This window comes from Diprion similis, chromosome 11 (assembly GCF_021155765.1).
Source record: "Diprion similis isolate iyDipSimi1 chromosome 11, iyDipSimi1.1, whole genome shotgun sequence".
Classification (NCBI taxonomy): Eukaryota; Metazoa; Arthropoda; class Insecta; order Hymenoptera; family Diprionidae; genus Diprion; species Diprion similis.
This window is the reverse complement of record NC_060115.1, coordinates 8,800,481-8,944,659: the sequence shown is the minus strand read 5'-3', so window position 1 is coordinate 8,944,659 and position 144,179 is coordinate 8,800,481. Positions and strand designations below refer to the sequence as shown.

At 37.5% G+C, this 144,179-nt stretch overlaps 6 protein-coding genes across 11 annotated transcripts; 3 read left to right on the top strand and 3 right to left on the bottom strand.

Moving 5' to 3' along the window:
* Positions 1-18,218: 18,218 nt before the first annotated feature.
* Positions 18,219-24,662, bottom strand: LOC124412548 (electron transfer flavoprotein-ubiquinone oxidoreductase, mitochondrial). Of its 2 annotated transcripts, none has more exons than XM_046892510.1 (8): positions 24,641-24,662; positions 22,468-22,575; positions 22,019-22,367; positions 21,604-21,910; positions 20,898-21,139; positions 20,355-20,749; positions 19,987-20,208; positions 18,219-19,814 (listed from the first exon to the last, which is right to left on the bottom strand). In XM_046892510.1, the coding sequence occupies exons 1-8, from the start codon at positions 24,645-24,647 to the stop codon at positions 19,651-19,653; spliced, it is 1,794 nt and encodes a 597-aa protein (XP_046748466.1). In that variant the 5' UTR covers positions 24,648-24,662; the 3' UTR covers positions 18,219-19,650. The 2 variants fall into 2 exon arrangements, with proteins under 2 accessions (XP_046748466.1, XP_046748465.1); XM_046892509.1 differs by lacking the exon at positions 24,641-24,662 and adding an exon at positions 23,611-24,049.
* On the top strand, positions 24,290-25,943 carry LOC124412549 (vacuolar ATPase assembly integral membrane protein VMA21 homolog). Of its 2 annotated transcripts, XR_006929803.1 has the most exons (4): positions 24,290-24,562; positions 24,661-24,766; positions 25,038-25,239; positions 25,494-25,943. XR_006929803.1 is itself a non-coding variant. In XM_046892512.1 (3 exons), the coding sequence occupies exons 1-3, from the start codon at positions 24,548-24,550 to the stop codon at positions 25,175-25,177; spliced, it is 261 nt and encodes an 86-aa protein (XP_046748468.1). In that variant the 5' UTR covers positions 24,291-24,547; the 3' UTR covers positions 25,178-25,450. The 2 variants fall into 2 exon arrangements, 1 of the variants encoding a protein (XP_046748468.1); XM_046892512.1 differs by lacking the exon at positions 25,494-25,943 and having other exon boundaries at positions 24,291-24,562; positions 25,038-25,450.
* Positions 25,944-26,307: 364 nt separating this feature from the next.
* On the bottom strand, positions 26,308-34,360 carry LOC124412545 (97 kDa heat shock protein). 2 transcript variants are annotated; one of them, XM_046892505.1, is made up of 12 exons: positions 34,053-34,360; positions 32,669-32,867; positions 32,035-32,391; positions 31,583-31,904; positions 31,198-31,453; positions 30,819-30,949; positions 30,428-30,699; positions 29,816-29,917; positions 28,547-28,675; positions 28,196-28,435; positions 27,771-28,076; positions 26,308-27,668 (listed from the first exon to the last, which is right to left on the bottom strand). In XM_046892505.1, the coding sequence occupies exons 1-12, from the start codon at positions 34,166-34,168 to the stop codon at positions 27,486-27,488; spliced, it is 2,613 nt and encodes an 870-aa protein (XP_046748461.1). In that variant the 5' UTR covers positions 34,169-34,360; the 3' UTR covers positions 26,308-27,485. The 2 variants fall into 2 exon arrangements, with proteins under 2 accessions (XP_046748461.1, XP_046748462.1); XM_046892506.1 differs by lacking the exon at positions 29,816-29,917 and having other exon boundaries at positions 34,053-34,359.
* A 789-nt stretch (positions 34,361-35,149) lies between these two features.
* Positions 35,150-39,006, top strand: LOC124412547 (caseinolytic peptidase B protein homolog). Of its 2 annotated transcripts, none has more exons than XM_046892508.1 (10): positions 35,150-35,738; positions 35,814-35,866; positions 36,044-36,233; positions 36,447-36,697; positions 37,021-37,111; positions 37,214-37,418; positions 37,763-37,895; positions 38,088-38,300; positions 38,386-38,683; positions 38,789-39,006. In XM_046892508.1, exons 1-10 carry the CDS (start codon positions 35,378-35,380, stop codon positions 38,938-38,940), a joined length of 1,947 nt encoding a protein of 648 aa, XP_046748464.1. In that variant the 5' UTR covers positions 35,150-35,377; the 3' UTR covers positions 38,941-39,006. The 2 variants fall into 2 exon arrangements, with proteins under 2 accessions (XP_046748464.1, XP_046748463.1); XM_046892507.1 differs by having other exon boundaries at positions 35,151-35,738; positions 35,802-35,866.
* A 5,884-nt stretch (positions 39,007-44,890) lies between these two features.
* Positions 44,891-98,287, bottom strand: LOC124412408 (synaptotagmin-5). Its single transcript, XM_046892258.1, has 11 exons — positions 98,221-98,287; positions 96,183-96,303; positions 69,831-70,102; positions 49,828-49,885; positions 48,995-49,214; positions 47,349-47,573; positions 46,789-46,884; positions 45,995-46,268; positions 45,664-45,897; positions 45,334-45,498; positions 44,891-45,269 (listed from the first exon to the last, which is right to left on the bottom strand). Exons 3-11 carry the CDS (start codon positions 70,071-70,073, stop codon positions 45,096-45,098), a joined length of 1,689 nt encoding a protein of 562 aa, XP_046748214.1. The 5' UTR covers positions 70,074-70,102; positions 96,183-96,303; positions 98,221-98,287; the 3' UTR covers positions 44,891-45,095.
* Positions 98,288-110,235: 11,948 nt separating this feature from the next.
* On the top strand, positions 110,236-137,495 carry LOC124412452. 2 transcript variants are annotated; one of them, XM_046892326.1, is made up of 14 exons: positions 110,236-110,315; positions 129,155-129,241; positions 129,405-129,504; positions 130,618-130,751; positions 132,669-133,886; positions 134,030-134,237; positions 134,360-134,467; positions 134,549-134,643; positions 134,768-134,834; positions 135,452-135,780; positions 136,494-136,626; positions 136,786-137,040; positions 137,114-137,233; positions 137,307-137,495. In XM_046892326.1, the coding sequence occupies exons 2-14, from the start codon at positions 129,162-129,164 to the stop codon at positions 137,472-137,474; spliced, it is 3,015 nt and encodes a 1,004-aa protein (XP_046748282.1). In that variant the 5' UTR covers positions 110,236-110,315; positions 129,155-129,161; the 3' UTR covers positions 137,475-137,495. The 2 variants fall into 2 exon arrangements, with proteins under 2 accessions (XP_046748282.1, XP_046748281.1); XM_046892325.1 differs by lacking the exon at positions 110,236-110,315 and adding an exon at positions 128,666-128,886.
* Positions 137,496-144,179: the final 6,684 nt, after the last annotated feature.

Genomic DNA, 144,179 nt, shown 5'->3' with positions numbered 1-144,179 from the left:
TTATTAGGTATAGATTAGGAAATAAGTACATGTGTAGATTTAAATAACAACTCGGAATGATTGATCTGCGTAATATAGTGAACTATCAGGTGCGAATGAGAATATCTCAAATGCAAGCACACAATCACGCAAAAAAAAAAAAAAAAAAAAAAAAAATTGTAATTTAGGAAATTAAGTGACAACTTGTCACTAAGTAGAAAAAAGCAACTCCAGCCACACAAGCATAATTAGATGCTCAGGCATGGAGAACTGAAAATTATATGTAAACACGAAAAATATGTTTGTCAATAAATCTAAATCTAAATCTAAATCTAAATCTAACCCCTTTGCATTTTTGGCGAAAATTTCGACGACTTTGAAAAGTGCTGCAATTAATTCTTTAGGGTACTATTCCGACGTGATTTTGCGAGAGGAATCGATTAATCGCAGTCCCGATACGCTGCGAGCAACACCTGCAAAGTTACAGCCGAAAAACTGCAGATTTTCATCGTCATTTCTCCGCTGCTGGTCCTAGGCTATTTTTCATGTGTTTTCTGAGTTCCTGGGCGTCAAATTAGTCTAAAAAGCGTCATACGGATCGATTCCCAGACAAAAGATTTTTCGGCCAAAAAAAATCCAAGGCTAACCCCTTTGCATTTTTGGCGAAAATTTCGACGCCTTCGAAAAGTGCTGCAAATAATTCTTCAGGGTACTATTCCGACGTGATTTTGCGAGAGGAATCGATTAATCGCAGTCCCGATACGCTGCGAGCAACACCTGCAAAGTTACAGCCGAAAAACTGCAGATTTTCATCGTCATTTCTCCGCTGCTGGTCCTAGGCTATTTTTCATGTGTTTTCTGAGTTCCTGGGCGTCGAATTAGTCTAAAAAGCGTCATACGGATCGATTCCCAGACAAAAGATTTTTCGGCCAAAAAAAATCCAAGGCTAACCCCTTTGCATTTTTGGCGAAAATTTCGACGACTTTGAAAAGTGCTGCAATTAATTCTTTAGGGTACTATTCCGACGTGATTTTGCGAGAGAAATCGATTAATCGCAGTCCCGATACGCTGCGAGCAACACCTGCAAAGTTACAGCCGAAAAACTGCAGATTTTCATCGTCATTTCTCCGCTGCTGGTCCTAGGCTATTTTTCATGTGTTTTCTGAGTTCCTGGGCGTCAAATTAGTCTAAAAAGCGTCATACGGATCGATTCCCAGACAAAAGATTTTTCGGCCAAAAAAAATCCAAGGCTAACCCCTTTGCATTTTTGGCGAAAATTTCGACGCCTTCGAAAAGTGCTGCAAATAATTCTTCAGGGTACTATTCCGACGTGATTTTGCGAGAGGAATCGATTAATCGCAGTCCCGATACGCTGCGAGCAACACCTGCAAAGTTACAGCCGAAAAACTGCAGATTTTCATCGTCATTTCTCCGCTGCTGGTCCTAGGCTATTTTTCATGTGTTTTCTGAGTTCCTGGGCGTCGAATTAGTCTAAAAAGCGTCATACGGATCGATTCCCAGACAAAAGATTTTTCGGCCAAAAAAAATCCAAGGCTAACCCCTTTGCATTTTTGGCGAAAATTATGACGACTTTGAAAAGTGCTGCAATTAATTCTTTAGGGTACTATTCCGACGTGATTTTGCGAGAGAAATCGATTAATCGCAGTCCCGATACGCTGCGAGCAACACCTGCAAAGTTACAGCCGAAAAACTGCAGATTTTCATCGTCATTTCTCCGCTGCTGGTCCTAGGCTATTTTTCATGTGTTTTCTGAGTTCCTGGGCGTCGAATTAGTCTAAAAAGCGTCATACGGATCGATTCCCAGACAAAAGATTTTTCGGCCAAAAAAAATCCAAGGCTAACCCCTTTGCATTTTGGGCGAAAATTTCGACGCCTTCGAAAAGTGCTGCAATTAATTCTTGAGGGTACTATACCGACGTGATTTTGCGAGAGGAATCGATTAATCGCAGTCCCGATACGCTGCGAGCAACACCTGCAAAGTTACAGCCGAAAAACTGCAGATTTTCATCGTCATTTCTCCGCTGCTGGTCCTAGGCTATTTTTCATGTGTTTTCTGAGTTCCTGGGCGTCGAATTAGTCTAAAAAGCGTCATACGGATCGATTCCCAGACAAAAGATTTTTCGGCCAAAAAAAATCCAAGGCTAACCCCTTTGCATTTTTGGCGAAAATTTCGACGACTTTGAAAAGTGCTGCAATTAATTCTTTAGGGTACTATTCCGACGTGATTTTGCGAGAGGAATCGATTAATCGCAGTCCCGATACGCTGCGAGCAACACCTGCAAAGTTACAGCCGAAAAACTGCAGATTTTCATCGTCATTTCTCCGCTGCTGGTCCTAGGCTATTTTTCATGTGTTTTCTGAGTTCCTGGGCGTCGAATTAGTCTAAAAAGCGTCATACGGATCGATTCCCAGACAAAAGATTTTTCGGCCAAAAAAAATCCAAGGCTAACCCCTTTGCATTTTTGGCGAAAATTTCGACGACTTTGAAAAGTGCTGCAATTAATTCTTTAGGGTACTATTCCGACGTGATTTTGCGAGAGGAATCGATTAATCGCAGTCCCGATACGCTGCGAGCAACACCTGCAAAGTTACAGCCGAAAAACTGCAGATTTTCATCGTCATTTCTCCGCTGCTGGTCCTAGGCTATTTTTCATGTGTTTTCTGAGTTCCTGGGCGTCAAATTAGTCTAAAAAGCGTCATACGGATCGATTCCCAGACAAAAGATTTTTCGGCCAAAAAAAATCCAAGGCTAACCCCTTTGCATTTTTGGCGAAAATTTCGACGACTTTGAAAAGTGCTGCAATTAATTCTTTAGGGTACTATTTCGACGTGATTTTGCGAGAGAAATCGATTAATCGCAGTCCCGATACGCTGCGAGCAACACCTGCAAAGTTACAGCCGAAAAACTGCAGATTTTCATCGTCATTTCTCCGCTGCTGGTCCTAGGCTATTTTTCATGTGTTTTCTGAGTTCCTGGGCGTCGAATTAGTCTAAAAAGCGTCATACGGATCGATTCCCAGACAAAAGATTTTTCGGCCAAAAAAAATCCAAGGCTAACCCCTTTGCATTTTGGGCGAAAATTTCGACGCCTTCGAAAAGTGCTGCAATTAATTCTTGAGGGTACTATTCCGACGTGATTTTGCGAGAGGAATCGATTAATCGCAGTCCCGATACGCTGCGAGCAACACCTGCAAAGTTACAGCCGAAAAACTGCAGATTTTCATCGTCATTTCTCCGCTGCTGGTCCTAGGCTATTTTTCATGTGTTTTCTGAGTTCCTGGGCGTCGAATTAGTCTAAAAAGCGTCATACGGATCGATTCCGAGACAAAAGATTTTTCCGCCAAAAAAAATCCAAGGCTAACCCCTTTGCATTTTTGGCGAAAATTTCGACGACTTTGAAAAGTGCTGCAATTAATTCTTTAGGGTACTATTCCGACGTGATTTTGCGAGAGGAATCGATTAATCGCAGTCCCGATACGCTGCGAGCAACACCTGCAAAGTTACAGCCGAAAAACTGCAGATTTTCATCGTCATTTCTCCGCTGCTGGTCCTAGTCTATTTTTCATGTGTTTTCTGAGTTCCTGGGCGTCGAATTAGTCTAAAAAGCGTCATACGGATCGATTCCCAGACAAAAGATTTTTCGGCCAAAAAAAATCCAAGGCTAACCCCTTTGCATTTTTGGCGAAAATTTCGACGACTTTGAAAAGTGCTGCAATTAATTCTTTAGGGTACTATTCCGACGTGATTTTGCGAGAGGAATCGATTAATCGCAGTCCCGATACGCTGCGAGCAACACCTGCAAAGTTACAGCCGAAAAACTGCAGATTTTCATCGTCATTTCTCCGCTGCTGGTCCTAGGCTATTTTTCATGTGTTTTCTGAGTTCCTGGGCGTCGAATTAGTCTAAAAAGCGTCATACGGATCGATTCCCAGACAAAAGATTTTTCGGCCAAAAAAAATCCAAGGCTAACCCCTTTGCATTTTTGGCGAAAATTTCGACGACTTTGAAAAGTGCTGCAATTAATTCTTTAGGGTACTATTCCGACGTGATTTTGCGAGAGGAATCGATTAATCGCAGTCCCGATACGCTGCGAGCAACACCTGCAAAGTTACAGCCGAAAAACTGCAGATTTTCATCGTCATTTCTCCGCTGCTGGTCCTAGGCTATTTTTCATGTGTTTTCTGAGTTCCTGGGCGTCGAATTAGTCTAAAAAGCGTCATACGGATCGATTCCCAGACAAAAGATTTTTCGGCCAAAAAAAATCCAAGGCCAACCCCTTTGCATTTTTGGCGAAAATTTTGACGCCTTCTAAAGGTGCTGCAATTATTTCTTTAGGGTACTATTCCGACGTGATTTTGCGAGAGGAATCGATTAATCGCAGTCCCGATACGCTGCGAGCAACACCTGCAAAGTTACAGCCGAAAAACTGCAGATTTTCATCGTCATTTCTCCGCTGCTGGTCCTAGGCTATTTTTCATGTGTTTTCTGAGTTCCTGGGCGTCGAATTAGTCTAAAAAGCGTCATACGGATCGATTCCCAGACAAAAGATTTTTCGGCCAAAAAAAATCCAAGGCTAACCCCTTTGCATTTTTGGCGAAAATTTCGACGACTTTGAAAAGTGCTGCAATTAATTCTTTAGGGTACTATTCCGACGTGATTTTGCGAGAGGAATCGATTAATCGCAGTCCCGATACGCTGCGAGCAACACCTGCAAAGTTACAGCCGAAAAACTGCAGATTTTCATCGTCATTTCTCCGCTGCTGGTCCTAGGCTATTTTTCATGTGTTTTCTGAGTTCCTGGGCGTCGAATTAGTCTAAAAAGCGTCATACGGATCGATTCCCAGACAAAAGATTTTTCGGCCAAAAAAAATCCAAGGCTAACCCAATCAATATCACCAACTTATTAGGTATAGATTAGGAAATAAGTACATGTGTAGATTTAAATAACAACTCGGAATGATTGATCTGCGTAATATAGTGAACTATCAGGTGCGAATGAGAATATCTCAAATGCAAGCACACAATCACGCAAAAAAAAAAAAAAAAAAAAAAAAAATTGTAATTTAGGAAATTAAGTGACAACTTGTCACTAAGTAGAAAAAAGCAACTCCAGCCACACAAGCATAATTAGATGCTCAGGCATGGAGAACTGAAAATTATATGTAAACACGAAAAATATGTTTGTCAATAAATCTAAATCTAAATCTAAATCTAAATCTAACCCCTTTGCATTTTTGGCGAAAATTTCGACGACTTTGAAAAGTGCTGCAATTAATTCTTTAGGGTACTATTCCGACGTGATTTTGCGAGAGGAATCGATTAATCGCAGTCCCGATACGCTGCGAGCAACACCTGCAAAGTTACAGCCGAAAAACTGCAGATTTTCATCGTCATTTCTCCGCTGCTGGTCCTAGGCTATTTTTCATGTGTTTTCTGAGTTCCTGGGCGTCAAATTAGTCTAAAAAGCGTCATACGGATCGATTCCCAGACAAAAGATTTTTCGGCCAAAAAAAATCCAAGGCTAACCCCTTTGCATTTTTGGCGAAAATTTCGACGCCTTCGAAAAGTGCTGCAAATAATTCTTCAGGGTACTATTCCGACGTGATTTTGCGAGAGGAATCGATTAATCGCAGTCCCGATACGCTGCGAGCAACACCTGCAAAGTTACAGCCGAAAAACTGCAGATTTTCATCGTCATTTCTCCGCTGCTGGTCCTAGGCTATTTTTCATGTGTTTTCTGAGTTCCTGGGCGTCGAATTAGTCTAAAAAGCGTCATACGGATCGATTCCCAGACAAAAGATTTTTCGGCCAAAAAAAATCCAAGGCTAACCCCTTTGCATTTTTGGCGAAAATTTCGACGACTTTGAAAAGTGCTGCAATTAATTCTTTAGGGTACTATTCCGACGTGATTTTGCGAGAGGAATCGATTAATCGCAGTCCCGATACGCTGCGAGCAACACCTGCAAAGTTACAGCCGAAAAACTGCAGATTTTCATCGTCATTTCTCCGCTGCTGGTCCTAGGCTATTTTTCATGTGTTTTCTGAGTTCCTGGGCGTCAAATTAGTCTAAAAAGCGTCATACGGATCGATTCCCAGACAAAAGATTTTTCGGCCAAAAAAAATCCAAGGCTAACCCCTTTGCATTTTTGGCGAAAATTTCGACGCCTTCGAAAAGTGCTGCAAATAATTCTTCAGGGTACTATTCCGACGTGATTTTGCGAGAGGAATCGATTAATCGCAGTCCCGATACGCTGCGAGCAACACCTGCAAAGTTACAGCCGAAAAACTGCAGATTTTCATCGTCATTTCTCCGCTGCTGGTCCTAGGCTATTTTTCATGTGTTTTCTGAGTTCCTGGGCGTCGAATTAGTCTAAAAAGCGTCATACGGATCGATTCCCAGACAAAAGATTTTTCGGCCAAAAAAAATCCAAGGCTAACCCCTTTGCATTTTTGGCGAAAATTATGACGACTTTGAAAAGTGCTGCAATTAATTCTTTAGGGTACTATTCCGACGTGATTTTGCGAGAGAAATCGATTAATCGCAGTCCCGATACGCTGCGAGCAACACCTGCAAAGTTACAGCCGAAAAACTGCAGATTTTCATCGTCATTTCTCCGCTGCTGGTCCTAGGCTATTTTTCATGTGTTTTCTGAGTTCCTGGGCGTCGAATTAGTCTAAAAAGCGTCATACGGATCGATTCCCAGACAAAAGATTTTTCGGCCAAAAAAAATCCAAGGCTAACCCCTTTGCATTTTGGGCGAAAATTTCGACGCCTTCGAAAAGTGCTGCAATTAATTCTTGAGGGTACTATACCGACGTGATTTTGCGAGAGGAATCGATTAATCGCAGTCCCGATACGCTGCGAGCAACACCTGCAAAGTTACAGCCGAAAAACTGCAGATTTTCATCGTCATTTCTCCGCTGCTGGTCCTAGGCTATTTTTCATGTGTTTTCTGAGTTCCTGGGCGTCGAATTAGTCTAAAAAGCGTCATACGGATCGATTCCCAGACAAAAGATTTTTCGGCCAAAAAAAATCCAAGGCTAACCCCTTTGCATTTTTGGCGAAAATTTCGACGACTTTGAAAAGTGCTGCAATTAATTCTTTAGGGTACTATTCCGACGTGATTTTGCGAGAGGAATCGATTAATCGCAGTCCCGATACGCTGCGAGCAACACCTGCAAAGTTACAGCCGAAAAACTGCAGATTTTCATCGTCATTTCTCCGCTGCTGGTCCTAGGCTATTTTTCATGTGTTTTCTGAGTTCCTGGGCGTCGAATTAGTCTAAAAAGCGTCATACGGATCGATTCCCAGACAAAAGATTTTTCGGCCAAAAAAAATCCAAGGCTAACCCCTTTGCATTTTTGGCGAAAATTTCGACGACTTTGAAAAGTGCTGCAATTAATTCTTTAGGGTACTATTCCGACGTGATTTTGCGAGAGGAATCGATTAATCGCAGTCCCGATACGCTGCGAGCAACACCTGCAAAGTTACAGCCGAAAAACTGCAGATTTTCATCGTCATTTCTCCGCTGCTGGTCCTAGGCTATTTTTCATGTGTTTTCTGAGTTCCTGGGCGTCAAATTAGTCTAAAAAGCGTCATACGGATCGATTCCCAGACAAAAGATTTTTCGGCCAAAAAAAATCCAAGGCTAACCCCTTTGCATTTTTGGCGAAAATTTCGACGACTTTGAAAAGTGCTGCAATTAATTCTTTAGGGTACTATTTCGACGTGATTTTGCGAGAGAAATCGATTAATCGCAGTCCCGATACGCTGCGAGCAACACCTGCAAAGTTACAGCCGAAAAACTGCAGATTTTCATCGTCATTTCTCCGCTGCTGGTCCTAGGCTATTTTTCATGTGTTTTCTGAGTTCCTGGGCGTCGAATTAGTCTAAAAAGCGTCATACGGATCGATTCCCAGACAAAAGATTTTTCGGCCAAAAAAAATCCAAGGCTAACCCCTTTGCATTTTGGGCGAAAATTTCGACGCCTTCGAAAAGTGCTGCAATTAATTCTTGAGGGTACTATTCCGACGTGATTTTGCGAGAGGAATCGATTAATCGCAGTCCCGATACGCTGCGAGCAACACCTGCAAAGTTACAGCCGAAAAACTGCAGATTTTCATCGTCATTTCTCCGCTGCTGGTCCTAGGCTATTTTTCATGTGTTTTCTGAGTTCCTGGGCGTCGAATTAGTCTAAAAAGCGTCATACGGATCGATTCCGAGACAAAAGATTTTTCCGCCAAAAAAAATCCAAGGCTAACCCCTTTGCATTTTTGGCGAAAATTTCGACGACTTTGAAAAGTGCTGCAATTAATTCTTTAGGGTACTATTCCGACGTGATTTTGCGAGAGGAATCGATTAATCGCAGTCCCGATACGCTGCGAGCAACACCTGCAAAGTTACAGCCGAAAAACTGCAGATTTTCATCGTCATTTCTCCGCTGCTGGTCCTAGTCTATTTTTCATGTGTTTTCTGAGTTCCTGGGCGTCGAATTAGTCTAAAAAGCGTCATACGGATCGATTCCCAGACAAAAGATTTTTCGGCCAAAAAAAATCCAAGGCTAACCCCTTTGCATTTTTGGCGAAAATTTCGACGACTTTGAAAAGTGCTGCAATTAATTCTTTAGGGTACTATTCCGACGTGATTTTGCGAGAGGAATCGATTAATCGCAGTCCCGATACGCTGCGAGCAACACCTGCAAAGTTACAGCCGAAAAACTGCAGATTTTCATCGTCATTTCTCCGCTGCTGGTCCTAGGCTATTTTTCATGTGTTTTCTGAGTTCCTAGGCGTCGAATTAGTCTAAAAAGCGTCATACGGATCGATTCCCAGACAAAAGATTTTTCGGCCGAAAAAAATCCAAGGCTAACCCCTTTGCATTTTTGGCGAAAATTTCGACGCCTTCTAAAGGTGCTGCAATTAATTCTTTAGGGTACTATTCCGACGTGATTTTGCGAGAGAAATCGATTAATCGCAGTCCCGATACGCTGCGAGCAACACCTGCAAAGTTACAGCCGAAAAACTGCAGATTTTCATCGTCATTTCTCCGCTGCTGGTCCTAGGCTATTTTTCATGTGTTTTCTGAGTTCCTGGGCGTCGAATTAGTCTAAAAAGCGTCATACGGATCGATTCCCAGACAAAAGATTTTTCGGCCAAAAAAAATCCAAGGCTAACCCCTTTGCATTTTTGGCGAAAATTTCGACGACTTTGAAAAGTGCTGCAATTAATTCTTTAGGGTACTATTCCGACGTGATTTTGCGAGAGGAATCGATTAATCGCAGTCCCGATACGCTGCGAGCAACACCTGCAAAGTTACAGCCGAAAAACTGCAGATTTTCATCGTCATTTCTCCGCTGCTGGTCCTAGGCTATTTTTCATGTGTTTTCTGAGTTCCTGGGCGTCGAATTAGTCTAAAAAGCGTCATACGGATCGATTCCCAGACAAAAGATTTTTCGGCCAAAAAAAATCCAAGGCTAACCCCTTTGCATTTTTGGCGAAAATTTCGACGACTTTGAAAAGTGCTGCAATTAATTCTTTAGGGTACTATTCCGACGTGATTTTGCGAGAGGAATCGATTAATCGCAGTCCCGATACGCTGCGAGCAACACCTGCAAAGTTACAGCCGAAAAACTGCAGATTTTCATCGTCATTTCTCCGCTGCTGGTCCTAGGCTATTTTTCATGTGTTTTCTGAGTTCCTGGGCGTCAAATTAGTCTAGAAAGCGTCATACGGATCGATTCCCAGACAAAAGATTTTTCGGCCAAAAAAAATCCAAGGCTAACCCCTTTGCATTTTTGGCGAAAATTTCGACGCCTTCGAAAAGTGCTGCAAATAATTCTTCAGGGTACTATTCCGACGTGATTTTGCGAGAGGAATCGATTAATCGCAGTCCCGATACGCTGCGAGCAACACCTGCAAAGTTACAGCCGAAAAACTGCAGATTTTCATCGTCATTTCTCCGCTGCTGGTCCTAGGCTATTTTTCATGTGTTTTCTGAGTTCCTGGGCGTCGAATTAGTCTGAAAAGCGTCATACGGATCGATTCCCAGACAAAAGATTTTTCGGCCAAAAAAAATCCAAGGCTAACCCCTTTGCATTTTTGGCGAAAATTTCGACGACTTTGAAAAGTGCTGCAATTAATTCTTTAGGGTACTATTCCGACGTGATTTTGCGAGAGGAATCGATTAATCGCAGTCCCGATACGCTGCGAGCAACACCTGCAAAGTTACAGCCGAAAAACTGCAGATTTTCATCGTCATTTCTCCGCTGCTGGTCCTAGGCTATTTTTCATGTGTTTTCTGAGTTCCTGGGCGTCGAATTAGTCTAAAAAGCGTCATACGGATCGATTCCCAGACAAAAGATTTTTCGGCCAAAAAAAATCCAAGGCTAACCCCTTTGCATTTTTGGCGAAAATTTCGACGCCTTCGAAAAGTGCTGCAATTAATTCTTGAGGGTACTATTCCGACGTGATTTTGCGAGAGGAATCGATTAATCGCAGTCCCGATACGCTGCGAGCAACACCTGCAAAGTTACAGCCGAAAAACTGCAGATTTTCATCGTCATTTCTCCGCTGCTGGTCCTAGGCTATTTTTCATGTGTTTTCTGAGTTCCTAGGCGTCGAATTAGTCTAAAAAGCGTCATACGGATCGATTCCCAGACAAAAGATTTTTCGGCCGAAAAAAATCCAAGGCTAACCCCTTTGCATTTTTGGCGAAAATTTCGACGCCTTCTAAAGGTGCTGCAATTAATTCTTTAGGGTACTATTCCGACGTGATTTTGCGAGAGGAATCGATTAATCGCAGTCCCGATACGCTGCGAGCAACACCTGCAAAGTTACAGCCGAAAAACTGCAGATTTTCATCGTCATTTCTCCGCTGCTGGTCCTAGGCTATTTTTCATGTGTTTTCTGAGTTCCTGGGCGTCGAATTAGTCTAAAAAGCGTCATACGGATCGATTCCCAGACAAAAGATTTTTCGGCCAAAAAAAATCCAAGGCTAACCCCTTTGCATTTTTGGCGAAAATTTCGACGACTTTGAAAAGTGCTGCAATTAATTCTTTAGGGTACTATTCCGACGTGATTTTGCGAGAGGAATCGATTAATCGCAGTCCCGATACGCTGCGAGCAACACCTACAAAGTTACAGCCGAAAAACTGCAGATTTTCATCGTCATTTCTCCGCTGCTGGTCCTAGGCTATTTTTCATGTGTTTTCTGAGTTCCTGGGCGTCGAATTAGTCTAAAAAGCGTCATACGGATCGATTCCCAGACAAAAGATTTTTCGGCCAAAAAAAATCCAAGGCTAACCCCTTTGCATTTTTGGCGAAAATTTCGACGACTTTGAAAAGTGCTGCAATTAATTCTTTAGGGTACTATTCCGACGTGATTTTGCGAGAGGAATTGATTAATCGCAGTCCCGATACGCTGCGAGCAACACCTGCAAAGTTACAGCCGAAAAACTGCAGATTTTCATCGTCATTTCTCCGCTGCTGGTCCTAGGCTATTTTTCATGTGTTTTCTGAGTTCCTGGGCGTCGAATTAGTCTAAAAAGCGTCATACGGATCGATTCCCAGACAAAAGATTTTTCGGCCAAAAAAAATCCAAGGCTAACCCCTTTGCATTTTTGGCGAAAATTTCGACGCCTTCTAAAGGTGCTGCAATTAATTCTTTAGGGTACTATTCCGACGTGATTTTGCGAGAGGAATCGATTAATCGCAGTCCCGATACGCTGCGAGCAACACCTGCAAAGTTACAGCCGAAAAACTGCAGATTTTCATCGTCATTTCTCCGCTGCTGGTCCTAGGCTATTTTTCATGTGTTTTCTGAGTTCCTGGGCGTCGAATTAGTCTAAAAAGCGTCATACGGATCGATTCCCAGACAAAAGATTTTTCGGCCAAAAAAAATCCAAGGCTAACCCCTTTGCATTTTTGGCGAAAATTTCGACGACTTTGAAAAGTGCTGCAATTAATTCTTTAGGGTACTATTCCGACGTTATTTTGCGAGAGGAATCGATTAATCGCAGTCCCGATACGCTGCGAGCAACACCTGCAAAGTTACAGCCGAAAAACTGCAGATTTTCATCGTCATTTCTCCGCTGCTGGTCCTAGGCTATTTTTCATGTGTTTTCTGAGTTCCTGGGCGTCGAATTAGTCTAAAATGCGTCATACGGATCGATTCCCAGACGAAAGATTTTTCGGCCAAAAAAAATCCAAGGCTAACCCCTTTGCATTTTTGGCGAAAATTTCGACGACTTTGAAAAGTGCTGCAATTAATTCTTTAGGGTACTATTCCGACGTGATTTTGCGAGAGGAATCGATTAATCGCAGTCCCGATACGCTGCGAGCAACACCTGCAAAGTTACAGCCGAAAAACTGCAGATTTTCATCGTCATTTCTCCGCTGCTGGTCCTAGGCTATTTTTCATGTGTTTTCTGAGTTCCTGGGCGTCGAATTAGTCTAAAAAGCGTCATACGGATCGATTCCCAGACAAAAGATTTTTCGGCCAAAAAAAATCCAAGGCTAACCCCTTTGCATTTTTGGCGAAAATTTCGACGACTTTGAAAAGTGCTGCAATTAATTCTTTAGGGTACTATTCCGACGTGATTTTGCGAGAGGAATCGATTAATCGCAGTCCCGATACGCTGCGAGCAACACCTGCAAAGTTACAGCCGAAAAACTGCAGATTTTCATCGTCATTTCTCCGCTGCTGGTCCTAGGCTATTTTTCATGTGTTTTCTGAGTTCCTGGGCGTCGAATTAGTCTAAAAAGCGTCATACGGATCGATTCCCAGACAAAAGATTTTTCGGCCAAAAAAAATCCAAGGCTAACCCCTTTGCATTTTTGGCGAAAATTTCGACGCCTTCTAAAGGTGCTGCAATTAATTCTTTAGGGTACTATTCCGACGTGATTTTGCGAGAGGCATCGATTAATCGCAGTCCCGATACGCTGCGAGCAACACCTGCAAAGTTACAGCCGAAAAACTGCAGATTTTCATCGTCATTTCTCCGCTGCTGGTCCTAGGCTATTTTTCATGTGTTTTCTGAGTTCCTGGGCGTCGAATTAGTCTAAAAAGCGTCATACGGATCGATTCCCAGACAAAAGATTTTTCGGCCAAAAAAAATCCAAGGCTAACCCCTTTGCATTTTTGGCGAAAATTTCGACGACTTTGAAAAGTGCTGCAATTAATTCTTTAGGGTACTATTCCGACGTGATTTTGCGAGAGGAATCGATTAATCGCAGTCCCGATACGCTGCGAGCAACACCTGCGAAGTTACAGCCGAAAAACTGCAGATTTTCATCGTCATTTCTCCGCTGCTGGTCCTAGGCTATTTTGCATGTGTTTCCTGAGTTCCTGGGCGTCGAATTAGTCTAAAAAGCGTCATACGGATCGATTCCCAGACAAAAGATTTTTCGGCCAAAAAAAATCCAAGGCTAACCCCTTTGCATTTTTGGCGAAAATTTCGACGACTTTGAAAAGTGCTGCAATTAATTCTTTAGGGTACTATTCCGACGTGATTTTGCGAGAGGAATCGATTAATCGCAGTCCCGATACGCTGCGAGCAACACCTGCAAAGTTACAGCCGAAAAACTGCAGATTTTCATCGTCATTTCTCCGCTGCTGGTCCTAGGCTATTTTTCATGTGTTTTCTGAGTTCCTGGACGTCGAATTAGTCTAAAAAGCGTCATACGGATCGATTCCCAGACAAAAGATTTTTCGGCCAAAAAAAATCCAAGGCTAACCCCTTTGCATTTTTGGCGAAAATTTCGACGACTTTGAAAAGTGCTGCAATTAATTCTTTAGGGTACTATTCCGACGTGATTTTGCGAGAGGAATCGATTAATCGCAGTCCCGATACGCTGCGAGCAACACCTGCAAAGTTACAGCCGAAAAACTGCAGATTTTCATCGTCATTTCTCCGCTGCTGGTCCTAGGCTATTTTTCATGTGTTTTCTGAGTTCCTGGGCGTCGAATTAGTCTAAAAAGCGTCATACGGATCGATTCCCAGACAAAAGATTTTTCGGCCAAAAAAAATCCAAGGCTAACCCCTTTGCATTTTTGGCGAAAATTTCGACGACTTTGAAAAGTGCTGCAATTAATTCTTTAGGGTACTATTCCGACGTGATTTTGCGAGAGGAATCGATTAATCGCAGTCCCGATACGCTGCGAGCAACACCTGCAAAGTTACAGCCGAAAAACTCATGATTTTCGTCGTCATTTCTCTGCTGCTGGTCCTTCGCTATTTTTGATGTGTTTTCTGAGTTCCTGGGCGTTGAATTAGTCTTGAAAACGTCATACGAATCGATTCCCAGACAAAAGATTTTTCGGCCAAAAAAAATCCAATGCTAACCCCTTTGCATTTTTGGCGAAAATTTCGACGACTTTGAAAAGTGCTGCAATTAATTCTTTAGGGTACTATTCCGACGTGATTTTGCGAGAGGAATCGATTAATCGCAGTCCCGATACGCTGCGAGCAACACCTGCAAAGTTACAGCCGAAAAACTCATGATTTTCGTCGTCATTTCTCTGCTGCTGGTCCTACGCTATTTTTGATGTGTTTTCTGAGTTCCTGGGCGTCGAATTAGTCTAGAAAACGTCATACGAATCGACTCCCAGACAAAAGATTTTTCGGCCAAAAAAAATCCAAGGCTAACCCCTTTGCATTTTTGGTGAAAATTTCGACGACTTTGAAAAGTGCTGCAATTAATTCTGTAGGGCACTATTCCGATGTAATTTTGCGAGAGAAATCGATTAAACGCAGTCCCAATACGCTGCGAGCAACACCTGTAAAGTTACAGCCGAAAAACTCATGATTTTCGTCGTCATTTCTCTGCTGCTGGTCCTTTGCTATTTTTGATGTGTATTCTGAGTTCCTGGGCGTCGAATTAGTCTAGAAAACGTCATACGAATCGATTCCCAGACAAAAGATTTTTCGGCCAAAAAAAATCCAAGGCTAACCCCTTTGCATTTTTCGTGAAAATTTCGACGACTTTGAAAAGTGCTGCAATCAATTCTGTAGGGCACTATTCCGACGTAATTTTGCGAGAGAAATCGATTAAACGCAGTTCCAATACGCTGCGAGCAACACCTGTAAAGTTACTGCCGAAAAACTCATGATTTTCGTCGTCATTTCTCTGCTGCTGGTCCTCTGCTATTTGTGATGTGTTTTCTGAGTTCCTTGGCGTCGAATTAGTCTAGAAAACGTCATACGAATCGATTCCCAGACAAAAGATTTTTCGGCCAAAAAAAATCCAAGGCTAACCCCTTTGCATTTTTGGTGAAAATTTCGACGACTTTGAAAAGTGCTGCAATTAATTCTGTAGGGCACTATTCCGACGGGATTTTGCGAGAGAAATCGATTGAGTGCAGTCTCAATACGCTGCGAGCACCAGATAAAAAGTTACAGCCAAAAAACTGCAGATTTTCATCGTCATTTCTCTGCTGTTGGTCCAACGCTTTTTTCAATGTGTTTTTCGAGTTTCTGGGGTTCCGTTCAGCCTAGGAACGGTCATACAAATCAATTCGGGGACCAGAAATTTTCAGCTCCAAAAATCGTAAAAAAAGTAAGGTTAACCCCATTGGATTTTTGGCGAAAATTTCGACGACTTTGAAAAGTACTGTAATTATTTCTTCAGGGCACTATTTCGACGTCATTTTGCGAGAGAAATCGATTCAGCGCAGTCCCAATACGCTGCGAGCAACAGATAAAAAGTTACAGCCAAAAGACTGCTGATTTTCATCGTAATTTCTCTGCTGTTGGTCCTACGCTGTTTTCAATGTGTTTTTTGAGTTCCTGGGGTTCCATTTGGCCTAGAAACGGTCATACAAATTAATTCGGAGACCATAAATTTTCGGCTCTAAAAATCGCCAAAAAAAGTAAGGTTAACCCCTTTGGATTTTTGGCGAAAATTTCGACGACTTTGAAAAGTACTGCAAATAATTCTTTTGAGCACTATTCCGACGTAATTTTGCGAGAGAAATCGATTGAGCGCAGTCTCAATACGCTGCGAGCAACAGATAAAAAGTTACAGCCAAAAAACTGCAGATTTTCATCGTAACTTCTCTGCTGTTGGTCCTACCCTTTTTTCAATGTGTTTTTCGAGTTCCAGGGGTTCCATTTAGCCCAGAAACGGTCATACAAATCAATTCGGAGACCAGAAATTTTCGGCTTCAAAAATCGCAAAAAAAGTAAGGTTAACCCCTTTGGATTTTTGGCGAAAATTTCGACGACTTTGAAAAGTACTGCAATTAAATCTTCAGGGCACTATTCCGACGAAATTTTGCGAGAGAAATCGTTTGAGCGCAGTCTCAATACGCTGCGAGCAACAGATAAAAAGTTACAGCCAAAAAACTGCAGATTTTCATCGTCATTTCTCTGCTGTTGGTCCTACGCTTTTTTCAATGTGTTTTTCGAGTTCCTGGGGTTCCATTCAGCCTAGAAACGGTCATACAAATCAATTCGGAGACCATAAATTTTCGGCTTCAAAAATCGCAAAAAAAGTAAGGTTAACCCCTTTGGATTTTTGGCGAAAATTTCGACGACTTTGAAAAGTACAGCAATTAATTCTTTAGGGCACTATTCCGAAGTAATTTTGCGAGAGAAATCGATTCAGCGCAGTCCCAATACGCTGCGAGCAACAGATAAAAAGTTACAGCCAAAAAACTGCAGATTTTCATCGTAATTTCTCTGCTGTTGGTCCTACGCTGTTTTCAATGTGTTTTCCGAGTTCCTGGGGTTCCATTTAGCCTAGAAACGGTCATACAAATCAATTCGGAGACCAGAAATTTTCGGCTCCAAAAATCGCAAAAAAGTAAGGTTAACCCCTTTGGATTTTTGGCGAAAATTTCGACGACTTTGAAAAGTACTGCAATTAATTCTTTAGGGCACTATTCCGACGTAATTTTGCGAGAGAAATCGATTGAGCGCAGTCTCAATACGCTGCGAGCAACAGATAAAAAGTTACAGCAAAAAAACCGCAGAGTTTCATCGTCATTTCTCTGCTGTTGGTCCTACGCTTTTTTCAATGTGTTTTTCGAGTTCCTGGGGTTCCATTTGGCCTAGAAACGGTCATACAAATGAATTCGGAGACCATAAATTTTCGGCTCCAAAAATCGCAAAAAAAGTAAGGTTAACCCCTTTGGATTTTTGGCGAAAATTTCGATGACTTTGAAAAGTACTGCAATTAATTCTTTAGGGCACTATTCCGACGTAATTTTGCGAGAGAAATCGATTGAGCGCAGTCTCAATACGCTGCGAGCAACAGATAAAAAGTTACAGCCAAAAAACTGCAGATTTTCATCGTAACTTCTCTGCTGTTGGTCCTACCCTTTTTTCAATGTGTTTTTCGAGTTCCAGGGGTTCCATTTGGCCCAGAAACGGTCATACAAATCAAGTCGGAGACCAGAAATTTTCGGCTTCAAAAATCGCAAAAAAAGTAAGGTTAACCCCTTTGGATTTTTGGCGAAAATTTCGACGACTTTGAAAAGTACTGCAATTAAATCTTCGGGGCACTATTCCGACGTAATTTTGCGAGAGAAATCGTTTGAGCGCAGTCTCAATACGCTGCGAGCAACAGATAAAAAGTTACAGCCAAAAAACCTAAGTTCTCTCGTGTTCCATTCCAATTTTCCCGAGCTTATGATTTCACAATGCCCACATTGTGTTCCGTAATATGTATAGAGATATGTTCACCGCTATTCAGTCTACATATACACGTAGCCGCAGTAATTCGAGAAGTGATTGTTTTCCGGCTCAGCCGATCATTTTAAAAAGTAGATTCTCTTCCTAATCTCCGCAATTTCATAACAGAATCCAAACAAAATTAAAGAGGGTCTTGGCCTGCCGGCGTCGGTGCTGCGAGCTGACACTATTCTTAGTCTATTGCCAACGCCATCGGCTTGATTGACAGACTAGCCCTTCTCGAATCATTGTACAAATTGGCCACCTATACACAAGGATCAAAAATGAGACAAAATTATCCCGACTACCTGACAAATGGAAATATCAACACAAAATTTCGTGGAAAGCTCAATGCAACCATTTATACAATAACGAAAAGAGCATACCATCCCTTGATAAATATCAGTCTACTGTCTTACAATTTTCTACAAAAATATTAGTTACACGCATCATACATGCAGGTTGTATTCACATGTACAGTTGAAATTGTAAAACTAAATTCATCATAGTCATGGAGGAATCATGAATTCATCTTGCATAGGCATGTATTTACGTTTATATTCAAAGCTACCTTCATACATTTGTATAAAAACTAATAATCATCCGTATGTTATGTAAATATATATACATATAATTGTGTATCTGTATGTATGTACAACTTTTTCAGCAACTCCAAATCACAACGTATCAGGTGATGAGACTTATAACAATCGGGGTCAAGGCTGCACTCTTGCATTGAATCGCTTGCAGAGTTTTTTTAGACACGAGTAAGGCGGTACCTGAACTTCAGAGTTTTCCAATATCAAGCGAAGCGCGTAGATTCGTCTCTAATCATTTTGAGTTTCCAAAATGCACATTCAGATAAATCATAGCACGGTCGCTTGGATGTTATTCTACATGACATTTTCAAGGCCACAAAAATTGTCCCATTCCCCACGTCTATTAGTCATTATTAAATGTATTCCTCAAGTTGTGCTATCATAAATTTGTGTTAGACCGACAATAAAGGTGGGTAATGTTAAGAAAATAGATTTATTGATTACAGGATACGATCAACAGAATGAAAATTTTCGTTACTTGAAATGGAAAGTCTGCACTGATCGAATCAGCAACTTACCCACATTCGGCTTTAGTATTTCAGAAAAATAAAATCACCTGCCAAGAATCGTGATATAAAGAGACTTCAGCGTACAGTAACCCGAGAAACAAGAATTGATAGCAATCAAGCCATTCTTGAACTAAAATTTATATATCAGCATATACTTATTAAATTCTCTAGTTTTTACAGTAACTTGACAATTGCTTGAGTTATTTTGACGTCGTTGGTCTTTGAGTTTTGTAATAACTCAGTGGATCTGTCCTGCACACGTCTGTATATGTTACTTTGAACAGATTCAACTTAAATGAAAAATACACCATATTTACACTTAAATAATAAATCTTTGATTTTAATCTGGAAAATCTCCGAAAGAATATGGTGACAATGACGTGCTAGTGATGTCAATTGTACGTATCTATGTCACACATTCCGAAAGTGTTAAAATTTCTGAACGTGATTTGTTTCTAATGTATAACGACTTCCTCATGAGATCTCCTCAATTTCTATGCAATATCAGTCCAGTTTGAATTTCATATTTTTGGGAATACACAGTACATTCCCTTCAAAATACTTTATATTAGAAAGATATTCCATAGTGTGATGCGATTCTTTTAACTACTTCAACAGCATTCTTGAAACTTATCACGTATCATGATGCCTATCGCAATTTAACTTGTGTTTTTGCGTTTTGCACAAAATCTCTTTTTGCACGTCAATTATAGATACTGTACTTCCTTTGTTCTGTTTGCTTATTACATTTTTATTTCATAATTTCTACACTCCCGGAATATTTTCGAGCTTTCTATCGATTCTTTAAACTAGATCTATCATCGAGATATGAGATAATAGAATTTCTTGTAGTCAGTTTCGGGTTCAACTTTACATCCCATTATATGCAGGACCGCCACCGCCCTCAGGAACCACCCAGTTGATGTTTTGTGTTGGATCCTTTATGTCACAAGTCTTACAGTGTATACAGTTTTGGGCATTGATCTGCAATCTCTGACCAGATCCATCTTCCAGAGGAACGTACTCGTATACACCTGATGAAGAAACACAGAGTCTAATTCTTTCCAAGCAACGAATCATTCACCAACTCTAGCACATCAGTTTCTCTCGCAATATTTAAATCATGTCCACACAAATTTTAAACTGCTCCATACATTTCATCAAGAGAAAAGAATGACAAAGAAAAACAAAGAGAAAGTCACTCACCAGCTGGACAAAATCTGCCTTCTGGACCATCGTAAACAGCTAAATTGTGCTTTACTGGTGTCGTATCGTCCTTTAATGTGAGATGTGCAGGTTGATCAGCCTCGTGATTTGTACCGGTAAGCGCGACTGATGACAACAGATCGAAGGAAACTTTATTGTCAGGTTTCGGATATTCAATCGGTGTACACTGCGCTGCAGGCTTCAGTCTTTTGTGATCTGGATCTGAAACAGATATGTCAAAGGGAAATATGGTTGAAGAATAATGTACCGTGAGAAATAAAAATGTTGTCTGATGTTTTAATGATGTTTGCAAAGATAACAATGTGCTCAAATAATTAGAAAGGTACAAAATTTCATTTAATCTTTACCTCCATGTGACAAAGTCCAAGGTTCCCTTCCACCAGTCAAAAATGAGAGCCCAGCATAAACTACGCCACCGTAAAGCCCTAACGGCGTATGAAAACTAGGTCTGATGTTTCGAGCAGCCTTTAATTCTTTGTATATCCAACTATTGTTAATTTTATCTGTATAATTCTTTGGTTCTAGCCCCTGTGACGTTGGAGTATTTGTTTCAGCATCTATAATCGCTTCTACAACACTTTCAGCTGCCAGCATACCACTCTTCATTGCGTTGTGAGTTCCCTTGATTTTTGGAAGATTTAAAAAGCCTGCTGTACAGCCAACTAAACAGCCGCCGGGAAATTGGAGTTTGGGAATCGACTGAAAACCACCTTCTACTAACGCCCGTGCTCCATATGCTATTCTGTAACAGCAGAACTAGTGATCATTTTTTTTCATCCACTTAAGTCATGAAAAAAAGTAATAAAATGCGGAAGTACTTATTAATTTTGGCTAAAAGCAAAGTAATCAGATGCCAGAAACAAATGGAATATTGACTTATTGTGATTTACCTGTTTCCACCTTCAAAGGTAGGTCTAATTGCTGGATGATGTTTGAATTTCTGAAATTCTCTAAACGGACTCAAGTATGGATTAGTGTAATCTAATCCGACTACAAAACCAACAGCAACCAATGGAGTATCTTCATTCAAATGGTACAAGAACGAACCTCCGTAAGTATTTTTATCTAATGGCCAGCCAATAGTATGTTCTACTGCCCCAGGTCGGTGTTTAGAAGGTTCAACTTCCCAAACCTGAAACAATTACATGCAAATCATTCAATTTATTTATCGAGCCCTGGTAGAATTCCCATTTTACATGAGATGCCTGTATAGGGAACAGGGAAAAATTAGTATGAACGCACAGTTTGTACTGATAAATCGCTAATGGATAGCGATTAGTTATTATATTAGTAGAATTTCAACTACTCTATGACGGGTAAACACAATGCGTTCATTTAATTTTCTGATGTCAAAAGACTTCTGATCACTACTAGGTTCCGAAATACACAACACGTTATCTTATCTTTGCGCAATAACTTTGCAACCGAAATAAAGGCAGTTAAAAATAACTTTTCATCACAAAAGTTCGAATAAACTTACCTCATCTGTGACGTCTATAAAAACAAATTCGAGATATCTGATTTCATTCTTATCTGACTTTTAACAATACATTATTTCAACTTTACTGAGTAGTTTTATTGAACAATGAGACGAACCTCTTTAAGTCCAATTCCATAAGTTTGTGGTTCACACTTTTCCCTGAGGTTGAACTGCTTGAATAATTGTTTGGCAAGATGACCGTGGCACCCTTCGGCAAATATTGTACACTTTGCATGAAGCTCCATACCCCTTTCGAACGTATCTTTTGGAGATCCATCTTTGGCAATACCAACATCATTGGTAGCAACTCCCTTCACAGAACCATCTTCGTGGTAGAGTATTTCAGCTGCAGCATAACCAGGATACAATTCGACCCCAGCTGCCTCAGCCTGCTCACCTAGCCACGCAACAACATGTCCCAATCTGTTTTATGGGGAAATAATAAGCCGCATTAAGCAATATAACCACTAACGAACTCTTTGTGATAAATACTGTTAAAGTAGTATTTGAATACTTGTTAGGATTTATTACCTGACTACGTAATTTCCATGATTGTACATCGGCATTCCTTTGAAAACTGGTACTGGTACCCTATACTTTTCGGTTAAAAATCCAAACTTGTCTTCAGTTACGGGAGTCTTCAATGGAGCGCCGAGTTCTTTCCAGTCAGGAAAGAGTTCGTTCAATGCGATTGGGTCTATACAAGCACCACTGAGAATGTGACCTCCAATGGTTGATGCTTTTTCAACCAAAGTTACACGCAATTCTTTCCCATGCTTTTCAGCCAACTTTCGAGCTTGAATTGCAGCAGACATCCCGGCTGGACCACCGCCGACTATCAAAATATCCGTTTCGTCGACGTACCTTTCCATGTTGACATCTGGAAAAATTCTCAGAATAATATAATCAAGAAGTTTATGAATCCTTGGATGTAACCGTCATCACTAACAGTTGCTGTTATCATAAAAACAATCATGTACCTTTCCATCGTGGATCGGTTTCTCTTGGTACGACAGTATAGTGAGTAGTTATTTTTGGGAACGACGCTTCAGAATATGCTCTGCGGCATGATCGCTGTAGCCGATGTACTGTAATGGAAGAGATTTAACAATCGTAAGCGGCAATCTGTGCTGGGTGGGTGGGTGGGTTTCTATTTCGAATTTTCGAATTATACCGATACCAAATACAAGAATAGATGTAGCATTTATTGTGTAATAAAATATTCTATTCTATTTTTGTATTGTCATGATATCTAGAAATAAATAAATACTTCTGAGAGTTACAAAAAGTTTCGACTAGGATTGATCCTAGAATTCATGGCTTAGCATTGCGCTATCAAAGTCTACTTACAGATAAGATTTTAAAACACATTCTATTATATTTAAAAGACCTTCAAAACTCAATTGAATTCAAGTTATTAAGTTAATTAAGAAAAGCATCAGAAAAGCAGACAATTTATTGGGATAAACTGTTAAGGAAGGATAATATAAAAAAAAGTTTAAAAACCTTCATTAACAGAGATCAAGATAACAATTTTTTCAAATATTTAACTTGAGCAGGAGTCAAGTAAAAACAACAATGAATCAATCCAGTGATAACCTGGATTATATAAGATATATACATTTTCATAATATTTGTGCAACATGTGGACTTTGTGATTAAAACAATTGGTGAAGAGGACAAAGTCCATACTGTATCAAAGGGTTACCTATAGATTGTTGATTGGTAACATACAACGTACATGACATATCATTTGTAAAAAAAAATAAACAACAAATTGTAAAAAATATTTGCATTTCTTTAATTACATCATAAATATGCCACACTATTGGGTAATTATGTGAGCCATTTGCTTTCATTAGTTATTCCAAGACTCAAAGAAGTTCCTAAACTAAACAGCCTGCCAATTTTGACAGAAAAGAGACAGGTGAAGCTTGAGATAATGAATTCCGTCAATCTAACAATAAATGTGCACTCAATTAGCACACAACGTCAAATTTAAGTTTGAAGCCTCTTGAGTGATGAACAATGATGTCAAGATAAATTGCGTAAAAATTTGAGGGTGAAAAACATTCGTTTGTTTATTCAAATAATGAGTATCAATGTACCAGAAAAAAACTTACAAATTTTTGATGTTTTACAAATCGTCGAGGCCATGATCATTCACTGATAATCCACAGACGCTCGATTGTTTCAAACAAAATAATGTAGAACTCTGTAATCTAGGTTATCCGTTATAATATGTTTCATGAACTTTTGGAGTGAAGTGAGTGGTTGGGATCGAGAGGTCGGTGGAGGACAACTAGTGGAAACACTACAGCTGTGGTGTCAGCTACAACTAATACAACTTTGCATCATCATTAACGTACGCCACGTTAGATCGCGCCATCGCGCTATTCGGCGGGACATTGAGAACGATTTTTAAACGATCGATTCAGAGAGTTAATGATGAATGATTTTGCGATTGAAATTGGACTGTTAATTTTACCCTACTCTTTCATTTTAAATTTGTAATGTGTTACTGACACAGAATATGGAAATGGCTTATATTAATACGTTCATGCTACGCGCACTCGAGGTTGACCGATTTAAAAGACACCCATTTCCAAATAGAATATTATTTACCGTAGCTAGCTGTTTCGACAATTAATTTATCATTTTGTATTAGTAATAAACATGTACCGTATGAACAAATCAATGATGAAAATAATTCTGCCCCACAATTTATCCCACCGGCTGTGGGGCACTGACTAGCCCATCAACAATGTTGAACAATCAATTGATTATTTCAAATTGTAGAAACTTCAGTATGGATGATGGATGAAAATAGGTTATGTTCATTTTTATTTAGGTTATGTGTACATTTTCTCGACATCGTACCGTCACGACTGAACTGTAATCGGAGGTAGAGATTGTAGAGAACATTCAGGGAAAGTGGTGGTATAATAAATTGACACACCTACACGATAGTCACGCGCAACTTCGTTGTTTTTCTTATAAATAATTGATAAATCGCGTTTCTCGTTTAAACAAGAGCTAAGAGTCATACTACAAGCTAAAATGTCGACTGCAGCTGTGAGTACAAATTACCAGTGCAAATCGTGGCACGATGTAAATAATTCTTCTGTCTGAACTATAAATATATCAACTTACCATTCATATTTTTTTCGCAGGAACCGTCTGAATTGCAGGTGTTTAAAACGGTGTTTTTTCACTGCATTGTTATAATCGTGATGCCGGTTCTTTCATTTTTCACTTCGAAAATATTCATTTTCGACGGTAAGCAATTTTTCACCATAGTACAAGTACTACAGTTTTGTTACACTTATTTATTATTACATTAACGTTCGATAAGATACATAACTGCATCTGAATTGGATTAAATAAATGATGCATGCTGGGTTTTATGAACTCTTAGCGAAATAATTTGTCAGTGAAATTAATATTAAACGAGATTAGACGTTGAAAATTGACATTGTCTTCAAATAAATTTTCTTGGAGTAGGAACATACTTTACTCAAAGTTTCTAATATCATTCTTGCATTCACAGGACTTCTAAATTTGAACACCGTTCCAAGCAATGTCTACGCAGCAGGGGTTTCAATCATCGTGCTCCACACTGCTTTAGGTGCTTTCATTTACAGAGCATACTTCGACTCTCAACCTAAAGTGCAAGTGAAGATAGATTAGTTAAGTTTGTATTTCAATTTTTGTCACAAGAATTCATCCCGCGGCAAGTACTATGTATAATAGTAATACAAAAAAAATTATGACGGCCGGGTGTGAACTGGAATTTGATTTAGACAGCCTTACAAATAACATGAGCATCTTTTGTGGCCATCTACAGAATCCGCTACTAATAAGACGAGCAGCAGTACGAATGTCCATTAATCAATTGAATAAGTAAGTTGAAATTCTGTGATGGAAACAAAATATGATCTCACTTTACTGTATTTACTTAAATAATGTTGAAAAAAACATGCATGTGCTGTAATCATTCCTACAGAAGTTTTCAGTATGCAACAGCAATACAGGGTAAATCTTTTCAAGTGTCGAATCGATTCGAGATAATCTGACAAGATTAACTAAACACGATGTGCCTTTGCATTAACACATCGACTCTGAGCTTCGACACTTGTATGGTTTCACTCTGTAACATTATTTAACAGAATCAGTTACTGTATTATTTGTTTACAACAGAGACTAGAATTCTCTAAATCTAATGACAAGGAATCACATGGATCAATATAACACCATACAGGGATTCTATTAGGCTTTTAAGGATCTACTTCTGTTAATACTGTGAATAGATTAGAAATTAAATTTCTTTTGTATTTACTAAAAAGAAATTACGGAAATTATATACCGATTCTACCAATCCTGGTACAGTGGTATCGACTTCTCTATTTTTAGAAACAAAAGACAGTATAGAAAATATTAATAATTGAAATTTAATACTATTAGGTATTATTGCTTATGTAGTTTTCTTTTAACACATGCTTGTAATTATGTAAAGAAATATTAAATATGCTTACCAATTATCATTGATGTCAACTACATAAAAGGGCAAATCAGCCGCTGTTTGTATTAAGCAAATCCATTGCTCATCATTAGCGAAAATATCGAATAGTAAGAGTACCAGAAAATTTTGTACCAGTAGTTACAAAGGAAGATCTACATGTTATGTTACTAATGTCGTGCTCATCGGGCTGATATTTAATATAATTTTTATAAAGTTTTTTTTGTATAGGTCAACTCTTTATTCAGTTACTTAGCATAAATAATCACATCAGGGATATAGTATGAAGAACGGTGCTTTCAATTTTATTTACTGTAAAAAAAAATGCGTACTCCAGGAAAGGCAAAAGGAAAGTGAGAAGTACAAAAACAAATGGTTAAAACTAGGATTTTTCACAAAACAAAACCTACTAAAGGATGTATGTACTTTCGACTGAAATAGTTTTCAATTCATTAGAAAAGAAAAAAATGAAATTAATGGGAACACATGTCGTCAATACTTAGCAATTATGTACAACCTTGCACACATGAGTATATCTAATTTGTTCTTGGGTCAATTTAATTTGTCTCTGTAACAGGTTACTTCTCACATGTTTCAAATACATGGGTCACTACTTGATAGTGATAGTTATTATTTATTGCAATATTAATATACTCAATATTTTTTTCACGCCACGGTGTAAATCTCGGTACATAATTTTATGGATTTATTTTAAAGATTAATTCGTTTAAGTAACGTAAATGCAACGCGTATTAAAGCAGCAGAATCTGACTACAGGCCAGGAAACGGTGGAATGAATATTAGACATATTGTTTAAACACATAAGTCGCCAGCGATATTTCCTATCCATAATTTAGTTACTAAATCTATTACAGCTGTCGCTTTGTACGTTTTCAATTACAACGTATATAATTACTCCCACTATCGGTATTACGTGGTTGTCGTACGTCGCGGGGTTCTTAAACATTGAGGAACTAGCTATCGAATAAATCTTAGCCAAGATTCTGATAAATAATCTTATCACAGAGTACCCCGTATAACGAAATTATCGATTTCAACAACTATCTTGTCTTACCTCAGGAGTTGATTATAAAAATTTTCTAAACACACGCCACAAGAATGGAAACCTTCGAATTACCAAACATAAAGATTTACAATCGAAATAACTGCCATTTTATCAGCGTATTACGATGCTTAAAAGGCATTTCCACACGATCGTCATCAATTTCATAAATTTTCATTATAGTTGTATACTCTGTGTTTAAAAATAAATATGGTAATTGAATTATTTTAATCAAGTAGTTATGCAAAAAAGAAAAAAAAACAGCAATGACGTAGTATTCAGTACAACGAGAGGCGCTTTAGTGACATAATGCCAATGAGACTACCTCCAGGGTGAGGATGATAATATAGTATCTGATTTGATTTGATATTATGAAAATACGTGTAATTATTCATTAGGTCTCGCCAATTTGGACGCTACTCAACATCCATCTTATCGTCGTTTGGTTGATGTTTATTATTCTGGCTATGCCCATCCCCTTGGCTATTCTGATTGTTTTTTTGATCATCACCTGTTTTTTCCTTTGATTTATCCTCCTTTGGCGGTTCTGCCTTAGGTTTAGGCTTGTTAAGAATAGGCAAAACCACGCTGTCCAACGCCTATTACATAGAGAAAACGGAAACAAGCAGAAATTAAGCGTCATATACCTACCACATGTATTTGTACAAGACTTAATTAAAACAAATTTTGATTAAACTTACTTGTTTTTCTGCTCGAATTTGAGCAACGGTTACAGGTGGTTGCTGTGTACGCTGAATCCCTGACAGTGCGACTCGTTTTTCTTCCAGCCATGACCATTTCTCATCAACTGCCTTTTCAACTTTCTTAATTTCTTCATCGGTCAAATGAGAGTACTTAGATTCTTCTTGCCCACCTCCAGCAGCAGCACTTTGTCTAATTTGATCCAAACTCTTTTTTGTTATTTGCAGTGCACCAGCAAGTTCCTCAACAGCGTGGTTTCTACCTTCAAATTCTACTTTCCGGTCTCTTATAGGTTCCCCTTGTGACTAAAATAAAATTGGTGATTATTGCAAATGCAGAAAATGATGCACACAGTAATTCGAAACGATCATAATTCAATTTTTACAATTCAAGCAACTTTGTACGTCTAATAAGGCTTTCATACCTTCAGACGAGATAGTCGGTCTGAATAAATTTGTCGGTGACAATCCTCTCCTTCCTCGTACAGCCAATTCTCAGTATCATCCAAAGTCCGACACAAACTTTCTCTGTCATTGTCTGTTACAAAAGTGGCGAGTTGATCTTCGTCACTCAGTTTGGCTCGCAGTTCATAAACATATTCCTCAAGCGCATTTCGTGCATCGATTCGTTCTTTCTCTTGTCTGTCTTCAGCGATCATCTTGCACTATTTTAAACAGAGGTTATATATAAGATGGTACATATTTTCGTACAGTTGAATTATTTGGCACAATAATAAGATATCTTTCCATTAACCGTCAAATATTGAATGAATTACCTCTTTCTCAACTGCAGCATCCAACTCTCTTTGCGAAAGTCCGCCAACATTAGCGGTAACAGGAAGTTCGATAGAACGAACCGTCGGTCCCTTTTTCTTTCCTTTACCATCTTCGTTCTTATCATTGCTCTGAAAAAAAAAAAAAAAAAAATACAAAATAAGTTGGATATAATATAAGATATCTACGATCACTTGGCAATACAACTCAAACACGTTAGTTAACTGAAAATGAAGCAACAAATCATTTGCGATCAAGCAGTTTTTTCAGGTAATGTGCATAAGTGTTTCTCAACAATTACCTCTGCTATGCAAGACAATTAAACCGACTGCTTTTCGTACTGTCAATGAACACTTCCAGTTAAACAACGGAGATTTGTCACACTAAACATATTGAACAAAAAACAAGGGCATAAGTTGTGGTTTGGAATCAGGATGGGTAGAAAGCAGAGGGAGGAAAATTCGTTTACTCGGACAGCTTTCCATTCACACTGGCTGGTCTCTATTCCTCGCTCTCTCTATCTCTCTCTCTCTCGCTCCTACCTCTCTTTCTCGCTGTCTTTCTCTCTCTCTTTCTGAAATCGATTACTCATTGAACTTTCGAAACATTGCAAAACCATTAATTTTATAAAAAATATTCGCATCCACACGGGACAAGTAGATGGGTATAGAGACGCAGCTTGAATGGAAAACTAACCCATTTTGTCTGCCTTTGTTTTTTACACATTAACAAATCGAATCTTTGGAGTACAAATTGAACATTAGCATTTGCCGCTTCCTTGGCAATCTCTTTTCATGCAGACAGACAACATGGTGTGACACAGCTGTATCTTGGACCCATATTCATTTACAAGACACATAATACGCCATTTCTTAAATTTCATTAGTTTCTTAGATCTGATCAAATTTTTTTAATCAAAACTATTATTCTGTTATCTGCATTACTTTACCAAAAGCTTTAGTTACTTAAAAAATAATACAGACGTTAACAAACAAAGTTGTGATTTTGTAATAGTTTGCAAATAGCTGTAAGTCAGTGACAGATAACATGTATATTAAACTGGGGTCTTCCAATAAAATGATTCTAAATATGAAACAGCATTTTGTCAACCTGGTACCTACTTGTCTCGAGTGTACTGAAATTTTAAGATGAGAATATCTTCATAAACGAAACAAGGCAGCAAAAAAAAAGACTAAACTGAAAACCTAGCGTGATTTGGGTCTGTAAATATTGGTATGCGTATGGGTCCAAGTAGAGAGAGTGTCGCATACCGAGCCGAGCCAAGAGAGAATCCTGGAGGAATAGGAGGGCCCCTTCACCCCCCTACTGCCATCTTCCGCATCAGAATTCCGCCGTCTCTTATCTGCACTCACCTAAACCACAACAAACTCACATGATCATGCACCTGAATTCCGATCACAAGTTTTTATTAACCATGTAACATGTTACTACTACAAAATACTACGACATGACACGGGCAATTAATCATTGTTTCATAAAAGGTAGCCCATTTAACGAGGCAATGTTATCATTCTCACACAATACAATGAAAAACCTTCTTCCATTACACATAACATGTGTTATAACAATTTTACTACAATCCTTTTTTTAGTTTTGTTAACCAAGATCGAGGAAATGCAAAAGAATAATTACTGATTTTTTAAGTGAGGGAAATAAATCGGGGTCATGATCACAGATCCTTAAACATTCAGCTGGAATCTCACAACAGGCACATCATGCAATAAATAATTACGCAATAGAAAATGAAACCAAAACTGTTGTATAAATTACACATAAAATATGACAATTGTCGCTCTGGGATCCTTTGAATGATTGGTTAAAAAAAAAAATAAAAATTTATGCCAATCGAAGTGCAATCTTACCTCAGGCGCTGGTGGTTCGTTTGCTTGAGCTTCCTGGTCAGGTTTGTCAATACCTTTCTTGGCATCTGCTTGTTGCTGATCAACGTCCATGCTGTTTTCTTTTTGTTGCTGCTTTTCTTCTTCTTCCTTTTCCTGCTGGGTGGGTTCCCGCTTTTCCACGAGTGAAGCAGATGCGATTGTTAGGATTCCATTCAGGTTAACCCGCACCTTCACCTTAACTTTCGACGATTCACCTTCCGCGGTTGGTTTAACGTTCTTTATTACGAATGTACCTGGTAATGATCACGTAGTTACTTCAGTTACATTTATTTGCAAGGAAAAGCTGCCTAGAATCCGCTAGATTACATAATGCATCACGATCCATGATAAAGAATTTTTTGGGAAAGCTTACCGACATGATCGATTGGATAGTGCGCTGGAGTAGCAGAATAACTGGCGGTAAGAGTAAATGGTTCAGCTCTATAGAATGTGAGCATCTTGGAAAATGGGACAGGATGATTCCTTTCGAAGACTTCCATCTCTCTAAAAGAATGTCAATCAACAACAAATGAACGATGTATTTAAAAATAATATTAGAACACAATTGCAATGAAAAACAACAGTTCTAAAAGAAAGACAATTTGCATCTGGTACTCGACACTCTCTGTTTTTAGGCATGAAGGTTAGTAAACGAAGTAAGTTTTTTTCAATTTTGGTTCAATTCTATTCATTCGAAAATTATAATAATAGATTTGACCACTCAAAGTGAACTGAATTCAGTTTAATCTTACCCCTCTTCACCGGCGGCAGCATCCCACGTTAGTTTAAGAGGATACGGCTGAATGTCAGTGACTGAAAATTCACGAACACGAACCGCGGGGCTAAGCATTGCACATTGCAATGCACACCCTCTAGCGACCGATTCATCCTGGTTTAGAGTCGTAGACGTTCCTCGACCAAACACCTCTTCGATCAAACGTTTTATAGCTGGAACTCTGCTAGATCCTCCAGCTATTTCCACCGAGTGGATATCTTCTAGTTTCAGCTCTGCAAAATAATATTTACAAGTTTAACGAAACTGAAATATAAAAAATGTACATTCCTTTTATACATATCAGATACACATTGTGTTTGAGAAGAGTATTCAACAGATCAATCATGATGAAATCTACTCACTCGAATCCACAAGGCATTGCTTAAGTGTAACTTCGACACGTTTGAACAAGTGTGCACACATGTTCTCCATATCTGCACGTTTCAAGTTTCCATGAACATCCTTTTCATCCATAAAACACTCAATGTTAAGAGGAAGCGTGGTGGAATTTGCCGACATCTGTTTCTTCAACTTTTCTACCTCTGCGAGTAGTCTTAGATAGGCACGAGGGTTAGTGTGCGCATCAACCTTGTAACGAGTTTGGAATTCCTTACAGAAATGATCAGCTAGTATTGAATCAATTTCTCTACCACCAAGCTGAGGATCTGCTGAGCTTGCTAGCATCTGAAATTTGAATAGCAAAACATGTTACTTGAATTCAATTTTTAGTAATAACCTATCCCTGTAGTGCATCAATTCAATTTCAAAACAATTACTGATATTTTACACAAACAATAAAGTTTCCACTGCTAACCTTCAGCTTTCCCTTATGAAATGCGCAAACGGATACTTGGAGACTGGCATGACCGCAATCTACGAATACAACGTTTCGTGGTGCAGCTTCAGGAGCTGGTAGATCCTGTTTGTATATACCATAGCACAAAGCAGTCGCAGTTGTCTCATTAAATAAGCGTAATACATTCAAGCCTGCAATACGAGCAGCATCTAATAGCGCCTGACGTTCAGCCTGAGTAAAATAGGATGGTACAGAGATAACACAATCGTTGACAGCAGTTTGGAGTGCAGTTTCGGATATGTCTTTCAATTTCGTAAACAGCATCCCTGTTATTTGTTCCGGTGAAAATACGTGATCCTCGCCCAAGTAGTGTACCTGTTAAACGTTAAAATCATAGTTTTACAAGATACTCATTCTTGTGGACAACAAATTTTGAATAGAAATGGGTTATGTGAAATATCGCAGTCTTTAATTGTACATGAACACTTTAGGCTAAACCTGAGTCACAGACAGTGGCTAGTCTAATGAGATATAAATAAGAGTGGTGGGTCCAGCAACGTGGTAAGTTTGGCATATTGCCCATGGTGAATTCAATTTTCATTTACTATATTTCAAAGGAGAAAGTTTGTCATTATAAGTACATAATACATACATGAATTCCAATGCTGCCATCTGGCTGCTGCGATGTTTTGTAGCCTAAGCTCTGAAGCTCTCGCTGGACGTGCGGGTCGTTGTACTTTCTACCCAAAAGTCGCTTAAATCCAGATATTGTATTCTTCATATTCGTAACCATTTGGTTTTTCGCCGCGACGCCAAGTATGCGATTTTTTCCACTGAATGCTACGCATGATCTGAAAGTAAAAACATTTTGTCATTGAGTACTAGGTTTGTATACCTTTGTTCATTCTACATAGAATAAGTGGCAACAGGACACCGTTATTTATTTATATCTCTTTTACCACTTTCTTGTTTTATCATTCAAAATGAAACAACGTGAAATTATATCAGCAATCACAACATGTGGTACTTGTGGCTTTGCTATGATTATATAAAGTAACCAATATCGTTAGAATAACAAACAACATAGTTAACATAGGCTAGTCAATTGCCTTTTAAAATCTGTACAAGGAACTGCTAGTTTCTGGATTATTCTCAACATCCTGGCCAAGCCTAGTTCTTTTATTATTACCATAGTGCATGTGAAAAGTGACCAAACCGACATTATATCGAATGACCAAAGAATTTTATGAAAAGTATGAAAGATTGGAACTTTCTAAAAAAATAATTTCCAGCCAGTTACTTCAAGATATATCCATCACGAATGGTTCATTGCCACATAACGTAATACGTTACAGAGAAATGACAATCCTTAAATGGCACAGAGATGTGTAGTGGAGTGATATTTTTGGATAAAGAAATAGCCACAAGGTAAACGGCCTTTGGTATGAATCACTTTAAAATCGGGCTTTCCAAATAAGGATAAACGCGTGAGCGTGTGAGTGTATGTATACGGGGATGTATAAAAAAATAAATAAAAATGATTCGTAGATATGGATAAAAAAAATAAAAAAAAATAAAAAGTGACAAATGAAAATAACGGCTAAACCCAAACGCCAGTAATGGTAAATGTGGAGAATGTTTATCGCCAGACGAAATATTAACACGTTCTAACACGGAATCGATATATCAATTACTGATGTGTACAACTAATTTTTTTATTGCTGATTGATACCGCAAATGTGAGCTGTCATGCTACGGATCGATTACTACAAAGGATGCATACAATTTTTATCAAGGCCTGTGGACTAATGCTCGGTCCACGCAATCGGTGGATATTAGACGTAGTATTACGTAGGTTTTACGACGAACGCGGACGCAGGCGACCACCACGAGTATCAGCAACGGTAACGGAGGACTGGAAGCCACATAAGTAGCCAAATTTCACGGTGAATAAATTGCGTACAAGGACAGGGCGTGAGCCTACGGTTATTGAATGAAAGATATGAAATTTATGGTACGAAATAGGATCGACTTACGGTGTACTTCTCAAGCTATAATCGTTGGCGATCGTCTCAATGCCGCCAGCTCTAGCTACGGCGACATAACAGCTCTCGTTTCCGAAGTCAATACCGATCACAGACATCGCAGCCATCGTTAAATTTGTTTCTCAATATATCTAAGCACTTTTTTCAATCTTCTCACGGCCCAATATCACTGTTATATACCTTATTAATTGATCTGAAACGGCCACCTTCACTGCGGCGTATTTACGGGCTGCACACGGCAGGAACTTGGGAAGGTAATGTCGAGTAGGAATGCTTTCTGCTAAACGCCAATCGAAAACTGACCAATCACGCTCCTACAAACGTACCTCGGAGTCTGAGACTGCGCGCTCATTGGCTGTCCGTACGGTCTGGAATATTCTGGAACCGCGTGTCATTCGCATTCTATTACTCAATTCCCGACCTATATTTTCTCGAAAATTCGTAACATCATTTCCGTGCGCTTCCTGAGATTGCCGACAATACTGGACAGTCTACTGCTCAATCATATTTGACAATACTTGAATCTCGTTTGCGAATGTTCGATATGTCGCGAGCCGACAGTCACTAATAATTTTGAACTCACTACCAGCTCGCATCCGGTAACTATCGAGCTTCAAATTTTGCCAATTATTTATTTTCGATTTGTTATAATCGTTTTAATTGTCGGAATATATTATTACGAATCAAAATAAGAAATAAATTTCTATTTTCAGTATTCTGTGTCTACTGTCTAGCAGATATCTCGCTGCTTTTAGAAATTAACTTCTAATATCCCGCCAGCAGGAAAAGCGATCTTCTATCTTTGTCGGTCTATTAAAAACTACAAGCTCTGTTCCTCTCGCTGAGATTAACACTGCAAGCAGCAAATTATCTTAGGTTATGTGTATTTTCTGCGAATTACCTAACAGTTTATCGTTTTAACTTCGTTGGCATTAGCCGTAAACTTGTCACCGGATTTGAGGTTAACTAATGCACGTGTTTTAAAAACAAATTTTCCCTGCCACTGAATTGCATTTGGCATTAGCTCTATTTCATTAATGTAGCCAACGTAGCGGTTCCGAATAATTTTCATGAAATAAAGTTGATAACGAGGGAGTAATTGCTACTTCTGGAAAGGTTCTGCAACTGTTACATCAGTCGATTCTCGCAGCTCATCACCATGGCAACGATTTTACTCCAGCGCGATGGACGCCCGCGTAAAATTAAGGATGTAACGCAATAAATTTGTCAAGATAATTCAGTGATATTAATTAAGTTCTAGTAAAAAAAAAAAATTTTCTAAAATAAAACAACGACAAGTGTCAAAATTTACCAAAATGTCACACCTGTGTAACCTGAAATTTCATCCGTTTATAAAATGTTCAAAGAGTTTCAAATTGATATTTAATAATTCTTTAAATGTAACCAAGAACAGAAATGTCAGAGATACTTTATGTCAGAATAAAAGAGGTTACGCGCAGTGTTTAGCAAAATCAAGAATTTCTCACATTTATCCAATCTATAAGTTACTAGAATTGGTTCGCTTCTCGCATTCTTTAACACCGAAAAATAACTTGTTGAGACCTAATGATAAACCTAACCGTCACTCTGGTAAACATAGTTATAAAAGTTTTGGACTAATTTTAAGTGGGTTTGGTTTAGTAATAGCCCTCTGCGAATCTCCCGGCTCCACCAAAGGTGAGTTTTACACTTTCATTTCAATCTTTATAAATGTTAGATAATTTTATTAACAATACGTAGTTGATCTTACAGAAAAACGGTTTCTGCGTGCAGCTAAATTTGGAAACATACCCGAGCTCAAAAAGGTAAGCGCATCACTTTCTCTCTTTCTGAAAGCAAATTGACTGAATATTGATTTCAAACCTCACAATTTATTTACGAAATTTTTGGATTAATCAAAGGTAACAAGTAGTTATTGTTAATTTGTATATAAAAAAATATTGCTTCTTCTATTGATTATTAATTAATTAATATTCTCTCAGGTCTTGTCGGAAGGTGTTGATGTGAATACAAGGCATTCCTTAGGATGGACCGCGCTGCAAACTGCTGCAATTAATGCTCAAGTCGATACGGTTAAATTCTTATTGGAAAAAGGAGCTGATCCCAATGCAGGTGATGGTTTTGTCAACGTGTACAGAACTGCCCTGGAAAAAGGATTACATTCCCTAGACGGTAAGGATAGTTTAAAACAAAACTAAGTTCGCAAATCACATTATTAACAAGATCTCTGGCATTGATAGTGAAATGATCAAAACCATTACTTAATTAACATAAACTAATCATTAATTAATTAGGTAGATATCAATTGCTGAGATGAATACATGAGAAAAAAAAATTAGCGGTCTACCTGCATCGACAAATTAATAATTTTGTTTTATTTTCAAGTGCTCATGAAGCGCGAGGAAGAATTTTCTGACCGTTTGAATAACAGAGCAAGTTTCCAAGGTTTTACTGCTTTACATTACGCTGTCTTAGCTGATTCCATGGCGTGTGTACAGGCTTTATTAGATGCGGGAGCAAATCCAACGATAGAAAACGAATCTGGTCATAGAGCCGTTGAATATGCCAGGGATGGAGAGATGAAAGAAATCCTTATCAAGCATGCTCTTAAGTATGATGAAATACTGAAAAGAAAGGTTTGTAGTTAGTAGCAAATGCTATGATTTTCATTTATGTCCTAATCGTAATCAAAGTAATCTCAACGAAAATCGTACGTAATAATCTAATGAACCACGTCTTAGTGAATGTTTTTTCATTCTTGCAATTCAGAATATTTGAATTCGTGATCCTGAGTTCACGATCATAATCTCAGATCCACCTTTCTTAGTCTATTGGGTCTGAAGATTTGGAAATAAAATAATAATCAGTTATACAACTAGACATTAAAATATTGTTATTACGAATATTGTGCAAACATTCAAGATTTTTAACATCATTTCAACTTACTTGTAACTGACAGGAGGCCGAGGAGCGGAGGCGATTTCCCTTGGAACAAAGATTGAAACAACATATTGTAGGACAAGAAGGTCCCATATCTATAGTTGCCTCAAGTGAGAAGTTGTTTAAACATCATATATTAATTATAAAAATGTTGAAAAGCTGTTAATCAAGTGGGCATGCATATCTCCAATTAATGAAATATAATCTTCCAGCAATAAGAAGAAAAGAAAATGGGTGGGTTGACGAGGAACATCCTTTAGTATTTCTGTTCCTGGGCTCATCAGGTATTGGAAAAACAGAACTGGCAAAACAATTGGCAGCCTACATTCATAATAAGCCAGACGGATTTATCCGACTCGACATGTCTGAGTATCAAGAAAAACATGAAATGGCCAAACTAATAGGAGCACCTCCAGGGTATGCTTAAACACGCATATGCAATAAATGCTGATATGTATAGGGCATTCTGTACATGTTAAGTCACTGCTTGGAATGTCTTACAGGTTGATATGCGTAGATATATGGCACCATCATTCAGCTACCTTTCTAACTTGCCATCCTCTTTTAATACCCTGAGGCAAAGATGTTACAGAAAGTCTGCTATACAAATTTTTACAACTGAATTATTAGGAATCTCAAAAGAAATATCAACTTGACAAATTTTTCTAACCAAATTCATATTTTGTTATAAAGATGATACGTGAATTTCAATAGTTTGATATCCTATGAAATTTGTAAACTTTGGAATATTCATGTTACAGCTACGTTGGACACGACGATGGCGGTCAATTGACAAAATTGTTAAAAAAGTGTCCAAATGCAGTTGTCTTATTTGACGAAGTGGACAAAGCACACCCCGATGTCCTTACAGTTCTTTTGCAACTTTTTGATGAGGTACGAATGAATTCCAATTTTAATTATGAAATATTATGAACATTATTCTCTTACATGCAACGAGAGAGTCTGTCAAGTATAGTTTTACATTACTCTTCTCTAAACGTTTGATTTTTATCATAATTATAAGATCTCCTAGTCGTTAATAGATGACTAGTGAAGAAAATCGCTTTTCATTAATTGACCTTTCAGGGCAGATTGACTGATGGAAAGGGTAAGACAATAGAGTGTAAAGATGCGATATTTGTGATGACTTCAAACTTGGCTAGCGAGGAAATAGCTGAATATGCGATGCAGCTTCGTGCAGAAGCTGAGCGAGTCTTAACTCAGAGATTAGATAAGAAATCAGATGAAGACCAAGAGCCAGAACATATTGAAATATCTAGAAACTTCAAAGATCGAGTGGTCAGTAGATTGAGGACGAAATGCTCAGTGCAAAACTTTGTTTGTTAACATTTTGCATCTATACACTTACATTCGCTTTGCATAGGTGCGTCCTATACTGAAAGCACATTTTCGCAGAGATGAATTCTTGGGACGAATAAATGAAATCGTTTACTTCCTGCCATTTTCGCGATCAGAATTGATACGACTTGTCAGTAGGGAACTAGAAGCATGGGCTGTCAGAGCACGCGAAAAACACATGGTAGACTTGAAGTGGGATAGAGAAGTGGAGTCTGTATTGGCAGACGGATATGACACGCACTATGGCGCAAGGTCTATAAAGTACGAGGTGGAGCGGCGCGTTGTTAATCAATTAGCCGCAGCTCATGAACGTGGCCAATTAGGTAAAGTTATAATTTACTGCTTGGCTTTTATATAATGTAATGTATTATACTTCAAATTTTATAGTGAAAAGACTGACAATACTGATGCTGACTGTTCAAATTTAGGCAAGGGTTGCTGTGTTCAACTAAAAACAAGATGGCATGAGAATGGAGCTAGTATCTGTTTGTCGGTAAGACCAGCTGGTGTCAAGGATTTTGTGGACATAGTTGACAGTGATAATCTCAATGTAATAAAAAAAGTGAATTCTGTATTCTGAATTGTAAATAATATAACGCATGTAATATCTACATCTATTCAATAAAATGAATCAGAAGAATAAATAAACCAAAGTCCGTCGCATTTGGTGTTTTATATAATTTAACGTTACAACAATGTCAGCGTTTTCACAGGCCATAAGAAATTATAAGTTTAATTGTTTTTTTCCAGCATCGTGATACCTGCACCGAATATTCTATTTTAAATTACTGAAATATCCATTCAGATATTTAAATACACGTTCTTCAACAAAAAGCCCATTTTGGTCAAAATTGTGGCTATCCGCGTTGGACAAAATCGGAACCACAAATTTGTACAAAGTGACTTATTTGGGAACTGGAAATCGGCGAATTTCCTGACCTTTGTGCACATGTCGATTTAAAACGGTGCGCCAATTTTTCGGTCTGTGACTGTCAAAGTAAATTTTGCACTTGGTGAACTGATATTCCTCTACCCTACCTTTGTACCCAAATATTAACATTCTTAACGCTACAGGGTCTGAAGATATTCAGAGAAAATAATAATAAACTATGAACCTAGACGTTATGGTTTTCAGTTTTTACACTCAATGTCAAATAAATTTTCACCTTACGTGTAATTAAAGTCGAGAAGACAAGGTGATTTCCCTTGGAATAGAAATTGAAACAATATATTGTGGATCAAACGGTCACATATCTGTAGTAGACTTAAGGGTACGCAGTACTCCTACCCTTACCGACTCATCAAACTTACTCTTTTTCTTCCTATATTGAATAAAAAAATGAACGAAAGGGTTTTTAATTCCACGCTGCATCGCTCTTTTTTAGCGGAATTCAAGAAAGTTACTCATATTCCGAGAATCGTCACCTAAATTGGTAGGTTTTTGACACGTGTTACAATTCCCACATTTGCCACATTTAAGAAGTCAAAAAGTGCATAATTGAGATCCTTTAGGCCCAGTTCCACAACTTCTTGATTCTAGTATTTCTGTTCGCAGTGCTATCTGCTATTGGAAAAACCGTACCGCCTGAACAATTAGCAAACTTACATTCACTCATATAAGCCAGATTGACAATGATAATCGAAATGCATTAAATAATATAATATACAGAATTGCGAAAAAAAAAATTCATTGAATTCGGTTTTTTTTTTTTTTTTTTTGCCATTTGTTCAGATGCTCTGTTGCTCTTTATAAATCGCGTACATAAAATTTTTTGTATTTTTGCTAACTTATAATTAAGTTGTGCGGGTAAATAAACTTTTCAAACGGCCCAGCTGCCGCATGTTATTTGAGTTTGTTAACAGAAATTTAATGTTTATTTGTTGACAGTGAAAATTGTGATAAGTTACACCAATATACGATAGTGACTGTGTTCTGAAATCAAATGAACTCACATTGCTGTCACCAGTTTTGCACGTCTGTCTAATTACCACGCGTAAGTTCATTACGAACTCTGTTTCTGGCAAATTATTTCTGCAGCACACCGTAAATCTGTTCTACCCTATGTGTGGGGATGCCTATGCCCAATTACAGACGTGTAACAATTAGGGCAAGAAATTCGATTCCATCAGAAAAATCAAAGATTATTGTTTATTATAACTGATTTAGTCTCATGATTTTTTAACATTGATTAAAATTCTGTCACATTTGTGCAAACAACTTTACTTCGCTGTTTTTAAACGACGATATTATACTCGGGATACGTGACAATAAAATATTAATCGCACATCACATTTAGGACACATTATTTGTTTGTTGGTTTTCTTCTAACTCTTCGTAGGAGTAAAATGTAGCGGGATATTTCCGTGATGCGGCCCAAAGAGACTCCTAATTGTAGGCAAATCAGTGAACGAGTCCACTTTGTTAGCACGCGGCTGGCTATCTATCATGGTAATTTTTTACATTTCACATTCTCACATTTCCCACCATCGAAGCATTCTAATTGGTTTGAAAAGTTAAGTGAACCAACCAGAATCCTTGGATGGTGGGGAAATGTGAAATTGTGAAATGTGAAAAGTTACACGATAGTCAGATATCAACTCGGGGGTGCTCAGAGTGAACTGGTACCTTGATTTGCCTATACTTAGGGGTCTCTATGGGGCGCATCACGGAAAAAATTCGGTATGAATAATAATGTATGTTGTACTACGTATATCCACATACGAATGTATACAATATGCGCAAGTATAATTAGTGCACTGAGCAAAGTGGAAATGTTCAATTCCTCGAAATCAATCATATATATGTATAGCGATGACAATTACGGAAATACAATTTTACAGATATTACTTTTAGTGTAAATTTTTAACAGCCAAAATACGAAATCTAGTCTTTTAGAATTATGTCTGGCTAAAGTGCTGAATAATTTGATTTTTCGTTTCTTACAGCTAGGTTTTGACATTTCATACCGTGTATACATACACATTGAATAGGGTTTTCAGGTTTGTCTGTACAATTACAGACGAAACGGTTCTATTGATTCATGTATCCAGCAGTATAATTATTAATAAATATATAGAGACATCTATATGTATATATATATACAGGGTGACCCAGAACTATCGCCCCATAGGTTACCAATGTGTTCGTCGTAAAAATCTGCGATTGATAATGAAACGTTTTTTTCATTTCTCATGGGAAATAGTTTTCATTTTGTTATTCCTCATAGGAAATTTGTTGTTAGCGAATTACAGACGTTTGAAATGGGCCAATCCAACAAGATCTCATGGCTCGGACCGAAAACAAGGTGACGGATCGTGATTTGATTGTCAGGCACGCACTCGGCAACTGTTCTGAGCCACCAGATCCCACCGGATTGGCATTCGCAAACGACAAATTTCCTATGACAAAATAAAAAAAAAACGTTTCATTATCAATCGCAGAATTTGACAAGGAACACATTGGTAGCCTGTGGGGCGGTAGTCCTAGGTCGACCTGTATACTGTGCATATATATAGATATTATATGTATATGTATATAACACTTTGTATAATATAATATATATTTAATTTTTACCGTATATAAGTATATATAGAACATTGTAGATATCTGATAGATATATATATATATATATATATATATATATATATATATATATAGGTGTGTATTAATAATATATAAGTTTAAGCGTACGATTCGGACCATGCTCATATCGAGTCATATGGTGTCTTTGACTACTCCCAGTAGTCAATGTATATATATATGTATAATATATCAATAGTTTTTCTTAAATAGTAATATATTTAATATGTATTTGTATATTTATTTTCCAATAACTGAATAACATTAACATTAGTTCTTTTCTGGTAATAGACATGTACATATATTTATATATATATATATACTATATATGTATATATATAGTTTATATATATAGCGTAATATTATAATATACTTTGCATAGACATCGTATATACACAGAGTGTCCTATTTTCAATTACTCACTAGAAACTTTGGAAACCTATGAAACGAAGCGTCTACGGAAGAAGTTTCGGCCGAAAGTTGAACGGTTTGTAAGGTAAAGGTACATAATTTCGCAGCATCAGTATAATAATTTTGTGTAGGTAAGATCCTTTCCGATAATTTTAATGTTCACCAGTATTGGAGAAAAAAAAAATCGATTTCTAATGAAACTTGTAGTTGCGGTCCAGTTAAATTTCAGCTTATTTCTAAAGCTTCTGATAAAAAATTATCCCAATAATAAGACATAAGAAATTGCAACTTAAAATTTTTTACAGCTACAAGTTCTGTGAAAAAATTGGGGATTTACGTGAAACATTTTGAGAAATAGCCACTTGCAAATTCTCGAAAATATAAAATAACTACGTGACATATTTTAATCAAACTGATATTACGTGCATAAAATCTTATTCAGCATTTTACCTATTTGCTGTTTTCTAAAAGTGATAATGAGTAATTTAAAATGGGATGCCTTGTATACAGAGTGTTCCACCTTAACGCACCTGCTACGTGCATGTCATCAAAAATTTCCAAACTAGCGAATAATGCAGTTTCGAATAAAAATTACTGAAAGAATTACTGAATTATGTAGCCGAATTCGGAGTAAAAAAATAATGAAAATATATATTTTATTTAATAAAAGTTGACTAGATCCAGATTATTTTATTGGAAAATATTTACTTCTGCTAGCTTTTTGTGTTAATAAATCAAAATGAAAATATTCTTGTGTTATCATCGGCTGCAACAGCTTAATTTAAGTAAAAAAACGCGGACAAAATGACCAAAGTAAGTCGAAGTAGAGAAATTCAATTGATTTTCATGCGTGGCTCCCACCTCAAAACCAGGTAAATTTTATTTGTAAAATCTTTGAATTTCCATTACTTAGAAAACTATTAAAGCGGCTTAATTGAAATGGAAACTCTGTATAATATGTATCATATAATGTGTCATAGAGTTCATGAATTCAATAATACGCTTCAGTATATGCAATCAACGTATATTAGTATATTGCTACGGGATAATGGATTCCCATAATTACTTAACATTGAACTGTTTATTTGTTTCTTTTTTTAGTTTTTTAATTCTCTTTTTGTTCAGAACACAAGTTGAACGAACGTCAATGTTTGATTGAAAATTTTATATCAAACGCGATATGTCGGATTTTGGTCACGCAAGTTTTCGTTAACGATAAGGTAAATAATATTATGTAGTATATATTAGACTTAAGTCAGACTATAAACAGTTTTGGAACTGTAGCTTGAGTTTTTAGTGTTTTCACGTGAAATATGTATTTTCTATTTAAATTTGAAAAGTTTTTGAACCAATGACGAGAATACATGATATTGTTCAACGCATATCTCAACAACTAAATAATAAATTTCATACTTATGTATTTGAATTAAAGTTTTGATCGAACATTATTAAATCCTTATGGGGGGCATTTATCAATCATTATACCTGATTGAATTATCACTATAATACTTCGCACGTGTATAATATACATATACAATATTCATATTCACGATTAGTTTACGTCGTAATATATATATATATATATAATAGATCATGCATTTTTATGTTGCTTTGCTTTATCCCTGTGTATACGTGTAATAATAATTTAATTATAATTTAGAACGCAAAGTGTATTATTGTTCTATTTTTTTATTTTTCTTCTTTTCTCTTCGTTTCGTTCTTTTAATTATTATTTTTCATATTTTATCATCAGTATTATATATATATGATATATATATATAAAACATTCAATAAGACATAATTACCAGGCCACAATTCATGAAAATTGTACGGTCCGCATTACGTAGGCCTTTTATTTTTTGTATAATTTTCCAAATTTTCTATTAACTTATAACCACCTGTATACCGTACGTCATGTAGTTATATATTTATATTCATATTTGTGTATATTTTAATTCATTCGTCCATTAATATATCATAATAATGTTGTTTCATTCATTATATATATTTATAATTTGAGACCTGCTTCGGGTTAAATTGGACGCATATTATATGTATAATATAATCGTATATTCTTTCTCGCGTCGTAGGAACATATCACATATAATATGTGCGTCGACTTCTTATTTTTCACGTCTCTACATATATTCTTGTACTTTGTTTGACTGACCGTACCTATAACAAACGCATACGCGTAATCGTTATTTATTTAATAAATATACATTTCAAATTCTAATTGACGGTTCTCTTCGTTGGTGCGGTGTGCAATCGGATGAATATGTTGTAAACTTTTGTCTTTTCACTTCTGTACATGAGAAAAAAGTCCAAATTTCTGTATACGAAAATGCAAAGTAAAAAACATTGGCCACCTTTGTTTCGTTAAGTTTCTTCATCTCCATCAGTCTAGCTGGTAATTTTTATTTTTTATCCTTAAATGCAACAAATTTATATGAAATACGTGTATACTTACCCAAATTATTCGACAGAATAAATTCGCATTATAACTCGAATAAGAATCAACTATAATCGAAACTCATATAATTTGCAATGTATAATTTCAGACAGGCCGTGTCAATCGATCAGGTCTAACTCACGTGTATAATGATATTAATTTCTGTTTGTCCTTTTTGTCTCCTCAGACAATTCAAGGATACCTCTTCTCCACATGTTCGTCATTGAATATAGTTCAGAGCGTTTTTATTCCTCTTCTGTACGACTGAACCTTAAGTTACGTTAGCGTTGTACTAATGCAGCGGGTGCCACATGGCGATTGCCTTGGACGGAGATTGGGTCGCCAAAAGCCAGTGGTCTCGACCCAAACTGTCCGCCTTGTCGCCGCTGACCAAATTCGACCCTGGACCAACGGTGCAAGTACCGACGGGTGTGTTGTTTCCGCTGTTCGAATCCAGCACGCAGATCTATGGATCAAAGTGTCGTCTTGGGTCAGATTTACGCATCGCGAATAACGGTTACACAACGTACCTCTATAGACGAGGAGGAGATCGCCGACTGTGGAACGTTGAAGGACAACGGCTCGTTCCAGACCGGATCTCTGGTGCCCTTTTGGGTCTTGGTTTTTCTCTTCTTAACTTTCGTACCTCCGGATAGAAGGTAGACTTTAACAAATGGATCGAGACACTCCTTGTCCTGTCGGATGGTATAGAGGATGAATTGAATTGATTCGATCTGGCTTCTTTCGTCACGATATCGTTTTTCATATCGATGATCAGAAGTTGGATCGCGCGATTTACTTCACGTATGCAGCAATAACGCAACGCGTTATCGAGAGCCTTATAAATGGCTTCACCTTACCTGAGGAGGGAACAGGTTTCGAGCTTTCAGCATGGCAACGGTGAGCAACTCTGCTTTGGAGAGATAGGAAAGAGACAGCAATACTTCCTGCCTCTCTCCAGGTGGTTTTCTCTCGCGGGCGATCTCGCCCCATATCTCAACCGAAGACGTCGATGATACCAGTTCCAACTTGTCCATCATCACCCGGACCGATCCAATAACGTCGTTTCTCGAATAGCGGTCATAGTCGAACACCTACGGTTCGGAAGAAGACACATGTGACGTAGGGAATGAATTGAGTACTTTTGAAACGCGCCGTGACGCCGCGATCTATCACAGAATAAATCATTGCCTGTAGCACGAGAGTCTTGTCCTGCAGTTCCTCGTAGCTGACTGGAAACTTGAAGTGTTCGTCGAAGAACGGATTCGGGTTGTCACGGTAGACCGAGGTCTGCCTCTTCCTCGTATCCACCTCGGGATTCAGGGTCAATTTCACGTAAGGATCGTTGAATCCGCCCTGATCACTACCCGCTAGATCGTGCGCCTCGATCAGGTGCACGTTCAGGTCCGATCTGTCAAAGTCGTACTGCAGACGCAGGTGCAGTCTGCCTAGACTGGGTCCGGACCTGCAATGCAATGAACTTTAGGACGCGGTTCAATGTTTGAAACCCATCTTCGGTCATTAAGAAACAGAAGCTTTTACTCAATGAAAATATTCCAGTTTTTGAAAGAAGTTTTTTTGAAAAACCTACTACTCTTCTTCGGATTCTACAAAATTTTCTCAATTTCTGTTGGACCTGACTTTATTTCGTTATTCTATGAAAAACCTTATATATTCCGCATGAATTACTATCCATGTTCACGTGAATTTCCATTCTCGTATATATTAATAAATTTATATTACACATTTATACGTGACAGGAATCTAAAATTAAATTTGACTCCAGTCGAGGGGAATGGTTTCACCTTGGGACCCGTTAGTGTAGACATGGTCGATTGTTACACTTTGAAAAACGATCTATCCAAAGCAGGCAACGCATTCTTTCATTCTTATACTCTATTTGAATGTGGTTTGGTTTGATCCAGTAAGTTGATCGACACCGCTTCTGAACTTTCAGTAATCATAATCCGAAGAAAGTTTCAAACCTGCGCGTATCGATGAGTAGCGGACCATCTCTGCGGGGGTAAAGATCCGGCTGCAGAGAGCCGAGGGGTGAAGTCGGTAGCGCGGGTCCTGTGTCGCTGTAAAATTCGTCAAGAGTATAAAACTGTATTACAGGGGTGTAAAACGGCGAATACCGATTTTCGCCGGAAGCCAAAAGACACAAGGGTGCAAAATTTTACACGGATAGATAAGTGTTTCTTTAGATAACAATCGGTGCAATACTCCACATCAACAGACGCATTACAATGAACAAATTTCAGTTCCGTTGGTTTCAGATAAAAATTGCGAATTGCCAACACACGTGAAGACCTGCCGTGAAACGTAGGTAATAATAATAATAATAACTCGATCAAATATGGTTCAAATGATTTGAAAAAATTACCAGATGTGGTTCGAACTAGTAACAAAAAATCCTCAGAATTTGAAAAATATACATTCGATTTTTCCCTATCGAAAAAATTCTTGAAAACCACTTGCTTTTTGAGAACCTAAGGTAGGTTCCTGCCTTATCGGGCGTAAGCCCCTCTTGTACAATATTTACCTTCCGGATGCCCTCGGGGGTGGAATGAGAAGAGGCGAGAGACATCGAGCTCTGTGGGCTACCCCTGCCGATCCGCAGGACACGGATGAGCTCGTGATGGTGGCTAAAGACACGAGGGAGCTTTGCGAGGGCGATGCGGTTCCGCTAAGGGCGCCGCTGCCACAGCAGCTTGCAGGACTCGCACTCCGGGCGTCCAAGGATGCGGCGCGGGCAGGAGATGGCGACCTAAGAGGAGAACCTTAGAATCTTGCGCTTTCAAAAGCCTCGGCCGTAGGGGCGAGCTTCTAAAGGGGTTTATAGGGGATTGTAGCCGGGTGAAAAAGTGAGTGAATTTTAGGAATTTACATACCTTGACAATCAATTATTCGATTCGATTGAGTTTCATTTATTCAAAAATATGCAGAAAGATCGCTTCGTTTACATATTATTTTAATTATGATGATTCAACGGGAAGCATTGTTGTAGACAATGACATGAACCATTTCGTTCCTTGACGTTTTTTGCGGTGTCTATGATGCCTAAGAAATGGCTCACGTCAAACAGGTTTACCTCAAATTTGGCGATAGTTAATTATATTTTTCGGTAATTTATCCTCTTTGCCACGATTCCTATTATTGTTTCTTTTTTTATGATAAACATATTTTTTGGTGATTAAACAACAACGACATACGTTGTCATACATAAAAACAACGAGATTCAAGTGCCCAAGAATACACGCGTCCGAGTTTGAAATAAATCGATTCAACCGCTTTTGAGATATCGTGGAAATCGCAAAACATGTCATCGATCGAAATAGTTGGCGTTATAATAAACGACAACAATGCTGTCTGTTAATTTATTCTAATAAAAATTACATGTGAATGAAGCTTGACGCGCATAGTTTTGAACAAATTAAACCCCGATCGAATCGAATAGTTAATTATCAACGTATAAATTTCCAATATTCAACCACTTCTTCATCGGTCTACTCGTAGACATATAATGTATTGCAAAATTTGGAACCATTGGAGTTTGACGATGAATATTTTTGAAACGCTTAATTTAATCGACAAATCATAAGAGACCATTTTTATAGAACAGTTAATTTCCTACAAAAATATGGACTGCGCATTTCATAAAAAAAATTTTTTTAACGAGTTATAAAATTCATAAGCAAAACAGAAATTTGTCTTAAAATAATAAAACTTAAACCTTTGATATCTTTTAAACGGTAAAGTTTACGGAAAAATTATAAAAGACCTTTTTTGTAGAGCGTTCAATTTCCTACGAGAATATGAAAGGAGATATTCTTTAACGAACATTTAATAGAGAGATATAAATTTTCGTTTCTAATACTGAGGAATAAATGGAAAACTATAAAGCGGAGAACCTTCCTATCAAAATTAAGAGCTCATATTTGGTGAGTATTTTTTAGAGGTGTATAGCAACCGATTTTTCAGAGTATAAAGTGACAAAAAAAAAATAGTAGGTTTTTTTTACCCATCCTAGTTCATATTCATCTGTTTATTACGAAATTTCGAAAAAGTCAAAAACAAGCACCACCCTAGAGCACAACAGCTACAACCAAAAGTAGAAACTTCCTTGGACTCCTGGCACTCATGGGTATATTTTATATGGCAAACAGAGCAGGGTGAAGTGTTAATCACCTCGAGCCCCTGCTCGGGGGGTATGAAGAGGCTGTGTGGGCGGCGTCAAGGTAGTGACGACCGTCCGGACCGAAAGCTCTGATCTGCGGAGACGAGCCTCGGTGAACCGAGGACCCAGATGCTCCCTCCAACGAGCTCTGGGAGCTCACGGATGGTGTTCTCGCCAGGGGCCTCCCTCCCCCTCCAGGGTAGCTGCGACTCTGATGAGGCAGCCCGCCACCTGAAGGAGCGATTATTTTCGTTCGTTAATTTCCGGCCATTGAATTCATTCCGCGGTTATGATCGATGAACGAAGAGATTGATGGAGCAGGCGAGAGGAAAGCTCGTGTAGGGTCGATTCTTTACGCCATTTTAGGACAAAATCACACGACCCTTGTCACGTTGAACGGATATTGTAATTGGAAGCGCCATTTTTCACGTTTCTCTATTCACGGAATTGTATATAGCTGTTTTTTTTTTTAATAAAAATTTAGTTCTCATGGAAGGGAAATTATTTGATCGAGTATTAGTAGATTTGAAAAATACTTCAAAATAACATTAATCGAACCATCCCGTGATCCGGATGAATGAAAATACTTCTTTTTTCAAAGTAGCCTGAATTTATTTAAACAGCTCATTTCTGCGTGGCGACGAGAAATTATTGGTGTAAAATTTTACTTTCGCACGCGAAACTAAAATGAATTTGCAAAAATCCGTAGTTAAGTCTTTGAATATAATTTTCTTCAATTTCTGCGTTAAAAGCTCTCGTTCTCTTTTCAGAATACATATTATTACCACTATACGAGTTTATCGTCCATAGAATATTTATTGCTACAAACTGTGAAAAGGTTTACCTGATTCCGTAACAGCCGACGGCTGAACGGCGTGCTGTTCCTTGGCGACATTAAATTCCTGAAATATCGAGAAAAACGAGAGAGTTAAAAATTTCAGAATCAGCCAGTATTTATAATAAGCATGAAATATAATACTGCACAGAAAATAAGAGAGACGGATAAGTAGTTTCTGAAACGGAAGCTGCTGGGCAATATTTCCAAGCACCATCTGTCTAAGAGAGAAAAGAACGACACTATATATATATATATATATATATACGATGAAAAGTAATTAAAAGTATTGAAGCAAAAAATCGACTTCGTGTCGACTGTACAAACGCCGTTTGTTTTATCCTTCTCTACAATTACTCGGAAGTGATTAGCGCTGCAATTAACTACCAAACGTTATACATTTTCCGATGCTTAATTTTATTCACGACAGAACGTCCTATATTTAGCAGTAGTCTAAGCATTTAGTTACAATATATCTCTTCCTTTTTAAAATTTATATCAATAAACTTTACACCTGGGCTGTAATAAAAAACAAAAAGATAAACAGTTTTGTTTATGTATAAATATATAGGTATATATTCACGCTCAAGTTTGAGAAATCGATCCAAGTAATCGTCTCCCACGAGGCTTGAAACCTGTCAATAAGTCCATCGCGCAGGGCGTGTTCACGCGAGTGTGCTGTGTGTGGAGAAAAGTGATAAAGAATAAAAAACAAAAAAGAGTAAGAAAAAGAAGGGGGGATGAAAAAACGATGAGGGTTCGCCAGTGTCTGTTCTAAAGTGCCGCGACCCTCTTCCCATCAGCTGGTGAACATATATGTATGATGTACGAATTTATAACTATATACATATTAGGGTGTAGCGGAAAAAATAATTTTGCCATTTTCGAGCATGGCATTCCGTAAAAAGTTTGTTTGGTTACAAAAAAGATTCTTTCAAATGGTCAGCGTGTTACGTTATGCGGTAAACCGTATTCAGTTGAATTTTTAATCTTTACATTTTTTCGAATTTATGAAGATTCGCGAATAAAAATGGTTTTTTAATTTCTTACGTTACAAATAAGACCCACACCTGTAATATTAAGTCTCTATAGTTGATGTTTGAGACGTGTATCTGACGACTTTTCATTATCGATTCAACCTCACAAAATAGTTATACTTTAATACGAACTTTTAACTTAGGAGAATGAGATTCCCGGTTGATATATTGTTGTATTACGGATATAGGAAAGAGATAATAATACCGGCCTGTGTTGGTTTTCCCCCCCACAAAACTGAGTAGTAATTTCGGTAGATATAAGGTACGAATCTACCAAAAAGTTTTTTTTTTTTTTTAATTCCATCCCGTAAATTTTCTGAGAATTATTATTTTTTTGTCTGTTTTCTTAGTACTACTACTCGAAACATCAAACGAGTGCAGTCTTCCACATAACTTAGAATCTTTCTTTTAACCTGAAAAAACTTGCTAGGGAGTGCCACGGTGGAAAATCGTAAATTATTTTTTTCTGAAACACCCTTATACACAAATAAATATACATTTATACATATATAATCCTCCACAGCTTCCTCCCTGCCTACATCAGCGTGTCTAACTATTTTCAGGGTGAGGGGTATGACTTTCACTCTTTGTGGTCTATGGATAGTATGAGTCGAAGCGGCATGTCGGACTCAGGGTAGATGATGGTATGGTATGGTGTAGATGGCTGGCTGGCTGTTGCACGGTTTGCCTCCGCGAAGTAAAGCTCGCCGAACTTTCTCCCCGCGCTGGTTAGACGAGCTTCGAAAAAGGACGAGGGGTGAGAGGGTGAGGGCGAGGAAGAGGGAGAGGAATGATGGGGAGGTGAGGAGGGTGGCTCGAAGCCACCCTCCGCCGCGGGTCGATACTCTCCGAGTGGCGCGGGCGACCGGAGCAACCGGGGCGACTGTTATGGGGATGATGGCGCGGCGTCAAGGGGTGCCGGAGGGGGAATTATGGGTTGGGCGCCTTTCGCTCGGCACCCCTTGAAAATATCTAAAATCACAAATCTCGAGTGCTGCCTGCAAATTGTAGACACACACGCGCGCGCGCGCGTACACACAAACAGATGTACCTACATGTATAGTAAAATGCATAAAAGTCTAACTTTACGGCTAACTTGTTCTCGGTCCGAAATAAAATGTGTGTTCAAATCTATACGAACTATGTGATAATGACTGGCGATGCAGCTGACGTGAGAAAATTGGATGCGTTGTCACATAATTCGTATAGATAAGAATTAAACTCGCATTTTGTTTTGGATTTAAAACAAGTTAGCCGAAAGGTTGAAGTATTTTACTGTGAAGTAATGTTCATTAATATGTCTCAGTGGCTAACTATTTTTTTGGAATCAAAACTGGAATGAGTTTACTTTTCTAATCAAATTTTACGTGCAAATGATTAATGACGCGAGTGAAGGAGAAACAAACGATACTTTGGTCATAGAAACGTAAAATTTCTATGCAAAGAAAACTCGTCCAGTTTTGATTTCAAGAAAATAGTTAGCCACTGGGAACCTGGTAACGAAGGTTACTATCTACATGCATACCTTAGATACATACCAGCTACAACCAAGAGTGTAAGATAAGTTATACTTTAAGTTTTTTCGTAGTTGAATGCGCTTGACATTTGTATGTATATGGGGCATTCCACGTCAATTCGACTACGGTCTGATTCTCACCCTCTTGGATTTGGTCCACGATTTTTTATATCGTTGTTCCAACTCTAAAAATCATTTCAATATTTTTCAGATTTTTTCTACCACGCAGCCCCCTAGAGCTCCTTGACATTTTTGAAAATTATGAAAAAAATTTCATAAATTCTGTGGCTAAAACCGAAAATATTTCAACCAAATTTGAAGAAACTATACAAAAACAATTTGGAAATTTTTATTGAATTTCAAAATTGACAAATTAAAATGACTAAAAAAAATGATTTTGGATTGAAGATTTTTCTTTGAATTTCAATCGTAATTTCCAAATTGTTGTTATATCAGGCAAGATATATTGAGATTTGAAAAAAAAATTCAAAGCAAAAAGTCAAAATGACTAAGAAATTTATGAATTAATTCAAATATGTATAAAAAAATTTTAGTTAGTTAGTAATTTTTTTTCATGATTTTCAAAAATATTGCAATTACTGTCAAAATATCATCATTTACGGAGATCTGGGAACGCTGAGGGAGTAGGAAAAATCTGAAAAATTGAAGAGTTGGACCAACGATATAAAAAGTCGGAAACCAAATCCAATAGCGCAAGGGTTAGACCCTAGTTGAATTTACGTGGAATACCCCATACATGTGCGTGTGTACGATTCTATAAATAGTACAGTATTGTACAGTCACGCAGGGGCAGGATTTTTTTTTTTTACATAAGTTTTTTCATCTCCTTAGCCCTCGTATATGCACATCTGTAAGTTATGATATCAACAAGTGTTAACGCACCCCCAGAGTCTGTACTCCATTGTTATACATGCGTAGTACTGCTCGAAAAAACAGAAATTTCACCCTGATTACGTACAATATTTACAGGCACGTCGTCATGCTCGTCATTGTCCTTTCGTGAGAAAAATTAATATGAAAAAAATAATTTGGAAAACCTTACAATTTTGTGAATGAAGTCTTTTCTTCATGATCGCGGAATCCTTGATTATACATATATAGACTATTAGTACATGTATACATGTGACGTAATTACTTACATTAAGGTAGATTAGTAATCGATTACTTATATTAGAGAAAGTTATATTACGCAAATTTCAACTATTTCAAAGCTATTCCGAAGCTGCGACCAAAAAAAAAATTTCCTTCAACGTTTCTTCAAGTTAAGGGTACTAACTTGAAGTGGTCAAAGATGAGGACGAACATACATTTATGCACAACACTGTTGAAAAGGGTTGATCACCCTTTCACGTCCGTGATTTATTATACGTTATAATTATTCACTTATGAACGTTGGGATAATCGTTATTAGCGTGAATATCCCCGGGGTTGTGAGTTTTGCATCAAAGTTCCTTTACAACTCTATCCGTACACCCTTTGTATATATACCCATATACAACTTTATACATATGTATAATACGATTATAATTTCATCCGCGGTGAAATCTGACCGTGATTTTTATCACGCCGTGTAATAATATAACGATCAGACGTATATGATGATGAAGATGATGACGGCGAGTATTGCAGATGATAAATTATCGGTTAGTGCAGGCGTTTCCAATTTAAAAGCATCACCGTGTATAATGATCCAGTTAATACAGCGTTATAATATAACCAGAAAATAAGAAGAAGATGGCGAAAAAATTGTTTTATATAATCGATTCTTGCCCCCCCCCCCTGTCCCCCCGGATCTGCACGCTTCTATAATAATTATTGTGATAACGTACTTTACTCAAGCGACGTGAAAACCCTCGAGGATACAGAAACTAATATCGAGAGTGCAGAACACTATCGAATTTGTTGATATTAAACGTACACAATAAACCCCTCGACCTTATAACGGACGAGCAGATTTGCAAAATGAGGCGGTTTATTTTCGATTATGAGTGTAACACAAAGCTAGGAGGAGGAGGATGATTTCTCATCTTCTAAAGCTGCTGAATATACCTATACCTACATAGTATATACGTATATGTATACAATCTGGTAACGGATTTTAATTAGTACACCGTTGTTGTACTGATTCCGCAGGAAGCACTTGACGTTTAATCAATTATTGCTATTATTACTAGGTATTATCATTATCATTATTATTATTATTATTATCATTATTATTATTATTATTATTATTATTATTGTAGAGATGTGAGAGTATCGTTAGGCAGAGAGCAATTATTCACCTGCGGCTCTTGCATCATTGGAATGCCGTTTGCGAAGGTCCTGCCAACGCTAATGAGTTTCCTGTTTTCAAATCTGACAGGTCAATGCGCGTTATTAAAATACATATAACGTTGATGAACTCCGACCCCGTCGAGCGTTTCTTACCCTTCGCAACTGGCGCTGCAGTTCGCCGAGAGAAATTTCTAGAGTTCTGATTACTATGCAGTCATTAAGGGGGTGCTCTGGTCGAGTTTAACGTTGTTGTACGTATCTTCAGATATCAAAGTCCACGTATTTTAAATGCAAATAAGGGTTTAACAGCCCCATTCTATATACAATTCTGAACAAAAAGACTCCGACACATTTTTATTTGATGCAGAAATGAAGAAATGGCACGAAAACTACGAATTTACTATTGCGATTTCGTAGTTTTTGTGCCATTTCTTTATTGTTACATCAAACGAAAATTTGTTACAATAATACTATGTATTGCGATAATTTAATATTCGTGTAATGTTTCATGAAAACAAAAAAAAAAAAAAAAAAAAAAAAGTAGCCAACTAAAGAGATTCAAAATAAATGCAAGTGTTGTCAACTATAACCAAATTAAATTATTCATTTACCTGTAATTCCAACAATATTAAAAACCATTATATCGAACGGATAGTCGTTATGCTAGATTCTTCTTAGATACGTATTAACATCCCTCTAAAGCGATAGCGGCCAAAGGGTATTCCTACCACCCTTGAGCTGCACTTAATGTCAAACCAATTGAGTGCTTCGCTCTAAACTCCTGCAGTGCAACGCCCCGGAGCTCTGGGAATTGTCAACCTCTGACCTTACGTAACTGAAATTGCCCTCCACCCTACAACCGTATAACTACTGTTAAAAGTGGCTCGTTAAAGAAAAAGAGACAAAAAGAGATCAATAATTGCGACAGGATAATACTGCAGCGTTTTGAGGAAATCGCTTCGATGGTTTACCACGGACCGTCCAACCACATGAATTCTCATTAACCAACAAAAGTTTGTAACAAATGTAAACAAAAAAAAAAAAAACTTTTTGTTTTTCGGTTCAAAAAATAAAACAGCTTATATGTTCGTTCGTATTATATTCTCCCTGTTTATCGTTAGTCTCATTCAAACGACGAATGCGGTTTCGACAACTCTCAACTCATTGTTGTTGTTATTATTATTATTATTATTATTATTATTACCATCATTACACCGTTTCAACGCAAAGTTGTAAAAAGATTTAATTACAGGTATTTGAACAGAATGAAACACGATCATTTCTGTTTTTACTCTTTCATTATATTAATATACTCTGAAATTTAATTCCATTCGTCGTCGCACACTGAAAAAAAATTATACCTTATTGTTTTTAAAAATTACAAAACACAGCTCGTTCGATCCCTTGATTTATTCGCCCTTTACACTTTTTCACACCCCTTGTGTGTATACTGTAATATAGTTCGTCTTTCAGAGTGCATGGCAGTAGCTTTTCTTACATCAGACGCTGAGAATGGAAACGCAACAAGTGAGGGAGAACAACCTCTTATATTCTGCCATCAACAATACATCAGTGAGCTTAACGCCTCAACCGTTGAACTTTCCTTTCCCGCGGACTGAACATCGGCAATATATTTGTCCTATTTTGTTTGCAGACCCTCGGGCCTCGCCGTTTTCGAGAACGGTGATCTCGAGCTTTTTGCCGAGAGCTTCCGTCTACAATAGAAACTCCACCAAGACACGCTACGGGAAAATACTCAGAACGGGTGTCGTAATGGGTCAGACTCGGGCCCATTGTTGGAGAAAATCACGCGACCCCTAAACGGGAATGGGGAGGTCTGAGACAAAAAAGAAAATAAACGGTTCACGTCCGAGCTTTCTTTGTAAAATGGAGCGCTTTCTCTTGTCTTATTCATATTATGTTGTGATTCAATGTATTGCGGTGCTTTCCGGAAAAAGCTCACTTTTTGCAGAAAAAAAACATTTGTCTTCAAATCCAAATTATAAATTACAATTTGTCATAAAATTTTTACTTCAGTTCCAACGGTGATGATTTGAAAAAAAATTGAATTAAGGTAAATATCATTGGATACAAATTCTAGACTGTATATTTTCGTTAGAGAATTAGTTTCTTTCGAAAGATATAATTTTCAGTTAAAATACCTACGATGTAAAATTTCAGGGAAGTATAAACTGTAATCAACAATGTTTCATAAATATTTTTCACCATTTTCACAAACGATGGAGTGAAAAAATGTGAAAAAAGTCAGTAGCGTACATTCAGCAAGTGCCAAAAGAGAGGATTGCTGATAAAGTATTCTATAAAAAAGTGGAAAAAGTTCACGAAGATGACCAAGAACGCGAATTTCAGAAAATTTTCTTATCTGACCACACCCAGCGTGTATTATTGACGATCCGAAGCTTGGTTGGTAGATTCTACCTAAAGATAAGGTCGACAAGAAGATTGTTCTAAATCATAAATTTCATGATATGCACTATTTTTGTGGAAAAATCAAATTCATCAAATCAAATCATTATGAGTCTGCGAGTCCACGGTACAAAAAAAATGCAAGCCACTCAATTGCAGGATCACAATTCTTCTCCAGTCTAGGATAAGCTCCGTCGCGCAGAATTTGTCGTAGCTTCTCGCCCAAAGTACTTTACCTACCTAGGGCATAATATTTTCGCCGATTGAAGTATCGTTAAACCTAGTAAGAATTCTCGAAAGTAAAAGTTGTCGTAAATTGTCTCGAAGGAGGGGGTGAATAAATAAGCGAAAAGTTCACCGGAGTATACCGGAAACTTGGAACTTCGCGAATAAAATTATACCTGCTTTCGGATTCTCAGTCATTCAGTTCAATCGCGCTATTTGTATAATAAAAATAATTTTCTTTCTCTCCTTCTATTTCTTCGATATCATCTCCTGCAGCGATTCTCCACTTGCAGACGCAGCAAGAGTTTCAACTTGCGCGTGAAATCTGAGCTATAAGTGTTCATACATATATACTTATAAAGGGAAGGAGAGAGAGAACCTAATTCCATAAGCCTTTGCCGTGAGAAGATGATCTCCAATCTCCAACGTACCCTGTAGTGGGAAATGTATGTACATACATACCTCCGTAGGCAGACACTAAAACTAAACCATAATACCCACTCTCGGCAAAGTTTCGGTTTTATCTGATTAAACTCGAATCGTATAACTACTGCGAGTTTAGAGTCATCTCCTGCATTATAAGTTTTCCTCACCATTGAGTCGATTGTTTGAAAGAAAGAAAAAAAATTATACAATTTGGTGTTCCATCTACAGTGAGAAAAATTAAAATGACTATCACAGTTAGTAAAAAATTCTAGTGACGTTGATATAGCGTTACGATAACCGTTTAAACACTCTTTGAATTACAACAAATTAGTGTTTTTTTTTTATTCAATGTGATCTATATTTTTCGATTATGGTGTAAAAATGAACAATAACCGTGTCAAGAAATTTATCTCACAAGGAACATCAGTTTGGTGTCCCCCAGTGATTTCGTTGAGACTCATATATGTTGTGTAGAACAATGAATATTAAAAGGGACGTATTTTTTTTTTATCTGCGGAAAAATGGTTTAAAGGGGTATAAACGACCCCCAAAGATAGGCAATGAACGGGGTGATTTCTTTATGAGCTTGGAATATTTGAATGAAACCGACGCTGAAATATATTATTAATGAATAGAAACATTTCATATATAAATATATGAGATTTTCCTCTTAGCGCAGTAATTATCCCTGTTTCTAGAGTGAATTTCTGCACTTTAAAACCTTAGTCTTTCATTCTCTGCGTGTAATTTCTATACGTCGTAGCAAAGTACATGCATATTATTGCGACAAGTTTCGGGGTAGGTTTGAAAGGTTATTAAAAGCTGCGGGGTCGTACCTCGGAGCTTGCAGTGGAAATTGTGCTGTCAGCGCTGTCAGTTGTGGCGACAGAGCAGAGGGGTGATCGAGCCCTGGCCCTTTGGGTGCTCCGGGCTCTGAATTTCGCGATTCCGGTTGCGACGCCAATTTTCGTAACTACGCTCGTCGTGTTCGTCTTCTCGTTGCCGGCCCCGGGTCCGCCCCCAGCCACGTCCCCGTCCCCGCCGCCGCATGCCAGCTTCAGCACATCCCCAAATACTTCTGACAATTTGTCGGGCACTTTGACGAGTTCGTCTAGTACCAGCGCTAACGCCTAGCCTCTGTCTCCTGCTCGCCGATTTTCGCCTCCTCTTATCGATTTTCGATCTTTACAATCGTAGCCTCTTCTTCTTCTTTTTCTTTACTTTTTAATCCTAAATCACGCGCGCACATGTATTATAGTTATAAATTCGAAAATTAGGATATTTATCTTGTATTAACGATTGATTGTAACCGATAATTACGAGTAAACTGATTTTTTTATTCTTCTTCTTCTTCTTCTTTCTTTTTTACTTACGTTTATTTGTTAGTTTTTTTTTTTTTTTTTTTTAACTGTACACTTTATTCAACTATCGATACATATACGACGTGTATGATTGTACAAGTGATTGTCTGGCTCTTTGCTTCGGTTTAAAAACATAGGCTGATTGAACGTTATTGTCGGTATATTTTATTTTTATTCTTTTTCTTTTTTTTTATCACTCGCCGAAAATACCTTTACCATAAACGCATCGTTTATTGTTATTTATTATTTTCATTAAGATGATTTTCACGTGTTTCTTAAAATGAGATTCGAGGTTTCGTTTATACACGCTGTTATTTAAATTCTCCGTGTAAACCTTCTCATACGTTACATATTCCTCGCGAATCGTGTTTCTCCACAATTATAAGAAGGCATATGGTTTTATTATCCGATTTGATTGTTAAACAGTATATATTACATGTAATATCATATGCCTAAAATACACTCGATTACCGCAGGTGAATTACAGATTACATATATTCCCTGTACATACATGCACATACGCATACACGCACACAAATGTATATACATTTATATATATATATATATATATATAGTATATCGACGGTATTAGGCAGATATAAGGTGAATCATGGTGACAGTTAAAAGACCGCAGGTGGTGCTAATTCCTATGACTCTTCGAAGTAATCGGGATGCATTGTAATCGAGGTGACCGTATAAGTAAATCACACCTTTCACCGAATATCTCGAATATCTCGAATGTCTCTCTTGCCGATTACTTAATTTTTATCGTTAAAAATTCCCCCAGGCTCCCCATTCACACCGTTTCCCTAACTATCCCTGGGTGATTCCCCTGCACTCTCTCTGTTTACAGTCAGATACGCACAACGTTCGAGGCGTCGCGACGCTCTGTCTGACGGTTCGGGGTTGCGCGTCGAGTCCCGACTACCGTCGCAGATCCTTCCCTCCTTCCCAATCGCGCCGGTACCGACCGTCGCGTGTATATATATATATATATATATACGTAGCGCACGTAGTTACGAGGGTGTATTTATATGTATATGCTCGATGCATTATCATGCGTGTAGATACATAATTATATTAACTCTGCAATCTGCAGGTTTTCTGCTGTGCGAATTTCATTCTCTGCTCATGCACGCTTACTTGATTACCGTACGATTTGACCGTGTGAAAGAAGTTTAAGTGTTTTAAAAATCATTTTATTAATTTATAAACAGAGAACGATTCGAAACATTGTTGGATAAAAATATGTGTGATTTTATTTATCACCACTTTAGACGTTGTACGTTTTTGTTTTTCTGAAATTTTGGAGTTTTTCATACTATGCTGTACGGATTATCTGCAGTCATGTTTTAACAAAAGGCAACATAAGAAAAAAATGTATAATTTTTACGTCATATATTATTATGCGTAAGAATTATTATTTTGCATAATAATCAAGGAAAACGTATAATTTCAGGCAAGTAAGTTTCCTGAAACCATAATTCCAAAGACTCACTGTGATGAATATTAAAAAACTAGGGAGCGCATCTTAACTTTAACGGGCCCGTATACGATCGGTAGGTACACTTATTATATGCTTCGCATAAATGTCTATGTATGTAATATGGTACATAGAATCATACGTAAGGGTGTCCCTTATTTAAGGTGTTGACGAATTTTTGCCGCCCCACCCCCGAAATCAATTTCGAATAATTAGAAAACAACTACCTAATTTTTTCAGATTCTTACCTCAACTCTAGGATAGTCCAGTTCCTAGTCGAAGTTTCTTATGGAAATAACATGTGAAAAACTATTTTTCTCAGTATATATTTTATTGTAAAAGTAATAATGTTAAAAAAAATTTATAACTATGAGGTTTTAGTCGACAATAGTGCTATTGTCTGGAAAAAAAATTCACATAATCATACCACGCAATCTCGACGAATTGCACCACCCTCGAAATCTGACTTTTTGTCTCATTTTGTGGAAGTGCGATTCGTCTAGATTTGCTGATATCGTGATGTAAATTTTTATTACAGATAGTAGCACTAATGCCCACTAAAACCTCGCAGTTACAGATTAAAAAAAAATATTCTTACTCTTGCAACAAAATATATATCGAGGAATCAAGTTTTTCCCATGTTTTTTCCATAAGAAACTTCGACCACAAAGCGGACTATCTCAGAGTTGGGGTAGAAATCTGAAAAAATTAGACAATTGTTTTCTAATTATTTGAAGTTGATTTGGTGGATGGGGCAGCAAAACTTCGTCAACACCCTAAATAAGGGACACCCTAGTGTATATACTACGGGACCATGGCGGCGAAGGGGAGGCGCGAGGGAAAATGGAGAGAAGTAAAATAGACGCTGCGTGCGCCGCAACAGGTTACAGAAACATAGCGTATATTCTCTCTCACTCTCTCTCTCTCACGCTCTCCCTCAGCGGTATTATATACCTGGTGTATATATATGCACATATACATATATATATATATATATATATATGTCTGATGCCTGGATGAAGGATCTATTCGCTCAGTTATATGTATGTACAGGTAATATTTCACACCGTCTAGTGTAAGGTGGATTATGCAATGCGTCACGGAATTTGGATTAATATATTATTCCAGGGTTGGATTTGCCCCTCCGAAAACGATGCAGACCTACATTTTACGATAGAATATAGCATAAAGATTGTAAAAGCAAAGAAAATAGATAAATAAAAAATAAACAACCGACGGAAATAAGTAAATTGTAGTGTATATATACAAATGTATTATTTGTATTTTTAAACCCTTATCTGCGTGGTGACGGAGGGTTGAGAAATCCCGAGGTATTTTATTTTTTTTATTTTTTATTTTTTTTTTTAGTCAATATTTATTCTCGTTATACTGATCGTGCGGAAACGCGCTTCTTCATGTTTATATACGCGGTTTTCGAAATAGATTTTCACGTATATCCGGTGTGCCAATTCTCATGATGAGTATAACCTGTATAATATCGAGTATGAAACGAGAGAAAATTCAAGATACATTCTGTTGGAGAATGAAAAACGCAGTATAGTGAACAGGTAATGTGAATATCCCGACTGGTAATTACTCGAGGTGAAAATCAATAGTTCAAATTAATTTTATTACAAGGTAGTCGTATGTGTGTTGAGTATTAATCAAGTTATTAAGTATATTCGCAAGCTAGGATGTAGGCTTTTAATATACAAAAATACAAAGTCCTGGAGTTGCGAAGAAAAGCTTGGATATCGTAGCGCGGTTTCAAATCGCTTTAAACTGATTAAAAATCTGCTAGTTTTGTTTAATTTCACTCTAGGATGAAAATTTGATGTAACACTTTTTTTTTAACACGTTGGGATCGTTAAATATTTGATATTACAACGATGTTTAACAGCAATGTTTAATTGATTTTTGAAATGAAAAAGAATCAGTTTCAAAATCAATTACTTAGTAGAAAAAGAATCTTCGGGATAAAATGATCCATTGTAACGTGACATAAATCGAATTGGCTAAATTTTTAATCATTCTGAAATAAATTATCATCGATATCTCATACGTATACCAACAAATTTTTGTTCATCAATCCAGTATTCCTTATTTTTCAAAAGAGTTTCGCATCTTACGAATGTAATAATTTTATGAGTACCAAATGTAAGTCGTCCGTCTCGTAATGAATTGAATAAAAATTGTCGATTTTTCGCGTTATCTCTGCCACACGGTACTAAAAATTTGTAAAAGAAAAGAAACTGATTTTCAAACATCCGTCTTCGATTACCGATTATCATTTATCACAATATCTTGCGCCATGTGAAAATAGAAAATCTGAACGCCAATGTCTGCGCATTTTACCATTATCTCAGAAAATAGAAACAAGCGAGCAAGATTCCTCTCCAGATTGTCTTCAGATTTTTTTTCTCGTTTCGGTATGTATCCCATTTTATTTATCATCCGGGTTTTTGCACGACCGTGAGAACGAAAACCTGCGGCAATAGCAGCGGCAGAAAACGATAGGATACAGACCTACGTATAACGTTTTATAAAAGCACCGAGCTTGATAGAATCCGAATCCCGTCGTATCGTTGGTCAAGGTCGTTCGAAGCGCGTCCTTTCCGACGATAAGGATATCGATTTTCCGCTTTGCTTACCCTGCGTGCGTACACACTTGCACACACACACGCACATATATAATATATATACATACATTATTTATAAATACGCACATAAACAACATACATATACCTATACACTGCTTTCAGATCTTTCCATCAGTCGTGTAATTGATTTCAAGAAATTTTCAACCCTGCAGGAAAGCAATACGGGGGTGTACTTATATTTATACAGGCGTATAAAGCCCACCCAGTTGAAATCTGAAGGACTCGACTTTCAAGGATCATTCAAAATTAAATATGGACGTAATCGAGCGACAGTGATTAACGAGACCACCCAGATTCGGAATATCATATGTATAATTCACCGTTTTCCCGGGATTTCTCATAAGATTCTAGTGGTCGATTCATTCACGTTATTAACATATGTTTGTACAATTTTCTTCCTATTTTTGTATCGCAGGTTTTTTTTTCTCTTTTTCCCACGCGAGGTAAGACTTTTTTTTCCTTAATCGATTTCAAACCTCAGATTTTCGAGCTAATAAACCAACTTTTCACTTTGTGTGCGGTACACGTGAATTGTTCGCAAAATTGTTCGCAAAATCGACGTTCTGTACAAGATATCGAATACGAGACACTGGATGAAAATTGATGAGGAGAATTGAAAAAAGCTGTCAGTGCCAGGTTTTTTTTTTGTTTCTTTCAACAAATTGTTTACAAATAACTATGCCAAAAAAGAAGAAACAGGATTTCTCGGTTTTTGAAAATTGTTGGTTGCAAGTACTTGCAGCTTTTTCAATCTCCCTTTTAAATTTTATAACAAATTTGCAAAATACAAACTTCGTCCAATCAATCCACCAAGATTTGAATACTTAACCATAGATAATAATTTTTTTATGGTTTAATACTTTTAGCGCAGGATTAAGATAGAATCTTGATTAAGTCGGTGTAAATATTCCAGAATCTCGAATTTTTCTCATCGCATAACATACAGGAGTAAAAATCTCGAAAAACGCGTTCTTCTTCAAATCCCCAAGGATGACCCTTGAAAGGGATTTCATATTCGGAAAGATTAGACTTTTTTTTTACACGAAAAACACATTAGGCCATATTTTTGCCCCGCGACAGTAGGAAGTGATAAGAATTCGAAGACAAAGTTTCAATTCTAAAACGTGATAAAATTGTTCAACGTTATTCTCGTAAACGTTAAGGCGTAAAAGTTTAACCGTTAAAAGATTTTCACACCTCAATCCATACTATAATACATCCAAATTGCACTCAGATCGAAATTTTCATCTAAAAAAGCTGGCCAAAATTTGATGAATCAAGTAAAACTGCATCTTATGCATAATTGGTAATGACAAAAGGAAAAAAAAAAAAAAAGGGAAAAATTATTCACCAACGCGAAATAAAAGAAACTCACATAAGCCGCAGTCCGTCGTAAAAAAAAGTCACAACGACCTTATATTTTTCTCCGCGCCATTTTTACTTCTGCATTTGTTAGGTATACATAATATAAAGCTTGAAAGTTTTCACTGAAATAAAACGACGACGGGAGAAAGGAAAAATAATGAAACAAAAAATAAAAAAAAAAAATAAAAATAAACAAAGTAAACTCGAAGGAAAAAAGGGGAGAAACTACCCTAGCTGTGCATAATACATTTTCGTTGCCCGTCTACCGTTTTACCCCTGTGGCTACCGTATTCGTATTGCGCCGTTAAAGTTACAAGCATGCCTGAGAAATTCACTGCATGTATAAAGAAAGCTGCATTTATCTTCCCAAGCCTCCGCTGATCCACGTATAATATTAAATAAAGCGTGTGGGATTTGGATGTTTTTTTTCTCTCTGGAGATTTGTAATGACAAATATTGACGTCTACAATAGAAGAATGATCCGTGACGTAAAGGAGAACGAAAAAGCTTCAAGTGAGATTTATAATTTTACCTTTTTGGAATTCGATTACACGCTTTATTGTCATATCGAATCAATTCAATGCAGGTGCGATGACATTTCACTCGCAGTATAATTATAAGCTGGAATTTTTTAACTTTTCTATATCCAACAATGAACATGTGTACGTAGACGATTGGTCGACAAGCATGTTACATGCGTGTGTTAAATGCTAAATTTTTGCGGATTATTACCGATGAAATTGGGTTATTTCGTTCGCTCCTGTTTCTCTAATTGAAAGCTGCGTTGTACAATGCAACACGGTTGCATTGGAAGTTCCAATTTCATTACTTGAAATCGATATTTTCCAATTTTTCGTTGCTGATCCATCGAAGAAGATTATTAAAAATGTCACTCCGGAGTACCGAGTATATTAGTCGAAATTTGCTTTTTAATTAGTAAAAAATTCAAATCGTATAACGGATAGTTAGTTCATGGCTCAATAAAGGCGTAACAACTTCGGCAAAACGTCAGAAATGGTCGAAAATCGATTTTTATTTAAAAAAAAATTTTCTCGTTACGGTATAATTTTGTAGACAAAAAAAAATAAGTTTCCGAAAGTTTCAGTTTAAAATTTGATTTTTGAAAGGTCGCTCATAATTTTTTTCTACAATTTTTTGGTGCATTTCTTTAGATCTTTTCGAGCGACCTTTTAATATTCATATTAAAATTTCATAAATTTTTTGTCTTTAATTTAGTAAGAAAGAATCGATAACAATACACCACGACATGAATTTAAAATCGAACAAAATACTGAAAATATAATTTACGATTTTTGACATTTTTAAAAATTTGGAGCGACCTCTTAAAATTTTTTTTTTTAGCTGTCCTTTGGAGTGGGCTCTTAAAACATCAAAAACTAACATTTTGTCACACGAGACTGAAAAATAAAAAAGTAGTCGGTTTTTTTGCACCAGCCATAATATGTATGTACAATGCTCCGGGCATAGAAATTTATTATAGTTTTAAAAAATTTAGCGTAGATCTTATCGCGGGCCGTCAACAGATTTATGATTACAGGTAATAAAATGCAAAGTCACGATCCTCTCGATACATATAATGGTATGTATATATCTACATGTGTGTACAGTTTGGAGAGGACGTATAGAACGAGCTTTCCTATACCGCTATAGATCAATACGCCTCTTCGATATCCGACGCGATTCTGCGTATCTACCGGATGTATTCCATATCACACTCCTTATACACGTGTCCATTATACCAATTTAATTGTGCATATCCGATGCGCCATCCCTGCATCGTAATGCAGTATCCAGCGGAATACGATTTTGAATTATATTCTTCTCGGGGGCTTTGAAATGAAATTTTTTACAGCGATCCGAGTAGATCGTATTTTTCAGCGAGAATGAATTTTTTCTTTTTCCTATTCACTGACCGAAGAAAAATTGATACATAGAGAAAAAAGAATGAGAATTGAAACTCGCAAAAAGTAATTGAGAAAAAAATAATGAAACGAAAAGATACAAGGTAAGTAAAAAGTTTTAGAATTTCGTTCAAATTTAGAATTAATATTTGTGTAAAAATAAGAAAATAACAAAAAAAGTGTCACCTAAATTCGAGCCTACATTTTCTCGAGGAAACGAAATGCTATTTTTTTTTTTTTTTATAATGTCATGGCGCGTAGTATTATCCGATGTATCCAGTTACACATATACTATACATTATCCTGCAAGGCGTCCGATTTTTTACACTCCGCGTTATAATTTTATCGTTTGAATTCTCGCTGGTTGAATAATAATCCTTGTTCTTTCGTCGAAAATTAATCTGACTGAAATTGTGACGTTTCGTTAAATATCCACACAGCTCGCAAGGTAACACACACCTGCCTCCGTAAGAGTTATTCCTTCGTTCTTCGAGTTCCCTTCTGCACATCGACGATACAGAAATTCGTCTCTCCGGAGGTGAGAGCAGAGAGCAGTTTTCAATATTCATCGTATTTTTATGCTACACATTAATACGTTTCTATATATATATATATATATGTACATAAAGTATAACGTTTTAATTGAGTGTCTCACTTTCCTGAATAATAGATATAGCAAAGCTCGTTAATATTTAAGATTTTCCACATAACTTCTCGACTTTCATCAAGTGTATACATATAATATGTATACTAGAGCTTGAATCAAAGAGGAAAAATTTTAGTTTAAGAGTGGTTGGACCGTCGTATCTTCAATCTAACATACATAATACGCTTAGATTTTTGCACCTGCATAGCATATAGCTGACCGAAATGAATGAATGAATTGAAAAGTGAGAACCGAAAATCTGGCAGGAACGAAATGAATCGGTATCAAAAAGTTGAATGACCACATAAGAAAATTTATTCACGTGTAGAGACGTATAATAACATTTAAGAAGAGATGATAGCCCTCATTCGATACCGAGTGCTTTATCGATTGCTGATACGGAAAACGGGTGGGTCTCGGTTCCTCTGATGTCCGTGTGATTCCAATACACGGACCCGCGGGTAAACGCGATTCAGCGAAGCGCCGGACACCGACGTTTTGTCGCTTCAATTGGTCTGCTTTTTCGTCCGTTATTTTCTCTTTCCTCTTATCCTTCATTTCCTCCAGACTAGGTATACGGATTTTTCATTTCAGTAGTGGAAAAAGAAAAAGAAAAAAAAAAAAAAAAAAAATTTAGAGGAAAAGAAAAAGACAAATCGACTTTGGAATAGATAACATATTTTATGTATAAAGTAAAATGCGAACGAGTCTCAAAGTTTTGGTAAAATATTCATCTATTATACTGATGGGATACTTGACTTTTCCTCTTTATAGTTGGAGGTTTGAAATTCGAACGATTGAAATGACGCGAACTTCTCATTTTAAAAACTCAAAATAACCGATCAGCAGCTTAGTCCCGAATTCATGTGCAAATCGGCAATTAGTCGAGAAAGTTTGCTGAGCTAATCTTCCTAGGATTCGTTGAATATTCTCACACCCGTTGACCTAGAACTAGAACAACCGACTGCATAAAAGTATCTTGTTTTTATTTTTTTTTTTTATTTGTGTTTTTAATTCGGTGTCAGCTCAAGTGAAACTTCCTGTCGTTTTCTTACACGATTGAAAGAAAAAACAAAACAAAAAGAAAAAAAAAAAACATCATAACATCCGTGTACGAAGGGGGTGTTTAGACCCGAGTAAAAAATTCTATACAAAGGCAAAAATGAAATCGAAGTTTGATGTATGATATTATCCTGGTATATAATTTGTCAATATAAACGAAGTTGATTGCTCAAGTTCTGCAGGGTGGAGGTTGAGAAAGCGATCAATAAAATGATGGGCGCCTTCTCTACTCGTGCGTCCACCTTTTTGGGGTATATATAATACACATATATACGTCTACTGTGTATATATATATATATATATTATTTATATATATATATCTACGTACGATGTGTCGCAGAATGAAATTTCTCCCCTGAGCTTTGATGGCGTTTCGTAAGAAAAAAGTTGCGCAGCAGCAATTGCAACGGGGTTCGATTCCGCAAAAGAGAAATTATTGCAGGAGTATATATGGAGAACGGTTGATTGCATTTGTCGAAAGCTTGTAGAGAAAGCATCGGGATTTTAAAAGGAAAAATATAGGTCAACAGAAAGTGAATCCATGAAAAATGGCCGGCTTCAGATTGAATTGCCTTCGCACCCATATATCTGTACTGTATATTATATATATATATATATCAGAGAATTGCCAAACGTTGGTATATCGCGTTATTTTCATAAGAGAAAAACCATTCGGGACTAAATAACGTCCTTATCAACCCTCAGCCAAATATTTCTACCTATACGAGCTGAAGGTTAATTGGTATTGCACCTACTGCCAAGCGAATTTTCATCGCCTTACCGACTCGAAAGCTCGGAAGCTTGACTCCGACGGTAACTTACCGACAGCGTATCGATCACTCAACGAAAGCTCGGCAATACCGTGTTATCGACGATTGATATATTAGCGCCAAGAGGTGATTCACGCTTTGCTCGATGTTCCTCGGGAGCTTTTTGATCCCGACTTGCGTCAAAGGCCTCGAAGTCACTGTGACGTTATCCGCTAACAATAAGATGCGATATCCGTTGTACTCAAGGCTCACCGCGTTTATTGCGTTTTACCTCGATAAATCCGAATAGTAACTAATTTACGATTGGCAATAAAAGCTGTGATTACATCGTTGATAATCATGGTAAAAACAACGACGCTGTTGGGAGATGGCTTAAATTACTCGCAAGATGCGAAGACCCACGCCTCAATTTATTTCGGGGTTACGATGTGCTCCTTGTTTTCCAATTACCAACCCTCGATTTACATTTTAATCAGAGTATAACTGTTGATTTAATGTATCATGCTCAAAATGTCTTGGCAGAAATTTGTGAATATTCAAACCTTAGATATTCGCAGATTTCTGCACAGAATATATCTATACTTATACAGGTACGTATAGTAAGAGATCCCAGAATTACTCGAGAAAATTTTTCTACAATTTTAGCGAAATTCAATTCAAATTCCAGAATCAAGAAAAATTATATTACCAGAAATATATTAACGGAGATTTAGATAGAAAATATGTGCATAATTATGCAGAGTATCTTTTGAATGCATATCAGCTCTGTCTAATTTCGCCGAATAAACGCAGAAAACCAGAAGAGGATTTTACTCACCCCAGTTTGGACCGCGTAAAAGCTCTGCTGAGGCTTCCTCCAGCAGTTGAGGACGGTGGAACCGCCGGTGGAATTCTGACTTCGATTTTTGGTCGTCGACGGAGGATCCGGCCATCGGTCCAGCGCGCTCCAGGACTTCCCCTTTCGTTTAACGGCGTAATACCTGTAGACGACTATCGTCATCGCCACGACCAGGGCCAATCCGGTCCCAGCCGCCGCCCCCAGCACCGCTGAGGACACCATCTGCAACCCCAAACCCGGGCCCGTCAGATCTGAGGGATAAAAACCGGAAGAGAAATTGTAGAAAGTGTATTTCTGAGGAGAAACGAATTAAACAGGTGTTTAAGGGTTTGATTTTGGCCGGGGAGATCAGCCAATGACTGGTAGAATTGTTTGCAGACAATTACAAATGACAAACCAAATACAAGATTTCTCGTTGAAGGGATTATAAGATTGATTATTTATGTAATTTTTTAATTGGAGGTAGACGCAATACAAATTACACTTATATTTTGTAATCGGAATAAAGTGGAATACGAATGGCGTTTTCGATGCCGAGTGATTGATTACGTTAAAAAATTATAGACGAGTAAAAGTATTGATAATTACACTTGAAAAACGTAATTGATGAAAATAGAAATGACAGTTATTGAAAAAAAATTGTAAACTAAACTGAAATTATCTGCAATAACAAATGTAATTTATATTTCGTGTTGACCTAATTACAAAACAAAAGTGCAATTTGTATTTCATATAAGTTTGAATAACAGGATACAAATATAATTTGTACTTTTTACTCCCCCGTGATTACAATACACAAAATGTAGTTTTTAATTAAAACTTAATTATGTACTGTACTTAATTCATTTTCCAACGGTTTAAAAACGCCATTCAGTAAAAATTAATTTACCGCTAGAATTCAGTAACCTTCCGTGGTTCTTATTCCATTCGGCATTTTTCTCGACCGCGATGTTTAATTGGCCATTTCTCAGACACTAATTAATGTCGGGTCTTTACTATTAGCTCAAATCATGGTTTGAGCGGGCAATTGAGCAGCTAATTAAACCGTATAACTTTCAGGATCAGAACTAAAATTTAATTTGAATCACGAGGCGATTGTCCCAAGTAATTGATACTTTTTAACTCTGATAATGACTCTCATCGAAGCGACCAATGCCCGGTTTGTCATTTTGCAAAACGGTGTTTCATCCGCTACACGATAAAATTTAAGATTCTCTAGAAATGGCAACTGGAGGATAAAACGTTGCGTTGGCGGCACTTGAATTATTTCGCATAATTTGCGAGACGTAAGGGATGATTTATATTCCGAAATCGAATCAAGAGTATCAGGTGTGGTTTTCATCAATCCGAAGTAATTCGTATTGACTTTCGATTCAAATGTCTAAACGGATCGTTATACCTAAACCGCGTATCAAATTGCAAACGTGTTGATTATGAATTGCGAAATTTCGTCAAGAATTCTTTCATCACCCGATTCTCAGCGAGTAAGAACTTCAGTTATTATCCTACTTCTGACGAACTTTGGTACACGTCAATACTTAATATTCCGGGGGTGTAGTGTTACATAATCACGCGGTGGGAATAATTAATTGGGTGGAGAGATAATTCGCTAATTACTACCGCAAGGAAAAGTTCACGCCTATAACTAGTTAACATCGTGTTCTTTAGACAGTTGTGATCTCGTTACGACGAAGAACGTTTGATGTCTGATGAAAAGACATTTTGCACTTGCGATAAAAGCATTCCTGCAACAACGACTCCCTTGTCGTAAAGATTTTCTCTCTTTTCGTTACTTCTGTTCTCTCCAACTTTCAGAAAACGAGACTTCAAGTTATCGCTCGATTTCTTTTACGGAGCGAAAGAGGGAGAAAACCTTTGGGAGAACGAAAATCGTATACTTCCAAGAAAAAGAAATTCTGCAATATTGACATTGTGCCAATTCTCGAGTTTATATACGTTACACTCGTCGATTAGTTGGAAGTTTTCGTCGTCGTCGCGAAGAGTGAGAAAATTTTTTCGCTCGTGTATTTGACGGAGAATCTTATTTCCTCAGGGAAAGCCCTCGCGATCATTTCGTATTTCTGTAATATAAAAATAACCGCTGACTTGTGTAAAATGATGAAAAACTTTCAGGCTCCCTTGCTTCATTCTCTTTTTCCCATTACCTACTTTCTCTCCCTCCTTCTTACGCACGCGAGACTTACTTTATTTACCTACTTATTCAATTTCCTTTATCACATTCTCTAATCGATGATGCACGTTTCTAACCCGGATCGGCGAAAAATTCGACCAAGAGACACAAACTATCTTCCGATTCAATTTTCCTCTCTGCTCCTACAAACTATAAACGCGAAATTCTCCCGAGGAATATCCTCCGGCGATACCCAGGCACTTACTACGCATGTCTATGTATATTCAGGGGACATTTTCTTCACCCTTGGGCGGTCATAACGATAACGCGATAATGATAGATATTGGCGGTTGCTCGGAGACGCAGACTACGTCACGACTATGCTGGAGATACCAGCTCTGGCTCTCAACTCTGTAACTGCTTTGTCAGTTGCCATGCTCTTGTCGACAGTATACTCGTATTATAGGTATCATCACAGGTGTGCAAACTGTACCATCGCTTAAATTTTCTCAAAATGTAAACATTCATTTTTTTTTCTTGTTTTTTTTTTTTTTTTCAACAAATCTGTTAAACTTTTAATTATATAAAACTTACGGCTCAGTAGCAGAGTCAGATATTTCTTTAAAGTAATTAAATTGTTTTTGTCAAGTTTTTATACGATTTCAGGTTTGAGAATTTCTGACGTTGGAACGCTCACTTTACGTGTAGTTTTGCAGGACTTTCAAGTGCTTAAAGTGTAAGCTTTAAAGTCGATAAAAAAAATCTGCTATCGATATAAAGTTTTGCGAAGAAAAATTATAGCGTAAAAGAGATAGAGAAATTTAACGAATGAACGGACGGCGTATATGACGGAAGTTGAAAAAAGAGGGCAGAAAAAATTTTTGTGGCCATTTTGTGGCCGCCTCCCGTCGGCAAAGCTTAAGATACGGGGTGTGCGGAACGTGGGGCTAATAAATTCGACGAGGTTGGATCTCGGCTTAGCCGTACCCTGAAGTGCCCTACAGAGAGCGGAATGAATCTCTGTCTGAAAAGAAAAACGGAAAAACGGTAAATCTCTGCAGAGCTGTTGCTGGTTATGCCAGCAAGTGGCTTTTCGTCTCACGAAGCGAATCCGGATGGATGGGACGGAAACTTGAAACTTGGGAAACAGAGTTTTGGTTCTTTTGAAACCCAGTCTAAAAGAGAAGTATATACGATAAACAAACTGTAAGACTTTTCAGTCACTTCTCTTTTGGGATTGCTTTTAATTACTCAAGTCTTAGACTCGACTTGCTGCGGCAAGCCATTCGGATCCTCTCTTAATTCCGCGTTATTCAACACTTCTGCCAGATTCGAGATAAACACTCTTGTTTTGTAAGTTACGGAAATCTCTTTTACGATACATAATTAGATGAGTAGGGGAGGATGGGGCAAAGTGGGCACCTTAAAATTTCTTAAATAACAAGGGATAAAATTAATCACTTCAACTTTTATTAAATATGAATTATTCGAAAATCATTTAATCGAGTAATTGCACAGCTCATTACGCAAAACGTTTTAAGTTTTGTTTTACTCTCAACTCGTCAAAGTCAAATAATTTTCTGAACATGAATTTATGATTATTACTTTTTCTCGAAAAAGTTAGATAACAATTTAACTTAATTGTTCATATGAAAACTAAACATTTTATTCTTATTCAGAAATCAGGCTCAAGTTTTACAGAGCAGCAGTAATCCATCGGGATGACTCTCTGAAGGCAGAGAAAGAAAATATTATCTTCACTAGATCTCGTAATTTGAGGAGAGTATTAGTAGTTTTTTGTTTCTTTTCGTGGCGATGGACAACGAAGTAATTCCGGCGAAATCTCGCGGAGAAGATGAAAGTTAAGAGCCAACGTTGCAACGCGGCATGAAGATCTAAGTGTGTGTGTGGGTGTGTGTGTGTGTTGAGATCGTGTTATGTCCAATTTTGCGGTGAAATTTTTTTTTTCCTAATCAAAACGGTATATGAAGTCGTGTGTTTGATCATCTTCTTATTCTAAGACCTCTCTTTCATCTGTAGGATGTCAGATTCTCGAGAATAAGATGAAGAAGACGAGATAAAGAAAAAAAAAATTGTCGTGTGTTGAAAGTCTGATTACAGGATTGACATGAAAAGGAAAATCAGATACTCAAACTCAGCGGCGTGTCGATAACGATTTGTCTTCGAATCAACTACTTCTATAAAAAAAAATTTCACCTTTATACTTAATTTCATGGACGGAATGAAAGAGGAAATAAAAAGGATCTCCTAAGACGCAAAAGTTTTATGGATAATTCATACATTTATGCGATACGATTGATGGAAAAAAGTAATATTCAAGGTACGGGCGAGTCTGACGGATAAAGGTAATCCAAGGACTCATGAATATTCGTTCTCACGGGTTCTGATAACAGGGAATAGTAAAAATATTGACAAAAAAAATCTAAGTACCCAGCTAAATATTCCGTCAAGGGTTTAAACAAAGATGAAATAATGAAATAATGAAATAACAGACCGTTGCGCGCAAGTCCTTTTTCTCTTCTCAACTTCCAGCATCCAGTTATAAGGGAAAACATCTGATGCGACACTCGATTCTCATGCGATGACGATAAGGCAGGATAAAGTAAACCGTAACACGATTCACGATATCTTCGTATTACTAAAGACAAAGTAAGTCACCCGATATGGGATATTCTTGCGAGAATTTTCTCAATTATCGGTGGCACGCTGATTGGATAATCGATGTACTGCATTTTCTGCTGTATAAATAAAGGATCGTGCCGTGACGCTTCTCAGAGATACGGTGTGATTGAAAACTGTGCACAGTTGTTTTGAAAAAAATTTTAACAGTGTAATAAAATAATAATAAATCAAACGCCATAATTATTGTCGCTGAGAATTTGACGTCACGTAACAAAGTTCGAGCGTATTTAATCCGGTCGTATATAGAAGCAATTTTGAGATGAATTCTCACTGTCCTGAATTTCGAACGTGTTTCACCTTCCAGAAAGTCAACTATAAAACAGCTGCCTTAAACTCGAAGGCTTCTCAGAGTCTAGACTATAGTATACTTGTAAGGGATATTTGGAAGCTACTACTTATAGGATGCAAAGGCGAATCCTTCTTCATTCCGTTGAGAGAAATTCGGGATTGGGTTGCGAGAAAACGAGAATTACTGATTTTTCGGATTTCTAAATAAAATTGTGTATGAACAGACGCAGTAAATGATGCACAAACATACCTCAGCACTTGATTAAATTAGTTGACAAATATTGAGTGAAACGTAGATTGCACAAGGGATTCAAATTAATAAAGTCAAAACTGTAGACTGCGAGTATAAAAGTATCTAAGAAAAGTCAATTACAAAATTTGAATTCCGTGAATAATCGCGAAGAGTCCACTGCAGAACACAGTTGCGTATATATGTGCAATCGGAATTCCGCAAAGGTCGGTCCAATTAACATTCCTATTAGCAATCGAACTCTGAAATAATATCCTTCAATGCTTCGCAGTTATTCGATAATGCCGGTTGTAATCAGAACAGAATCAGACCATTTCAATACCTTCAGTCGTTACTTATAACAGGCCGTCGTGAAATGTGTGCTGATAGCATTCTTGACAAACGACCGATGAATGAGAAATAAAAAAAATCGTATCGCATTTGATTCTACGATTTAAAAAAATCTTGAAACGGGTAGAAAATAATTGAGAAAAAAAAATCGAAGAGTGATTTGACTTCGCATACGTTTCGAAAGAGAAGATGTTCAGAGAGGAAGAGACGAAGAGCAGAAATTTGTGCCACTTTCCACTGGTAAAACGAGTTTGTAATAATTTCATCGTTACACTGATAGGTTGAGTGAATGTTAATATTAGGTTAGCATGTTAAAACTCGATTATTTTACTTCGTCACTCCGCTCGATTGCATCCCGATTATCGCTTAGTACAATATTCCCGAAGCTCGGGTGTGGATAATGAAGAGTGCCACTGGTAGTATATTTCATGAATTTCTTCTAAGTAATTTCATTCCAGTCTCCAGAGGAACAAGGGCGATCCTCGAATGACAATAAGTTACAACTTGGTAAACAGAACTCGTAACCGGTAGAAGGAGAGGAGTAAATTAAATGTGGTCTGACGAGATTATCCCCACGTAGGTTTATACATATTCCACTATAAATTGGGGTGGTCTTTATTCAGGGTGTTGACGAATTTTGCCGCCCCATTCTCGAAATCAACTTCAAATAATTGAAAAACAATTACCTAATTTTATTCGGATTTTTACCTCGACTCTAAGATAGTCCGCTTTGCATTCGAAGTTTCTTATGGAAATAAGATGGGAAAAACTTTTTTTTCAATATATATTTTATTGTAAAAATAATAGTGTTAAAAACAATTTTTAACTGTGAGGTTTTAGTCAGCAATAGTGCTACTGTCTGGCAAAAAATTCACATAATCATACCACGGAATCTCGACGAATTGCACACCCTCGAAATCTGACTTTTTTTGCATTTAGAGGAAGTGCAATTCGTCTAGATTTGCTGGTATCGTGATGTAATTTTTTTTACAGATGGTAGCACCAATGCCCACTAAAACCTCGCAGTTACAGAGTTAAAAAAAATATTATTACTCTTGCAACAAAATATATATCGAAGAAACAAGTTTTTCCCATATTATTTTCTTAAGAAACTTCGAACACAAAGCGGACTATCCCAGAGTTGAGGTAGAAATCTGAAAAAATTAGTCAATTGTTATAGAATTATTTGACGTTGATTTAGAGGGTGGGGCGGCAAAAACAAGGACCACCCTGTTATATATACATAGTCATACATACATATATTGTCGATGGACAATATATATTCGTCCACGTCACATCTGTGCGAATTTTTATTGCACGAAGCGCATACTGCAGACGGTTAAATTGCTACAGAGACAATTCGCATAGCTCAATCAATTCCTTCATAAAACCTTTAACAGCGTGGTACGAACGGGTTTCAGAACGCAATAATGGTGGAAATTTCAGCGAGAAAGGACGTACACGTTTACTGCACATTAGGACGTTCAGCTTTTGTAGATTGTGAATATTACATAGATCGTTTTGACTGCTTGGATTATGCAATAAACATCATATATATCATATGCAATAATAATCTATGTAATATTCACGATCTACGAAAGCTGAACGTCCTAATGTGCAGTAAACGTGTGCGTCCTTTCTCGCTGAAATATATATATATTTATCGCACAGTGTTTGCGGATTCATTTCGCAGATTTAATCAAGTATTCTAAACGCAGTGCCGATGTTGATACTTTATACACGCCATTTGTATACCCAATTGGCATAAAGCTGCACAGCGTAAAATTCGTGCGTCGACCAATCCGCCGGTGGGTAATTGCAAAAATTTGCAATTATATGAAACGCAGACTAGACTGGATAAGTTTGCGTTGAGAATAAATGATGAGGTGATATTAAAAAGGTTGGCTTGCCACAAACTGATACTTTTCATTAATTTTATTATGAGATGGTCGCGAAATGAGTACTTTTCAAACTATATTCGTAAGCTATGACGGTTGTATTTGAAAATACATAAATATAAAGAAGACTAAAGTTACAAAGGAAAGCTTAGATAGCTATATTTCTTTTCAAATCGCTTCAAAATATTTAAAAATCTAGCAGATTATTTCCATTTCACTTTCTCCATGATTAATTTCGTTACGAAACTTGATGACTTCTAGAAAGTGACTGAAACACTTTTTTCTATCATTTTGGTATCGCTCAATTATAAATTTTCCAACATGTTGCACCGATGTTAATAATTATAATGAAAAATATTGATATGTTAGATTAGTTACTGAAAAAAAGGAAGAAAATTTGTAAATAGTAGTCTTTTAAATGAAAAGAATTACGGTGAAGTGAAATCGAACGAATCTACTATAATTCAGCGTGATTAGAATATCAACGTGATCCAATTTTCCGTTCATTGCTTGATTACATTTTTTATGTTTTTGTATTTTCAATGCGATCTTCGTAGCTTACGAGCGTAGCTATTTGATCAATACTCGATGCACGGCTATCTCGTGATGCGATTAATAACAAATATCGATTGTTGGCCAACCAGTTTCCTTAATTAAAGCCCACCGTGCAAACTTGTCCCTCTATTTGCCACCCTCCAAAATCCGCGGTTTACTGTTGTTGTAAATACTGCGTGAAACAATAAGCCTCGATGAGATAATTCGACCTGCGTTCCAGAATCAACTCGCTCAAGGGTTAACCCCCACCGTTGGGGGGTCTCTTATTTAATTTCCGTGGATTCGGCAGCACGATTTTCGGCAGTCAGCCTCCGTTCTGCACCCGGATAAATTTCACCCTCTCTCCTCTTCCCACGGGGTGAACTATCATCCCTTTCACTCGTTCTAGATTAGTCAACTCCTCGACTGAGATGCAGTTCATCCTGACGGGAATTGACAATTTCGTTCGGCTATCGAATTTCGCGAATGGCGTATTAATCAAGGAAATCGGCTCGTTTCACTTTTCGAAAAGACAATCAATTGTTTCCGCATTTAAGTAACGTGGCAAGGTAGAATTAGCAAAAAAAAAAAGCTTTTTAAAACGTTCAAATAAACTGGGAATCCCGGCAGTAAGTGATTTGAACTTGTTCCACCCCATAATCAGTCTCGTTATCAACTAGTCAAAAACTTCTACAAACGAATATTTTTTTCTCTGATATTTTCCTCACGGATCAAATTACTGAATAATTGAGAATTATTATCGGAGTTTGATCGCGACGTTGAAACTTTTCAAGGCACTTTGTTATACTTTACTCGAGTATTTCGAAACTGAGTTCTCAAACTTATCCCTTCTTCATGATACCCCTTCACCCTTCAATTGCAGTTCGAATAATCCCAAGCTTCAACCTTATGCGCTGAGCAAAATTATACTCGCGGGAAAGTTATCCTTCATCTCTCGAAAATTGACTCATTTTCGAAGTGAAATGGATTTTCAGTCGTGAGCTGCGTTCGTAAACACGATGAAAAAATTCATCCAAGTCAACGAAAAACCGCATTCGGTCGCAAGATTTTTTTACAAAGTTTTTAATGAAGCCTCGAGTTCTCTTTGACGTACTTACGTATAATCAATTTAGCCAATAATCATGAACCCCAAAATCTGGAGTTAAAGGCTTATAATATCCTGCAACCCCTTGATTTCGCCCCTCGGGCTCAGAATAATCCCGCAAACCCTTTCTTCGCCCCATTTAAAATCGTTAACGTTTTTGGCAGACATTTTTTCGTAAAAAACTCCACTGAGAAATAATTGCACAGGTACAAATTCGAGTGGCTACCCTGTGATCCCAGGCGAAACTGTCGATCATTAGATAGGTGTTATGCAGTAGTATGAAGCAGACTTAAGGCAACGTGGGAACAAAAAATTTGAGGGGTGAAAAAAGTTTTACCTCCGAGTCATAACGCGATTTAATACAAATTAATTGCTTGGCAATTCGAGACGTGAAAATGCGGCTGTTGAAGTAGGTTTGCACGCTTTTGTAGGTAACTGAACCGCTCAAACTCTGTCGGGAATATTAAACGCAACAAAAAATTAAGCACTCGACCTTTCGATTGAAAAAATTTCAGAGCATCAGCCATTCGTCACTTCGTACTTTCACTCGAATATTACAGTGTATTATATGCTTCTGACTCCGCGATTAAACCACAATTTCATTTTCTTATTTGGGAGGAAAATAGATAAATAAACGAATATTACACGACGCGCGATATTCGTCTATATGGGGCATTCTATGTTAAAAGCGACTCTTAATACAGTCCTTGGGTGGAAGCTAAATTTAGTATATTGTTACATTTTTATTTTCAGCAGTGTACGTGGCATCGATTTTTTAATATTGACAATTTCATCAGATTAGCAGTGTTTCTATTCGTTGTAACAATTTATTGTCGAATTGTATCATGGGTATAAAACGCCAAACTGTGTTCTTCCGAAAATGCACGGTTTCAAGAAATAGTTTCAGAGTAACGTCCAAGTCACTTGTAAAAATGAGATAATAAATTGTGCTCGAACGTAAAAGAAACAAATATTTTATGACAGTTTGCATTGTACTGGAGGAAAGTTAAAATTTCCTAGCACAAAAAAGCAGCCCAAACCAAAACACATATTTTATTATTTCAATTTATCTTAGCTATTTGATATTGTTTCAGATCAAACTATTTATTCGTCTAATTTGATTTATAAAACCAGCGTAAAAGTCGAACAAACTCAGAATGTTAGAAGTTAGTGGATTTGGTATGGAATACCCCATAAGTATAACACAGATCAGTCAAAGGAATAAAAATTTCGGAGGGCATTGTTGAGTTCTAGAATAGAAGGAGAAAAAAGAAGAGAAGAACCGAAAAAAGTTGTCGAACGCAAAACTTTACGAATAAATTTGCTAACCCTGTCTCTGATGGTTTGTAAAGATAACACGATCCGTAAATTTTCTTCATTCTATACGGCAATAAGATCGCGTGAGTGATTGCGGGGGTATAAAAGTGAATATTGTATTATTATATACACATGTAAGAATTAGTATGTATGAGCTTAAGATTTAAGCGTGTATAATTAATGTTTTTTTCTTTTGCATATCAGTTTTTAGACATGACTCCGATGGAGTTTGCCATATGTTAATATATTTTCTTCCCCCAATTTAATAATATCTTTCACTACGACTCCTGACAAAGCTGGTTTACCGTGTGCAGGTATTGATCTGCACTCTCGTTATCTAATCTCTTTTTTTATCTTGCGTTGTTACCGCGGTTTTTCGCCCGGCATGCATCGTGTCACGTATCATACATACATTTGAAAATATTCTTACAAAAATTGGTGATTCATAATTCCAATAAAGAGGCAAGTTGTTGAACCAAAAAATTAATTATTTATCAAGTCATCTTGTTAGCGAATAAAGAAAGTGTTGGCGATAACAACGACAACAATAACACGCATCTGAAAATGCTGAGTAAACGGCTGATATACATTTTCGATACAATTATTGAAGGGACAATTTGTGAATTCTTCTAAAAATCCAACGTTGAATTATATTCGCTTGCAATTTTTGGTGCTGGATACTGAAGCGAGCTACTGTCAAGAAAACAGGGAAAAAGATTAAGGGAAATAATAATGTATTCCGTGTAATATTCCCTCCGGAAGCTTCGAAGTGGGTCGGTTCTTTATCTGACAATTGCATCTTTTCTATGAAAAATGGAAAATATACCGCTGAGGTAGGTAAGCTTGCGGTGAAAGATCTCAAAGGAGGAAAACCGCTGCAGAGAGATACTGAAGCATTTTCCGATAATTGCAGGAATCGAACATGATATCGAGTAAGTACATATGTACTCGGAAACGTTATACGTGTAAAACTCACCGGCGATATAATATTAAAAATAGTAATTTGCCTCAACATAAAAACTTCAAGATCAAAACAGGTTGCAATTTTTATTTTCATTGTGTAAACATACTCAGTTATTGCGTAGCAATATCGCATGTCTAATTTAATATGTGGATTTAATCCGCCTGCATTTACGCAATTCGAGGTACATTTTTACCGAAATCTGCCTGCATTTATGCAACCGGAAGTACATTTCAGTAAAATGCACTCGGAATAGCGTAAACTTAGGCGAATTTAGCATGTGCTAAAATGCCTCCGTGGCATTTTCACGAAATAACCCCGCATACATGTTATTCCATTACAAGTACGGTTTGCAGACAAAAAAATAGCAGGAGAGCTCGCATTTCTATATTATACATCGTAAGTATGGTTTCAGGGTAATTTTAGCCGATGGGAAACTTGAGTGACGTTAGGCGATACTTGGCCTGATAGCCTTGAGAAGTGGCGGATCGAATTTTCGGACCGAAATAAGCCACGTTATGGAGGTCGAATATAGACCGGGTACCGAGGCTTTTTTGAGATATCGCGTTCACCTCGACATGCAGAAACTGATTTACGCTGGTTGTTAAGCGTCTTATTTCGAACCTCGACTTCACCCTCTAGTTTCTGATTTCTTTTTATTTCTCCTTTTTGCTTCCCTGCGTCACGAGTTCGATCGATTTGGAATTCAAACCAACCCCACGGCGTTCGAAGCTGATCCGTTTTACACTCCACACTATATATACCGGGTTATTTTGTGAGATGTCCCGAGGGCAATCGGCGTCGGATAAATCCGCCTGCATCTATGCAATTCAAAGTATATCTTACACCAATGTACTCCCGGTTGTTAAAAAGCAGGCGGATTTTATCAAAATGTATCTCATATCACATAAATGCAGGCGGATGAATGTGCCAAATTGTCCATAACATACTTCCACAAAATAAATCGTTATATCTTCTTCACACATACTCAAGCTTTTGACCATGGTACGAGATTTCTAATTCTCGACTATGAAGACAGCTGCCATTTATATACCTTCTCGAATTTTCATATGCTATGTACATACCTATATATGCATATACATGTATATCTTGACCCTTAATACAGGCATCGTAGATATATTTTTCAGTCGTATAAATGCGCGCTGTAATACTCGTTGAAACGTTATTAATATGGTTGTTCTCGCCTTATTGGGCATCACCTTGTACTGAAGGGAAATGTCAGAGTTCATCCACGCTCGTCTCTCATCCATGTTCACTACCGTGAGGGAATGCTGCGAAGCTGCCTTTGCATTTCAAATCGCAGTCTACTCGTCAGCTCTCATGTATGTACGTAGGTATATCTATTTATGTATAATAGTGCAGCAGAGAAATTGCATTCAAATCTGCAGGTATATAGAATTTGCTGAGAAATTGTGAAAAATAAGCAGAATCTAGATTATGGAGAATCTTTTTCTTCTTTTCAATCATTAAAAACGGTTCCGATTTCTCTCTACAACTTATCTGATGTGGACACGTGTAAGATTTCTGGTGAGCAATTACAGGAGGAAAGATGAATAAAATCCAAGCGAGTTATCCAAGCAATTTATATTGCCGGTTTAGTGCGTTTATTTATTTAAAATTATATACCTATATTCTAATTGGTGAGTCGACATTATGCCAATTTTAATATTTATTTATTCTCCTGCTTAACATGCTTTCATTATAACGATTTCAGGAAAAATAAACTTGGAAGCGATCAAAAGGAATCAGACTGTGAAGAAATAATTGTTTTCACGATACCCGACGTTGTAACTTTAATATATAATACGATGAAATTTTACCCGAGTATGAATAAAATCGGTTTTCTTCACATTTTATTGACGCTCGAGAATCTATAACTTCTCGTTGAATATACATATGGAGGAAAAAATGCAGACATGTGAACATAAAAATAAAGGAATTATCTCTCTTTTTGCAAGATCGCATCCTGAGAACATTTTTCAACCTTATTTTTACACAGGACGTAGTCAGTCAACGTAATTTTTGACATAAATTTCCGAAGGAAGTCGAGCCTGAGTATATAAAAGAAAATTTTTTTTTTTGTTTAGGTTGGTAAAAAAATAATAATATCGAGTTCTAAAATTTTTCGGTAAGAAAAAAAATGACAACGTTTCTCACTACGCAAGTTTATAACTGTATTTTATGAACGTATATGATTTATCTTTACAACAGAGACGAGAGACTACATCCGAGAAAATTAAAAATATAAATCAGCACGCTTTTTCACACACTACGTGTAAGTGGAAATATGTAACAGTCTTACTATGTATCCAATAAAAAAAGTCTCTAGATACACAGATGATAAAATATTCATGAAAATATGCATTTCAATAACTCTCAGCGAGTATTTAATGAGAAAAATTCACGTATAAGAATCTATACTGAAATAAATATTTCTCCAAGAACTGTATAGAGATCTTTTTCATGCATAGTCATGGAAATTGTGCAGAATTTCTTACTGCGAAGAAACTTATTTGCAGCATTGAAGTTTTTTGTTTGTTCGGGACTTGCGAGATTGAAGGTGCTCCGCAAGGTTGTCAAAATAGTGTTAGGTCGGGGTTTTTCTTTCCCGATAAACCAAACTACATAGTCCTAAACTAGACGCACCCCGATCCCCAACGGGATGAGCACTTATCGTTAGTCAACCCCTTTGCTGGCTGATCGGATTTGCCAGGACTGCTGAATCTCTTCTGGCAAAACTGCTTGTACGGAGAGAGGGCGGAAAGAGACTTCGGAGAAGAGAGATAACGCGAGTAGGAAACCGAAAATCGATCCTAAACCATTCGGTTCGACGTTAACTACTAACCGGTGATAAATCGTGTCTCGAAAAAGATCGCGAGCCGAACTTAAACGATCTAAAACTTACACGCAATCCCACATTAGGTCGGATAAAAACCGTTCTTGGAATTCGCAAAAACGAAGTCATTTCATTTTCACAGGATTCGAGGATGTTTTTCTCCGTTCTCGTTTTTAATTGTTTTTTTTTTTTGTTTTCTTCCTTTAGCAGCGGGGTCAAGCACGTGATCCTTAGTTCCTATCGAGAAGGGAATAGACGCTTAAATCGCAAGGCAAGAGAAAGTTGAGATCGAAAAGTTCAATATTTACTTGCCTTGGCAAATAGAGTTATATCCATAACTTTTAATCCGGACAGGATTAAAAGCTCCGGGTGAAAATATGCCTGAATGAAATTATCGATTCCTTTTGGTCGACGGATAGCCGTTAATTACTGTAGAAAATTAATTACAAATCCGAATTCTTTGACCATGATGAAATCCTTCGTTATTATATGCATCATATCATTCCGACTAAATTGAATTTCAAAAGACTCTGAGCCACTGCGTCAAATAATTCTAGCATGAATATTATGGAGAACGAGATTAAGAAGTGCGAAAGTTAGTTCTATTAAAAATTTTATAATAATACGAAAATAAAATTTCTCTCTCGTTCGGCTCTTATATTTTTGTCACTTATTTCTGAGATTCTGACACGAGTTGAATCGCTGTTTTGTAGAGCATATTTCAAAAATGGTATTGCTCGAATATCGGATAAAGCATTTCTTTGACACCTATCTAAATTTGTTGGTGCTGGTGTCTCGAACTTTGTCCTAAATCTACAACTTCTTTGATATATCTGAGCTAACCTTTTTGTCGGCATTATGCGAAATACAGGGTTCGACCGACGTAAGGCACTTTAAGGATGAAAGGGATTCACAGTCTGAACGGAGAGTTAGGAAAAGAAATGTAAGCCTTTAAAAACTTTCGAACAGTATCGTTTGCGATGATACTAGTGAACAGGATAATAGAACAATATCCTTACTACCCAAAATCCTCTTCATTTACGTCAGACTGTCGGGTCCATTCGTCCTTAGCCCTTTGAGTCACACATTATTGCGTTGAGTCAACTTTTGTATCAATACAGTATTCTGTGGTTTTTGAGATCGCTGATTACGAATCTGAAATCAAGTTTCCAAAATTCAAGATTGCGGATCCAATATGGTGGACGAAAATTTCAAATTTGAATGAATACGATTGAGAAACTCTATGCAGGGGTTTTCGGGATCGCTAATTGGAATCGCCGTAGTAGATTTTCGAAATCAAAATTCAGATTAATAATCAGTAATCTCAAAAACTTATAATTTATGTAAAAAATGTGTACGTGTAGAGAAGTAACCTTCTCAAAAATGAACTATTCCTTCAATTTCCACTATTTTTTTCAATCAATTTGTTTCTAACAATAATAATTTACATTATTTCACAATAATTACTCTCGAGTATTGAAACCCTATTAGTAAACTATCAGAAATTGCAAAAAAAAATTGCAAAGAAATACGTTGAAAAGTTCTCTAAATGTACAAAAAAATTGATATAAAATAGGTGGTAAGAATACTTGTTCTATTTCTTGTTTTCCCTGCGTAATATATTAATCCGTCATTGGTTCAATTTGAAACGATGTTGCAAGGCCTGACCTAATTGCTCACGAACTGGTCCCTAATCCCGAAGCTAAAATCCAGTGTTTCGAGAGTTGCCTGTTCAAACTGACCGATATTACGTTAACGGGGTTAGCAGTCAGCGTGGGTGAGAGAATCAAGGAACGGAATACGGAGGTTTTCCGTTTCGAGGTAACACCCGAGCGAGAATTCTCGTGATAATAAATTATCGGCGGCAGTGGGTCGTTCAAATTACACGTAATTTGATTTATCGCAATGTCGCGCAGGGTTTAAAGAGAAAAGCTCACCATACGTCGAACTTTTATTCCTTCAATTTAACGGCGATTCTCTGCTACATTTATACGCTGCTGTGAGTGATACCTTTAAGAAATTGCTAATTTTTTTATCACGAGGACAAAGCCATTTCTTTGCTCTCCGATGTAACGCGGCGTATTTTCATTGGCTTGTATTCCGTGTCGAATAATAAAAGGTAAAAAAGGAAGCTGCGGCCAAAGAAGATGAATAAGTCAATTATGGTCGCAGGTTTAACGCCAACGTTCGTTTCCCAATTGAGTACAATTTCGCCATTAATATTCACCCTGTGTTGGCGATCAATAGTTTTGCGGCCCGGAAGTGAAGCCAATATGACGTTTCGTAACTCCAGAATGCGCTTGAACAGCCCTCTGGCAAATTTCTGACTCCGATAATTGATACGATCTTGATTACAATAGTGCTAATTGCAGTCCTCCGAACTCTGCACGAATGAGTTTTGCGTTATGGAAATTCAACGGGAGTTTCTCAAACTGGCAACAGAATTCGCATGATTTATACTCGATATTAAATTTGACTAATATCGAAACAGTTGCCCGAAATCTCTGTTACAGAAATGATTAGTAAGAAGCACTTTGTTTTTTTTTTTGTTTTTTTCCTGAGTAACCGAGGAGCAGTTCAGTCTCAATTATTAACAACAATCAGCCTTCAATTAAGTTTGAGTTAACCGGTTTTTTTTCTAAATTTATTTTATTTAACGAAGAGTGTAAAATGATTTGGATCAATAAAAAATAACTCAGTGATTTGCAACATGATAATTATTGATTTCGTTCGCACGATACGTAAATGAAAAAAATTAAGCTACCTTATTAGATTGCCAATCAATCATTCAAGCACAGGATGAAAACCGGACACTTTGTAATGTTGGGGCTGCCCGTTAATCGATGTAAATGTCAAATTAAGCTGCGGGTTTGGGAACATCTGGGCTGTGAGTCGTTTCATGGTACAGCTACCGTCGTTGAATTCGAGTTCGTATATACAAGAGCGGATGGTAAACGGTGACCAATTAAGGCTGACGTTGGCCATATCTTCTCGGTCAGTGAAAACCCCGAACCACCGGTGGTTTACCGATAAAATTCGGTTATCCGTATTAGAAGATGAAAAGCTTTATGAAAATTCTTTCATGGTTGGCGATGGTTCGTTTATATCTTGTCGTCTTTTTTTTTTTTTTGGTAAATTTCTTTCAACACAGCCGTCACTTCGGCCAAGCGAGTATTTTCTCACGTTAATATAAGTGTATTTTCGCGAATTTCATTTAAGAACCGTGATCCTTTTTTTTTATACCAAACGATACAGCGAAGAGAAAAAAAAAGTGACGGAAAGGGAAAAATGTTGCAAAAAAATTAAACTTTCAACTAATTACTCAGGTAAAAGTATCAGAGGATTTGGTTAACGTTGAGGAAAATGATCGAATGTTTTCAATAGCCAATCAAGAGAAAGATCTTTTTTCAAAAACAACATATAAACATATATATATATATATATACATTGACAGATTTCGATTTTAGAATGAATTTTTTTTATCCTGTTTGATGAAGTCTTTTCCAACTACAAATAGTTATTATGGATTCAGTGATGATTGTACAAATGTTGTAAAACATTTTCATGCTAACGTATAAAACACGCGCATATGTACATAGATACATACGTGTATATAGTTTTCGCAGCATTTACAAGATTAGATAAAAGAATCGGTATGAGCTATAGATACACGGTATAAATCGCGAAAATTTATCAGGCTCAGTTAAACTCGATACCTTCGCTGCGAGTTATACCCTTGGCCTCAAAAACTTTTTCTCCTATATATCAGCCACTGAAATGTCATATTTTTTTTTTTTTTTTTTGTTTTTTTTTTTCACGGCACATTTTTTTACTATGTTATGGAAAAATATGTTATACTCAGGTATAACCTATCAAGATGACAGCTGCTCTGCGACACAGCTGTTCTTACAAGAGCTGTACATACACTAGAATATATATGTATTAGGGTGGCGCAAAAAAACCGACTATTTTTTTTTTTTGATTCTCGTGTGACAAAATGTTAGTTTTTGATGTTTTAAGAGCCCACTCCAAAGGACAGCTCAAAAAAAAAAATTTCAAGAAGTCGCTCCAAATTTTTAAAAATGTCAAAAATCGTCAAAAAATTATATTTTCAGTATTTTGTTTGATTTTTAATTCATGTCGTGGTGTATTGTTATCGATTCTTTCTTACTAAATTAAAGAAAAAAAATTTATGAAATCTTAATATGAATATTAAAAGGTCGCTCGAAAAGATCTAAAGAAATGCAACAAAAAATTGTAAAAAAAATTATGAGCGACCTTTCAAAATTCAAATTTTGAACTGAAACTTTCGAAAACTTATTTTTTTTTACCATAAAATTATACCGTAACCAGAAAAGAGAAAAAAAAAAAAAAACGATTTTTGACGATTTCTGACGTTTTAAAAAATGTGTAGCGACCTCTTATAATTTTTTTTTGAACTGTCCTTTGGAGTAGGCTCTTAAAACATCAAAAACTAACATTTTGTCACACGAGATTTAAAAAAAAAAAATAGTCGATTTTTTTGCGCCACCCTAATATATATTTATATATTAATCATAGGATTGCCATCGATCGTCGCCTCGTTCGCTATGTCGAAAAAAAAAAGAAAATATGGAAAACGTTGATTGATTTCTATTCATTATCGAGCACATGTTTTGCATGTTGATGCAAAAAAATAAGTAAATAAATAAATAAAAATAGATAATTGGTGCAAAAATTCTTTCCTTCACCTTAAGATATTTACAATTTTGCAACGATTCCGTTTAGACAAGTCTAAATCTATTTTTTCTTACAAAGAGCTGAAAACGAGGGTGAAGCGAGAGGGGGGGACGAAATCATGTATTTTGATCTGACTAATCCATTCGCCAAAGTTTATGGCGTTTTGTATGTATGTACGTGTCCTGTATATGCCTGTATTGATATGGCAGCTGGCACGGAACTTGGCTACTATCTGTGTAAAGTTATCGCTATGGAAACAAACGCGTAATAGGTTGTACCTACGGGTAAGGTATAACTTGTGTCGCAATCAGGGATCCTCGCCGCTTGTCAACTCGTAAAAGTTGGAAGTGCCCAAGAGGCACGTCTATCCCTTGGGCGATGTTACATGCGCTAATGAAAGTAGGACCACAGCAAGATAATTGTTCCCACTTCAGAGACAACTCTTGGCTTGAAAATTTGCAAATTTTACGCCTATATGCGGGCAGAAACAAAATGCTTCTGGGTTAGCGAGTAATTGCTTCGTTACATGTCTTGCAGGTACCTTTAGGTGTACCTACGTTAAATAGGAATTACGTTGTATGCATATTACGTAGGTGTGTCAGTGAAAAAAGTGGAAAGAAAAGGCTGAAAAGAGGAGGAAAACAAATTAACAATAAATTACACGTTAAACTGCAGCTCGAAAGAAGTGAGTTGAAAGTCATTTGGCTTAACTTACTTCAAACGAATATACCGTAAATGTATTTACGCCAGGGTGTTGACGAGTTTTTGTTGCCTCATCCCCCGAATCAACTTCAGATAACTAGAAAACAATTACCTGATTTTTTCAGATTTTTATTTCAACTCTGAGATAGTTCGCTTAGTGGTCGAAGTTTCTTATGGAAATAACACGGGAAAAACTTTATTTCTCGGTATATATTTTATTGTAAAAGTAATAATGTTAAAAAAAAATTTTAACTGTGAGGTTTTAGTCGGCTATAGTGCTACTGTGTGGAAAAAAATTCACATAATCATACCACGCAATCTCGACGAATTGCACCACCCTCGAAATCTGACTTTTTTTGCATTTAGAAGAAGTGCGATTCGTCTAGATTTACTGGTATCGTGATGTAAATTTTTTTTACAGATAGTAGCACTAATGCCCACTAAAACCTCGTAGTTACAGATTTAAAAAAAATTATTATTACTCTTGCAACAAAATATATACCGAGGAAACAAGTTTTTCCCATGTCATTTCCATAAGAAACTTCAACCACGAAGCGGACTATCCCAGAGTTGGGGTAGAAATCTGAAAAAATTAGACAATTGTTTTCGAATTATTTAAAGTTGATTTGGGGGGTGGGGCAGCAAAAATTCGTCAACACACTATATAAGGGGTACCCTAATGTACATATATATGTGTGCGTGTGTGTGTGTGTGTGGGTGTCGATATACATATGCTGTCTAGATTGCTCCGTATTCGCACCGATACATAATACTGAGATCAGCGTAATTATTAAATGTACAATTTTTCGTACAGAAGATTAGACGTCAGAGACGTGGAAAAACGTAATCCTTGTAACGATGCAGTTTGTACCCGGCTTACAAAAGTCGATGCTGGTTCCGCGTGTATACGTCTGTGTAACATAAAACGCGAAACAAGAAAATCATTATGATTTTCTGGTCGAGCCGTGGCTGTTGAATTCGATTAGCTCGAGTTTTTCTTGTTATTATATGACATGAAAGCGTGGAAATTCGCCTCGAGGGGTTTTCCGCAATAGAATGAAACGACCAGAAAAGCACTACACGTCGATCAATTTCATAAAACTCAAGTACCTGTAGGTATTATAAACTATATATTTATTACAGAAGTCGGTTAACTACAGCATTTTGTGAGGTTCTATGAATCTCCGTATTCACAAAATCATACGACTAATAATAAACGCGAAAAAGTTTGGGGTGAAATATTGTTCAATAAAACGAAATGGCGAAATGAATTTGCACCCTCAACCTGCATATACATACATATATATATATATATATAATATAACCTCACCTACGCATACATATATAACAATAATAGTAAAATAAATTTTAATTTTTCGTCGAGACTGTAATACGAGGAATAACATCGTCGTTTATTGCAAAACGGAATGTCATAGCGTGAGAAAAATGGACGTATTCGTGCACTCGCGAATGACAAATAAATACAATATGAGAAAGAAATTTCTATTCTCTCGTTACACGTACACGGTGATCGTAATCCGGTAACGTGTCGTAAAACGGTTGAGAGCCGACGATCAAGATGATCGGAAAAAGAACGAGGGGCGAGGGATGGAGGCATAACTCGATGGTAACATGTATGTCTTACCGTTCGTTACACGGAATAAACAATAATAAAGTGGCGCCAATATGCGATACGTCGCGTGGAATAAAGGCCAGGAAAGGCTGTTCAAGGTATCGTCGAAGAAACGGGACGAAACGAAGGGCAAGGAAAGGAAAGGAAACGAAACGAAACGAAACGGAACGAGTGGAATAGAACGGCTTCGTCATCCGCGGTGACACAGCTATCCCAACGTTTCTGGGTAAACAAGGGCTGCGACTATATGTATACCCTCGAGCCCTTCCCTCTGCGCCCCCCAACGGCGCGAACACCACCGAGGGACGCCCGGCGTCGCGACGCCCACGCTGATTACGTTTGCACAATGAAACGCGCCGCGAGGGCGGTCGGTAAGGGTTGGAGGTCGAAAGTGGGGACGGAGATGACAGGGGTGGAGTTCCTCTCAAGACCACTTCCTACCTCGTGCCAACCCCCCCCCCCCCTCCCCCCCTCCTTGCCCCTTTTTTTATTGCCCTTGAAAGAAAGAGTTTTGTGGCCTTGATTAGCCACGATTTTATAGGAATTCATTAACCCAAAGTTTGATACAAAAAATTTTATTCACGCGAATTATGGGATGATCGGAGGATTTTAATTTTATTATTGTATAGCTGTTACAAGAAAATGTTACGGAATTTTTATGTGGACGATAACGTTCAAATGTCGTTGCTGTAAAACATCTTTTTTATATCAATGAACACGAGGAAAAATAGTACAAGTGACTATATCCAAAAATAATAGGAACACAAGTACACTTATAGAATTTTTCGCTATCGCTACAAATGTCATTTAAAAAAAAAAAAAAAAAAAAAAAAAAAAAGCTGAATACTGGGTAGTAAGTACAACTAGAAATTATTTTAGATACAAGGACTGAGCAATTTAGAATTTGTAAATTTGTATCGCATTGTTTGGGCTTGAAAGTGACAAAAATTAGAAATCATACATCACTTCTATTAAACAAGTGACATTAGTATCTAAATAATTGTATTTTCTTAAATTGATTTCTCTAACTACTTATCACTTGTTATATCGCATTCGAAGCTGCTAATTATAAAAATTATCTGTACGATGACTATCGAAATGAATACGTTATAACCCACGAGTATTGCTACAATATTCCTAAATGATCGTCCGGCCTCTTTATATATTGCCTTGAATTTATCGCGACTCAATTCCACCTCACTTCACTCGGTACGAAGAAACATTTCACGTCAAAAAAATGATTGCAAGCGTTGATGTGATTACTTACGAGTCCTCTTACTTCTTGCTTTCTTTATTTCTTTCTTTCTCTGTCTTCATTTCGATTGCCATTTACGATCGCAAAGTGATATTCATTTCAGACTTTTTATCTAGAAGAAGCGAGTGATTGTCATCTTCAATTTATGATGGAAACGCTCTTCATCAATATCCAATTTTTTTTTTGTCTCCTAGAATATATATGAGGTATTCCATCCCAAATGTGTAAACCCGTGACCCTCACCCTTTCGGATTTTTTTGATTTTTTTTTTTATATGATCGCATTGAGTCTAAAAGACACCCTCATATTTTTTTTAGATTTTTTCAAACATCCCTTGTTAAAAAAAAAAAAAAAAAAAATTTCAAAAAACGTCATTTTTTTTAAATCTGAAAAAATTCTCAAATAGCTCACCTTGAGCAGATATTGAATTATTTCGGTACTCAAAATGAATATAAAATTCATAATTGATAATATAAAATTCATTTTGAGTACTGAAATAATTCAATATCTGCTCAAGGTGAGCTATTCGAGAATTTTTTGGAATTTTGTGAACGTTAATAGCTTGTAAAACACATTAAAAAAAATCTGCCTACTACGGGTGAGAGCTTGAAAATTTTCATATGTTATTACAGTTTTTTGAGAATTTTTTCAGATTTAAAAAAAATGGCGTTTTTTTTTTTGAGTAAAATTTTTTTTTTAAATAAGGGATGTTTGAAGAAATCTAAAAAAAATATGAGGGTGTCTTTTAGGCTCAATGCGATCATATAAAAAAAAAACCGAGAGGGCGAGGGTCACGGGTTTACACACTTGGGATGGAATACCTCATATATTTACGCTTGGATGAAGTACCGAATGAATTTTTACCGCCTGAATTTCACAGGAACGTCTCAATAATGAATTGAAGTGAAATTTAATCAATTATTATTCAAGTAGGCACATACTCGACGGGGATATTCCCGGCAAAGCTTTTCAATCTCCGAGGACTTCCGATAGCAAAACGAGGAATTTTCTTAATATTAAAAAAACACAGGTTTCCGCTGTTAGTCTACAACGTCGTATCATTGACATAAATATCTTCCGAACGTCCCTCGCCCAGGCCAGCAAACTTCAAAGTTAAAAACGCAAAGAAAACTGAGATGAAAAATGGCTCGTCGGATGAATTAATCACGAGGAGGGGTTGAACTTTGTTGGACATCGACGTCGCTCCGAATTCGAAGAGTATTTTCACCCGTCCCCGATATTTTTAAGATTAATAACTTTAGTAATTTCGTACGCGAGTTCGGCCGCGTGTTTCATGCAAAAGAGGAAGCTGGGTAATTCCCGTTAAATCCCTCAAGTCTCTACCTTCGTATTCGAATAGCGTATGGCGATCAAGAGATAAATAGTAGGGAAAATGTACTGCATAGTAATGACGTTTCACGGATTTCGTTTTATTGAGAGTTTCGTCCCGGGTACACCTCGTGCTGATGCGAAGAATCGCGCGTATATATATATATATATATATATATATGTCGACGAAACAAATCGTCCCGTTGAAAAAACGATTTACCAACGCTCCGGGAGACGTTTCAATCCGTTCCTCCATTTGTTACCCCAGCAGCATCGAATCCGCGGGGTAATTCAGCGCAGACTCTATTCTGCATATATGCGACTTTGACGCTTGCGGGCCAAGGTCTCTCATCTCTCTCATCTCATCTCGTTTCGTTTCGTTTAGATTTCATCCAATATTGGAATGCCCATTATATGCAGCTCCTCTCTTTCCGCGGCTTTCTGAACTGATTCCACATCGCCTGGCGGACACTTCGTATTGATGAAAATCATCCCGCGTATCAAGGCTTCTCTTTCCTTTTTCTCTTGGCAGGAACAAAAATCCTTTTCTTCGCACCAGCGATATGTCTGCCCTGGGAATAACGAAACGACGAAGAAGAAGAAGAAGAAGAAGAAAAAGAAGAAGAAAGAGAAGAATTGAGGAAAAAATAACATAAAACGTGTTGGATACGCGATCGCAGCTTCTCTGCGATTCAATTTGCATCTTTTTGGTCTGACCTTTCGAGATGTCACTGTAAAAGATGATGTTTCGACAACATCGTTGCGAGAAATTCTTTCTTCTGTGCTGTTGATTTCGTCGAACTTAGGCAGTAAACCGTCAATATTTAACGTTCTGATCAGATCAAGTTTGCAAAAGTTTCTACGTATGCAGAAAAGATAAAATTTTCGTTGGTGTTGAAAAGGGTTGAAATCATATCGCAGATCGCTAAATCATGCGAAACATTCTGATTAATTGTATCAAAGTCCATATTTTTAAAAAAATTCTTCGTCCGAGTGATTCGAACTTTCAGTAACGATGGCTGCGGTAAAGCAACGACATTTTTAAGTGTGAAAAATCGCTTTTTTCCATACTTATATCAAGCTGACACTTTTCCCCAAGGTATAATACGGACAAGTACTCCATTAAGGCCGAGTTAGCTGTTTACCGAGATCGAAGTTTAGCTGAAAATATAATCAACGCGCGACAGAAGCGGATCCTCATTATTCCTCCGTCGTGTGCGTAGGTTTGAAGGAGAGAACACGTTCAACGGACGTGACTTGCAATAAAAATTTTCATAAGATACGCAAAGATTCCGCATCGTCTCCACATTTATAAGCTCTGCGAGATAAAAGGTGAGAGAAAATCCCTCTCGTCGTGCGATATATGCGTTTTTCGTTTTGCATGAAAGAAAAACGACGATAAAAATGTGGTATAATTCGGTGATCAAGTTAATTAGAAGATTAGCTTTTTTTTTTGGATATGATCTTCAAGCCAGTTGTGCAACTTTATTTTTTACTAAAACTCCTACTCTCGTTAAACTCGAATTTTACACGGGGTTAACCCTTTTTTTTTTTTTTACCCTCAAACTTTTATCACCGCACGAACGGATGATTCGGACGAATAATTTAAACTGTAATTCATTGTCAGACAATTTTCATCAAATCATGATATAAAAAAACGCTGATGTTTTATTTAATATTAACGAGAAGTATAAAATTTTTTATTTGACTTCAGGAATATGAAGTATATGATACGTTATAGTATGTAGATCAAAGGAGCACCTTCTTCTAAAATAACTTGTTTTTCCCAGAGATTAAGTCTCATTATGCACAAGCCGTGCATGAATTTAATATTATAATAATGTTAGAGTCGACGTGTTAAATTTTGAATTCAGAGCTGCGGCTGATCTTCGCACACCGTTGCGCGATTAAAGTTGCAGAGCAAAAAGTTAATCGGAAATAATCTCTTCGTCGTTAACGAATGGAAAATCACTTTTCGGAGTTTCTTCGTAATTTGCATCGAAAGCCACGCGGCGATCCGCTGTTCCGAAGGAGAAAAACGATCTTGATCACTCGACAACGATTCGAAAATTTGAAATCGAAAAATCTTGGGATTCGCAAAATTGCACAGACTGAGAAAACTGGTTGAGCATTTTCACTCTCTGGAGAATTAAGAGTAACTGACAACGAACCGTTTAGTCAATAGCTTCAAGATTCTCACTGAAAATTATTATTCGATATATTTCAACCAAAGTAAATTGGAATTATCACACCCCAACCTTAAGTTTCGAAATTTCGATCAATCAATAAGCATGCCTAATACGATTGTTAATAACTCACCTGAAATTTTGGCGGTAAATCGAATCAATCACTGGCACTATATATTCATCAATCGCCGAGGTTCCTCGCGTTCAATAAACACTTTTTCGATGATTAAAGACGAGCGTCACGTCGTAGGAATCTGTAAAAAAAAAAAAAAAAAATTACAGGATGAGGAAAAAATTATTTTAGTTTATATTCAATTTTTATTTTTATTTTTTTCCCTTTTTCTTTCGACACGGCAATTAAATTGTACGGAAACTTTTATACATATGTTCGTGGCTGATTTGAGACTCGAGGGGAAAACAAAAACAGCTTCTATAATCAAGCGTACATTTATAGAATGTGTACGTATGTGGAACTGCTGCGGTAGGATTGATTGAAACGTGAACGAATTACGCAATTGCACACGCTTATGTTGATAAATTAACTTCGCCCCGTCGCACCGCAGGGTCAACGAGCCACCAATTATGGCAATTACCGATTCTACCCCTGATCTCGCCACTCGGCTCAATTGCAATACAATTGTCCTCCTCCGCTCACTGGCGAGTGCACTTCTTTCTCTGAAAGCATGATTGGACTCATTGCATTGTCGTTAATTGTTTGAACTAACGTTTATGCTGCAGGTATTTTTGAATAGCCGCGGAATCTGGGATGAGAAGCATGAAAATTGTTGGAAGAAATGGTAAATTTGTTCGTAACAATTCGGTTTACAAGGTGCAGCTGAGATGTATCGAGTCCAATTCAATCAATGAAGACGAAAAACGTGTCGACATGTTGTACTATAAAAGCTGCAAATAAATCTCAAAGCAAATTGAATTCCTTACGAGCTGTCTGAGACCGTTGTATTGTCGTTCGTATAAAAGATGTCGCGTATATTTATCATACACAAGGTGTATGAGAAACGATTTTTAGATTCGTATTATAACTTGTTATTCCTTCGTCAACGGCTATTGGGTGAAAACGAATATAATTATCCGTTTCACAATCAGATGGTTTCTGTAGAATTTATTCAGGGGTTAATGAAATATCGATGAATGAAATTTATACCGTAAAATTGGAGGAAAAACGAGTTCTTAATAATATACACACTTAATTCACTCTCTCCTTGTTTTTGTGAAGGAAATTTTTTTTTTTTTAATAAAATATAAGTCTATCACGAAGGGTCGCAAATTCAGAGATTTATTTCTTGATACGTTATTCTTCTTTTGAAACGATTGAAACAGAAAAGAAAGATGAAGAGTGGGTGGTTGATTACCGTGTGAAAGATACCCGCTGCGGATGAGAGTAATAAGAACAGAAAAAGGAATATAAGTAAAAAAAAATAAAACGAGATAAAAAGTTTGGCGGTAAAAAGGTAGGATGATCAAAAAACAGAAGGATCAGATTATAGATTTTTCAATTACGCGAAAAAGTGTTTCATAGAAAATTAAAACGTAGAAAATTTTAGTATGAAAAAGTGAAAAATTTAGAAAGATTAAAAATGTATATAAAACACCGATCTACAAAATCGTCAAAATGCATATGAATATTATAATAACGATTAAAAAAATTGTCGAATAATCACAGTTCTGATGAATCCACATATTCTTTTTCCAATTTTTTTAACAGTCGGTAAAATAAATTTTCACATTATTAAAAATCAAATACCATAAAAACGTTACATTTTTCAACCATTCCACATTTCTACCCCAATTCAAATAAAATATTATCCAGGTTTCGATATTTCGCGACTGCCGCTTTCATCAAGCAGCAAGTAGTAAGTAAGTAAGTAAGTAGTAACGGTCGGCGGTTTGTCCGGCGGTGCGTCAGGAGCGAAAAACGTTACCGGTCAGCCGTATTTTTATTTTTCAACTTATATATAAAAAGTGAAAGAAAACGGTGAATACGCGAGGATCTAATCGTGATTCGCGAAGGGTGTCGTCACGACGGGCGGGCGGGCAGCAGGATCAAGCAGATTGGCGCTGCTGGTTTTCTCAGTCGCGTGTCCTGACTGACAAATGGAGGAAAAAGGGGGCGGAAGGTGGTGAGGAGAAAGATGGGGATGCCAAGTCCTTACGGTTATACGATCCTGACGACGTAGACACTGCTCTTCTCTCTGCCTACCTTTTCTCACGATCTGAATTCGCTCGCGGCGCGTTCGCGACTGAGTCTCACCTCACCTCACGCGTCGCGACGATCCCGTCCAGAATCACTCGAGGAGTGGGCGCGAGAGAGAGAGAAAGAGAGAGGAGAGGAGGGGTGAGGGGGGGGAGGAGGAGGGGGGCGGGGGGGAGAGTTAATGAAACCCCGAGGGCTTATCACCGGACTGAGAATTCTTTTTTTATAATGCAAATCCTTGAGTTTCGCATCGTAGTGTAATTTGATGTTAACGACTGCACTTCGATTTTTGTTAAAAACGTATTATTTAACCTTGATATTAATCCCGAATTGGAAATTTGTAATATCGTAATTTGAAATAATTACAGGTTGTATTTAATTTCTTCAAAAACTTTTTTGATAATAGTAAGATATTTCGATTTTTTTAGGGAATTGAATTTCAGTGTTTTTGCTTCGTACGTAGAGGTTTATTAGCTTGGCATGGGTGACGTCATGATTTCGATGTTTACAGTCAATCAAAATCAATTAATTTTTATACAGTTCGAAAAGGAAAAAATACGACCTACGCAATTATTGCCTCGTAAGCTGTTCGAATACGTTTAAAAATAACATAATGGATCTGGTCTAATTATCAGTCTAATTTTTTAACCCTTTTATATTCCAGCTGTGATTTTTACTGCCGATTATCGTTTTTTTTTTTTTTTTTTTTTTTTTCTCTTCTTCAGTATATCTGAATTTATTGCTGACATATACCCGCTTTTACAAGCGAAATTTATTTCGCGTTCGATTATCATCAATTTTCACGCGGCTCCGATTTTTTCGCAAACATCTTCTAACTTTTAGGAGTACATATAACATTGATCGTGCATTTTTGTATTTTGCGAAAAATCACACCGGAGGCAGTCCGTGATCTAAAAATTCAAGTCTGATCGGACGGCTGAGTTACTTTTTCTTTCGCGTTTACGATACCATCCTTGTTTTTGTTGAAGAATAATTACTATCATCGTTTTATCCTTTTTTCAGTTCGAGTCCCGTGAATGTATTCGAAGAAATAAATTTCCGACGGATTCAGCCAGATAACAAATAAACCGCTCGAGCCCGCGTTCGAAAATTCTTCGACGTCATAATTTCGTAGCAATGGAGAAATTGTGGGACATGTTAAATTTATTAAAAGTAACCGCATTGAATATGTCGGGTGAATAGGAGGTTGAGAATATTATATAGCTAAAACGCGACGTTCTCAACAAAGTAACTTGAAAATATCTATAAAGAATATATTTCTGCACATTTTCTCTCCGTCGAGTCTCTGTATCCACAAGCGACTTCTATAAATACTACATATTCAGGTATATTTTGCGTAACAAGGCGCAGAGAAAACTTCCATAAGGGTGTATGAATATAGATATGTACGTACATTGAAGCCTCGCAAAATATCGACTATAGCCTTCGCAAATTTAACCACTTTTCACCACGCAAAGTCTACGACGTGTTTTATACCTTGTACACACATTGCGAAATGACAATAATTCTATTCATCAGACGATATATCATCTTAATCGATTATCAATTATTATTAAGGCTACACGCCCGGAATTTCCGTTAAAATTTCTCCTTAACACATGAATGTAGTTAAGAACTGAACGCTAATTCCTATTATATCGATTTAGAATTAAAATTAATAACAACAAATGTTTGTTACACTCCTAATAATCGTAGTTTACGAGTGATTGTCACTTTTGTACTAATTAGTTATGAATCTTTTTTGTAAGCGTTATTCATCTTGCTGTATATGCGCTTTTTCTGCAGTTTGAGCTTTTTCCACGGCAGGTTAGATATACAGCTAGGCATCAGAGCTTTTAAAATTAATTAAATGTAATTCAATTCAGTTATTTCAAAGCGTTTTTTTATGCACGTTCAATTTATTACGTATTTACTTTACGTCTTTGTTTAGATTGGATTTTTGAGTGGTACGACGAGGTTGATCTGCAGATAACGGATAAAATTTTACTTTTCGTAGCTATATAAACAATCCGGACATTCGTGTGTTTTCATATTTCAAACTGATTTCACAACACCACGTATGTTTCAACAAGCGATTTTAATAGATGAATTTTCTTTAACAAATGCACTCTATTACAGTAATAATAACGATAATAAAATAAAGAAACTAAAATAAAACAATGTAAAAAGCGTAAAAAGCGGTTTTCGCCGTTCGAACGCTACAGAAACCACAGTATATCCCATGCATCATGTATAGATATATCACATACGTATAATACATATATAATGCACATACGTGTCTGTGGATTCCAATAAAGCGCGTCCGTATAAATTTGATGGCTTTGCGAAGCCAGAAAAATGCTTTTCGATCCCATACACATATTACCGTGCTTTTCCTTTGCAAAAACGAGAAGCGCCGGTGATTTCTCTTTACTTTTTTTTTTTTTTTTTTTTTTGCAACGTTGAATGGACCGCTACCGTTTGAAGAAAAAGAAAAAATATAATCGAAAGGCATCTTCGATGCGAAAAGATATGCAAGTGTGTATACCCAGATGCACCTTTACAACATGAAAGTACGGGGAATCGTAATTACTTTATGGTACTTTTTATTTATTTTTATTTTTTTCTTTTCTTGTTAGAAAACTCTTTGAAACTTATATATAATCACGCAGCTACCATCGCCGCATGAATTATTTACTTTCTCAAAAGCACACAGACACATAGAAATTGACGCGTTCAGTTCTCAGTTACCAATTAGAATTATTCATGTCGGATTAAACATTACTGAATATATTTAAATTCAAGCCCGAATAAGGATAAAACTGAATGCAGAGAGAGAAAAAAAAAAAAAAAAAAAAAAAAAACAGTAATTCTAAAACTGGTCACTCTTGATCGCAAATATTTGTCACCCTGAGAGATTTTTGTAGCAAATTTATATTCACTCGGTGCTTCGTCCTTACGCTACTTTGTGTATAGAGTGTCTGGACGTACAGGATCATACATGGGGAATCATATTTTAGGAGTAGAGTGAGATGAAAAATATGACCAGATAATTCAACGCTGTTACGATTCCTGATTCAGATGAAAGGATCAGAATTTAGCGTCAATTTAGAACAATTATTATTATTATTATATAATTATACAAGCATCGATGATCGGCTGTGCGCAGAGCGCAATAATTGTAATTGTATGTTACGGGTCTAAAATATATCGATGAATCTGGAGTACAGAGGTGTGAAAATTACAGTATAACATACTCCGAGTGATGATAATTATATTATTGACATTATAATTATGATTATTGTTACCATTGTTGCAAATTTCGTGTTGTCTAATTTTTAAGATACATTTTAAAAGCCATTTTAAACAATTCTGTACGAGTATAAGTTATAATACGTATATACGTTGCAGATATATTAATTTTTGATTCTAATTTCCGCGGTTAGAAAAGAACAATAATTTTTTCACAGGTGGAAACGGAGCTGCGAAAAGTGATAAACAGTCAAACTGCACTCGACAGTCGATATTCGAGTTGTGGAAACTACGAGGAGACTCGGAATTATTGTTATTATTACGGCTAATCGTGCCAACCTGACTGGAAATACCGATTTATCATGCAACTATGATTCTAGCAGAGGAAACTTTGGAAACTAGGCCCAGGAGGGGGAGGTTCCGAGTAAACACTTCCTTGTTTAAACAAACAATCCATCCTGCAGGATAAGACATTCCTGCATACATCGTAGGTTACACAAGTCAAATATAATTTGAAGCTCCGAAAGTAAGCCTTCGAGTTTCTTCGATGGCTGAATGAAAATTTTTAATCCCAAATTTTCTTTCGCTTTTTCCTCCCCTCTTTTTTCATTCACTTCTTCCTCCCCAAAGAGGACAAAAATAATAGCAATAATCTTGAAATCTGAAGTTCTCGACTTCACGCGATCGATATTATTAATGACAAACGAATTTAGAAACGTAGGTTAGTCTAGATAAAAATACAGACTTTCACTTACGTATAGCGTCATCTTGTGAAATCGTTTTATTGCTGCAACAGGTCGTAGCAGTTTGCCAGTATATCGTATATCTACTAGTGTGTACCGTCCACAAGAACGAGATGCAATAAAAAGATTTTCCTTCGATATTTTCTGAGTCGGTTTGATCTACTTTATAAAATACCTCGGCAAATATATACCCATAATAATAGGTGAGTATAGCGGCTAACCGCGCAAATAGTGAAGTAACCGATTACGGGAAAATCGCGATTCCTCTCGTTTTTTGCGAGCAAACATTTTCTGCTCGCCCGCCCGGAATAACTCAATTGTCCAAATTTTTATCCGACCGGTAAAAAGCTGGGCTCGATTTTTTGTCCAACACCGCTATTGTGAATTCAATGAAATCGGCACTCGGTCGCAGACTGCGTCCATCTTTAACTTTATCAACAACTTACGGAGTGCCTTAATAATTTTTGCTACTTTGTTTTCCTGCTGTTGAATGAAATAGGAATTCGCGAGGTGCAAAAAAAAACAACGTAGCCCGTATCGTGACGAGTTTATAATTTTTCATCATTTTCCCCGTTTCAAATGACGTACCAAACAAATTTTCGGCAATAGGTTTATAATAAAAAATAAGGTGCATTCTATAATATGCACGGTGTTATTTTAGTGAAACTGAAAAAGCGGTCGATAAGAGAATATGGCTGCGATTTTCTTATCCACCCCTTTTCCATTGAAACGCATACGTAAAACCAATATGTTCAATATTTACTCTACGAGGTCGAAGCAACAAAGTACATAAGTATAACAAGCGGAAGTAGAAGCGTATGTTTCTTAGCAACAAGCGAAGCAGTTGGTTCTAGGAAATGAAATGCTTAGTAGCGATTGGAGTAACTCGAGTAAAGGGTTGTTAACGGCGAGTTTACCTCTCGAAAATAACTCGCCACCATGTTCGTAAGAGTATAGAATGGAAAATACACTTTCGTCACATCTTTTGTAAACAAGCTGTTCAATAGATACGTTTTACAGCGCGAGCGACATTTGGGAAAGAATGTTTCGATCGAATCACACGTGAAAATGTGAAAAAGAGGGTAAAAAGATGTCTCACTCGACGAAACACAGATTCGACTAATGCGGTAAAAATTACTAAAATAAACTAATAATAACAAACTGTATGATAAAAAAAATTTTCAAATAAATTTACCAAATTCTGGAAGCCCGATGCAAAGTTATCAAATTTTTTTTAAATGTAAGAAGAGCTTCTCCGATTACGTCACAACGAGTTTTAAATTTGATTTACTTATAACTCGAAAACCAGCTGCAACTGCCTATGAATAAAAAAAAAAAAAAAAAAAAAATCTTACAAATATTTAAAGAATATTTCTTATTCTAATATCAAAACTTGAACAAAAAGGTGCTTTTGCATAAATATTTTTCACACAGAATTTGTGGGACAATGCGCGAGCAGGGTGGAGATAATGCCAAAAGATTTCGGGTTATGGGGGAGCAATCACTGCATGCAAATTAAGCGGATTAGCATAACTCTGTAGTGGAGACTAAGGGATAATGACGGGGTGAAGAAATTAGAGAATCCAGCATATAAGTAAAGAGGTGAGCGTCTCGGAGAGAATTGCGCGTGACGCGTATAAAATGCGGGCGCCTCGATCGCCGACGTTTTTTGGGCTTTTTGTTCTCCTTCCCTTTTTTTGCGCAACTTTTTATTCCCTTCGCGGAAAAGCGGTCGATAAATTTCACTTGACAAGGTAGTCCCTGACAAATAAGCCGGCTTTTCGTGAAATATCATAATAGCAATAACGGCGATGATTTCGTTTCTGTATCATTCGTATTTATCCAACTCTACTGGCAACGAGGGTTTGTTTTAAGGGGGTAATATAATTTATCCGTTGATAAGACAATTATGCGAATCGATTACCATTCGAACGAATTGGAGAGTAAATTTCAATTAAAATTTAAACCCTCACCGTTTCGAGATTAATGACAAAGTGTAATTAATTAAATTACACAAACTGATCGAGGCTTCTATTCTTTGTCGCAAGCTTTCAACGCGAAGGTCGGTGGGCCGTATAAAGCAGGATAAATTTCGTGCCCTTTTGTCTCCTTTATTCGATGCCTCGTAACTTCCTGCCTTCTCAATAGTAAAACGCGCCACAATGCAGCCACGTCGATAACAGATATGAAACGGTACAAAATGTAATTTTCACCTAAAAGATACCGGTCAAAATGGCCACCGGATATAGAAGCACTTGTCGTAGCTGTAAAACGAGCGGCTTTAAACAGGCCATGAGCCAGCCCTCAAACTTCCCGTTTTCACACTGCAGGCTCCAAGTTCATAGTGAAAAAAAAAGAATCAAATTCAATTCGAATTTCCACCTATAAATTCGGATTCGTGATTAACGATTTCAAAGCCCTTGGATAACATGTTATATATAAAAATATGACGATTTTTTTTATATTAGAGCACTATAACGAATCTACCATTACAAATTTCACAAAATCACTAATGCAGAAAATCTCCGCCTACAAATTCCTGCGAAAATCAGAATATTTTTAGATTTTTTGCCACCATATTCGATCTCGCAATCTGACTTTAGATTCTTCATCAGCCACCCAACAAAGTACAAATCTGATATTTCTGAGCACTGTAGCTATTATATTTGACAAGAATTCTGTACAATATTATAATCAAAACGCTCAAATACATCGAAAATAGCAGCATTAAAGACCTCGCGAAGTGCTTTAGGTTTAATATATTGTATCACGATGCAATGAATAGAAAAGATGTGTCGAGGGAAGAATGCGGGCCGAATTGAATCTTCTTTCATAAAATATATGTTGCGTTGTGTGTGGATCTTATATCCTGCTCGCTCTTTTTCCTCTTATCTGATGGCTGTGAAGAGATTTGCTACATACGCACGAGTTTATTCGTGGGTACTAAAACGTTGCTACATCGATTAAGGGGAAGCCGCGATAAAGTATCTAAGTGCGGCATTTTTCAATGTAACTAATTCAACCAATCTTCGTAATAAATAACAATCCGTGTATCGAGAGTAGGAAATTGTTTTCTTTTCCAAGCACCTGAGATCAGGATAGGAACCTTTGAGACTAACGATAGGTCAGAGTTTAGGCAAGAAAGCGAGAGTTTCTTACCCGTAGTTACACCTTGAATATCCACCTATTTTTATACATCTTGGCAACGTATAGAAGAATAGATTTGTGCATGTAACGTATATTCCTGAGGCGTTGGTGCGGGATAATGTCTTTTTCTTGGCTGATTTTTTCTCACTTTTCTTTACCTTTTCTAAAGCTTTCCTTTACCGAAGGTGCGGACAAGTTGGAAAGAGGATAAAGTTTCTCCAAGGAAATCGAGAAATTGATCAGTGCTCATTCACCTGCTGCCATTTTCGAGGTCAACTTCTTTTCAACGGACGATGCGGTTTCACCTTCCCGTTCCGTGTAGAAAACTTTCGAAATAAAGTTAATGTAAGAAGAAAAAGCGAGAAAAAAAGTTGCCTATAATTGAGTATAAACTCGCAGCAAGAAGTATTTGCGAAAACTTTGAGATTCGAATTTGACCAAGATTCAAACTTTTGATACCGTAATTGGATTTAATCATAATGAGACCGAAGTTTAGTCAATTTTTGAGAATACAAACATTTTTGAGACGACAGATTTTCTCAAAAAAATATTCTCTCATCTCCAGAAACATTTCTCATTACAATTTCTCTATACATATATATACTAGTTAACGTAAGAGTACGTTTTTCAATTTTCTGTATACCTATACTTACCCTCAAACGTGATGAAAGCAGGACTTGACAATCGCCGGTAACAAGTTTGGAATCTGCTCTTACTATCGAAAGCATAAAGCGACAAAAGGTTGCTGTGTTATCGACTGGGACGAGCTTTCGGTAGACATAAAGCTTGCATGAAAATCTCTGGAGATAACTCAGCGTTGGGAATAAAGCAGTGCAAATTTCTCAAGAGTTTTTCGAGTTTCCACTTTTCGACACGCATCGAGACAAAAGGAGGGGGCGAAATTTTTTTACACCTAACAATCAAAATAGCGAAAGATTAAATAAATCGAGAATAAAATGGAGCAAGAGATGTTTGCGAGAAGAATGAAAGAAAAAAAAATCGGATCTTTAAATCGAAAGTTTCTTCCCATTCTCGGCTTGCGTCGCATTTTTCGGATTAACGCTGTTAACTTTTGTCGTAAAACCAAAAAGTAAACAATGAAAAATAGAAAGGAAAAAAAAAAAAATAAAAAAAACCCGCCAGCCTGCAGCGCAAGCACGCCTCAAGCTGAATGGAGGATGATGATTGCCATGCGCAGATCCCCGCAGCGCCATTCAATCGATCTCGGCCTCCTTTCAAGCTCGCTAAAGAGGCAAGCTCGCACGTGTGTGCTTTCAAGAGAGAACAATTCGAGCTGATCGAAGTGAAGAAGAGGAAGGAGTAGTGAAGAAAGACGAATAAGAAGATGATTGGGAGATACGACAAGAATGAAAAAGGAAGCGTACAAACAAGCACAGCTGATCAATTACCCTTTTTTTTTTTTACTTTCACAGAACAAGTTATGAGGCAAAGGCTCTAAAATCCTGTACGACGGACGTTGTACTACAGAAACACGAAGGAAATTGGCTGCGAGAGGATCCCAAACTTAATCTCTGTCGGTGGGCAGCCCTTTTCGAGGGGTATATATATATATATATATATACATAACACAAGGGTATTATATGTAATACCAACACTCGGTCCGGTCTAAGAGGATTTTTGCTGTATTTTGGTCCGGTGTGAGATTAGCGATATGCCTTCGGCTTAAAATCGCACTTTAAAAAAGCTTAACGTCACAGAGAGTAATTGGGAATCCAGGGTGGGAGAGGAGAGCCAAAGGACGGTGGGATAAAGTGAAGATGAAGAAGTGAAAGCTCGCGTGTAAATGAAAGTTTCTTAAGAAGGGTAGATTTAGAAATTAAAAAAAGAAAAAAATAAAAGGAAAAAAAAAAACAACTGCAAAAGAAAGTGATTCGCTCATTTATCTCTCATTATAATTAATTTTCATGCGCAGAGATGTGCAGGAGGTGGAAAACCCACGTCGCGTCGGCAACAATGCAAACGAGAAATATAAGGGGACGATATAAGACAAAGGAGGGTTGATTTTTTTTAAAAAGGATCGCGAACATCGCGTGATTTTCCTTCGGATGATAATATCGGCTGTCTCATGGCCGTGAGGTGATAATATTCTTCGATCGATTATCGGTCAGGAGGTGGTGAAAAAATTTTAGTCAATGACTTTTAGCCTATTCTTCAAGTTTTTTGAACACATACTTTGTCCATAAATTTTTTTTAAATCTAGCCACAAATTTCGCGAATTCGTGAATTGTAATTCGGCGAGAGGTTATTTAATTTTCTTAAATATTTTATTTCTCATTTTCCCTGGTGAATTTTCGTGCGACGTTGACTTTGCGGGGAATGAAAATCGATGTAATTGATTTGCGTCGAAAATTTCCTTATCCGACGAAAGGAAGCGAAGGGTGGATACGACAAGGCTCGAATTACATCGGGTTACAGGTGGTTGCGCGCGGTCCGATGCGGTAGGTAACGGGGCGTGGTTTTGTAGTACTAAACTGATTCGCCAATTTACTTTGGTGTAGTACTCGAGGCAGATCTTTGCAAATGCCGGGTTTAAACAGCCCGGGTATTATTTACTCGGGTGATTGAATCGCGGGCGAATTTTTATCGGGGTAGATTTTCTTACAAGGGTTTTGTATTTTAACTCAGATATGTCGAATTCATTTCCGCCGGACAATCCGATACGTCTTTTATTTTTAACAATTTTTTTTTCCCTCCTCCATCGACGATTAATTTTACATTCATTTCCTTTATCCACTCTTGATCAACCTGTTGTTCAATAGAGAAATTCTGACAAGGACCAAAGCGTCGTTTGAAGAGAAACAAACATTTTTGTTTACAGGATGTACCGAGGTGAAAAGACGCCGCGTCCTGAAGGACGGCTAAATCGAGCGTCGAGACCGTTATTGCGATGGAAATTTCAAACGGGAAATTATATATATATACTCGTCCAGTTATTGCGCATCGTTAATTTAATCCCCAGTACTCCTGGATATTTCATCTCTCATCCAAGGTTAACGCATCGATCCTTTAATCATATAAGTTGGTGAACAATTTCATTAGCGATAATTTTATTCGCTCTTTTGCCAAATAACAATTCTAGCAGGTTGATTTACTCAATTCAGTAGGTCAGCCTCAAAAACTGACGACCATTTTATCCTAATTTATTACATAATTCAAAGGACGTAAGGACGCTTGGACATACTTTTATTTTTACACTTGAAAGAGTGACGAAATTTTGAATAATTTGCAATGTATACACAATTTAATGCTTGCCAAGAAAGGAACGAAATGTAAAAAGGGTCTCGTTGAAATTTGCGCAAGTGCTAAAGAAGGTTTGCATATTAAATCAGGATGATATACACAACAGAAGGTTCTTCGACCGTCAAGAATTTGATTTAGAACTTTTTGCACACTTTTAATGTCTAGAATCATTTTATTCTTCCTCAAGATGAAGTACATTTTTACTTCAAAAATATTTAGGGAAAATTCAACCAGTAAAACTCAATTTTTTCTTCATTCAATTATCTAATAGAATTTAAAATAAATATTCCTCCCTAATTTCTGACTTTCATTTTTTTATTCTGTTCCGTTTTTATTCTTTTCATCCGCAACGTTGCATTCCAAGTAATAATCAACTAATGTAATGAATTATGCTTTAAAATTAATTGAAAAAATAATTTGAAATGATTTTTGAATTCCTTTATTCTTTATACCAAAAAGTGAAAAAGTAAATATGAACCGAGTATATTCTTACTGGTAATAAAAATGAAGAAAAATTAATCAAACGTTGCTGTAAATAAAAGCACAATACTTGTTCATCAGATTTCTACACTTTTGATAAACATAGTCAAAGATTGCTTGAAAGTATTTATTCCTCAGGATGTATGAAAAAAAGGATGTTTGATTTGTTTGAACCAACTTGAGACTGTTTAAAAAATAATATAATTTAACCAAACGAGTTATAGCAGCTTCAATTCAACGGTTTCAAATTTTCTATCCAACATTCTCAAATGTATCGCAGTCTGAACGTTTTTTCTCCACACCTAACTTATTTTCTATTATTGCATATCGAAACAAGATCTTCTCCGACCATCTGACTAGACGCTCGTAGTAAAATACGCTAAACAGTATAACCCGCAAATTATCGAGCACCGGAAATTCCTCGACAAAATAATGATCCAAGATGAAAAATGACTCGATTTGCATCCCTTGCGGGGGTAAATAAAAGAAAGAAAGAAAACTCCCGTAAAGAGTAAAAACGCAGAGTGTATGAATAAAGAGATATAGAGGCGGGAGCTGCAGGGGTTGGAAAAGCTCGGGTGGGAAATGGTTCTGCGTATATCTGGGCAACGTCGCGCTGGCGCGGGCGAGGCGAGGCGAGGCGAGGCGGCTCTAGAGCCGAGGGGATGATTCCGCTGATTCCCCGTGAGCGCCGCAGTGTTTCGAGGGTTGCGGGGACCTCGGCATTCGCAGCCGTCGTGCAGACGCGATGCATAAGCGCGATCGCGTAGCTCCTTAAATCGGTTAATTTTGCCTCTGAAAGGTAGATGCTATAGGTGCGTTCCTTCAGTGAATATAGGAGATAGGGAAGATTCTCCCGAAATTTCAGAATGTTAAACGAGTCGAAGAAATTCGTCACCGAATTTCACTTTCGCCCCCGTTTCACCTCGTCGAGAGAGGGTTGAAGTGGTGACCGTGGGGGATTAAACGAAGCAAAGTGAACATGGCATTGTTCGCGGTTTTATACTGAAAGTTCGATTTATCTTCCTGAGCTTTTCAATTTGAATAATTTCTTCTTCTTCTATCTCATTTTCTTCGATAAGTTCTCGACGTTCTTTGTTTCTTTCGTTTCTTTCACAACTCGCGCAACGTTTTATTCCAGTGTTAAATTGCCGTATGACCACACATAGAGGTAAGCGAAATACGTTACACTTTATTGTTAACCTAGGAAACTAAGCAAACAGCGAGTATATTTGTAAAACTACCAGCTCCTGCAATCAATAAGACCCGCTTTGTTCAGCTAGGAATATATCCATTTACCCTGTAACCCTAATGTAACACGCTGGCTTAAAGCGCGAAGCACATTTCTCCTTTTTCTCATGTGCATCATAAGGTGTACATGAACCCTGACCGACCCATGTATACATCGTAAACATATAGATACACGTCTCTATACCGTATACTTACCAAGTCGTGTGTCGTTCTCACGTTTTCTATTCGTTAAGTAATTATAGCGACATATTTCATAGAAACATACAGTTGAAGACGTGAAAAAAAAGGATCTTAACGGAAAGTGTATACAACAAGTGCGTCTAGCTTCTGCAATTCTTACCATATTTTTACAATTCATACTTTTTAATAAAACCGATTCCGTCAGCAGTATATAGTTTGATGAAAGGTGTTTGAAACGTTGAATTCGTGTCGACCTGAATACCGAATGACAGCTGGGCTAAATGAAGATTAGAAAAATGATTGACTGCATGACGAGAAATCAGTTTGTGATTTTGTCGAGAATAGAGGTTAAGGTATTAAAACCCGTTTCAACTAAATTATCTCCCGGAAATAGTCCGATACACGCGGTATATTCCTATGATACTCTCGCCCTCTATGGCTGCATGGGCAACAGTTGTTTTCCGCAAAATGCGGACAAGCTAACTCGACTGCGGAATGTCGTAGGTGAAGCAATTATTTCCAGAAGTGCAAGTACGGCGTTGGAAACTGTACTAGATATGCGAATTTAAGTCCCTCTCGAGCGAATAACAGACTTCGCTTTTCGAACTTTTGCAACACACCTCTGCAGCTGGGTGAGCTACACGATTGTCGAAAAGGCTAAACTCCTTTGTGAAATTGCATTTCGCGAAACACTTTGCGAATATAGGGAAAACGGTTTGGTAAGGGGAAAATTGCAGGTCTGATTATACGATGCAATTAAATGCCGCTATGCACGCTGTTTCCTCTCGGTAAATCGATTCTTCGACCCTCCAGTCTCGAACAATGGCCAAAAGGACATCCGCGATACCGCCGAGTAAAAATGAGACTAAAACGAAGACAAAGGGCGCCCGCCGTTGGGCGAACATTCGATGAGTTGCTAACCGCGGCCGCTGCCAGTGATACAAAGCGCGAATTCCCGGTCTGCTGGTTAGAGATTAGATCGCGATTCGCGTTGCTCCATACGCCAAAAGGCGGAGGCAAAGGCATGAAAGCTCGGATAAACGCAGAACCGATCCTATCGCAATCCCAGCAGCGTTTCCTCTCGTCCAGGTTGTGATCACATTGTGATGAAATTACGGAAGATTGATAAATTCGCGATAATTAACCGGGCGAATCTCTCGTTTCCCATGGGTGTGTAATCAGTCAGGCTTACGGTGAATTATTTTCGCGATACGCCCCATAGGTAGTCGTAATTATATGAAATCAGGAAAAGAGTCTACGAAACTCGGGACCGCTTGGAGTGGATTCATAGTCTGATTTGCCTGTAATTAGGAATCCCTACGGGACACATCGCGGAAATGACCGGGTTTATACAAACGTCATGGGGACAATTCGAGTCATGAAAAATGCAGAAGGCCTGCCTGCGACTGTTTATTCGCAAGTGCCTTTAGTCCCACTCTTTGAAACTTGAGGGGATCGACTCGAGATGAAATTCGCAAGGTTGGCACACTCGTGCGTATTTCGAACCTCGGTTCTCTGTGCACTTGAAACAGCTGCTGACAAGTATACAGAATTTGCAAATAGATCGTCAATTCCATCGATCTCGTCTCCGAAGCAGTATTTACTATCGTCTTCAAGTTTAGCCGCTTACCAGTTTCATGGACCATTCGGGGATGATGGCTTCTTACTTCTGTACACTACGTGCGAGGTAAACGACGACGGATCGATCGGTTGCCTTACGATTTGAAATAAGAAATCGCAATCACACTGTTACGTTTCGTTTGCTCGCGTACAGCTGCAGGTGCGGAATGTATTTTACTGCCTTATTCCACCACTTTGAAAGGCAGCCAATTTAAATGTATTACAAACTTTTCGAATCTCTTTACGGAATTCTCCTCCTGCCGACTCTTTGTACTCTTATCGAATAATTACCGTCAACCTGAACTGTTGCTAATGGAAATTAGATTTGTTTAACTTGAATTAATTTTAAAAGAAGCTGATGAATCGATTCCCCAATCAGCGTAAATCCTCCGTTGATATTTTGCTAAACGAATTAGCATCGCTTAACGTTAACTATAAAGAGGAAAACGTAGATTCGATTGCTTTGGATCAGTTTGTCGAGAACTTGATTTTCTCGGAAGTTCGTTTGATCAGAAATATTATAAAATATCTTGAACACTGTAATTCGGAAATTAAAAAAAAATGACATATCAGATTTCTTGAGATTATTAATCCTACAAAAGCAGCACTCGAGTTGTTTCTACGCGTAAAGTGTATGTGAAGTGGTGATCCGATACATAACTTTATACTTCAATAACCTAAGCCCGGCAGTGTATATTGTTTGATCGACAAAATCACCGATCACAAGTATTATGCCTATGCAACAACAAGATTTCAATTCCCTAGCATCACGATACGCGTGTAAAATAAACTTTTGGTACAAAAATATCCCTTAAAATATAGATTCGATAGCAAGTTTCATAAACATATACCGTCCAATTCATTTCCAAAGTGTAGAATTCAGTATTCTCGTAAACAGGGTGACATAAATAACGATCGAAAGTAGTTAAATACACGGTGCAAGTTATAGGTTAAATAAACTTTTGCGATATTTTACATTCGATGTAAAATATGAAATAGCACGATAGTGTGAAATGGGAATCCCTGCGAGGAGACAACTTCGTGGATACCTGTAAGTATCCGTCTTAGGTCCACCCTACTGTTACATGCGTTTGAATAATGCACGAACAGAGGTGGGCGTGTATAGAGATAGGTTCGTAAGTTAAGCTCGTAGGTATTTGACGCCGTTGCTTCAGGGTTATACGCGTTCGAAAGACGGTGCCGAGAATCTGAGTGGGACAAAACTTGAAGGACCCCATTCCTGCCCCTCATCCTTACAGAAAGACGTCGGTGTCTTGTGTTTCGCAAAGTGCCTAAACTTTGCGAGGAACTGGATATACATATACATGGTGGGTGGGTGTATGTATATGTATATATCCATGTATACATATGTGTGTGTATATATATGTATATACTATACATAGGTAAGAACGAGTTCGCCAAGAGGAAGCGTATCGTTAGGCACACCCCATTTGCACCGAGTATTTCGTAGGCAAGAGGAGGGAGGTACCCAGACCCTGTAAGATTCCTCCAGACATTATCTCGACTATCCAGAAGGAGCCAACCTACGCCGTCTTTGCAATTTAACCGTTTGCACTCAGCTCAGGCACCGATTGACCCTTCGCGAAATACAGTCGTATACAACAGCTTGCAAAGCTTCGCTCTGATGATACGTCTATTCCAAGCTCAACAACGAGTCTAGACTTTCCTGGAGGTGAAGAGAGGGAGAGAGAAAGAAAGAGAGAAAGAGGCTGCAGAATTGCGCGGAAACAATCGAACCAGAGACTGTTGTAGACTATTGAAGACGACGAGAAATCGCGATTGCACCACAACCGGATATCTTGCAGTTTCTATACCTTTCTCTAACTTGCCAAACGTTTGTTTTTCCCCTTCACAAGCCAGAGAATTCCTCCGGACACCTGATGCAGGGTTTAGCGAGGAGGAAGAGGGTAAACGACCGCGGTGAGGGGAAAAGAACGTTATACACGTTGATGAATAACCCTTATGAATTGCGGAAGAACGTCGTATATTATGCAACGCGACACGTATACAACGGATTCAGATGGACACACAGAAAATAAAACGGCAGGTTATTAACTAAACGATTGCCGGACTCTCTTCGATGTTAATGTTATATTCAAACACTCTGTTCGACAGTTTTGTTTTTTTTACACAAAAATATCGTTTGCTTGGTATTTTTAGTAATACGCCGTCTAATTTTAAGTAAGTACAAGGCTCCGAAATTTGGTATCGATCTAAACGGATTCACGGTTTGTACTAAACAAGAACGAGGTCAGTCAGTGTTGTGGATTAATTGTGCGTGAGGATTCCCGACGCCAGGTTGCCCTAAAAACTGCGGTCCTTTGACGGCGGACTTTCTTTTGAGACTCCGCAGATCCGCTTCTCGAGGATTTCAAAGAATCTAGGTAAATATCTTGAACTCCTTCTGAGAGCTTTATACAGGTCCTAGGCATCAACGTTGCTCGTTCCCACGTGACCGGTGACAAAAGCTCTTTGTGAAGGACATTTTCACATTACACAAACAAGCCATGCTTCGAATAAATGTACATGCATGTATGCGATGAAAGATGCACTCATTTCCCAATAGAGGCAATTACATCAACCGACGGCGTGAGCGCAGCAATTTCCTAGAATGTAGTGCTTCAATAATATCTCGCTTCTGCAGCACTCGCGAGAGCAGCACAATGCACTCTCGATACCGCACACATTGCACGTGAGCTGAATTACCTAAAACTTCCGAGTCACATTCCAGAAATATCGCGGCATATATGACGATAAGTAAAACGTCAGGATTCCTGCGGTCTGGGCCTTTGGTCGAACTTGACAAAGGAGCTTTGCTCCATAGTGAACGTACCTAAGTCCAACGGAACTTCGTCTAGGAGTTCATTCCACTCTCCTCCACCCATCACCGCCACTCCTAGCTCCTCAACTTCTTCCAGATGTGAAAACCACGGTCTGCTACGTACAAGTTTTATGAACAATTAACTAGCGCGGATAGTTAACGGCGATTTATTCTTTCTTCTTTCTTATTTCTTCTTTCGTTCCAACGCACATTCGTTATGTTGAACTCTGAGTCCAGTTGGTCTGGAACTTTGTAATGACTCCACGAACCAAAAAGAATATACCGGTCTCTTAATGATTGGAATTATTCTTGGAGACAGTTGATCAGGAATTGGACTTTGGTTCGACTTTGGCCAATCGTTGACCGATGGGAAATGACCTCAAGCTGTGGCTTTTACGGTGGCCATAATCTTGGCGGTGAACGCTATGTGACAACGCCACGCACGTGCCTCTGTAGTCACAAGTCCTCGTAGCTGAGAGGTCCTAGGACCTCTTCTCTGCCTCCTGTTATGGGCAAGGGAGAGTGGTAATCAGGTTTGCGAAGAGGTGGTGCTCCCATCAACGTTCATTGGGTAGACTGAGTACCTTTCTCCTCGTCCTCTTGTGATCCTTGCTGCGCTTTAAGTAGGTCTACGTACAGGCATTATACGTGTGGCCAAGGTACATTTCACCCTACCTACCACCAACCCACCAACCTTCGGCGGAACTGCGGCCTCGCCGCCTTTGCTGGCCACTTAATCAACTTAACCGTGAAATCTGAAGACTGGAAGGTGAGCACTGTGCCAAGTTTTAGCGAATCGGTGGAGTGACTTTCTTCCTATTTTTCATCGCCCGTCTCGACGTCGACGTCGACGTTCAAAGGAGAATTTAGGTGAACTTTTTCTTTTTCTTCGGTAATTGCTTGTCGTCTTTTGCTCTCCACCCTCGTCATTGTACACGAAAATTATTCGCTAGATACTGTAATAAAAAGCGTACTGGTATACGTATCATATGTATACATACGTTATACCATCGACTAAATTTTGGCTCTAGATCAATCCAGGCCAGAGGTTTAGATTCTGCTGAAGCTTAATTACTTTGTTGCGTTATATACGTACAGAAACACATTAGTAGCCAAGTATCGTCGTAAAGGCCAGAAATATACCGAGAAGATATCGTCATGATCGATCTGCAAAATTTCATCTTCAACGACTCAAGTATTCATTATATACCTCAAGAGAAGTTTTTACATGGAAAGAAAACTCGACTGGCAAGTTTCGAGCCAAGATATCTATGATGCGTACGCATAGAAAATCAGGCAACAAGTCATGGATTCGAAGCAGATCCGTGCAGTGTCGTTGTTGTTAGAATAAATGGGTCACCGAACACGCACATAGCAGGCATTCTATACGATGCGAATCAGTTACGTTTCACTACTTCTTTCAGTTTTACATTTGAATAACCCTGAGAGAGTTTGATTATAGTGAAAACTTCGTATCAAAATTTGCAAAGAAAAATTTTGAGTCCAGAGTACTTTGGTATTCGATTGTTCGATTGTTGATAAAATTGCACCGAAATTCTGTTCGTTTTTGTGCAAAGAAAATTTCACAGATTCATAAAAGCAATAAAATTCGAAACACCAATTACCGGAAAAATGTAAAACTGTAGACCAAGAAAAGTTATTAGAAATTCTGGAAACTTCATTTATGCACCAAGAAAATTACTTACGCGATATAAGACGACAGATTTTCGGCAGTAAAGACATTCGAATAATGCGTTAACAACTAGCACAAATATCCTGTACATTCCCGCGTGAATACCTTCGGCGAAAGTTAATATTGAGCTCGAGGATCGGGCAAAAATACACAAAACCTAAGCAAACATTGCGGGTGCGGTGAACAGGAAAAGCATTTCTGAATGTAAAGTAACGTTCGAACAAATAGACCAAGCGGGCGTAGTCTTTCCAAATTCTTCATACAAATATTCCTCGCAGCATATTTGCCAAGGAGAAAGATAATTCGATCAGCTAATCTGTAAGCGTTTACCAATCAGATCTTTGAATTAAAAAAATCCAATAACGTGTACAAAGCAGAGAAACCAACAACTCTTTTTTCTGTTTCCGACTAAAAAAAACGCCCATGTTAAGGTGTACCTATATTTTCTTTTTTAAGCCAAGACCCAAATTGATTCTAATTAGACAATACTGTGTTCCATTCTTTTGACAAATCTGTACTTCTAAGGATATTATCACCTCACGTAAGGCTTGAACGAAATTATTCAAATAATTATAATTACCTGTGTGGCAATTGGCTGGTTGGATAACGCGCAGCATCAAGTGCTTGAAAATAAAAGTGGGGTAGGTATATTTTGAGGGGGTTGTTGGCCGAAATCAATACAGCTCATTCATCCTTGTAGTACCCGCCCATTCTCTCTTTCTCTCGATTTCTGATATTTCCTTCGTTTTTTCCACGCTGTTTTTAACTTGATGAAACACGTAACGCGCAGGACGTTAACACTTCACTTTAATCAAAACGTTCGCCGTACACTCAGCCCAGAAATCCTCTCTTCTCCCTTCAGTCTTTCAGCCCTTTGTTGAACACCTGGAAGTGCCAACGATTTCACTCCTGAACGAGTGATCTGTTCACCGAGCCTTCTTGGACCCCCAAGTCTCTTCGTCGGTTAACAAATAATACTTGTAATCCTGATGTAAATAATTTTCCAAGACTGGTACCGGCTGGCTATTTGAATATCGTTAAATGAACCGGGATCAATTGGAATGCTAATTGATTACTCAAATCACACTTTACTTCCCTTCCAATAATCCGTATTCTGATATCCTATCACGTTTCATTTGACTCCTAATTGCACGACATCAGCCGAGGATGAGAATATCCTTGACTTCAATCTCGCATTTCATCTTCCGACAACTGAACCCGACAGGGAATTAACAAGCTAAGCTTGAGCTGCAGCTGGACTACTTTCGTAATTCCCATTTCAGAAATGTTAATCACAGATCGTATCATCCAGCGTATCTCTCGATTCTGCGGTAACGCACTTTATTGTTAAAGCAGATGAGTTAGAGTGTTGCTACCTCAGACCACCACATAGGTTGCATGAAAACAACGAGTCAATATTTCCTGTAATATTATCCCCATCGGTGTGCAAAGTTACAGTTACAAGACCAGGCAGCAAAATCATCTCCAAAGCTAAAAATGATCAAAGTGACGAGTTTCCTCTACCAGCTCCAAGGAGTTTAATACCAATGTTGATAAGTCTCGAGCATCAAAAAGCCTTGAGGTTATCCTTCAGCATTCTTCGGACGAAATCAACTGGCTGTAAAATTTCGTCAACCAGACTAGATGAGATAATATCTGTCCAGCCTCAAGTTTACGACGTTATCAAACCCCGCTTTAAGGGCTCTTTCCAGCTTCTTGGTACCTTTCGGATACCCGGCTGACTACTGCTTTATTTATACGTAGTCCTCGAGATATAGGGCATGTATGGTGCGCACGTAGCATCCTCGAACATACCCAGACGCACACACACGTCACCCATGTATGTACACACACACATCCGTGTACGTGAAGCGTTACAAACAGCTTGTACGGCCGGATGCTCGACCACAAAACTCGACCAGATATACATCGGAAGTTGAGTGTGTGAACGGACAGACAAAGAACCCCGACTTCAGCTTGGAATTGGTTTTCCAGTAACTCCTTGTCGGTCGTTCAAGAGTTATGCGAACGTGAAGCTTATCAAACCTCACTCTCCTTTCATCCGGTCAACTCGTCGCCAATTTTACGCAGATTTACAGAAAATTCTTAGCGTTCGATCAGCTATAAAAAAAAATTACATATGGCATCACGTTGTAAGTATGTGTCGGTCGATCGATGCGTGGTGCTATCATTTTAGTCGAGGAAGGTGAACCTGTCGAGCGTGAAGGTATACACCTACATCTATACACCTTGTATGTGTATTTGAGGAAATTCTGAACGATCGCATATATATCCGTCATCCGACAGATTGACGAATTCATTAGCTCAGGTTTGTGGCAAAACAGCGGCCTCCCGTGTGAAAGATAATGGTTAAAGGAAAAGGGGAGGCTGAGGGGGTGGTATTAAATATAGTATGTCTGAATACAAGGTACCGAGCTGCTACAACTCGTGTCCTACTTTTCCGCGGATATACACTTTGATAACTGACAAAGATGTTTCACAACTCCGTAAATCCTCTTCCAGCTTACTCATCCCTTTTGCAATCCCTCCCACCGCGATGGATTGTGTGTTTAAAATAAATAATGCAACTTGCTCTTGGATGTGTGTTCTCATGGTGAGTATATAGCTGTATACCATTCGAATATTGACCAAGTAAAAATACAGGGCGAGAAAAACCCTTGTTTCCGAATCAAAGAAGGGTTGCCAACTAATTCCAATTAATAAATAATTGAATTCGTTACAACGGTTTCTCATTCCTTACGTCATTCAGAGGATACATTTGTTCACTGAAGCTATACAAACTCATTTCGAAGGGAATAAGTGGCGATTGTTAAACCGTTAAAAGGGCGAAGTCACGAGTAGCATCGATATATAGGAGAGCAATTCACGTCACTGATTTACTGATTATCTGCATCAGTTGAGAGTAATTTCAAGACTCAATATAACTGTAAACTTTGACTTAGAGAGTTACAATAAAATTGGAAAAAGAGAGGTTCGACATAGTCGTCAACAAAGGAGCTTAAGAGGACTTTTCACTCGATTATCAAGCTCGATAATATCTCAAAAAAGAATAATCATCTCTGTAAGTAACTCATTACCAAAAATAAATTCTTCGCCTAATATACATATACAGAGATAGATTTGATAATTAACTAACCTACAGAGTTTAGGATAACGAAAGTCGAGTGAGCTCCCAAGTGACTGATCTCTCCTATCAATCTATGTTACTATTATTATACAACAGTATAACAGTTATCGGGGCGAAAACAATGGGGGAGATAAATCTAACGGTGACATGAAATGGACCTCAAACTCCGTGATCGTTTTCAATTCGGACCAGTCTCCGGCAGTAGGTTCCGATGACGCAGGTTTACCCACCGAATTCGGCATCAATGAAGACCTCCCGGAGCTCCTGTTCGTCACTGATTCAGATCGTTTCAACTGAAACCCCTTTCTCCACTTTCTCCCCTTTCCCCCTTACGAACACTGCGATCTGGATGTAGAATAACGAATTGTCTATCAGCCAGCCAATCGGAACGCACGTCACTTGTTGAATACTATACCCATTATCTAACCACCATTAGCTACAACTTGCTCTGCACCATTGAAATGGATTTTAAATTCAATCGATAAATGTACCACGCCCATGTAACGCACGTGAGATTTAGTCGATACTTCGTTGTAAGTATCTGACCTCGTGAACTTTCGAACTGAATTTATCCTGCAGCAGTACTTTATAATACAATACAAGTGTGTGCCTGCTAACTTCGCATTTTACACGAAGAGAGTACCAAGCCTTGGGATCAAAGATTCTGTTAAAACTTTCAGGGATGTTTCCTTGGCCCAAAATATTGAGTTTTGAGTGTCTAGTTCTATTCATTGGTCTTCTTTTACACGACTCCCAATACATTAGATCTAGGCTTTTGAAGTAAGAATATATCCGTTTGGACTTGAATCTATGAGAAGCAGTCATCGAAATTTTAAGACAAGGCAATTAAGATTAATGTTTCAGTTAAAAATAAATTACAGATTTCATTAGCTAAAACTCGTTTTAAAAGATAAAGAATGTTTGAACCAGGAACTAAAATTATTCAGAAAAAATATAAACCTCTATACGTATACCGTTGGTTTCTTAGTTAAAAAACAATAGTGTATTCCCATGTGTAAAAAAGCCATAGTACCTGTCTCCTTAATTCAATGAAATCCATTTGCAACTCCCATTTAAAAACTTTCCACACAGAGTATGATATACGCCGTGATTTTCTCTGCCACGCAAATTCTGGTATCACATTTATCAGGAGCATGATATCCGCCTAGTTAAATTCAAGTATATACTTTTGGTTTTATGCGTAGCATAAAGTAGAGAATTAATGCGTAGATTTTTCGTAGAGTGTCACCGATAACCAAGCTCTGAACGCGGCATGACGTCGCAAAATTATATCACACATATATAGCAGGTGGGTTGATATCGTTAATGCGCTTTGTAAGGCAGGACGTGAAACATGTTTTAAAAATCCATTAACCCGGTCGTTGCGTGCTAAGAAGAGGACAATTTTTCACCATGAAACCGTCATCAGATTTCAACGCAAGAAGTAGAGGTTTTATATACGATAATAGAAGGACGGAGAGTGGATGATGCGTTCAGACTTAGAATAGGCGCGTTGTAATCGGATTTTACTTATTTTTCACTTACTCGAATTGAACGGCAGGAAAAACCGGGGAAGTTAATGTCTGAGCTCGTCAACTCCGATCGGATATGACGAGGTGCTTAAGTTTAATAGAATATCTTAGGTATTCAAGCTGTAACCGTTCTGCGGGACTGTCAAATCGTCATCCGAATCGAATCTGTGAAATGTTGGTAAGCGATATAGTTGGAGAGAAACTTTATTTCATACGTTATATAGCCGCACAGTGGAAGAAGAAAAAAACAAAAAAAAAAAAACTAAGAAATGTCTGCAAGATTGACTGAAACTTCGAAAGAGAGAAAGAAAGATTAGAAAAAAAGAAGGAAAGACGAAAGACGCAGTGGCGTGAGAGAGAAATCTGGCGAATTTTATTAGTTTCGTTAGTTTTAAGCCTAGACAAGGTTCGCGGAGGAGGGCAAAGTGGCGACCTTGTCGAAATTGCAGGAAGTTTACTTTAAAGCTCTGATAAAACCGTAGGAGAAGGAGAGAATTTCTCTGTGCATTATATAGGCAGACAGGTATGTATATTTATGATAAATAGAGGATTTTAAACAAACTCGCGACAAAGCCTGATTGTTATAAATGGTCTTGACGCAACGGAAAAGCAATTGCCCAGCGAGGCAAGGAAGGCAAGATGGGCCGAAGACTAAATATTCCCTGCACATGGGGGGGCAGGGAAATATGAAATAAGGCTTCTCGGGAGTTAACTTGAGTTAAATCTTCCAACCTGCGGTTCGATATTTTATAAAATTTATTCATCTTGCGCCTGGACGAATGCGCGAAGCACGAACGGAGAAATAGATTTACAATTTTGTCTGCGCATGTCAAGCCTGCAATTAATTCGATGTTAATTATAGAAAATAAATCGAGAGTCGCATCAACTGTATCAACGACAAGTTTTCCTTCCTGACAATCTGAAAACAAGTTTCTAGTGTTTGTTTACCTGGGATTTATACGATTCGTATACGCTGTTAATTAGCGAGTTAAATCATTCTTCGCGATATTCTCTTTGGTAGAAAATAACAACAAATTGCGTGAGGTTCACTGAGATTGAAATAGATTCATTAAAAGCTCGAAGGACTTCGTATTTCGTTATACTCTGCACTGCCACGCGCGATTATTCCTATCAATATCAGTTAAGAAATAATAATAAATGTAACAGCGTCATTTTGTAAATTTTTTTCGAAATGGTTTGTCGGCCAGAATACGAGACTTTTTGTTAATTTTATCACACAATCCTCGTGTATTGACTATTCAGTAAAGTATTACGTTTGTATGTAACAAAGTTCTCTTTACAAATATGAAAACAGGAAATACTAGAATTATGAACGAAGGCTTGGATATCGGGTTTCGTTTCAATTGGCCAAAAAATTATAAAAAATCCAGTAGATTCATATTCACTCTACGATGGATAACTATTTTTATTCAGAAAACAGTCTTGAAGTACTGGAACCCTTTTTTTATCATCATGTTGGTATCGCTGAATATTTAATTTTAAATCATCGCACCGATATCGTTTAGAATTAACAAATGGAAACATTAAATTGACTAGTGAAAAACATGATAACATCTTTCAGTAATTTTGTAGAAAATATTCGTCTAAATAAAATGAACCTGAATGAATGAAATGAAATCAGATTTGAGTCAAATCGAAATAAAGCATCGATGTCCAAACTTTACTTTAATTACGATAAAAATATTTCAATTTATCCATTTTCAAAAAGATCTTCGTATCTGACGAATATAACATTCCACATGGTAATAAAGCGAATAAAAAGTTTAAATTTTCATCAAAGAAGTTCTCCTCAACAAACTATACCATTAATCAAGTAACAATTCGCCTCATTTTCTGCCCAACTCAGCGCAACCCTCTTTTTCAAAGTCCTGAGTAATAGCTCGCAGCTGAAAAGTAAAAAGATTTTGGTAACCGCCTCTTTCTTACCATCCGTCCTATATATAGGTATAAACACGTGATAAACCCATACGGCTAGGAATATATAGCATACCTATCCATACGTAGTTCCATACAGCACAGTCCGCATTATGCCAGCGACTAGAAGCTGCGGATTCTCATCCTGAGAGTCTCGATCGGGGTTGGGGGTGAGAGGGAAGGAAGGCAGCCCCCAGCCATTGGGGGATGAGTCGAGAATGCGGCAGGCTCTGCATACCGTGCAAGCCTAGGCCATATTAAACCCATCTAGAGGGTGGACGGTTGGTAATAGAAGTTGTGGAGAAGCACGGATATATAGAGGATAAAGCGTCGCAGGCACCTGCGCATGCATAGTTGTTTTTCATCTATTTTTCTTCGCCCTGCACATATACGTATGTATGTATGTATATGTGCCTACTTTCGGAGATATGCAAGAAGAATAATTCGGACATGAAGTGAATTTTTTTTTCCACCCTTGTTTAGATCCGCGAAATTTAATGTTAAGCTTAGGCACGAATTATTTTACGGCATATTATAGATTTACGATGATTGTGATAGAGATCTCGATTATCGGACCGCTTCAGCTCAGAGATGTCTAATCACAGCGTTGATCACGTACGCTATTGAAATGCTTGTGAAAATTGCTAGGGGATGTATAGAGAATGGACTGCATTGTTTCGCACCTATATTTCGTGATGGGAGGTCAAAGAGCAGAATGGCCCCATAATGGAAGGGTAGCAATGAGGAATTTTCAAAAGCCTGGAAATCCAATTCGTGAGATTTGAAAACGCAAAACGCCGAACTAACTGTAGAAAAATTCAAATTGTAAAAAGAAGGTTAAAGTATGGAAAGGCAAAATACAGAATTTTTTGCATTTCCTGTATTTTTACTGACTTTGACCTAACCTCCTATATATTTCAAAACTGTATGAAACCGATATCCGCGTTTTTGAAAACTCGATAATGTTGTGTAATGTAATTTTGATAACATCGTTCAAAGAATTCGTGCACGAATTCACTGACTTCATGTCCATAATCCGCACAAAAACTGATGATATAGATCGAAAATTTCATTACTCTTCCATTATCTTAATAAATAAAATTATCTAACGATGTTTTATAGGGTACAAGGCTAAAAATCATCCCGTGAAATTTTGTTTCCTTTGAAATATTAAGAACACTTTGTTTCGCGTTCGACGTTCGTTTGAACCCTGTTGTTTTTTTTTTTTTTTTGCTCATTTATCGCATCGAGCCCTGTTCACAGTTGTTGTCCCCTGAATTCACGACAGTAAATTGAGAATTCGAAATGCAAAGTGTTTTTTTTTTTTTTTTTTTTATAAATACACTAGAACGCAAACGACGTACAAAAATTTTCGAGAATCGAAAATTCATTTACTCCGTATTACGGATTATGAAAAAAATCTAAGAAAAAGTACCGGAATATTATAAAGTTTAGTGAAGATGATAAGACTGATTAATCAATGTCAATGTAATTATTATCATGAGCCTGTTTTGTTTTTCCGTCATATCCAATTATCATTCAACAAGATCCTTTTTTTTTCCCCCCGGTTGTTGGCAGATCTAAATGAAAAAATTCCGCAGCATAAATTTCCTCTCTAGCCCGTCAACTCGTTGCTTACCTCGTGATATTACCTGTGTCGGAGGTAAAAAGCCATTAATCATTTTTCAATCACACGTCACACTCGTTTCGTCCCACGCGTCATTGAAGCTCGCTGACTACAATTGGGATGCGAAATACAAAGTACTTCAATCAAGTCCGCAATAACACGCAACGCGAAGAATAATAAAACCTCGGGATACGCCTCGTTTATTTATTTATATATATATATATATTTTTTTTTTCTATTCTATAGTATACACATTATTCGATTTTAATTTTTTTTTCTTTATTTATTTTTTTCATTTTCATAGAACAATAACGATGTCAGCGTAATTGTCGAAATCTCGAACTAATATAACACCATAACAGAATTCAAAAATTACTGTGCATAAAAGTATCAAAGCTTAGGAACAGACTTCCGATGGGAATCCATGCAAATCGAAACCTTTGATATATCGATCGTGATCCGAATCCCAGGAGGTGATAGATGATTTAAGAATATACAAAGCTGAGAAAAAATCCCGCATAAAACAGTAAGGGGTGTTGATGTGAAAGGGGAAAAGGGGAATGTACGAAGTGTTTTCCCAACACCTTGGGTGATATCGCAAGGAGAGGTATAACAAAATCTTCAGAGTTATACGGTAAACCGAATACGTGCAAAAGGTCTTTCCAGTTGCGAATGTTCGTTGCTCTCGAGGCGCAGTGCGCCATGTGGCACGTAGCCAAAAAATTCTTTCCTCCTTTTTACCCCAACGTTTTTTTTTTTTCTTTTTTACTATTGCTATTGCCGCTTCCGTATTTTTATTTTTATTTACTTTTTTTTTTTGTCTGTTTCTTAGCTTTCTTCATATTCTCTACTTTTATTATTTAGTTTTTATTTTTTACTATTTTCTATCCGCTCTGTCGCGCCATTCCCCAGCAGCTAAACCCTCCCTTTCACCCTCCTGCGTCCTGCTTTCTGGCTTCGTTTTATTAATTTTTGTTTCTGTTTTTTTTTTTTTTTTGTTCGTCTTTTCTTTCCTTCGTTTCAATCGAGTCCCGAGCTATAAAAAATTCTCTTTGCTGATATTTTCATCCATCTTACGATGCAATCAAGGCGAAATGTAGACTTTGAGAGAAAAATTTCTCCCTCGTAACGAGGGAAAGTTGTGTGAGATGCATTCCGCTCGGAGATTTTTTTAACAAACTCTAATCCCCGGAAGGTTTACGATCTCGAAAAAAGAAAAGAAAAGAAAAAAAAAAAAAAAAATGTTGTCTATTGTATATTAAAAAACGATAGAAAAAAAATATGTCGTTTCGAACATTTCTCGTAAGAGAACAAAAATGTGTCGAAAAAAAAAAAAAAAATTTAATACACCGACAAAATTATCACCGCAGCTTCATGAATTACAAATTCTGCAGAGAGCTGTCAGGTACAAAGGCGGCATAAAACCGATTTCTACGTAACGACGAACCTCACCTTGACACAGCCAAGCTAATCAGGACTGACCTAGTTGAGGTCAAGTATTCTCGCATCTCACACTGTATAGGTGAAGACAATACACCTATCTAACATTTTCCAGAAGGTCTGCTCTGCTCTGCTCTGCTCTGCTCTGCTGCTGCTATACCAGCATCACCCTGGTTACATGCGGGGATTCCCGGCGGCGGTGGCTTAAGCTTGGTGGAATTTGAACCCTGTGTACACAACTCAAAAGATCAAAGAGCGGAATGTAATTTGTTATCAGATAATCTTCCGCTATTATCCGTGATAATGAATTCCAATATGTATTATGGGAGAATCTTTCGTGAGTTTATAAATTTTTTATTATACCGATGAACCGTCAGGCGTCTTTTGAAATGCAAAAAGGAAATTTTCAAACATGCGGAATGATTCGGCATATACTTTTTTCACCGAGGTATCTATTTAACCGGTTGATACTGCGCACACCGACCCTCTTATAATAGGAGAAAGATGACGCAAAAAGATGGCAGGGAAAGCAGAGGGACGGTGAAAGCCTCGGGCTCGAGTCTTACACACCACTAATTGGAACCATTGTGGCTGAGAGTTGAAAAACGAGTCCACGCTTAACCATCGAATTCGGTATTTCACGACTCGAAGCAAAGATTTCAATCCCACTTCTCTTTGTTCTTAGAATTCTGATATCTGGAGGTGCAGCGACCCGTTAGAAAATTCTGCCAGCTCCTTCGTAAATATTCTTTCAAAGATTCGAAAAGAAATACCAAAAGTTCAGATTAACTCACACCTCGCAAAAAACTTTTCTCATTTAGTACAATAAGTGTCCCGAATTTCAAAAATCAGTTTTTCGTGGCGAAGCTTTCGATTCGGATGCAATTGTGATATGTTATATATAGTGTATAGTAAAATAAGAAAATACGCCAATTTTTCGGCATGTGAAATTATAGTGCAATTATTGAACTTAATGTTTAATTTGTTTTTGTCAATCCTCCGAAAAAAAAAAATTTTCTTTGCGGTGATCACAATAACTTGAGAACGCCTTACCAGAAACATAGGAAGAAAAAATAATTCTGTCAGAAGACATAAAGATCTGCCGATTGAACGAAGGATTTTCTTTTCTATGAAAACTTGTTTTGCTAATAATCGAAATTTCGAAAGATCCTTCGTTAAATCAACAGATATAGATATCATATAACAGAATTACTTTTTTCGCATGCCTATTTCAAAAAAGGTGTTCTGAAGTTATCGAAGCCACTATGAGTAAAGAAAAAAAAAAAAAACCGCTGTACTTCGTCAAATTTTCAATCTATCGTGACAAAAAAAAAAGATTTTAGGTATATCAAGTTTAATAATTGTATTACGAAATCAAGTTCTGTTATCGATTAAAAAATTGCATTTCGGTTATTAAAAAAATTCTCAAATTTCGCCAATGACAATTTGATACAACCTTTTCCATCTTCCATAGGGCTTGTAGCTCTTGATCTTACATAGTAAGTACATAAGTAAATCGCTACGATATTACATGCGTATACGGCGATAATTATAATTATTTGTCTGGTGAAAAGGACCGTCGGGATCAAAGGAATTTATTCCCCCGAAGCTTCGTAGGGAACAAGGCTATACGGCTTGAAGTTTTTCAAGCCGACGGACCTATACGCCGCAGCTTCAACGATTCCCTCGAAACGCGACTTGACTCGTTCACTTTGCGCTGCCATCTTCCTCGCCACGATTCAACCCGAAAAGCTGCTTGCCCCGCAGGATGAAAGAAAGCAATCGCCTTGCTCGTGACCCTGCTTTCTGTTATTTACCCTCACAATTGAAACGTGGAAGGTAATGTGATTAGTTGAGAGACACTAACGTTGACTTGCTGAATTAGTTAAATCTAAAACGAGGTCCTGAAGACTGTTGCAAGGTTTGTCATATTAGTTCTCTTCTTCTTTTCGATACAAGTCCACCATTTCAATTCGAACTGCACAAGTGTTCGGTGGTTTTTCTTTATTACTTTTTTAAATTTGTTTGCTATCTTTTCCTCTTTTTGTACAGTATAAATAAAATAAGAAAATTTTAGAGTGGTTACAAAAGTGTAATCAAGATATATATATATATATATATAAAAAAAAAAGGAATTGATTTCTTTTTCTCTTACTTTTCCGGATTAAATTTCCGCGATTCCACAGGCATAATGTCACGTAGTGAATGCGGAAGCGTGAGTAGACTCGCGCGTGTATATGAAAGAAGGTTAAATAGGATTAGGATCCTTTCACAGCGGCGCTCTTTACTGCCCCGAAGTAGGATCACCCGTCGTAATTGTAGGCGCGAGGGCGAACCTCTCTACCTCGGCTCATCGTCGATGCTGTACACATGTAGCATGCATCATGCATGTATATATACATGATGGACACCTACACGTGAAAATCGAAGAAGGGTCTGGCAAAAAACGAAGAGGGCACAAATTGGGAGAAAAAGTAGGAGTCGATCCTCGGAACCGTGCGGACGAGAGCCTCGGGACAGGTTGATAACACCAGTGAGGTGTAGGAGGTGCGGGAGGACGAAGGGAGTTTGACGTTTGACGAAGAACCAGAAGGACATCTCGCGTAAGACATTTCGAACGTGACATTCAGCGTCGTAATCGTGGTCCCTTAGCTCGCCTTCGCTATATATGTATAACGCGTCGATTTCTGTTTTTTTTTTTCTTATTTTTATTCTTATTCTTTTATTGTTGTTGTTTTTCAGGTAAAAGATGGGCTGGATTTTGATGAGTTTTGGTGTCGCCCTGGCCGTTTTTATCGCCGCAGGAATTGTCTTGGTGCTTTTTAAAAGGTGAGGTGATTCAGATTTTTACCCAAAGTCTGAAGTAATCCTACATAGACGAACAAATTTTCACCAGCGTCGTGGTTTTCACTGCTAACGTATATACATATATGTTATGGTATATCCATGGGTATATAAGTTAAATTAACAGCATTAACGATAACGATTACAGATATCGCGTCGGTTGGCAATGGAGCGCTAGAAACGTGTGGAGCATCTGCGAAGAGTGGAGACAAAGGTTATCCTGGCTTTGGGCTCCGAGGGAGGAAAAGGTAGAGTGAAAATGGAGAAAAAGTTTGAGGAAAAAGAAAAAGAAATTGAAATTACAAAAATTGTACGAGCTGACGAATATAATATAACCCGGAATTATTGATCACGATGTCAGCAGAAGTGAATCGTAAGTTCTGCATGAAATATCGTTGTGCCATTAGGTATAACACATGCGATATACAGCGACCTGCAACTCGTTAACGTGTACGGATAATACATTAATTAAAGACCTTTTTTTTCTCATTCACCTCACACCGTGAGATGTATCATAAATCCTAATTTTTTGTTAGAGCCTTCCAGGACCTTACACATACCATCAATTTATTAATTAACGTTTATACAAGCTTGCCGATTATTCCGTGAATGAATAAAGTTTCATTTTTAAATTTAACCAAGAACAATTACCTTTTTTTTTTGCGGATTCCGTTTTTACCGTAATTAGCTAATCACGTTACAATTATGCATTAAGAGAGGAAAATAAAAAAGAATTCAACTCGTTAGATCAACGAAAAAAATGCAATCAACATTAAAATTCATATTTTTTAGAACTACCGTTGAATAGTGCACGTGTTTATCTCTTTTCGTAACGTATTAGAAGTTTCTTTTTTCATTTTTGTTTTTTCTTTTGACTGGAAAACATTTGGAAATCGATATTAAGCCGAATTTTTTAATTTTTCAACTTATTCATTTCGAATGACAACTACCATTAGCCATTGATAGTGAAAAAAATTTGAAAAAATAATAAAACGGAATGAATTTTACAAAGCCCGGACTGGTGCAATAATGAAATGCGAATACAGAGTTGTGTTATAAGTAAACAGCCAGGGAGCATTCGTCAGAAGATCGATCGTTTGCTGAGTTCCATGAATATCAAGACCCGCGATTCTACTGTAAGGATACTCAAACAGCGTGCTGAATAGTTATGAAGTGCATTAAAGCCAGCTAACAGCAAGCTGAGCTCGTTTATTAATTGAGTCGCCTTAATCGACTCGCACTACTTTCTCGCCGTGATTACGCGGCAACTTCGTTTAAATAATTATTCGGCATCGGTCGTAATTGTTAAGAAAAAAATGTCTTAACCCAATGAGAAAACGATGCTAACGTTTGTTTTTCAGGTGGGACTCGTCAAGGCTCAGCATCCGACAGGACAAACTATTCCCGGTTTATATCGGCAGGCCGGAAGCACGTCACACCACATCCTCCACAGCGAGAGCGATTTGAGATTGGACGCGCAAGGAGCTTTCACGAGGTTTTTATCCTCTCAGATATACGCAAACTCCATAAAAGAATGATTTTTGAGGCTCAGGCTCGACGTAATCAGATAAGCTTGGCGCATGGCGGCAGTTCACGTCACATACTCAAATGTTCAATAATGTTAATTAATTACTGACTTCGGCTTCCGGCTACTTAAATTATTTTCGATCCCAAACGAAATGCGATTTCGATTCATTGCCAGTCATTGTCACATAATTCGCATAATATTTCAAGGCGAAACAAATTGGCCAAAAAGTTAAGGTATTTATACATTCTACTGTGCATTTTCCAGTGATTATTTTTCACGTCCCGTAACTACGTGAATCGTGTGAAATTCTCTGCAAGCATCATATAACTCTTTGTCACTAACGTGTTTGTAGGGTAATAATTATACTTGTAAGACTAGCTCGAGGTCGTAGTTACGGGTGAGCTCGAAGCGTCTACGAGAGTAGAAACAGGCGATAAGGGTAATCGTAATATTCCAGTGTAGTTCTGCGAGGAAACAGCGCTGTAGAAGCCACAGAGCTAATTATAAAAGCGGTTTAATTAGCCGAAGGTTCGAGGTGTTAAAGGTACACACAGTTAGCAGCGGTTTCGACCTGTCCCTTTCTGGCGCGTTGGATACTCGTATGAAGAGTTTTTTAAGCCGCAAAATTGACAACTGCAGGTAGTGTTACAAAGTTGGAAGCTTTTCGTAGCTACCCGAACATCGCACTTTAAACGTTAATGAAAGTTTGAGTTATTCATGCAGCATCGACACCGCGGTTCGCCAGTGTAAAAGTTACGCGAGTAGGTACCCGAGCTTGGAATAAAGTACACCGTAAGGGTGGTTCGAGTATCCCTCAGGCAAAGGATCGCCCTTCGTATATAGATATCGAGGAAATATTTACCCTCGCAGCTGTGGCGCTACCGCAACATAGGTGGAAATTATTTTTACAAATAACGAGCAGACGTGCCTCGCCACACGCTTTCAGTATTCAGGCTTCATCGAATTATCCCATAAAGGTTGAAGAATCTCATCGGGATAGCTTGTGAGATGTGAAAAATTTTCGGCTAGTCATCTGGGCTTTATTCTACGTCGTTACGTTATGTGGCAATTTACAAGTCGAGTGCTTGGGTTGTTAGGAAAAATGACGGAGATCAACGTGTGTACCTAACTTGACCCGAATCACCCAGCAATCATACCGAATCAGTTTTATCGTCACTTGTGAAAGGTGATTGGAATGTGGTAGAAAAACTTGATGCATAGCAAGTCTTGAATTAGTTGGAATCGGATAAATTGACTGGGATTGTTAATTGTTGTTAATTAAGTTTCAATTTCCTCCCGATTACTAAAATATACAAAGCTCGAATCATTGATAACGTTTTCGTACCTACAGTGTAATATTGCGTTGTTTAACCCTATAGATACTATCTAACAATAACAACAGTGATAGTAGTAATAATAATAATAATAATTCCGCGGCGAGGAGAAATTAATCAAAATTATGTGTCCAGTTTAAGCGCGGGGATTTCAACCGGTCCAAAATTAACTGGACAGAGTGAGAGTAAATCTCGGTCGTAATTTAGAATAGAATTGAAATATATAACGAATATAGGATGCAAAATCCCTCCCCGACTTAACTATAAACCCTCGTGAACGTGTCGTCGAACCGAGGTCAACTTTAATATATTCAAATTGGCAGGGTATTGTGTATACCACGTATTGAGAATGCACACGATCTTACTAACACGCAAATACTCGTATTTGCGAGAAAATTGCGTCTCAGCATCGACGTGCGAAAAAAAAAAAAAAAAAATTCACGTCGATCATAATATATTATAATTTGTAAGATAATTCCCAAACCGCTGTATCAGGATAAATAAAACAAGATGGAGATTGTCGTATTAAAATCCGGCGATTCGTTCGCAGATTCGAATCGGTGGACAGAGATCTGCATCCCCCGATCGGAGGGACGTCGATACCTCCGCAGCCCCTGAGACCGGCACCACAACCAAAGCCGATTGCTCGGCCAAGACCATCACCTCTGCAAGCACCAACAGCCAGCGAAAGTCTGCGGCTGCAGGACATCGGTCCAGCGCCGTTAACACCCCCGCCGCAAGGGTTGACAGCCGTTGGTAACGGTCTCCAGCATCGGGGACAAAGCGCGTTTATATTTCCAAGCGAACCGAAGCCGGGATACAATAAGTACGAAGTTAAGCAGTTGACGAAGCACAGCAGTGAAAGTTCCCAGACAAACTCGTTCGGGGTTTTCGGAGGCGGGGGTTTTGAAAATTCGGGGGTAGGTCAGAGCCAGGATTACGTGTTTCCGAGCGGCGGTTACGACGGTTTGAAGATGAAATCCGATCACGAAAGTTTCTCGGGAACCGGAAGCTTCCAGCAGTTCGGATCAGCGGGTGAGCAGCGAGGCGTGAGGTACCCGGCATTACCTGCAACGGAAGAGGAAACCGAGCCTTTTGGGAACCGCGAATCGAGCCAGAGAACCCTCGGATCGATTTACAATCCGAGACACGCGCGAACCGAGTTGAGATCTTCGCTGAGTGGCTACACCGGCGGCTCGTCAACGGCCCAAACAATTATGGAGTCGATTTATGGGCCCCAGGCGGCCTCGAAGATGCTTCAAAACAGCCAGAACGGGACCGAAACGAGCTGCTGCAGCATCAGCCAGGGTGGCGGCTCGTCGCAGAATCAAAGCGTGATTGAAATGACGCCGTTCAGAGCGCAACTACAAAACGTACCTGAGGGAGAAGCCGGGACCTCCCATACACTAGGACAGAATACAATGGCCAAGTCTCCAGGGTTTCAGAACGTCTCGCAGATGATACAGACCAAACAACCGGCGATATATTCGTTTTATGCCGGCCAAAATAGCCAGACGACAGCACAGGATCATAAAACGATTTCCCAGAGTACTTCCAAGGGGAGAGGACTGCAGGACAATGCCTCTGTTTCCTCGCTCCTGTCCGACCCCCCGCATCCCGGTCCAGTTCCACCCCCTGCCCCTCCTGACCCCCCTAACGGTGGAAATTCAACGTTGAGAAAAAACGGGCCAACAACCGGCGAACGTATTTTCAACGCCCTCAGATCCGTCACGTCGCAAAGTTACATTGACGCCTCGGAGTTTTATAAGTAAGTTTTCGTGCAGAGTGAGAATTTTGAATTTGAAAATTTGATGCCTCGAGCTAGTGATCAAGTTATAATTGAAACTTGAAGAAAATGATGTAAAGTTCAGCATCTGTTTGGGTGTCATGTGAGGAACGTTAATCTTTCAGCTCGGTACTATCCTCCGCTCAGCAAGTCCAGAGGTTCACGTTTCCACCCTCAGAATCATTGGAAGACGGTACACCAAGTCACCGGACACCAAACGATGCTCAAGGGTTTTACGTAGAGCCGGAAATACCGAAATTAACGAAGACGGGTCGAGGCTCGGACCTTTATAGCCCTGAGCTTAATTTGGAGGCTCACAGAACGGCGCAGGAGGTCAGTGGTGAAAACGCGAATGAGAGTACAAGGAATAAAATTGTCGAGGGGTTCCGAGTTTCGGCTTACTTACAATGATAATAATTGTTCACATCACCGACGTGTCATCTTCCTCTTCGTAGGTGTACAACAGTCTTCAGGATCCCCCTGCGTCGCCATTACTGTTAAAGGACCTCAGCCAGGAACCTCATCCTTATCTTTCGGATCCCAGCTTCACAAGGACATCGGAGGTAGTAGATAATGTACCAATTGCGATACCGAAAACTCCGAGAAGTTGAGGAGTGCGATGCTGATCGTTGTTTTCATTCCAGGATATTTTCAACAGCCTTGAACAGAGGAGAAAAAGCATGGAGAGACTAAACGGTTTCCAAGATTATACCGAAGTGGAAACAACAGACCCCCCAAGGTATGATTATTTTGCATACGTAATTTCCATGAAAAAACACAGTGGTAAAAACTTGAGTTAAATTAAGTACAAACACCCTAATTCAACCGCAAACACCCTCATAATTTGCTTTCCCCTTATTCAGAAGACGGAGTAATCAGGATCTCTGTACCGCTTTGGAAGAGGTTCAAATGAAACGAAAGCTCTCCCAGGTAAGAGCGACTTTTATAGATGATAAAATAATTTTTTCGGCTCGCAGAGGACGCAAATCTTGCGTTCACTGAAATCTGCTCAATGCCAAAATGCCATGAAAGGGAAAAGGGAATAAATTTTTCCAACCTGTGCACACAGTGTATTAAAATATAGCTACACGCAGTGCATATATTTACGCTAGAAAATGTATATCATACATACATATGTATGTATACGTACCTACACGTGTCTGTGATCCTCGAAAAACTGGTGATGCTTCAAGGAAAGACGCACATTCGTAACAGGCTTTTCACGCACATGTGAAGACCGTCTCATCTGAGTAGGTATATAAGCTTCCCTTTGACTGGTTGAATGATTTTTCCCTTATGCTCAGCAGGCGCCTTTGCAACAAGGGGAGGACACGAGTCGACTACAGCGTGTCAGGCGTGAAATAAGCCCACTTTTTTTTTTTTTTTTTTTATCCACTTTCGATACAATATCAGAGGGACACTACATGCGATTTATTCTAAAAAATATGCTTAACGTACCGTGTCCTGCGCAAGTTCCAATCGTTCGTTTCTTCCTTCTTTCCTTGAATCCATCTAGTCGTGAATTATAATTGCACGCCCTTCTTCAGTCCGCCGAAGATTCTTACCCGGGATTTGGGGTTGGAGAGATCGTCGAAGCGTTGCCGGACAGTCGGCGAGGATCTCAGGGACCCGAGCCTGAACCACCACCCGACGAATCAACCCTGAAAAGAGCTGTGAGTTGCGACAGCGTCTGCTCGGACACCAGTGTGGTCCTTGGTGATCTGGAGGAGACTCCAATCGTCGGACATCTCTGCGTTGGTCTCGAGTACGAGCGATGGGGTGGACGAGGTGGCGAAGGAGATCTCACGGTGAGCGTCCTCGAGGCCAGGGACTTGATCACCTCGGATGGAAGACCCGCCCAGAACACCTTTGTCAGGTAAATAAAAGGTTTGTCTGTGAAAAAAGTTTGTGTAATCGAAAAAAGCGCTCGTTTGTTATAAGTTGGATTTGGTCACCGTGTAATGGGGTCATTTTTACCATCCCTTGCAGAAGGAAAGAAGGAAAGACCCTTAATTCTGACAAGAAGAAACCTTCTGAAATAGAAGGCTAATTATTTACCTCAGTATGAAGAAGTGTTCCTTTGATAAAAGTCAAGATTTTTCGCAACTGTGTAGATATAGTTGTTATTTCGAAAGTGCAATATTTTTATTTTTATTACTTTTACACGTGCTTCTTTTCACTTTGAAACTAACAGATCTAAAAACTGATAAAACTAGTAAAACTATTAAAATTTGACCACTTCAACTTCGAACCTAAACGTGGAGTGGTTCAAGAAACGTCAGAAAACCGATTCATATGAAAATAGAATATATTTTCAATTTCGGTTAGTCTCTTCATTTGTTATATATGAACCACAGTCTAGAGATCAACAGTGTATGGTCTCAAAATCAATACGTAATTACAATGACACAAAAAACGTGTAAATTATTTTTAGTAAGACTTTAGCAACGTTATAGTTTCATCACAAGTAGCCACTTTCAAATCAACAATCCGATTCTCAAAGTTGAAAAAAGAATTTCCAAACTCCTCTCCAAAGAATAAATGTCCCTAAAAGACAAGGTAAAAAGTGACTTCCTTAATTGGTTCCAGAGTTTGTCTTCTTCCGGACAGACAAACGCACGTGCAAACAAGATTATACCGAAGCTCGCCGTCGCCGAGTTACCAGGAAAAGTTCCTCTTCCCTTTGGACGGTGGTCCCGTGGGACGTTCTCTGCTGGTTGAAGTAAGTGCTAAAAATTGAACGACGGTATTTCGAGTAACATTTTAAAATAAAAACCCCCGGAGGGTGCGGCGACCGCCTCGTCCGTCCAGGATAGGAATTTGCGGAAAGGATTTAACCGCTCTGAAATTAGGTAACACGAGTGGTCCCACTTCCTTTCAGGTCTTCTCAGTTGACATTAGCATGGGGGGTGGCGCCTCGCTCCTGGCCGAAGCCAGTTTGAAGTTAGGTCCTGCACCACGACCCCCAGCAACTACCTGGCTGCCTCTGATCGGCACCGCCTTGCCGATACCTCATCTCGGGGAATTGATGTTCTCTTTGAGTTACCTGCCTACGGCCGAGAGGCTGACTCTGGTGGTTGTAAAGGCCAGGAATCTACGAGGTGGAAATCCATTACCCGGAGACACGTTCGTCAAGGTATTTGTTTAAACTGCTCGTTCTTCGCGGTAGAAAGTTTAGTAGATTACAGTAATTCCATTCTCTATATCAGGTATACTTGCTGCAACATGGTAAGAAGATGCACAAGAAAAGAACGTCCGTGAAGAAGGGTGAGAAGAGTCCGATTTTCAATGAGGCAATCATCTTCAATGTACCCGCTCATGCGTTACAGGTAATTTCTAGACACTGTAGTTCAGAATTAGAAACTAATCAAGCATTTTCTGAAATAAAATCCCTTTCATCAGAGTATTCAATTGAGGCTAACCGTCGCTGAGGCCGGGGAACCAAGGGCTTATTCTGTGGGACACGTAATCGTTGGTGGAGATGCTTCTGGACGAGCATTGGCGCATTGGAGGCAAATGCTGACTGCCCTGAGGCGTCCCGTGGCGATGTGGCATCCCCTTAGGAAGTGAAATTGACAAGAGACAAAACATCCAGAGTTTAATAATTGCATCAGATATTCCAAGAATTGGGAACGGAGCATGATCATGATCGTATACCTGCATAACGTATAACTATTATAGTAGAACGCTAGAAATTGAAAGATATATCAACACGGTGGCGCTAGGCGGGGGAAAAATAGTATATAAAGTTATAATTATGATAAACGAACTAGTCAGGCGAGAGAAAATAAACTATAAGTCACTCACATAGATAGAGAAACGATTATGTCTGAAAATTATCAAGAGAAACGTTCAACTGACCATTGATATTGGAATGCATCGCGAATATTTCGTACAAAATTGACAAGGAAAGAAAGGAATAATCGTAATTATTCAATAATCGTAAAATATTATCATTATGATTGTTATTATTAACATTTCCTAGTACTTGTATATGAGCGAATGACAAACATATTGTATAATGCATATGACGTATGTGAAAATAATGTACGCCCTGAATAGCGTGTACACAATAAGTTCGATTACAGGAATAAGTTATACTGATTACAGGAAGGAAATGAAGAGAGAAAAAAAAATTGCAGCCAAATCGCATGTATGGCAGATTGTTGACAGACGAAAGATTTGTGAACAAATTGTTTTTTGGACACAAAGATTCGATTGTGGAAAAAAAAATTGAATAAATTGTTATCGAGTGTAAGTTAAATTTATCAGCTATTGGTGTGTAGCATTTATTTGACGTTAAAGTACGAGTGAATTCCTGTTTATTATACATATTTAATATCGATGCGATTATCGATGTTCATCACATCACAGACTGAAGTCTACCGAATGCATTGGTATCAAATGATTAGTAAAAAGCAAAACCAATCGATATTAATGTAATACACAATTAGTTATTTTTCAAGGGAGGAGTCTGGTGAAATTTAAAAAAAAACGCATTAACGATTCGTTTTTTTTTTTTTTAACTTCGATATTTCCTTCATCTTTCTTAACCTTCTTGATATTGACACTGCAATAAAATCATGCGATGTTGCTCAACTTGCACGATTCCTACTTGACTTCAAATCTTAAATTAGAATTTTCTTTATTTCAGAGCAAACTTAAATTTGATTAAAAAAATATTATGATTAAAAAAAAAAAAAAAAATTGTAGCGCATTTCGGTTCTAGTTGTGACCTCCCTTGAAAATGGATAAGAAAAATTTTTATTACTACGTGAGCAAAAATTACGGGATTGAAATTACCTGTGGTTGAGAAAATATCAAGAAAAGTTGTGACTATACGAATTAATTGAGATATATACTCAGCTGGACGGTCATTATAAATAATTAAAGATTGTAATATAATTTATGTTACAGTCGATCAGTGGTAGTACTAGTATATAAAATTAAAAAAAAAAATATATATATATATATTTATTATTTCAAGTATAGTATACAAGGAAACTGAAAAACGCGTAAGAAGTGAAAAACTTGAAATATTGTTATTTGCAATGCAATGTTAACCTTTGTACAGAGTTTATTAGCGATGTATTTAACGTGCAACGTGTCTTACAAATTGAGATTTGAAGTAAAAATTCTTTTTTCTAAAAAAGAAAAAAAAAAAAAAGAAAAGAAAACAACTTAAAAAAAAAAACTAAAAAACTGTCATTCAACATACTATATATTAATATTAAAAAAAAATACTATAATTGTCGCTTGAATCACTATTATTCAAAAGAAGGATAAAGCAGAAGTAAAAGAAAAAATAAAAAGAAATAAAAATGATAATCAACTTCCATATTTTTTACACTCACAATATATTATTAGCCGAATTATTATGTATTCTTAAACGCCTGCGTCTACATATATAATAAATATCCGTGAAGATCCGTAAATTTCTTTTGGCCAATAATCACAATCGCCAGGGTGATTTACTGATCGTGACAAGAAAGTTGTTTAAAACACTGTACTATATATAGTTGGCCTTCTCGACCTTATAGTCTATACCTCTACATAACTTTTGTACCTCTTCGTAAAGCGTCTTGAAGAAAGAAGAAAAAAAGAGAACGTTATACCCATACGTCTATATCTCATCGATTGTTATACATAATACAACTACTTCCTGTATACCCACATTATAATATACGTATAAAACATATTATATTATATTATAGGTATATACAATATACGTATACACTTTGCCATAATTTTAATCAGGTTTTTTCTATCGCCAATACTATGGGACTAATACTGCTAAATTAATAATAAACATATACACATAAATCATATTTCATTCGACTTCGAAGTAAAAGTTTCAAACGAATGGAAAATAACAAAACAATTAAAATAAAATAAATAAAAATTAAAAATGTTTACCTCCACATTTGAAAACGGATATATACGTCTAATTATATGATTACGTATATAATACTGAATAAACAATATACATACCATATATGAATTCATACATACTAGTAAGAAACAATTATCATTAGCACTGTTGTACATCAGCACAAAAATTGAATCTTCTATTCTTAATACGTGCGTGTATGTTATAATATTAAATAATAATAATTACCATTATTATTATTATTATTATTATTATTATTATTATTATTGTTATTGTTGTTGTTGTACATGATGTGAAGTGCGTACCATAAAACACAAAGACAAAGAATACAAGTGAAAGGAAAAACATGACGGAGCTTCGTGGCGGTATTAGTATAATATTTTAGCTACCGGTGTATTCTTGTCTGTGTGAAATTTTATTACCAAATTTAGTTTTGAGACAGAGGCTAGATTGTAGCTTAATCAGTTTTTCAAATAACAAAGCATGCGATTGGCGATATTGCGGCATTGCGAACGATGGAGACAATAATAGAGCTAGACGATTTGCCCTGCAATGGTTAATGAAGAAGAAGTAATCATTATTTTTCAATGCTTTTCTATTACCCTTGTTTTTTAAAAATTTTTTTTTACATTTTCATTATTGTCATTTCGAATAAAAATATCAGGCTAAATAGTTGTTAAACAATGACAACCAACATATCCATTGTCGTGGTCTTACAATATCATAGTTGATAGAGCTGGAAATTTGATTGAGTATTTCTATTTTAAGGTATTTTTCTTTTTTTTTTTTTTTTTTCTTTTTTTCAATTACGGGGTGAATTGCATTTCAACTATCGGTGTAATTAATGACGATTACACGCTCAGAATACATGGCGAATGCCAGAGGAAAAAAAAAAAATACTGGGAAATTAAAATTATTTTATATTTTTGTTACGCCTCTCTGTGATATAATAAGGGCACATTCACACCACCCTGTATAATGCATTAAAATCGATGTATCTCGTTATAAGGTGAAAAAATTAGTTTGAAAACAAGAAAAATGAGGAAAAAAAAAACTGTCCTTGCCCAACTGCCCTTCCTATAATATATAATATATTGTATTTTAGAACTCGTTGATATCACAGCTTGAATTTGATAGAAATTATAGACCGGAGGATAATTCGTATTTGCATGTGTGTAAGACACAAAATGCGAGCGACAGTTTTAAAAAGAATACACAACTATCGTTGTTCAACGTTATTAAAATTAAATTAAATTAAACAAAACAAAAAAAAATAAAAATAAATCCAAGTATTTAAGCTATGACGTCGACGTGCCTATTATACCGCATAAAGTATATTATATATATACTGCAAATATATGATGTATTATTATTATTATTATTATTATTATTATTATTATTATTATTAAACGCGTAAGAATATATATTATATACATATATTATACATATAATACTATATAACGCATTACATGAAAATCATATATTTGGAAAGAAATATAATAACAAAAACAAAAAAAGAAATTAATAAAATTATTAAATACACATGTAAATTATTATACCGCATGACACGTGGCACACGGAGAAAAAATTCATTCTATACTTACACGGGGTGTGTATGTATGTACATGCAAATATACTCTATTTATGCTAATCATAAATAATTGTCCACGTACACATACATGGATAAAAAAATAACTCGACGAATAGTAAGCTGAATGATTTCTCAATTTATCATTAATCGCTAATTTGTTTCTCTGGTTACTTTATAAAAACGATAAAAGAATAAAATTTTGTACTGTTTATCGCTAATCGTGTAACAGGATTATCTAAATTATGTAGCAGATTTTTTTTTTTTCGTCTGCAGGTCACGCAAGATTTCCATAAGCAAATGGGTATTATTTGGCATGCGGACCAAGATGTTTCGTTACTTTGAAATTACCACCGATTCTAATGATTTCTAATAATGTAAAGTGTATGTATGTACATTCATGCACCTTAGACGTTGTTAATTATGATGGTTGCAGTTCTATTTACACGGTTGGAATTACTTTTACTGAATAAAGCAAGAAAAATATACTTAAATGTTTTAATCTCCCCACCCTTCCCATAATTCTTAAAAATTAATTAACAAATTGGCTTTTTTAACTGGACTTTGATTGATAAGGATCAAAAATCTATTTTAGTAGACAAAGGCAGGATTTCTCACTCCAAGCGATCCACACGCAATACTCACAAGCAACGAAAATCACTTAATCAACCTGGGCGTAAAACTTGAAAATGTTGCAATGATATGAGTATGGGAATAATGGAAAGTGTAGAAGGAGTATTTCTATTAACAACCAGTTTCCTAATTTAGCACTTCATTTACTTATAATATGCACACATTTGTCATTTGTCGTTATCAAAATATAATCATAGCGGCATCATTAACATTATATTGACATGCACATAATACATACATGTATCTATACATAATATATATAGTTTAGTTATTCATTTATTAAAATCTTCGGATATGCTCATATATATCTTTTATAATCTATAATTTAACAATAATTCAACTGCGGAGCATAACTTAGTATACACGAGTGTACACATATATCTATATACACAGATATTTCATCATGGTTAATTGAATTAGGTAGTTTTCTTTTAAATATATTCACTCATTAAAATAGAATCTAAATATATATGTATTTATAGACGTGTAGGCGTATAACATACTATACATAATACATATGCGTATACTATTAATTACATTTATTTTTGCTATTTACATACAATTATTCAAGTGAAATTTCACGCGTAGAGAATCACTCGGGTCTAAGATACTTTGTAAGATTTCCACATTGGCATTTGCAATATATGGTAACTCCGTTAACATCACAGAGATTGTTATATTCGGTGTACTGTTGATAAATTTTTCTCAAATTTTTCTCCATTTAAAAACTTAGAGCAATTAAATGGTATACTACTTTCAGAAAATTTAAACATTTTTAGGCATTTACATTTAAAATAAAACTATACAGTAGGGTAATTTTTTTTTGAACGACTATTTTTTTTTTTTTTTTTCCAGTCCCCATCGAAAATTTTGTTCTATATGTCGAACAAATAATTCCCTGAAAGTTATAGCTCTTAATATTAATATTAAGTACTTGCCCAGGGCGTGAAAAGATTTCCCATATAAAATACACGTGAATCGAAGCGTTTTTTTTTTTTTTCAAATCTCTACAACTCAGCGGAATTTTATGACATTGGTCTTGGTCACAAATGACGCAGAATTGAACGATCTTCAAAAGTGTTTAGAACGGCGTAAGTGCAACTTACATTTGTGAGGTGGTACAGGGCACTAAAGTTGATTTTTACCTAAGATTGTCCTTTTTTCGCTGTTATCTCCAAAATGATTAACTGTACCAAAAAAATGTTAAGAATAACTTTGTTGGAAATTTGATTGCCTACAAGAAAGGTCCTTTAGACCAAAATGCTCAGATTGATATTTTTTGAGATATCGGAATTCAACTTACTTGACGTATAAAATTTTTATGTTCTATTGAATTAAACGTTTTAATCTAATATAACCAATAAACATTATGGTTTTTGGAATCAAACGTTTTGGATTACTGATATTCCAATGGAATAGATCGAATGGATCGAATCGAATCGAAAAAAATCAAATTCCAATGCAATATCAATAATTTAAAACGTTCGATTCGATAAACCATAAAAATTTTATACGACAAGAAGTTAAAGTTCGATATCTCAAGAAATATCAATCTGAGCAATCAGGTCTACAGGACCTTTTTTGTAGAAAATCGAATTTCCAACAAAGTTTTTATTCACATTTTTTTGGTAAAGTCGATCATTTCGGATATAACAGCGAAAAATGGAGAATTTTGGGTGAAAATCAACTTTAGTGACCTGTACCATTTCACCAGTATAAGTTGGAGTCACGACGTTTCAGACACTTTTGAAGATCGTTCAATTCTGCGTAAATTGCGACCAAGACCAATGTGATATCATGAAATTCCACTGAGTTGTAGAGATTTGAAAAAAGAACGCTTCGATTCACGTGTATTTTATATGGGAAATCTTTTCACGCCCTGGGCGAATACTTAATATTAATATTAAGCGCTATAACTTTTAGGGAATTTTTTGTTCGACATATAGAACAAAATTTTCGATGGGGACTGAAAAAAAAGATGGTCGTTCAAAAAAAATCACCCTACTATACAGGTATAATGTTTACTTCGTCTGTGATAACATGAAACAAATATTCATCGAAAGAAGTACAATGGAAAAATGTCCTTTACAAATAACTCAACGAAGTCTTATGAAGTTTGAAAAACTGCACGATAGAAAAATCTGAATCTCCAAGGGCAACTGAC

What these genes read in the sequence shown, in the direction of transcription:
- LOC124412548 (XM_046892509.1), bottom strand. Translation starts at nt 23,650, where the DNA reads ATGATCATGGCCTCGACGATTTGTAAAACATCAAAAATTT. An exon ending in CATGGAAATTACGTAGTCAG is followed by an intron (nt 21,911 to 22,018) that starts GTAATAAATCCT and finishes CCCATAAAACAG; the next exon opens with ATTGGGACATGTTGTTGCGT. An exon ending in AGGCAGATTTTGTCCAGCTG is followed by an intron (nt 19,815 to 19,986) that starts GTGAGTGACTTT and finishes TTTCTTCATCAG; the next exon opens with GTGTATACGAGTACGTTCCT.
- LOC124412549 (XM_046892512.1), top strand. An exon ending in GAAAATATTCATTTTCGACG is followed by an intron (nt 24,767 to 25,037) that starts GTAAGCAATTTT and finishes TTGCATTCACAG; the next exon opens with GACTTCTAAATTTGAACACC.
- LOC124412545 (XM_046892505.1), bottom strand. Translation starts at nt 34,168, where the DNA reads ATGGCTGCGATGTCTGTGATCGGTATTGACTTCGGAAACGAGAGCTGT. An exon ending in ATGGCAGCATTGGAATTCAT is followed by an intron (nt 32,392 to 32,668) that starts GTATGTATTATG and finishes AACGTTTAACAG; the next exon opens with GTACACTACTTGGGCGAGGA. An exon ending in ATGCTGCAGTTGAGAAAGAG is followed by an intron (nt 28,436 to 28,546) that starts GTAATTCATTCA and finishes TGTTTAAAATAG; the next exon opens with TGCAAGATGATCGCTGAAGA.
- LOC124412547 (XM_046892507.1), top strand. Translation starts at nt 35,378, where the DNA reads ATGTCACACCTGTGTAACCTGAAATTTCATCCGTTTATAAAATGTTCA. An exon ending in CATATCTATAGTTGCCTCAA is followed by an intron (nt 37,112 to 37,213) that starts GTGAGAAGTTGT and finishes ATAATCTTCCAG; the next exon opens with CAATAAGAAGAAAAGAAAAT. An exon ending in GAAACTTCAAAGATCGAGTG is followed by an intron (nt 38,301 to 38,385) that starts GTCAGTAGATTG and finishes CGCTTTGCATAG; the next exon opens with GTGCGTCCTATACTGAAAGC.
- LOC124412408 (XM_046892258.1), bottom strand. Translation starts at nt 70,073, where the DNA reads ATGGTGTCCTCAGCGGTGCTGGGGGCGGCGGCTGGGACCGGATTGGCC. An exon ending in TTTACGCGGTCCAAACTGGG is followed by an intron (nt 49,886 to 69,830) that starts GTGAGTAAAATC and finishes TCGATATTTCAG; the next exon opens with GAATTTAATGTCGCCAAGGA. An exon ending in GTCGGCTGTTACGGAATCAG is followed by an intron (nt 49,215 to 49,827) that starts GTAAACCTTTTC and finishes TCGCTCCTTCAG; the next exon opens with GTGGCGGGCTGCCTCATCAG.
- LOC124412452 (XM_046892326.1), top strand. Translation starts at nt 129,162, where the DNA reads ATGGGCTGGATTTTGATGAGTTTTGGTGTCGCCCTGGCCGTTTTTATC. An exon ending in CTCACAGAACGGCGCAGGAG is followed by an intron (nt 134,238 to 134,359) that starts GTCAGTGGTGAA and finishes TCCTCTTCGTAG; the next exon opens with GTGTACAACAGTCTTCAGGA. An exon ending in GACGTTCTCTGCTGGTTGAA is followed by an intron (nt 136,627 to 136,785) that starts GTAAGTGCTAAA and finishes ACTTCCTTTCAG; the next exon opens with GTCTTCTCAGTTGACATTAG.